The following is a 121896-nucleotide window of genomic DNA, read 5'->3' as shown; positions in this document are numbered from 1 at the left end:
TGGGCACTGAGCAGTTTGGTCCTGGGTTACATTTGCAATTAGTGTTCAGAGCTGGTTCAAATTTCTCCTACCGAGGACATCAGTTGTCAGCAACCAGTAATTCTGCACATGAAGCCAAGGTCCTAGAGTCCTGGTTGGCACCGCTGTGAGGAAGTGCAGACTAACGCACCCAGTTCAGCCCTCTGCATGGTTTGAAAACTTGCTAAGAGCCAGCTGCAGGGGGAAGAAACAAGCAAAGAACTGTCAACAGCCACCCACCTGCTAGCTCACCTAGAAAAGATACGGAGAGGGAGTGAGCTCTGGAATGGGACTAAAACCCCAGCTGGGATGTGTACAAAGGCAAACAGCTTTTCTGCCGCCCTTTAGAAGAGCCTACTATAACCCTTGATTTGCCAGTGGGAAGATTAGTTTTTGTTAGCTGATATTATGAAATGGTGCCAGAATCAATGTCCTACCGCTGTGTGTGACAGAGCTCGCAGCTTCCCAGGACAGTGGGTGTGGGGTGGACGAAGATGGGTACAACTAGCATGAAATCTGCATATGCCCTTCTAAAAGCTATCCTGTTACTGCACATCCAACCTAACACAGAGGACCTCTTGTCTCTTCAGGAGAACTCGTTCATCTCCATTATACTCAGTTACATGTTAGCATTCCTTGGAGACATCACACTTGCCTTCCACAGCACAGGGCTTCTTCCATGAACCCCTACAGGCACAGGCAAGTACAGATCCATCATAGGAGAGCGAACTTCCAATTTCTGACACTACCAGTCAAGCATGCAACCTCCTCCCAGCTCCCAAACAGTACAGCTTTAACTCTTACAGCTACTTGCACATAAAGCTCTGTAGCACTCACAGTTGCTCCAAAGCCCAAGATTAGACTTTCTGGGCAAGTTGACCCCAGGTCACTGATCTGTAAAAGCCCCAGCCCTAAAGGACTTTAGGTTTGGGACATTTCCTGCTACCCAGCACTAGCTTCTTGTGATACCAGAATGACACTTTACCTCCTTAGCTAACCTCAGAGAAACCCCTATTCCTACTGAGACCTCATTAGCCACTGATACATTTACAGTAGCATTACTGTTTACTAAATAGGGCTTTTTGGCTAGTAGAAGCAATTTTTCTTTTAGCTGGTATCTGTCACAGGTAACTTGCTCATCTAATTTGAGATCAGCTGAAGAGTAGCCTCTAGTGGCCAGACCCTACCTTTACAGTAAACATTCTCCACAGCATTCTTACTCATCGCTGAACAGAGATAGGCAGGAGCAGGGCGCTACAGAGACGCTTGTTTCAGTGATCCCTTACAGTCAGACAGTCCCACTCCTGCTCTTCACAATACATTTAAAGTGCAGCTTTACTCTAAGAAATGACTGTGTAAAAATGGCACTCTAAGGCTCCATGCTGTCTCTAATCGCTATATAAAATGCACTGTGAGCACTGTTTTTTTCTAACTGCCAGCTCCAGAGACTCACCCTTAGTTCAGAGTTTCAAGTGAGCTTTCTCTGTCTCATGCATCAGCACCAGTGACTGGAGGTTCTGCAAGCCAAATTATGTCATAAGTGACACCGGTGCAACAACACTAGCCAGTGATTCCAGTTGCACCTGTGCAAACAGACTGAAGACTAACAAAGCTCTAGATGGCACTGATTGAGAACAATCTGAAGACAATGGGGCTGCCCAGGTGTTGTGTAGAACATCACTTAGTGGTGATGACACAAGATACTCAGAGGGCAGCTGGACTCAAACCTCATCCAGGAAATGTAACTGAACTGGCAACTGGTGCTGAACACTGTTTAACCACAAGTGCAGCCAAGGATAAACCACCTGGAAAGAGGGAGAGGAAAGATGGTCTTGTGATTAACACGCCTGACTGGGACTTGGGAGATCTGGGCTCAATTCTCTGCTCTGCCACAGACTCCCTATGTGACTTGGCCAAGTCACTTAATCTCTGTCCCTCAGTTTCCAATCTGTTAAATGGAGACACCAACTCTTCCTTGTAGCTTTTGAAGGTGGTTATGTCTCATGATGCAGAGCAAGTGCCTACTACAAAATCTGGCTTTAAAACGAGAAATCTGTACCAGACAGCTTTGCTGAAAGGGTAAAGCCAACAGCTTGTATGTTTAAATTTTATTTTAATACTTCAACCCAAATTCTGTGCAGTCACATAAACATTCAACACTGACATGAATGGAGGGCATAGTTACATGACCTGGAAAGTCACAATTAGACAGCACTGCAATCACCTGGAGAAAAATGTCACTCAGGATATAATTTGCATTCATATCACCTACAAACAGACTGGTACAAAATTCATCTCAAACCAAGAGTTGGCTAAGAAGACAGAGCTGTTATCACACAGTGATGAGACTGTATCTGAGCCCTCTATGCATTTTGTGCCTGGGGCGGGATTCCAGATGTGGATTGCAGCAGCTAACTTTTCCCTCTGCCCCAGCTTCAGGTGAGGTCTTGGTCCCTGCCCATTTGTGATATCAGAGCATAGCTCTGATGACACAAAGGCAGTGTAAACTCTGATTCCCCAGGATTTAAAATCAAAACCAGAAAGAGGTGAATCAGTAGGTACTGTTTTCAAACATACCAATGCTGGGATTAGCAGCTGATTTGATATGCAAGAAAATTATTTTTTGGGGGCTAAAAGATACTTCTGCTGATATAAGTTTAACCCTTTCAGTAACATTCAGTCTATATTCTCCACAGAAGAGAATGTAACCCTCAAGGAGGCTCCTTGTCTGTCACCTCTGGTGAGGGACAGAAGATGGAAGGTGACTATCACAAAAAGTGCATGATTATCAGAGAGCAATTAGCTTTCCAGAGACACAGCCACCCTGGGTAGCGTAACTGTTGGTTTCTGTGCTGTAAGTAGGTCAGAGGCTATTTACAGTGAGTTCAGCCCATTTTCAGATGCCTAGGGGAGGTGGGTGGTTGTTCTAGTCTTCTCTGGCCTTCCCCATCCCCAGAAAGCATCTGTCTAATAGAAAGTTACAACTCAGAAATGGGTTCCCAGGAAGCTAGAGATGCTCTTAAAGAGCAGCGGCTACATCTCAACAGCCAGAACCGTAGCTCCACACTAACAGCATAAATCGAAGGGCACTGATAACACACAATACCACCACCAAAGGGACATGTCGTCAAAGGCTGTTCAGAGTTACAGTAAAGTAACTCATCATACTACACCCTTCCCAGCTGGAGCCCTGATCTCTGAGAAGCCACCCACTCTAGCAGTCTTCTCAAAAACTGGTCTATGTACCCAACCCCAAGAGTTCTGCATGTAACATACACAACACCGCTCACTGATTTACATGAACCTGGATGGATTTCTCTTTAACATCAATTTTTAATCACAGACAGAAGATGCATCTTTGCCACTGGAGAGGAAGGGACAGGTCCTCAGCTCATAGCACCACAGCTCTGAGCTGCCTTAGGCTCACAAAGAAATATTATACACAAACATTTACGTATAAAAGGAGCATTAGTTTTTTATGGAATAACTACAAAAGGAGAATACGAAAGACAGCTTTGTATAATACAATTCCTCTTGCATGTTTGTTGTGGCTTCTTGGTCAGGTTGGGTTATCCCGGTGCCGGACCTGCATACACTAAATTGGTCTTCTGGGATTTTATTTCTCAAGTACTCACCCTAATGAGATCTTTTAGCACCACATCCTGGTTAAAAAAACTGCTTCTGCAATACATTCCTCCTAAGAGTCCTATGAACACAGATGGCAGTCAGTAGAGGTGTCACTAGTTTCCCCACCCACCTGGGCAAGGGGAGAAGTTACTTCTAGCACAGCTTCACTGACTCGTCATCCATTGCTTCCAGAAGTGGGGTTCAGGCAGTGGAACTCTTTTGCACACGGATCATCCTGTAACATCAATTCCCCTTCCCTGCAACTTCCCCTCCCCCAATTACCCTGGTGAGGTAGTGTTTGTTCCAAGTCATAAGAGTATCCTCCCCTTCTCTCAAATTGCAAGGCTTATACCTAGACATGGACTGCCTCATGAGAAGCTACTCACCAGACTCCCATTACCCAATGTGGTGAGCTCCTTTAAGAAGGAAGTGAAGACTCTGCTATGGTCACCTGCAGAAACAGGATAACAGGCCATCTGCATAGGGTTGTGTGAAGTGTGATCCCCAGCCCAGGCAGACATTTGCGCTTGCTCAGCTCCAGTGCATGTGCTAAAAATAGCAGTATGAACACTGTGGGAGAGGTGACGGCTCGGGGTAGCCACTCAAATCCAAGCCTGCCCGAGCCCACAGGTCTGAACGTGGGGTAGATAGCCTGACCTGCAGCCACAACATCCACACTGTTATTATCAGTGCACTCGATTGAGCTGAGCTACCCCAAGCCTGTCTACTTGTGCTGGAAATCACCTCCCAGCTGCAGCGTAGAAATACCCTCGGGACTTCTTTGTGGGCCCTCCATGGTGGAAGCATTAGAGGCATCTGCTACTTGTACACAACGCAATCCTGGCAAAGGTCAAAACTGAGTTTTCATTGCTGCTAAGAGGCAGATGCCCAAATGCCAGTGACTTTCAGGAGGATTTGGGTGCCTACCTCCCCGAGGGTTCTTTGAAAAACCAGCCTAGTATTCTAAAGCTGAGTTTGCTGTTGTCTTCTATTCAAGCAGTTTTCTGGGGTTACATTTCCACCCTAGCAGTCTCGGGGGAGGATTCTGTAGATGCTATTTGAGGAGTGGGGCAGGAGTGGGAGAGGTTGGGGAAGGCAAGAAAACCAGAATGTCTCTGGATGTGTTTTGCAGACAGACTTAAGAATTGCTTGAATGTGAAAGTCTCCCATTCTTGCCAACCCAGAGCTCAAGGGAAAAGTGATATTTTAATTACATGAAAATTACGGCTAAGAACAAACTGTACACAAGCTGGAAGAATGAGGCAGAGGGGAGAACATATTTGAGAGCCCCCCTCCCCCCAAGGTACTCAGTGCATTTTCTGAATGAATCCTTTGCCCAAGGAAGTTGATAAGATGCCATTAAGCACCAAAAGGGGATGGGAAGTGGGAGGGGGCACAGTCCAGGCTCTTTGGGGAGGCACAGCCTTTCACACCCGGCCCTCCACACAGTTTTGGAACCCTGATGTGGACATCAGGCCAAAAATATTGCCCACCCCTGATCTAGGGCCAGAACCCTGCCTGGAATGGGGAATTAGCTCCTCAGACCAGTTATGTTATAAGCCATCTGGGATGGAAACTCCTGCTGACTGATCTTAAGGGGGCACTGAAATGAACTATTTTTTACTAGCTGAGCCAGTTGCTAATACTGACATTTAAGCACCTGAATGGTGCAACTATGGGGGTGAACATGCGCCCTAAGGCTAGTGCACACTATCACTTGGAAGATAAAAGGGTCTTAGTTCAGTCAATTCAAATCTGGAAACTGATCTTTTAAGCAGAGGCAAACTTCATTCACCTCCCATGTGCTTCTGCCATGTGCTGAACACAATATTGCGAAGTCCACAGCATGTCAGACGGTATGGGCTGTCAGTCAATGGCATCTATACTCACAGGCTCAGGGAGGCCTTTTCAAGGTGAGCAGCAAAAACAAGCTGGAACCAAAGCTGCTTAAGATTCTAACAGAATATTTGTTCAGATTTAACACTGACAAATGCATATTTTTCAGCCAGAATATAAGAGTCTGCTCCTGCAGCCATTACTCAGTAAGGTCAGGGCCCAGGATTCTGGGTTAGCCACACGACAGCTGCCCTCTCCAAACACATTTGACGCACTGCAAGGATACACAGGGCAAGGACAATGCTTCCTTGTTCCGTCATGAGTGCTTGTGGCATTACTAGCTCTTGCAGGAGTAAGTGATGTTGCTCTGCACCAACAAGAGAAAGATTCTGATTACAAACAGACTGTTTGATGTTCATCTATCATTTTAAAAGGGTGCGTCCACAATCCGTTACTGACCTGGGTTCTTATGGAAGGGCTTCCAACAATGGCATCACAAGAAGCTGGTCATCTTCCAGGCTAACCTTTGCCAGTGGGTTCTTGAGAGGCAGTGCCCTGCCAAAGTCACACAACTGTCTGCCAGTCCCTTTAGATGTGGCCCGGGCAAGTAAGTCTTAGCCAGCCTCATCTGAGCCAGTGGATTCTGAGGAGATCTTGGCCAGCCTAGTTAAGAGTTGGGCCACTGATTTTTCACTGCATATTTTGATCTCCCTTTATAAAAGAAATGCACCTTAAAAAAAGGTAATATTCAAGATTCTCTATTTTAATGCAATTGGTGTCACTATATACCTGGTGAGGAAACAGTGCTCTCTCTTCCCTCCATCTGGCTGCAGAACTCCCCCTCACTAGTGATCACTCTGCTGAAGTACTCAGAGGAATCTCGCTAACACGTGCTCACACTGATCCTCCGTTGAGATGCACAGACTAAGCCAGGAAAGGACAAGTCTCAAAACTGGACTGCTAACTTTGTGTGTCAAGCAATGGGAAATCATTTCCAGTCACGAAGCGTGTCTGCGGAGAAATGCTGCCAGAACTGTCAGGCAAGAAGAAAGGACTGTTTAACCTGTCCAACTTATACCATGAGGCATTACTGGCAAAGCATGGCTGCATTTTACACTGAGAGAGCACTAGTCTCTCCAGTCAATAGGCAGATTCAAGTGCTATAGAAACAGCAACCCCTAGAGCCTGTCTGGGGAACTAGTACATTCCCAGACACAAGACTGAATTGATAGATGAGATCATTTTCTATCCCTGTAAGTACTCTCCCCTCCGCCCACCCTTATCTGCTTCTCTTTGGAGAAGGCATTGTGTTTCTGCATCCAATTGCTAATTTTCTGCCTGGCCTGTTATCACTACTGGTGCAAAATCTCATGTCAGCTACCAGGATCCATGAAGAAGGGGAAGAGTTTGTGCCCTGCATATAGCCTGCTGGCTTTTAGCTGCCTGAGTCGTGAGTCATAATATTACAATTGGAAGTCATGATTCTGATATGTAATAGGAATGTAAACAGAAAGTCAGCCTTTGAGGAAGTGCTTTCCCAGACTGGATGCTTCCTACAGAGGGGCAGACTTTGTAAGCAGATTAAGAACACTAGCTTTCAGATGTGGGGAAAGACAACTATTAGTCTTTGTTCCTTTCAGAAGCTTTGCTGACTTGCTCAGGAAAGGGTGCTGAAAATGGATACATGGATCTGCCTGATGGGTGGACCCATATGCAAAGTCTACTCATAGAAAGCCATTGATTTCATAAACCAATATTCTGTGTCAAATATTTTATAAACCAATATTCTTCCCCTGCAAGTGGCAAACTGATGTCATTGGCACAAGCCAGGCATTGTACAAGCCACACACAGCTCTGCCAATATACCTGCATCCTGATGAGCAACACGCTGCTGTTCCAGTCCTGGCCTCAGAGACTGATTGCATATGGATACACATCCACTCAGGACTAGAATGAGATACCCACATTTCCACTTGTTACTTAAATCAGGATTTGAACCCAGTTTGCCAGAGGTAAAAGGAATTAACCAGATGCACCACCTAGCCCTTTACATGTTACATATAAGGAGAAACAGTAAACAACTAAGCCCTGCATTTAGCATGTTCCTTAATAGCTAAGCTAGGAGCCTAGTGGAATTTTTGTGCTAGCTTGGCTTTTGCATTAGTATTTGTCTTGAGAATTTTGAGATGTTTGACAGGCTCATTGTTTTGATGATGGTTATCGCCTCAGGCATTCATGGTGTCCTTGAAGCCCCACACCTCCATGGCAGAGATCTGGAAGCTTTCAGAGCACAGTGGCTGATTATTGAAAGTATTGCAGTGGCTGGTTCTCCCATGGTTCAGGTCTGCATCAAGATAGAGGGCCTGGCCATCACCACCTCCTACAAAGAAAGGAAGAACAAAAATGTTACATTGCTTTTGTGTTTCTCAGGATGATGTGAAACTTACAGCTACACAGAGAAGGGGTCTGATGGCCTTTACCTCCAGGGACAGCTGGAATATAGGAAGACCCACCACGATGTTCAGCTGCTGTCTTTTAGAATGAAGGACACTTGTTTCTATGCATGGATTCTAATGAAGCTAGCAGAACTGCAAGTGACCATTTTGGCAAATTCATGGAAGACAACCCAGGCAGAAAGAAAAGGAGTACTTGTGGCACCTACTCCTGTTCTTTTTGTGGATACAAACTAGCATGACTGCTACTCTGAACCCAGGCAGACTGACTCCACACCTGCTTGACTTCATTGATTTTTTTATTTTCATGTTTTTAAAAAAGAAGGCTCCAGTAAGTTACTAACTGGTTATCTGAACTTGAATTAAACAGAACAAGTGACAAATCAAGATAGAATCCCTCGGACAACTTAATGAGCAATATCAAACTGGGGAGCGGGAAAAAGCAGGGTACTAAAAGGGACTGGTACAATCTTCTGGATCATTGTAAAAGATATCCCAAAGTTTACTGCATGTTGATCAGATCTGTGAGAGACCAGACTGACAGAATATTGCACAGATCTTAGAGGGACAAAAAATTCAGTTAAATTAATTTAGATCAATGAAAAACATACTTGTTGGGATGGAGATGACAAAGACTCCCAGTCAAAACAAAATGAAGGGTGTTGTCTGAAGAGCAGTTACACAAGAAAGGCAGTTAGATAAGGCATAACACACTTGAGGGGTCACTCCAGTGGAAATCCTGTTCTGTGTCAGAGACCGGACTAGACAGTAATTCCCACATACAAATCTGATGCACTAAGATGGATGTAACTAGTACCGCCTCCCTTAATAACAGAACTTTGTGATGAGCCACGATACACCATCACTGGTCTCCAGTTGTCATGTGCTTTCTAGCTTTCAACTCAGCTCATGTTGTATTGTGAGCTGGTTGAGTTTGGAGCAGCCCACCCCACAGTGGACTATAATGCACATTACTAAATAGGAATCAGTAGGCACTAGATATTAAAGCTGAAGTCTTGATCTGGTAACCATCAGACTAGATGCTCTCAAAGCAGGTCTCTTTCAACCCTGTTATCAGACTTTAGTAGATGCACTTTAAAACTGTGGCTGTCAGAAAAACTGTTTGGGGGAAAACTTCTCAGTACATAACTGTTGCCTGCATTTCCAATCATAACTGACTACTTTATTAGCCAATAGGCTTTTGCCACAGTTAGCAGCACTGTAGACGCACTCCAGTTGCAGCAGAGCAAGCTGCTGTATTCTAGTTCACCTCGTGCTTCAACACCAGTTCATTGCCAGCTAAGTCCATATTCCAGAATTATTTGCAATCACGTGTGCAGCAGACCATAGGTGGAGCTGTGCCTGCAGCATCTAGTCCTTACAATGTTTTCTCTTTACAAGTGCGATATCCAAGTTTTGATACAAAATTTGGCAGAGCAGGATGTTTTCACAGTCACTTTTCTCATTCTAGCTACAGTAGGAATGACATAAATGCTAAAAACAGCTTGATTTATTTTTTGCTGCGATAGGCAGGAAAACTGGCAGGATAATTGCATGGATCCTGCACAGACTTACCTATGATGATGCATTCATTGCTGCCAGCCATGAACATGGAAGCGGTTTTGGAAGGCAAGTTGAAGTGACGAGCAGCTAGGAAGGGGGAAAGACGATCCGAGGAGTCCGAGGGGATGCTGCTGGAGGACAGGACAGTGGAAACCTGCGTGGACTTAGCCCCTGGCTCAGAAGCAGTCACGGCCAGTTCGGGGTGCTTGATTATCACCCACTCATAGCGTTCCACTTCTGGCTGCAACTAGGTGAGAGGAGAAGAGAAGACAGCCAGGAATCAATTGGTGAGCATCCATTCCACTGAGGGTTCTGAATACGAAGCAGCCCTGGAGCTGCTCAGATACTGCCAGTACCACTGGTGAGTGATTCAGACTAACCTTTTGGCATAATGGACAGGAATGGTGCCAGAAAGACCTCTGCCTTGTAGAGGATTGAGAAGAAGACTTGGTAATACGTGGTGGTTTCTGAATTACCTTACTACATATGGCATGCATCCACGCCCAGGTCTTGTGAGAATCATTCTGTACTCAGGAGAAAGGCCCTCCCCATAAAATTGAATAGGAAATCTCCTACCCTTTCATAAGGGATTCCATAGACTTTAAGGCCAGAAGGGCATGGGCTGGATCACAAGCTTGTCAGCCCATATATTCCACTCTAAATGGAAAAGGGGTGTTACTGATTAGCTATTAAAATCCAGTCATCTCCATTCAATATTGAGGCAAAACTGCGATTACTACTTACCCTGAATACAAAGCACTCTCCAGTCCCAAAGAAACTCAGTTTATTCCCTCCTCGCCTGCGCTCGCTCCAGTCAGTTGACAAATAAGCGCCACAGACCTAGAGCAAAGGTCACGGTCAGGAGGCTTTTCACCAGTTACTACTAATAAGAAACAGGGTATTTTAAATTCACTGATACCAAAAGGTTTTGGAGCCTACAACTCAAGGTCTAATGTAGTTTAATGTTGAAAGTCTCAAGATCAGTTGATTAAGAGGGCACAAGTAATTTAGACCTAAAGCTAGATCTAGATTCTGATCAGCTAGGGAATGGCCTGCAGATTCTAAATTTTAAAAATTATTTTACATCCACCACTTCTGAGAGGAAGGATGGTCCAGTGGATAGGGTGCTAGCCCTGAACTCTGGAGAACAAGGGTCAATTCCCTGCTCTGCCACAGACTTCCTGTGTGACCTTGGGTGAGTCACTTAGCCTCTCTGTGCCCCAGTTCCCAATCTGTACAATGGAGATAATAACCCAGCCTAGCCCCACAGGGATGTTGTGAGGTGCTCAGATACTATGGCGATGGCGGGTGGGCACGTAAGTACCACAGGAAGAAGCATCACAGACAGACCTAGTAACAAGAAAATGAAATTGTGGTAGCCAAATAGCCACTTCCTTGTTTTGGTACCAAAAGCATCAACACTCATATCAGAGACATGAGACTGTTGACTATGCAGCTGCGAACAGGCAATAATCCCAGAGAACTACAAGCATGTCTGCTGCCTTCAACAATCTCGTCCACACTAGCAAGATTTCCCACTGCCAACAATGGGCATCAGGGACAGGTACAGATGAACTGGTGCTGAGCCCAGGACATACACCACTCTAGACTCTGTCAGAAAGCCTGGTTTCACACATTCAGCACAATTCATGCTAAGTTAGGCATGCAGTTACATCTCCTACAGTACCTACTGGTGCTGGAACCCTTTTAGTAGTGGGGGTGCTGAAAGCCAGCCCCCTTACCCCTGTCCACACACCCCTAGCTAGGGCTGGGAGCAGTACCGTGTTTCTGGGAGGGGGAGACCCAGACAGGGGTAAGGGGGTAAAGACTGGGGGCAGGCATGGGGCCTGCAGCCAGGACCCCGCATGCGGGGCCAGCAGCAGAGCCCCAGCTGCGGGGCCAGCGGTCAGGACCATGGGAGCAGAGCCTGGGAGCTGGGGGTGGGGGGGGGTGAGGGGCTCCAGGCACGCGGCCAGCACCCCATGAGCAGAGGCCCAGATGCAGAGCCCTGGGAGCATGGCCAGTGGCCAGGACCCAAGCCCCAGGCGCAGGGCTAGGGAGCGGAGTCCAAGGCACGGGGCCCCAGGTGTGGGGCCCAGGCACAGGGCCAGCGCCTGGGACCCTGCAGCACCCCCCACATGCCTAGTTCCCGTGCCTATGTCAGCACCAGCAGAACTTCTCCCACTGCTGACACCCATTAGCAATGAGTAGCTTTGCTAGCATAGAAAAGGCTAGGAGATAACAAAAAGGTGGCCTGATACTGGAATTTGCTCCACTAGAAGCAAGAAAAAAAAACCAACACAATATCTGAAGGGAAGAGCAGAAATTAGTAAATTATTTTTTCAAGCTTCTAAGATGCAATTATAAACATGGAAAGTAAAAAACAGAAAATAGACAGTGTCCTTTTAGACTGTTAACATTTCTCCCCTTCCTTCCTCTTCCTCCTTATTTTCTAAGGGATCATACAACAGATCATTATTTGCTCTCTTCATGAAGAGGCCAGCAGCAGCTGCACAACTAGAGTTAATAGCACTCTATAGGCCAAGAGGCAAATAAAGTTTATGATGGCAGATGCACTCTTTCCCCTTCCTCTGGATACCATGGGCACATCAGCCACTTACCTAGCCACTGTGGCCTGAGGATTAGAAACAATGGGCCAAATTCTGCTTTAATTTACTTGCATACAAACCCAATGAAACTGACCCCTGCAGGCTGCAATGGCACTATATGTGAGCAACAAAGCACAATGAGGCCTCCACTGCTGCAGGAGTTTGGTGTAGCCACCCAGCAAGGACATAACCAGAGAGAGAAACGCACAGGCTGCCTGCAGCAGGAGCTGAATATTGCAATGGAATTTTAAAAGCCACCCAGTATTTAGCAGCAGGCCCTCATTCTCTGTCACCAGAGGACCTCTATTCCTGTGCAGTGGCTCATCTCAGAGCTCTAAGAAATTTCACTGCTATTGTGCATTTGGTTTTATCACAACCACAGGATCAGCACTCTAATTTTTTTTTTTGGTGTAATAGGAAATCCAGTACTGCTTTCCCTTTTGAGCACTGCTACTGTACCAGGTTATCCTTGACCAAAAGGAAAACGCCTTCTCTGGATCACGAATGTCCAGTTCAGCACAATCCCACAGGCTCTCACTTCAGTCCTCATCCTAGCAGGGCATGTACATAATAAAATGGATGTCAGGGGTCTCTGTGGAAGTTACTGCAATCTGGTACCATTGCCACCATTACATATGGACTACAACAAAGGGGATGCCAGACCTGGACCCCGCTTAAAGTATTTAATCTGGTATAAAGTTTACTGGAGGTCCCTCATGGCTAGTGAACACCACACCGAGTACCTAAGTCAAAAGCATGTGGCCATAAGAAATGAATTTCTACACCATCCCCTTTTTCATTGTTTCATAAATTGTGTAGGGCAGGATGGATTTTAGGTAATCAGGTGGTATGTGGCATCACCATTTCCTCAGTTACCTTTTACCCTACTTACCTCTTTGGCTGTTGTCTTGATCACAAGGAGAGTTGGTTCATGTCCTTCGCTGTGAGAATAGAACCTGGTATGTGAAGAGATGGCTCCTTAAGCAAACATCGCACTGCTTACATTAACTGTTGTATGTGACCTGCAGTGCCCGCACTACCTTCCAGCCTAAGATTTGTTTGCTGGCATGAGGTACAATGATTGCTGGGCGCTGACTGCACCACTGCCAGGGTCTCCAATAATACAAGGCAGAGGATAGCAGCAACCTGAAAAAGACTACGGCCTGATTCTCCATTGCCTTGCTCCTTGCAGAGACACCTGAGCAGAGAGGGGGGAAGACACTACCGAAACGGAAGAGCATAATTTTACAACCACTTTGCGCAGGGGTAAATGGTTATGCAAGGTACCAGACAGCAGAGAATCAGGTCGTGTGTGTTGGTGTCATGGTGCATGAAGACTTTGCTGCCTCCCCAGGCAAATGCTGAGACTCATTCCTCTCACTGATGTCTGTCACTCTCACAGGCACTCTGTGCTGGGGCAGAAGATGAAGGAACCCACTTATTTGTTTCTCTTGGTAACTCACTCTTGGTAGCTTCACCTCCCATCCCATTTATTTGTCATTTCTGTGAACAATACAGGATCAGATCAAGGATAATGCCTTTCATCTGATGACAAGTTATTGCTATAACAAATACACTTGTCTTGGGAACAGAGCAAGACTGACATATTTTGACTGTTAATTTTTAGGCTGTACCATTTTAACACATTTCAGGGATAAAAGCAACTTCACAGAAGACAGCTGGGGAAAGTGGTTTTTGCTAGGCTATGTCTCATCCTGCATATTTTTAAGTGTCTCTTTCCTTTTGCAGCAACCTCTGCTTATTGTTATCATGTGAAATGAGAAGCTTTCAGAGAGCCAGTGTGCATTGGTCTGAAGGGACTTTCGGGCTCATCTATCAAGGGATGCATTCCGATGAAGTGAGCTGTAGCTCACGAAAGCTTATGCTCAAATAAATTTGTTAGTCTCTAAGATGCCACAAGTACTCCTTTTCTTTTTGCGAATACAGACTAACACGGCTGCTACTCTGAAACCTGTAAGAGCTTTGTGAGTGACTGGTCATCATCAAACCAGCCAGCCACAGCAGTTAAAATTTCACACTAACAGGCTTAATATGATTTAAATATTTTCATTAGGGACATGGATAATGAGTGGAGAGTGGGGCTTATACAATTCGCAGATGATACCAAGCTGAGAGGGGTGGGAAACTCACAGATTAACTCATGATGCCCATGGAGCCTTTTTGGGGGCACTGCAGGAGCATCGTAACCTGTGTAGAACCTGTAACAGAACTATGGCCCTGCCCCTTGCTCCTCCTGTTCCCCCTTGAGGTGGTGTCCCCTGGCCAGTCTAGAAGCCGAAGCTGGGCCATGGTAAGAGCTGCCCAGGGAGCCTGGGCTGTGGTGGGGAGCCCCAGACCCTCCGCCTGCCCTGGGTGGGGTGTCGGGGTGCCTGAGAGCAACCCCTGGCCCTTGTCCCTGCCCCCCAAGGCCCCAATAAATGTTAATCCACCTCTGGGTGGGAAGCATGTTGGAGGATAGGATTGGAATTCAAAACAACCTTATGAAATTGGATATTTGGTCTGAAATCATAGAACTGGAAGGGACCTCGAGAGATCATCTAGTCCAGGCTCCTGCACTCAAGGCAGGACTAAGTATTATCAACAAGATGAAATTCAATAAAGAGAAGTACAAAGTACTACACTTAGGAAGGGGAAAAAAAAAGCAAATGTACGACTACAAAATGGGGAATCATTGGCTAGGAGATAGTATTGCTGAAAAGGATCTGGGGGATATAGTGGATCACAACTGAATACAAGTCAATAACGTGATACAGCTGGGAAAACAGCTAATATTATCCTGGGTTGTATTAACATGAGTGTTGTATATAAGATATGGGAGGTAATTGTCCCACTCTACTTGGCAGGGATGAGGCCTCAGCTGGAGTGCTGTCTCCAGTTCTGGGCACTACACTTTTGGAAAGATGGGGACAAATTGGAGAGAGTCGACAGGAGAGGAACAAAACTAATAAAAGGTTTAGAAAACCTGACCCATGAGGAAAGGTTAAAAACCTGGGCATGTTTAGTCTTAAGAAGAGAAGACTGAGGAGGACTGATAAGAGTCTTCACATATGTTAAGGGCTATTCTAAAGAGGACAGTGATCAATTGTTCTCCATTTCCACTGAAGCTAGAACAGGAAGTAAATTGGCTTAATCTGAAGCAAGGGAGATTTAAATTAAATATTAGGAAGAATATCTAACTACAAGCATACTTAAGCTCTGGAACAGGCCTCCAAGGCAGTGTGTGGAATCCCCATCATTGGAGATTTTTAAAAACAGGTTGGACAAACACCTGTCAGCGTTGGTCTATCAAGGGAGACTATGCTAGGCTGGGTAAGACACTTAAGGAAATAGAGGCTCAGGTGATCTTTAGTGGGATTCTGCCTCTTCCTAGAGAAGGGCAACAAAAGGTGTGACAAGATTATGACTATCAACAGATGGCTTAGGCAGTGGTGCTATAAGGAGGGCTTTGGGATGTATGGCCACTGGGAGGTGTTCATGGACAGAGAACAGTTCTCTCGGGATGGACTTCACCTGAGTAGGAAGGGAAATAGACTTCTAGGATGGAGGCTGGCACAACTGATTAAGAGAGCTTTAAACTAGGAATTTGGGGGAGATGTCCAGGTAATCTCCATGCCGGATTTTAGCATTGAGAGGGAAGAAAACAAAGTAAGAAAGGATACAGCCGTGGGTAGGAGAATGGACATAAGGAGGAAGGGCAGTGTGGATACCAGTCTAATAGGTTATACTGGCTGTAAGATGACCGTGCCTAATCGGGTACAGAATGTGAGTGAGGCCAAACAGCAAAAATTAAGATGTTTGTACACCAACGCGAGGAGCCTAGGTAACAAAATGGAGGAACTAGAGCCACTGGTGCAGGAAGTGAAACCAGATATTATAGGGATAACAGAAACGTAGTGGAATAGTCGTCATGACTGGAGTACAGGTATTGAAGGGTATGTGCTGTTTAGGAAAGACAAAAACAAAGGTAAAGGTGGTGGAGTAGCATTGTATATCAATGATGAGATAGAATGTAAAGAAATAAGAAGCGGTGGAATGGATAAGACAGAGTCCGTCTGGGCAAAAATCACATTGGGGAAGAAAACTACTAGAGCTTCCCCTGGGATAGTGCTTGGGGTGTGCTATAGACCGCTGGGATCTAATCTGGATATGGATAGAGCCCTCTTTAATGTTTTTAATGAAGTAAATACTAATGGAAACTGCGTGATCATGGGAGACTTTAACTTCCCAGATATAGACTGGAGGACAAGTGCTAGTAATAATAATAGGGCTCAGATTTTCCTGGATGCGATAGCTGATGGATTCTTTCATCAAGTAGTTGCTGAACCAATTAGAGAAGATGCCATTTTAGATTTGGTTTTGGTGAGTAGTGAGGATCTCATAGAAGAAATGGTTGTAGGGGACAATCTTGGTTCAAGCGATCATGAGCTAATTCAGTTCAAACTGAACGGAAGGATAAACAAAACTAAACCCGCGACTAGGTTTTTGATTTCAAAAGGGCTGACTTTCAAAAATTAAGGAGATTAGTTAGGGAAGTGGATTGGACTGAAGAATTTATGGATCTAAAGGCAGAGGAGGCCTGGGATTACTTTAAATCATAGAATCATAGAATATCAGGGTTGGAAGGGACCCCAGAAGGTCATCTAGTCCAACCCCCTGCTCAAAGCAGGACCAATTCCCAGTTAAATCATCCCAGCCAGGGCTTTGTCAAGCCTGACCTTAAAAACCTCTAAGGAAGGAGATTCTACCACCTCCCTAGGTAACGCATTCCAGTGTTTCACCACCCTCTTAGTGAAAAAGTTTTTCCTAATATCCAATCTAAACCTCCCCCACTGCAACTTGAGACCATTACTCCTCGTTCTGTCATCTGCTACCACTGAGAACAGTCTAGAGCCATCCTCTTTGGAACCCCCTTTCAGGTAGTTGAGAAGAATGAGGGGGGATTTGATAGCTGCTTTCTTCTGCAGGCTAAACAATCCCAGCTCCCTCAGCCTCTCCTCATAACTCATGTGTTCCAGTCCCCTAATCATTTTTGTTGCCCTTCGCTGGACTCTCTCCAATTTATCCACATCCTTCTTGAAGTGTGGGGCCCAAAACTGGACACAGTACTCCAGATGAGGCCTCACCAATGTCGAATAGAGGGGAACGATCATGTCCCTCGATCTGCTCGCCATGCCCCTACTTATACATCCCAAAATGCCATTGGCCTTCTTGGCAACAAGGGCACACTGCTGACTCATATCCAGCTTCTCGTCCACTGTCACCCCTAGGTCCTTTTCCGCAGAACTGCTGCCTAGCCATTCGGTCCCTAGTCTGTAGCTGTGCATTGGGTTCTTCTGTCCTAAGTGCAGGACCCTGCACTTATCCTTATTGAACCTCATCAGATTTCTTTTGGCCCAATCCTCCAATTTGTCTAGGTCCTTCTGTATCCTATCCCTCCCCTCCAGCGTATCTACCACTCCTCCCAGTTTAGTATCATCCACAAATTTGCTGAGAGTGCAATCCACACCATCCTCCAGATCATTTATGAAGATATTGAACAAAACCGGCCCCAGGACCGACCCTTGGGGCACTCCACTGGATACCGGCTGCCAACTAGACATGGAGCCATTGATCACTACCCGTTGAGCCCGACAATCTAGCCAGCTTTCTGCCCACCTTATAGTGCATTCATCCAGCCCATACTTCCTTAACTTGCTGACAAGAATACTGTGGGAGACCGTGTCAAAAGCTTTGCTAAAGTCAAGAAACAATACATCCACTGCTTTCCCTTCATCCACAGAACCAGTAATCTCATCATAAAAGGCGATTAGATTAGTCAGGCATGACCTTCCCTTGGTGAATCCATGCTGGCTGTTCCTGATCACTTTCCTCTCATGCAAGTGCTTCAGGATTGATTCTTTGAGGACTAGACCAAATCAAAGCTCCAGACGCTATCGGAAGCCTGCATCCCAAGAAAGGGGAAAAAATTCATAGGCAGGAGTTGTAGTCCAAGCTGGATGAGCAAGCATCTCAGACAGGTGATTAAGAAAAAGCAGAAAGCATACAGGGAGTGGAAGATGGGAGGGATCAGCAAGGAAAGCTACCTTATTGAGGTCAGAACATGTAAGGATAAAGTGAGACAGGCTAAAAGTCAAGTAGAATTGGACCTTGCAAAGGGAATTAAAACCAATAGTAAAAGGTTCTATAGCCATATAAATAAGAAGAAAACAAAGAAAGAAGAAGTGGGACCGCTAAACACTGAGGATGGAGTGGAGGTTAAGGATAATCTAGGCATTGCCCAATATCTAAACAAATACTTTGCCTCAGTCTTTAATAAGGCTAAAGAGAATCTTAGGGATAATGGTAGCATGACAAATGGCAATGAGGATATGGAGGTAGATATTACCATATCTGAGGTAGAAGCGAAACTCAAACAGCTTAATGGGACTAAATTGGGGGGCCCAGATAATCTTCATCCAAGAATATTAAAGGAATTGGCACATGAAGTTGCAAGCCCATTAGCAAGAATTTTTAGTGAATCTGTAAACTCAGGGGTTGTACCGTATGATTGGAGAATTGCTAACATAGTTCCTATTTTTAAGAAAGGAAAAAAAAGTGATCTGGGTAACTACAGGCCTGTTAGTTTGACATCTGTAGTATGCAAGGTCTTGGAAAAAATTTTGAAGGAGAAAGTAGTTAAGGACATTGAGGTCAATGGTAAATGGGACAAAATACAACATGGTTTTACAAAAGGTAGATCGTGCCAAACCAACCTGATCTCCTTCTTTGAGAAAGTAACAGATTTTTTAGACAAAGGAAATGCAGTGGATCTAATTTACCTAGATTTCAGTAAGGCGTTTGATACCGTGCCACATGGGGAATTATTAGTTAAATTGGAAAAGATGGGGATCAATATGAAAATTGAAAGGTGGATAAGGAATTGGTTAACAGGGAGATTACAGTGGGTCCTACTGAAAGGTGAACTGTCAGGCTGGAGGGAGGTTACCAGTGGAGTTCCTCAGGCATCAGTTTTGGGACCAATCTTAATCTTTTTATTACTGACCTTGGCACAAAAAGTGGGAGCGTGCTAATAAAGTTTGCGGATGATACAAAGCTGGGAAGTATTGCCAATTTAGAGAGAGACCGGGATATCATACAGGAAGATTTGGATGACCTTGTAAACTGGAGTAATAGTAATAGGATGAAATTTAATAGTGAGAAGTGTAAGGTTATGCATTTAGGGATTAATAACAAGAACTTTAGTTATAAGCTAGGGACGCATCAATTAGAAGTAACGGAGGAGGAGAAGGACCTTGGAGTATTGGTTGATCATAGGATGACTATGAGCCTCCAACGTGATATGGCCGTGAAAAAAGTTAATGCGGTCTTGGGATGCACCAGGCGAGGTATTTCCAGTCGAGATAAGGAGGTTTTAGTGCCATTATACAAGGCACTGGTGAGACCTCACCTGGAATACTGTGTGCAGTTCTGGTCTCCCATGTTTAAAAAGGATGAATTCAAACTGGAACAGGTACAGAGAAGGGCTACTAGGATGATCTGAGGAATGGAAAACCTGTCTTATGAAAGGAGATTCAAGGAGCTTGGCTTGTTTAGGCTAACCAAAAGAAGGTTGAGGGGAGATATGATTGCTTTCTATAAATATATCAGAGGGATAAATACCGGAGCGGAAGAGGAATTATTTAAACTCAGTACCAATGTGGACACAAGAACAAATGGATATAAACTGGTCGTCGGGAAGTTTAGACTTGAAATTAGACAAATAACCATCAGAGGAGTGAAGTTTTGGAATAACCTTCCAAGGGAAGCAGTGGGGACAAAAGACCTATCTGGCTTTAAGATTAAACTTGATAAGTTTATGGAGGAGATGATATGATGGGATAACATGATTTTGACAATTAACTGATCTTTAAATATTCATGGTAAATAGGCACAATGGCCTGTGATGGGATGTTAGGTGGGGTGGGGATCAGAGTTACTACAGAGAATTCTTTTCTGGATATCTGGCTAGTGAATCTTGCCCATATGCTCAGGGTTTCGGTGATAGCCATATTTGGGGTCGGGAATGAATTTTCCTCCAGGGCAGATTGGAAGAGGCCCTGGAGATTTTTTGCCTTCCTCTCTAGCATGGGGCACGGGTCACTTGCTGGAGGATTCTCTGCTCCTTGAAGTCTTTAAACCATGATTTGAGGACTTCAATAGCTCAGACATAGGTGAGAGGTTTATCGCAGGAGTGGGTGGGTGAGATTCTGTGGCCTGCACTGTGCAGGAGGTCAGACTAGATGATCATAATGGTTCCTTCTGTCCTTAATATCTATGAATCTAGGTTTCCTTGGTCCTGCCTCTGTGCAGGGGGCTGGACTCTATGAGATCTCGAGGTCCCTTCCAGACTGACATTTCTATGATTCTAGGAATTAACTACAATTCCTATGGTTAACACTCAGACAGGGGAAATTCAGGACTAGCACTCACACTGAGGGCTTGTCTTTACTACAAGGGTAAGCCAATCTAAGTTACGCTACTCCAGCTACGAGAATAACGTAGCTGGGATCAACGTAGCTTAGGTTTGACTCACCATAGTGTCTTCATGGCGCTGAGGCGATAGGAGACGCTCTCCAGTCAACTTCCCTTACTCTTCTCAGACAGCTGGAGTACCGGGGTCGACCGAAGAGTGGTCTTACTGGGTCTTCACTAGACCTGCTAAATTGATCCCTGCTGCATCGATTGCAGCAGCATTGATCTCCCCGGTAGTGGAGTCCAGCCCTAACTGGAGGCAGGACCATAGCCTCTAATTTTGGAAGCTATCCTTGTGGTAACTGTAACTGAGATGGGGGAGGAGAGATTCAGACTTCCCTGGCACTTGCAATCGGTCACTCCCATAATAGTCTTTGGATGCACATTTTGGTGAGCCATGCTTTGGATGAGGATTTCTGTACCCAGTTAGCATTGGTTGGCTGTTCTTTTCTACTTGTACAATAGGAAAGACTAGGTTACCTGTTTAGGCTGCAGCCATGCTCCAAGGTGGTGAAAAGCAGTAGGGGCTGGCAAAGTCCAAAGCGCTCTGGGATCCAGGACCAGATGTCTCTCATCTCTTTCACGCTGACAATTTCGGACTTGAAGTTCTCAGCATGCACTGCCAAGTGCACGTTCTGTCTGTGAAACATGGGAGACACCGTTGAGAGAGAGAAGATAATCTCACAAACACCACACAAAGGGGACAGCTGAACGTGAGAACATGCCTAAGTGGAAATGCCTTGGTGGGTACCCTGCTCTCTGAAGCTTCAGGCCACGAGGTGAGGACAGCATGGTTTGATGGAGGAAAGAAACACTGCTGCCATTTGGTGGAATCCATAATGATTAGTGGCTTTACTGGAGAGAACTTTGCAGCTCTTACTCAGCCATGCTATCAATGGCTGGTGCAGAGGAGCTAAATGTTTGAATGAACAGGGGACTATCAGGACCATAAAAAAAACAAATTCAGTTAGATTTGCAACTCAAGGATAGCCCCACTAGTACCAGCACGAGAGAGATGCACCCCACAGGGGAGAAAATACAGTAGGTCCACACAAATATTCTGGCACTTCCTGGTCTCTCGAGTCCTGTTTGTATTTGTGGAATTTGAGAATTCCTGCAAATATCCCAGTCACACAAGAGTTGCATAGATATCAGAGTTGCCATCCCCCACAATTTTATCATGAGTCTCATGATATTTGGTGTTTTCGGAAAGCCCTAGCTTCTGGAGTCATTGGATTATTGAGAATCTCTGCTTTTGTTAAAAAAGAGTTTTGCATCCTCATGGTTGCAGAGATAAGCTTGAAAACATGATCCGAGTGCACCCTATACGCTCAGAAACCAAAGTAAAAGATCCCAAATGTATTATTTTTTAAAATCTCGTGATTTTAAAATCCAATCTCTTGAGTTGTGGGGGGCTGACTCATGATTTGTGAACCCTTGGGACTGGCAATACAAGGATCAATACATTTACCCACCCTTTATTACTCTGGGTTAAAAGGAGGAATCAATCCACTCAAACCCATGATAACAGAAGATTTAAAAAGTGTTATTGCATCTGCATCTGACTGTGAAGCCAGTTATCAGTACAAGTGCCACAGCCAAGTACATCTGGTGGAAGAGACACAAGGGCTCAAACAAGGTGCTAAAGGATCAGATAACAATCAGCTGAACCAAGCTCTGGAGAATCAATTCTGCATTCCACGAGGGTGTACTGAGTGTGGGAAAGGGTCCCAAGTGTTTGATAGGTTTTACAGTATTTTTATTTCAGCCATTGTTGGTTTAGTTCTTTTCTTTCCCCCACAACTTCACAGAATGCAGAGAGGACCTCATAAATAATGCACTGAGTATGTTAGTGTAGCTAGGAGCTCCCTATAGTGTGAGAAATGCTGTATCACTTTATGAAGATTTCTACTTGGGAGTCCTGAGTAGTCACTCATGCACTTGCAGCACACCTTAGTAACTGCTTGCTAAAGAGAGATTGGGAGCTGCCCAAAGTTACCAATCCTGCGTCATTTACTATAGCAAGTAGGGCATCTCTAAGTTGCCCTGCCGTCAGCATTCCTAATGGGGAGCCCGAACATGTGTTGGTTTAGGCACAAGTCGTTTTATGAAGCTCACTAACCTTCCGATAGAAATGTTGATTGAGGCTTACCACTTGCATGGCAGCCCTGAATTCTCATCTAACCATCAGTGTACTTAGGGCATGGCTACACTTGCAGATGTAGAGCGTTGTGAGTCAAACCAGCCCTCGGAGACTGCTGCAGGGAAAGCGCTGCAGTGTGTTCACACTATCAGCTGCAAGTGCACTGGTGTGGCCACATTTGCGGCACTTGCAATGGCATTGGGAGCGGTGCATTATTGGCAGCTATCCCACAGAGCACCTCTTCCCATTCTGGTGCTGTGGCTTGTGGGAAGTGGGTACGGGGCATTCTGGGTCCTGTCCCAATGCCCCATGATGCACCACTTCGCATCCCAGCAATCCCTGTGCTTCCGTCCACATTTGGCACCATCTTTCAACTTTTTTTGTACGGCGTGCTCTGTCTTCCCTTTCAGTCTATGGGAATGGATCCTGAAGTGCTGAGGAGTATGCTGATGGATCTCGCCAGCATGTCCCAAATGGCAGTTGAGTTACTCCTTAAGCTACAAGCTGACAATGAGGAGTCCGATGATGTTGACTTGCATAACGCACATGACACGAGATTGCTTGGGGCATTCACGGACATGCTCACCGCAGTAGAACACTGCTTTTGGGCTTGGGAAACAAGCATTGAGTGGTGGGATCACAGCGTCATGCAAGTCTGGGATGATGAGCAGTGACTGCAGAACTTTCAGATGAGAAAAGCCACTTTCATGGGACTGTGTGCTGAGCTCGACCCCACACCCTGCAGCACAAGGACATGAGATTGAGAGCTGCCCTGACAGTGGAGAAGAGGGTGGCTATTACAGTCTGGAAACTGGCAACTCCAGACAGCTACCAATCGGTTGCTAACCAGTTTGGAGTCGGAAAGTTAACCACTGGAATCATGTTGATGCAAGTTTGCGGGGCCATTAATTGCATGCTGCTCAGAAGAACCGTGACTCTGGGTAACGCGCATGACATTGTGGCTGGTTTTGCACAAATGGGTTTCCCTAACTACAGAGGGGCGATAGATGGGACGCATATTCCAATTCTGGCACCAGCCCACCTAGCCTCCGAGTACGTTAATTGGAAGCGGTATTTCTCTATGGTTCTCCAGGCACTTGTGGATCACAGTGGGTGTTTCACTGACATTAATGCAGACTGGTTCGGAAAGGTGCATGTCACATGCATCTTTCGGAACACAGGCCTGTTCAGGAAGCTGCAAGTCGGGACTTTCTTCCCAGATCAGAAGATCACTGCAGGGGAAGTCAAAATGCCCATTGTGATCCCTGGAGACCCCACTTACCCTTTAATGCCATGGCTCATGAAACCCTGCACAGGGAGCCTCGACAGCAGCAAGGAGTGGTTCAACAACAGGCTGAGTTGGTGCAGAATGACTATGGAGTGTGCTTTTGGACATTTAAAGGGCCGCTGGCGCTGTCTGTATGGGAAGCTGGATCTGGCCGATGACAACATTCCCATGGTTACATCCGAGTGCTGTACCCTCCATAACATTTGTGAAGGGAAGGGTGAAAGATTCACTCAGGCATGGACCTCGGAGGTTTAACACCTGGAGGCTGAATTTGAACAGCCAGAGAGCAGGGCTATTAGAGGGGCTTAGCGCAGGGCTGCAAGGATTAGGAATGCCTTGAGGGAACAATTTGAGGCTGAAAGCCACCAGTAACGTTTGGTGCCCTGCATGGGAGTGAAGTGCAGTGGTTCCAATGTTAGTAGGAATCTGTGTTTGCTACACTGACTTGCAGTGCCTGTTTCTTTCCTGGGCTAAGGTATCTTTTACTTAATACAATAATAAAGAATGTTTTCAAAGCCAAAAAATACATTTATTGAAAAGAAAATTCATTTATTGAAAAGATACACAATTGCTTAGGAAACAGAAAAGCCAAAGGGGTGGGGTGGGGAACAGTACAATCACAGATTTGCGTATGTCCTGTTATCATACTCAGCCTTCCTGTCTGGAGTGCTGTGCAATGAATGCTGCACTTCAGGATGGCTATACTGCACGGTGATGGGGGGGTTGAGTGCAGTGGGTAAAGGTCATAGTTTGCAGGACTGGGTGGTAAAGCTATAGGTGTTGGCGGCAGCTGGTGGCGATCACAACCCGGATGTTGGGGAAAGTGGGTTGGAGGTGACATGGGAGCATAAGGGAAAGAGTTTTGCGACAAGGGCTGCAGGGCGGGGCGGGCACAGAAGTGCTCCCCCTGCATTGCTACGAGCGTCTGTATCGAGTCCGCTTGGTGCTCCATAATGCTTAGCAGCCGCTCCATGCTTTGGTGCCGGCAATTCACATTCTGCTGGCAGATCCTCCTTTCACTCTCCCGCCACTCCTGCATTTTTTGATTTTCATTAAGGGACTGCTGCATTACTTCATGCAGCATGTCCTCTTTGCTTCTACGTGGCTGCTTCCTAACTCTTTGGAATCTTTTGGTCGCTGATAACAAGGATGGCTGAGATCTCAAGGTTGCATCTGTAAAGCCAAAATGCAACACTTAACAGAGGCAGCATTATTCACACCAGACAGAGCAATGATTCGACCGTACTTAAAGTAGACAAGCACAGTCTACACAATAGCAGAAATTGTCCGCCCCAAAGCGAGTGCACGTAACCCACAGGAGCCCCAAAATGGTGAGTAAGCACAGGGGCAAGGGGGACTGATTGTTTCACGGCCATACTGTCCTCTGGGGTTCTGTGCCTTGGGGAGAGCCAACAGCTGCAGGGGGCTCCTATATAGAACACTGTTCCCACATTTTCCACAGGATGAGTTTGTCCTGGGAGATATCTCGCTGCTGAGGGTGACCTGGAAAGCAAGGGAGGGTCTTCTACTACAATGCGGCTTCCGCTCTGGCCCATATACAGCTTGCCTGTGTGTAGCAATGTTCCTCCCCCTCCATGGCACAGTGGCGTGGATATGTTAGCCTTACTGGGACAAGGAGCACAGTAGCTCTGCCAAGGAACCTGCGCAAGCGGATTGCCCAGCTTCTACATGAGACCTTTGAAGACATCACTGAGCCCGATTACCATGATGTGAGGGAGCACATCAACCCCCTATTCCACTGCTAGGCATGCATGCAGCCCTAACTCTCCTTGCCCCAAGAGCCCGCAATGAACTTCCTTCCCAAAATAAAAGCCGCTTACCATCTCCTCTGGCATTTGTTCTTCCCCAAGCACCGGACGCTACAACTGGCTACCTTCCTCCTGACTGCATGCATCTGGGGATGTTGGGCTGTCCCCCTCCTCCTCAGCACCCTCGCTCCCGCTTTCCTTCTCCTCCTGCCTCGTTGAACTGGGCTCTGAAGTGTCCAGGGTGGTCGGAGTGGAGGTGGGGTCTCCCCCAAATATTGCGTCCAGCCCTTTGTAGAAATAGCAGGTCACGGGCACAGCACTGGAGTGGCAGTTTGCCTCGTGGGCTTTGTGGTAGGCATTCCGCAGCTCCTTCACTTTAACCCTGCACTGCAGTGCGTCCTGGCCATGGCCCCTTTCCATCATATCCCTTGATATTTGCCCAAAGGTATCGTAATTCCTACGGCTGGAGCACAGATGGGACTGGACAGCTTCCTCCCCGCAAACACGGATGAGGTCCAGCACATCACCATTGCTCCACACTGGGGATCACCTGTTGTGTGTGGAGGCATGCTCATCTGGAAAGATTCGCCGGGAGCACTCCACGCCTTGCTGAGCAAACAGGAAGGGTATTTTCAAAATTCCCAGAGAATTTAAAGGGCAGGTCTGACTGTTGGACACCTGAAGGCAGGGCAGGAGAGTTCAAAGTCATGACCAGAGTGGCTAGAACAGGCATGTGGGACACGTCTGGAGGCCGATCAGAGCACATTAATAGACCAGGGTGTCCACACTGGCGCTGCGGCACTCCAGCCAGGGCGCATCAAGCGTTATGCTTCTCATCGAGGTGGATTACAAGGAGCGCTCCAGCCACGGAGTCCGGGCGCTCTATGTGCCTTGCCAGTGTGGAGTGTCATGAGTTAGAGCGCCCGGTGCTGCATTAATGTACTCTAACTCGCCAGTGTAGCCATACCCTTAGATAGACCCCATTAGGGTGGATTTGATTTAAATCATTAGTCAGGAAGACTTGATTTAATCATGGATTTCTACATAAAAGTGCATTCTTGGTGGTGGTTATAACCTTCATACATATTCTTCACGACTCAGAGATAGATGTAGGTTTCAATTTTAGAAGGTACACACTATATATCTTTTAAGTGATTTATTTTGAAAAAAAATTTTCAGACTAGTTTTACAGCTATATCAGAAAATGAATGAATGATTGGTTATTTCATTTATCAAAGATAATTAAAGCAGATATTTATGAAGTCATTGGGAGGTGAATTATCTCCAATTCAACAGGTTAATCATTAATATTTGGAGGATTTTCTTGCCATGCTGTATTAGGAGGAGATCACCACCAGACAGACATTTAAATTGTTTTATTTAACTAAAACAACAACATTATGTATTCTGGATTTTCTTTTCCCCAACAGCAAACATATATTTTAACAAAATAAGCATATGAATTTCCGAATTTAGTTAAACATTCATGTTTTTAAAAATATGGGTTTTTTGTTAAAAATAATTTTAACTAAAATAGTTAAATGACATTTTTAAAAAAATCAACAAAAATTAAATTGACTAGGTCAGCCAGGTCAACATGAGAAACTTAAAATATTGGCTTCTTCAGCTAACTCAGTCATCTTCACCTTCATTTTCCTGTTTGTTCATAATCTGGAAAAGAAAAACAAGCTTTCCTGCTTTTTCAGGTCCCAAACGATTTCTCGATTTGGAATGAATTAGTCCAAAGGAAGAAAATATTCTTTCTACACCAGCTAAAGAAGCTACTGCCGTTAAAAGTGAGATCATCACTTCAAGAGTCTCTGAATCCAAGTGCCTTAGTGACTTCCACCAGCTCACTGGTGTGACTTTCTTTAAAACATCATCAGCAAACATATATTTCTTGAATGGTTCACCCTTAGCTCTGAAGTTTATTATAGTTGGCATTATGGAGGGATGATTGCTGGATGATTGCCAGCAAGTTAAAGTATGAATTGGATGAATGGACTATAAGGTGGATAGAAAACTGGCTACATTGTCAGGCTCAACGGGTAGTGATCAACAGCTCGATGTCAAGCAGAGTGCCCCAAGGGTTAGTCCTGGGGCCAGTTTTGTTCAACATCTTCATTAATGATCTGGATGATGGGAAATTGCACCCTCAGCAAGTTCAAAGATGACACTAAACTGTGGGGAGAGGTAGACACGATGGAGGGTCCAGAGTGACCTAGACAAATTGGAGGATTGGGCCAAAAGAAATCTGATGAGGTTCAACAAGGACAAGGGCAGAGTCCTGCACTTAGGAAGAAAGAATCCCACGCACCGCTACAGGCTGGGGACCGACTGGCTAAGCAGCAGTTCAACAGAAAAGGACCTGGGGATTACAGTGGACAAGAAGCTGGATATGAATCCGCAGTATGCCCTTCTTGCCAAGGCCAATGGCATATTGGTTTGTATTAGTGGGAGCATTGCTAGTAAATCGAGGGAAGTGATTATTCCCCTCTGTTCGGCACTGGTGAGGCCACACCTGGAGTATTGCGTCCAGTTTTGGTCCCCCCACTACAGAAAGCATGTGGACAAATTGGAGAGAGTCCAGCAGAGATCAATGAAAATGATTGGGGCTGGGGCACATGACTTACGAGGAGAGGCTGAGGGAGCTGGGGTTATTTAGTCTGCAGAAGAAAAGAATGGGGGGATTCGATAGCAGCCTTCAATTACCTGAAGGGGGGTTCCAAAGAGGATGGAGCTAGGCTGTTCTCAGTGGTGGCAGATGACAGAACAAGAAGCAATGGTCTCAAGTTGCAGTGGCGGAGGTCTAGGTTGGCTATTAAGAAACACTATTTCACTAGGAGGGTGGTGAAGCACTGGAATGGGTTACCTAGGGAGCTGCTGGAATCTCCATCCTTTTAAGGCCCGGCTTGACAAAGCCTTGGCTAGGATGATTTAGTTGGTGTTGGTCCTGCTTTGAGCAGGATATTGGACTAGATGACCTCCTGAGGTCTCTTCCAACCCCAATATTTTAGGATTCTATGTCTATGTCATAGCCAACTCCTCTTCTTCAGCAGTTAAGGTTTGACCCTGGTACCGAGTATTGAGAATATGTGCGAGATAATGAGCTGGAGATAGTGCTTTTCCCATTTGTTTTTTTAATGCTTGTAATTTAACTCTGTCATTGCATATTTCTCTTCTTAAGATCTCACTCAGTTCCTTCCAAATTTCAACAGCGTCAGCAATAAAACAGCTGTTTCCCTGCATTTTGTTCAAGGCTACAGAAATAGGCTTCATGATACTCAGCATGTGTTCAACATTTCTCTTAAGCCCAATGTTGAGAACTTTGGCTGTGACAGTGCCATCTATTTTTTTTTTTCCATGATTTAGTTCAGAAACTGTCATCAGATTAGGCCAGTTCTTAATCTAGTGCTCAAAACAGTCCACTACAGAGTTCCATCGCACATCCTGTGGGAGAGTTAGCTTGGTTCCTCCCACTTTTTTCAGAGCAACTGCTGCAAAGTGGTAGTTACGGAAGTATTTTGCCATTTCAACAACATTAGCTTTTATTTCTGGAACACTGAAGTCTTTGGCTAGAAGGTGAATCAAATGAGCACTGCAACCATATGTTATTAGCTTGGGACTCTCTTCTAAATAATTTCTTCTCATCTTGGATACATTTGCAGCATTGTCTGTGACCAAGCTGCGTACTAGACATTTGAATTTTTTTTCCACAGTTTGTTATAGCTTTTACTGCTACTTCTTGGAAGTATTCTGCTGTGTGTGCATTTCCTGATGTATCAATTGTTTCTGTAAGCAAAACATTCCCTTCTTCTGTTGTCACACAAGCACATACAACAGAATCATTGTGGGCAATGCTCCACCCATCAAGACTCAGGTTAACAATTTTACCCTGTACACCTTTTGCACACTGCTGAATTTCTCTTTCATATACTTTATCCAGCAATTTGCCTGCGAAATCTGCTCTGTTGGGTGGACTGTATCCTGGTCTTAATGACTGAACCATGTTAATGAAGTGTGGGTTCTCAATCATACGAAAAGGAGCATAAACAAACCGGGCAACATTTTCATCAATTACCTCTTTTTGTAATCTGCTGGTTCTTATCACAAACTTATCTATGGTTGTTTCTGGATGATGGAGATTCTTTTTTTCTTTTGCTACAGGTGATATACTATGGCTATAGTTCTGCAGAAAAGGACCTAGGGGTGACAGTGGACGAGAAGCTGGATATGAGTCAGCAGTGTGCCCTTGTTGCCAAGAAGGCCAATGGCATTTTGGGATGTATAAGTAGGGGCATAGCGAGCAGATCGAGGGACGTGATCGTTCCCCTCTATTCGACATTGGTGAGGCCTCATCTGGAGTACTGTGTCCAGTTTTGGGCCCCACACTTCAAGAAGGATGTGGATAAATTGGAGAGAGTCCAGCGAAGGGCAACAAAAATGATTAGGGGACTGGAACACATGAGTTATGAGGAGAGGCTGAGGGAGCTGGGATTGTTTAGCCTGCAGAAGAGAAGAATGAGGGGGGATTTGATAGCTGCTTTCAACTACCTGAAAGGGGGTTCCAAAGAGGATGGCTCTAGACTGTTCTCAATGGTAGCAGATGACAGAACGAGGAGTAATGGTCTCAAGTTGCAGTGGGGGAGGTTTAGATTGGATATTAGGAAAAACTTTTTCACTAAGAGGGTGGTGAAACACTGGAATGCGTTACCTAGGGAGGTGGTAGAATCTCCTTCCTTAGAGGTTTTTAAGGTCAGGCTTGACAAAGCCCTGGCTGGGATGATTTAACTGGGAATTGGTCCTGCTTTGAGCAGGGGGTTGGACTAGATGACCTTCTGGGGTCCCTTCCAACCCTGATATTCTATGATTCTATGTGACATACATAATGTGACTGAAATACTATCATTGGCAGATAACTCTGAAAGTATAGAAAATGATGGTGATCTGAAAGGTGGAGAGTCTTCAGAATCCTGTATGTGAGGATAGATTCTCCTAAACAAAATAAGTCAATGCAGTTATTTAATTACCATACTGCTCATTTAGTATTACTCATTGCATTCACTGACACTCAGTACTACTTTAAAGGTGAAATTGTAAAAGGAAGATCTGCCTATTTCAGCTATTTATTTTTTTTTAATCACAACTGCATCTGAAATGTTAGTACCATAGAGTAACAACTATATTTTTTGGTCAAACATGAGAATTCAAGAATAGTTCAGAAGGAAGACAGGCAGTCCTTAAGGAAGAAGTATGAAATAAAAAAGTTTACCAACCTGAAGATCCTGCGTGTTCAGACATGTTCCTTTCATCATCTTCAACACAGCTTTCTTCTGAGAACGAACACTTCTCATGATGATGTTTCTTTTGGGCAACGAGGCTTTCTTTGTTGCACTGTTTGCATTTTGCACGCATGCCTGTCTTACCCACAAGTAGAGGGGTATTTCGTTATTTAATTAAAATGTTCCCAAACTGGGTCTGTTTTACAGTCTGCTGCCATTATAGGTTTTCTCTTCTAGTGAGAGAATGGTATGGTAGGTCTCAAATCAATGAAGGCTACACTCAGAAAGACCTCAAAGCTTCTGGAATATGCTGCTCAAACAGTTTCACTTTTGTTTCTACTGCCTGTCCCTCCCTTCTCACATTTATCTCCAGACTTCTTCTCCTTGTCCAGATCTATTCCGCCCCCAACAATCTTCTATTCATTAAACTTTTTGAAACTTTGCACTTTTAGAGAGGTGAGGGATTGAATCTGTGTACACAAATTTGCAGAGGGACAGTAGGGTTGAGGTCTGTTATTTCTCACCTCAATATAGTATTTATTTTAAAACATTTTTGATGTTAACAAGCATGTTATCTCTGGAGACACAAATCCACAGTTTGAGAACTGCAAAACTAAGCATCTCTGATGGTATTTGCTAGACTGAGCACTGAGTCCCATTGGGTAGATAGAAAGATTAACCTAAATAATCTATACAGAAGCCCCTGGAACCCCATAAGATTGGGTCCCTAATCCATGAACTCTTGGAACTCATTTACAAAACTTTTCTTAAACATTACATGAATATATTGTCTCATACTATAGAATTAGAATTTATAATTCCTATTCCATGAGGAGATAGTTTTAATTAAGATACATTATAGCTCAAATAGATCTTTAGAGAAAATGCTTTTTGAGGAAAAAAACCTATCCAAAAAATCTGATTTAAATAAAAAATCCAATTTTTATTTTTAAAAAATATAATTGATTTTTATCCACCCTGGACACCATCACCACAGTACTTGAGTGGCTCACAATTATTAATGGATTTTCTCCTTGCAATACCCCTGTTAAGGTAGGCAAAAAACCCACTTCTTCAGAAGTGCACCTGAAGAAGTGGGTTTTTTACCCACGAAAACCTATGCCCAAATAAATCTGTTAGTCTTTAAGGTGCCACCGGACACCTCGTTGTTTTTGTGGATACAGACTAACATGGCTACCCCTCTGATACCTGTAAGGTAGGGAAGTATTATGTCCATTCTATAGATAGGAGACAGAGGCACAAGACAGACTGACCTGTCAAAGGTCAAAAAGGAAATCTGTGTTTGCACCAGGAACTGAATCTAGATCTCTGAAACATCTGTCCACTGACACAGCCTTCTGACTTTACCTACCCTGCAATTAAAAAATGATGGCATCATGGAAGAGAATTGGATAAGTCCTCCATATCCTTCCACAGGTAGCAGAAATTCCTGCTTGCAATACATAAGCATTAAACAGCTTTCTCCACACTCAGGGAAAACTCAAAAATCATTGAAGACTATTGATTGGTTTGTGACAGTACTCCTGGGGAAAAATCGTGGTAAATAGGCTAAGAGTTAGTATGAAGCCCCACACTAAACACTGCTACTCTCACAATTATAGTTATCCATTTAGACCTATGATTCCCTACCTACCACTAAAGGATTGTGAATGTTAAAGAGGGTGCATTGGTGTCTTCTCTATTCCCTTTCCTGGTTATCCTCTACTGTTCTGGGAGAAGCCACCCATCTCCCCAGACTCCAGTCTGATCCTGTGTCCCGCTAGCATTCTTGTTTAACCCTCAATCTTAGCAGCCACTTTGCTTTCCTACAGCTTTTCTCTTAAAGCTTGCAGTGTTTGTATGTACTCCATATTCACCTATCCACCTTATCTCTTGCAAAAGTCCCCAAATGGCCATCATCAGATTTGAAAAAGAAGATTATGCAAAGCATGGAATGTTTGACTCTTGACAATCACCCTTCATCATTTTCCATTTATTGACAGGACACAAACACTAGACTGCAGCATTACTGAAGGATTTGGACAAAAGGAGGTGGATCAGAAACTTTAGACAACAACGACTAACAAGCACTGATGGAATGGAAGGCCAGAAGAGCTAAATTTGTATTTTAGTAATAGCAAAAGTGATACTTTAAAATGCCTGCAAGAGTGGGGCAGGCACCTTTAAAAGTAAAGGTAAATTAAAATGAACAGTTCAGATAGTCTGGGTAGGAGTGGGGGACTCTGGCACGTGTGTTGCTGAAAATAGAATCTATAAAGTTAGTACACCACACTGTGACGGGTTCCCTCCAGGGTGCCACCTGGAACTGGGGTACCACTGAGCCCTCTGACATACCCAGTTGCAGTTACATGTACTCTCTAACTACCAGCTTCCCAACCTGGGACCCCAGAGCAGTACTGTTCTGCCCTGGTCAAATCTGGCCAGTATATGGGTTTAATACCTCGTCCACCTCTCTCTCAATGTGAAGAGAGCAATGCACACTTCTGGTAACCAAGCAGAGATTTTCCACAACCACTCCAGTCAAAGCGCACTGGTTTAGAATAAAACAAAAACAAGTTTATTAATTACAAAAGATAGATTTTAAGTGATTATAATTAGGGCTCCGTATCTGTCATGCAGCTCGTGGAAGTCATGGGTTACGTGACTTTCCGAGACCTCCATGATTTCTGCAGGGGCCTGGATGGCTGATCCCAAAGTCGGCTAGAGCAGCTGCCCGGGGCATGGCCCTAGGCAGCCATCCCCAGCTGGCCTGAGCAGCCATGGGGCGAGACCCCAGGCAGCCGTCCCTGGACGGCTTGAGTAGCCGCCCGGGGCATGGCCCCAGGCAGACGCCCCCTGGCTGACCGGAGCAGCTGCAGGGCACAGTCCTGGACAGCGCCCCCCCTCCCCCAACACCCTTCCTCAGCAGCAGCCCCCCCCACGGCTCTCCAGCGCCGCCCCACCCACAAGATTTAATCACAGGTAATTTTAGTGTAAGTCATGGACAGGTCACAGGCCGTGAATTTTTGTTTATTGCCCGTGACCTGTCCACGACTTTTACTAAAAATACCCATGACTAAATCATAGAATCATAGAATATCAGGGTTGGAAGGGACCCCAGAAGGTCATCTAGTCCAACCCCCTGCTCAAAGCAGGACCAATTCCCAGTTAAATCATCCCAGCCAGGGCTTTGTCAAGCCTGACCTTAAAAACCTCTAAGGAAGGAGATTCTACCACCTCCCTAGGTAACGCATTCCAGTGTTTCACCACCCTCTTAGTGAAAAAGTTTTTTCTAATATCCAATCTAAACCTCCCCCACTGCAACTTGATATCATAAATCATAGCCTTAATTATAAGGGATAGCAAATGGATCAAAGCAGATTAGTAGGATTCCCATCCTGTCTTAAAGAGACAGTTTCCATAAATATATCAGGAACAGCATTTTGCAAAAGTGGGACCTGGATTGGGGTACCTTCTGTCACCCATCTATCTCTATTCCCAAGCGATTAGTTGTGTGACTGCTCCCTTCCAGGAGATCAGTTACACAGCTCCCTCTTAAAGCCTCACGCACAGATTGCGTGCCTGGGAGCACAGAAGCTGGAACAGCTGTTCTATTCTGAGCAAATCCCACCACGTAATTAGTGAGGAGACATTCCTGTACTCCTATCAATTCTCTCTGAGCTTCCTTCTCTGGGCCCCCTCTAAGACACACACCTCTGTGCTATCTAGAGTGGGATCTATCCCCTGTCCAACTGTGATGAGCTCACAGCAAACAGCTTGAACAGTTTTTTCACTGATAGGCGCCGCACACACCTCTCTCTGAGTTGAGTTTGCCCCCAGCTACACAATACATGGAACAATCACCCACCTCAGTGGTCTCTAGGATTCTATCACCCTTCTCTGGGCTTTCCTCTAGGACACATCTTCCTATGCACCATAGAGTGAGGTTTGTCTCTCGCTTAGCTGCAACCTGCTGGCAGCCAGCAACCTGGACAGTTTTCTCACTTACAGGCAATACATTTCCCTCCCCATCTGGAGGAGATGCTGCCTTTAGCTACCAGGCAGCAGGAGCTGGTCTCAACTACACCCATCCCTGGAAGCATAGAGTTTTCCACTGCTACAGAGGAATTAAAGAGACACTCTTCCATTCCTCCAGCAGTTCCTTTCCCTCTGGGGTTCCAGCATAAAATTTCTCCTTGACAGCTACATGGAAGAAATCATTCCCCAGCAACAAAAGCAATCGGGTTATCATTTACCACAGCCACAGATAATACAGCTTCCAAATTCTCAGGTTTTTATATGCACTTTAGCCAAAGCCACAAGGATTTTGTAATCTCCCACTAATAAAAGCTCTGCCATCTGCCCTGACGGTAAGTCACTTTCCTTCACAATACTTCTAACCACAGAAATTTCTGTGCCTGTGTCTTCCCACCCCAGGTGTTCTTTGCCATTTATGCTGACAGACTTTATGTGCTTCATGCCTGGCTGGGCAGTGGCTACTTTTACAAACCTTGTATGATAAGTGGTAATTGCCTGAGATGCCTCTGTCCTCAGGGGAGCAGCATTTTCATGAGTTGCTTGCTGCCTGTTCCCAGGGCATTTATTCCTCGAGTGCTCAGTGGAATTACAGTGATAGCACCTTTTGGGCTCCTCTGTTTTTACAGGCGATTTGGGACAAGAACTAGAGGAATAGATTTGGGGAGGTGAGCGCCCAGCCTCCCATCCACCCTCCTCCTTCTCAGGGGTAAAATGGGAACCCTGCTTCTCACAAGGTTTAAACCCCTCTGTCTGTAGTTTTTTTGCAACAGATGCTTGAATTTGCTCAAATTGATCAGCCAGAGTAGCCATCTCCTCCACAATTTACCTTTTTGTCCCATAAACACTGTTTCACATCACCTCTCCCTATACTCAGGAAATGTTCCTGAGCAACAAGATCACATATTCCTCCAAAGCTTATAACACCTTTTCCCTTTACTCACTTATCCATCAGATCTTTCATCTAGTTTACATATGTCACATTACTCATCCCAACAACCCTCTTAAAGCTTCAAAATTTTACTCTATATGTTTCAGTGTAATCTGAATCTGTTTTAAAACCATTTCCTTGAATTTACCATAATCTGAAGCCTCTAGAGATGCTGGCATCTTATTTAATATATCCAGAGCTCTCCCAGACAACTTTGCAACCAAAGTGGGTATCTTTTGGTCCTCAGGAATCTCATGAAGTACCCACAGCCTCTTGAAGGTGATGAAATATTCAACAATGTCCCGTCTTGCGGTATGCAGGACACAACTGTTCCCATTTGTGGATTTTTTGAGAGGTGGGTCTCACTGGAGAAGCAGAACCAGAACCCCCGCACACCAGGAAGTCCAGTTGATGCATTCCTTCTCCTCCATGGCTAATTTCTGGCTTCAATTTCTTTGTCGGTCTTTATCTTTTTCAGTTCTAAGGCTCTCTAGTGTGCAGCTTCCTGCCTGGCATTCTCTGCTTCTATGGCTCTTCGGTATGCAGCTTCTTGCACATCAATTTCCATCTGTTTTAATTCCGTAAGTCTTTTGTGTTCTTTTCCCCTCTCTTCTGCCTGCAATCTACACAGCTCCAGGTTCTTACTAGTTTCACTTTCGCTCATTTTCCTGCTTTCCTGACCCTACTTCCCTTTCCCGAAAAAAAGCAAACAGAAAATAACAAACTGGTAACCTCTTTAACCGATCTCTAGTCACCACACTTAAAATCACCACCAGTGTATGAAGGGCAAATCTCACTCAGGATAACAAGCTATGCATTTAATTCTGTACAACTATACCACTGTGACAGGCTCCCCCCGAGGTGCCACCTGGAACTGGGGTACCACTGAGCCCTCTGACTCACCAACTTGGGCTCCCTCTTAATACTGTGCTGCTGTGACAAGTTGCAAAACTCTCCAGCCTGCACTTTCACCAGTATTCATACAGGCAGGGAAACACCCAGGTGAAGTTACGCGTAGTCTCTCTAACCATCAGCTTCCCAGCCTAGGACCCCAGAGCAGTACTGTCCTGCCCTGGTCAAATCTGGCCAGTATATGGGTTTAATACCCAGTCCGCCTCTCCCTCAATGTGAAGAGAACAAGCACTCTAGTCAAAACGCACTGGTGTAGATTAAAACAAAACAAGTGTCCTTACTACAAAAGATAGACTCGAAGTGATTATAAGGAATAGCAAACAGATCAAAGCAGATTACCTGGCAAATAAACAAAAAATACAAACTAAACTTAATATACAAAATAGATTGGATATGAATTAGCAGATTCTCACCCTGAGAAATGATACAAGCAGGCTGGAGATTCTTAAAGGACAAGATGCACTTGCTTTACAGTTTGGAATCCCCAGGTGTTTTATACACAGGCTAGAAATCCCGTGAGCCTGGGTCCAGCACTTCCCCCAGTTCAGTCTTTGTTTCTCAGGTGTTTCCAGCAGTCCTCTTGTGTGGGGAGTGAAGAACCCCTGAGGATGTCACTCCCTGCCTTATATAGCTTTTGCATATGGTGGGAACCCTTTGTTCCAAAGCTTGGTTCCTGGACCAGTCTGTGGAAAAATACTGATATCCCAAAATGGAGTCCAGCATCGTGTGGCCTGGTCACATGTCCTTCTAGAGTCATAGCAGCCATCGCTCACAGGCTGTCTGTAGTGTTCTCAGGAAGGCTCACCAGCGGGGAGATAAGCTTCTCCTAAGGCCTATTGTTCTCCCTAATGGTTCATTGCCCTGAGTAGTCCCTTCCCAACCAGCTATCTAGACTGAAAGGATCTTGTCTAGTGGGCATTACCCAGGTGTAACTACATCTGAAATACAGATACATAGTCAATATTCATAAATTCAGACACAAAAATGATACATACATAAAAATAGGATAATCCTACTCAGCAAATCATAACTTTTCCAATGACATCTCACATGACCTATCTTGCATAAAATGCATAATAATTATGTCAATCGTATCATAATAATATCACTATGAAGAATATGGGATGCAGTGTCACACACACACACACCACTCAAAGAAGTATGCGTTCTGAGTTAGTACTGCACCATTAGAAGAAGTCTCTCATAGTTATCTAGGAAGAACCAGTAGTTTATTGAGCAAACCTATTGAAGATGAATTAGCCATGCAATTGTAATAGCCATTAGTTGGAGCTCACACTGCAAAGCTGTAGCCATTTACCAATTAAAGATTTCTATCTTTCATTAGTGTTCTTTTTATCCTTCACATTAGTTTGTTTACTGGAATCTGCATTGCAATTGTCTATTTAATGTGTTTAAAATACATCCCATGCATGGAAAGAAGGACTCTTACTTCTTAATTACTATACCAAAAGTGTAGCATACTCTAATATTTACAAATTTGTTTGCTTATTTACTGTTTTGGTGAGAATGTGGGTTCTCATACAGATTCATCACTAAAACTGAAGTGCTTCAAGGCCACCAAAGCTCAGCAAGATCAAGCTAGCTTTCATTTCATGTATCAGCAACAGCCAGTGCAGATACTTTGAATCGTTATGTTCATTAATTGCTTGAAATATATACGAAGTGTAAGTAGCCACTGAATCACCTTTTCTATTTCTCAAGATCTTGAATTGGGTCTGAAATCTCCCAGGACCTGTGCAAGTTTTTAAATCTATGACTTTTTCAAAATCTTCCAGAACCTGGACGCAGATGAAAGTGCACTAAGTGACTCAGCACCTAGTGTAGGCATGGACAAGTCATGTTTTGAAATGTTTACGCTGCTAGGATTAACCATGACCACATAGTGTGTATTTAAACATGAATGTCTATGACCTTTCTAAGAGGAAAACCAGGTTTATTATGTAAATTATGACAGATTAGTTTAGTTTTATTACTTGTATTGCAGTAGCCCCGGTCAGGGCTAGGCACGGTACAAACACGTTCAGTTAACACATTTTCTAACATGGCGCATTTTTTCCAGTGCAGACAAGGTCTAAGGAGTCCAATCATCAACACTAGAATTTCCATCCCAAGAAGATGACCCACATTTATGAATGAAATCTAGGCCTCCTGTGTGGCTGTGCAGTGCAGAACAATAATGCTAGATCAGTGGAATGGTCTCATGAACTCTCATTTGAACACCTTTATAGGTTACTTTGAACTGGTTTTGCAAGAGCATATTCAGGAACTATTTACCTTGCTGTTTGTTGCTGCAACCAGCACTGCTGCTACTGCCCCAGCATGGCAGGGATGACACACAGCCTTTAAAAAAGCAGCGAAGCAAAGACAGAAGAAATGAGCAAAGCACAAACATTCAAAGTTTTTTAACCTACCTTTTAGGAGATGAAACACTGCAAACAGGAGGAGTGCAGCGGATATGGAATTGACAGAAGGAGAACGCACAAGGAGAAAGACATAAAAAAAAAGACAGGAAAAGAGATCAGTGATTTCCTACATCCCAGCAAAATGCATGGAAGGCGCCTAAGGAGAAACACAGAATAAGGTTTGAATCAAACAATGCCCAAAAAAGAAAAAAAAGAGGAGGACAGGTTAACAATATTCCTCATTTAGCATCAGTTCTCCTGTTCTCCCATCAACCTTCAGTCCGTTTCCTTCCTGCTGTGTTGTCAAATCTATCAGGATGTTAGGGGAACAATTCATATCCGCTGCGTGGCTCACTCACTATCAAACAAGTTTGGATAAGGGAAATTGAGTTCTCTCAAAGACTGGAGAGAAAGCTTCTGTTGCACCTACTTTTGCCTACCTAATGTCCTGCGTCAAACCTACTCTACGGTCTCTCTTTGAGAGATCATCAGAGATTATGGTATGTTCCAGCAAATGGCACAGAAAGGGTGATAACTTTTCATTAGCCAGTGACTCTGCTTATTGCTTTCACCTGGTGATGACAGTCCTGAACCTTGCTTGGAAGAAATCTAAGACTGCACCTTTGTTGCTCTGGGCTGGCTATTGAGAAATCATTTCTTAGTGTGTTAGGGAGTGAAGAAGTCAGGAGCTGCTACTCGGCTCTCTCTCTCTCTCTCTGATCATACACATTGACTGTCTTAACTCTTTTGCCCTTCCCCAACAGGGAGGAAACCAGTGATATACCAGACTGTCACATACTCAGTGCTTCCAATGTGGTGCATCAAAAACAGTGGTCTGGAGGCCCTGGTAACTACTAAAGCTTCCCTGTTCAAAGTTTCTAACCAACAGTCCAGTAGACAGAAGCCTTGAAAGGTATGCTTGGATTGCCTGACAAGGGAAGGTGCTGACTCTTTAGAGGTCTGACCAACATGAAGAAGCCACACATCAAGGTCTGCAGGAGAAATACAGAAAGGATGTTAATAGGATGTAGGATACGGAGAACAAGCAGCTAGAGAGGAAATCTGCCTTATGAAGAGATGAATAGCTGCATATAAGAGCACCACCAAGGCTTGTGTTATTTCATAGGCCAACATATGACATAAGAACATACCAACGGCCATACTGGGTGAGACCAAAGGTCCATCTAGCCCAATATCCTGTCTTCCGACAGTGGCCAATGCCAAGTGCCGCAGAGGGAATGAACAGAACAAGCAATCATCAAGTGACCCATCCCCTGTCGCCCATTCCCAGCTTCTGGCTAACAGAGGGTAGGGACACCATCCCCGGCTAATAGCCATTGATGGACCTATCCTCCATGAACTTATCTAGATCTTTTTTGAACTCTGTTATAGTCTTGGCCTTCATGAAGACTTCAAGAAGGGTTTCTTCAGGTATGTTGGCAAAAAGAAGAAAGCCAAGGAAAGCGTGGGCCCCTTACTGAATGAGGGAGGCAACCTAGTGACAGAGGATGTGGAAAAAGCTAATGTACTCAATGCTTTTTTTGCCTCTGTTTTCACTAACAAGGTCAGCTCCCAGACTGCTGCGCTGGGCATCACAAAATGGGGAAGAGATGGCCAGCCCTCTGTGGAGATAGAGGTGGTTAGGGACTATTTAGAAAAGCTGGACGTGCACAAGTCCATGGGGCCGGACGAGTTGCATCCGAGAGTGCTGAAGGAATTGGCAGCTGTGATTGCAGAGCCATTGGCCATTATCTTTGAAAACTCGTGGCGAACGGGGGAAGTCCCGGATGACTGGAAAAAGGCTAATGTAGTGCCAATCTTTAAAAAAGGGAAGAAGGAGGATCCTGGGAACTACAGGCCAGTCAGCCTCACCTCAGTCCCTGGAAAAATCATGGAGCAGGTCCTCAAAGAATCAATCCTGAAGCACTTGCATGAGAGGAAAGTGATCAGGAACAGCCAGCATGGATTCACCAAGGGAAGGTCATGCCTGACTAATCTAATCGCCTTTTATGATGAGATTACTGGTTCTGTGGATGAAGGGAAAGCAGTGGATGTATTGTTTCTTGACTTTAGCAAAGCTTTTGACACGGTCTCCCACAGTATTCTTGTCAGCAAGTTAAGGAAGTATGGGCTGGATGAATGCACTATAAGGTGGGTAGAAAGCTGGCTAGATTGTCGGGCTCAACGGGTAGTGATCAATGGCTCCATGTCTAGTTGGCAGCCGGTGTCAAGTGGAGTGCCCCAAGGGTCGGTCCTGGGGCCGGTTTTGTTCAATATCTTCATAAATGATCTGGAGGATGGTGTGGATTGCACTCTCAGCAAATTTGTGGATGATACTAAACTGGGAGGAGTGGTAGATACGCTGGAGGGGAGGGATAGGATAGGATACAGAAGGACCTAGACAAATTGGAGGATTGGGCCAAAAGAAATCTGATGAGGTTCAATAAGGATAAGTGCAGGGTCCTGCACTTAGGACGGAAGAACCCAATGCACAGCTACAGACTAGGGACCGAATGGCTAGGCAGCAGTTCTGCGGAAAAGGACCTAGGGGTGACAGTGGACGAGAAGCTGGATATGAGTCAGCAGTGTGCCCTTGTTGCCAAGAAGGCCAATGGCATTTTGGGATGTATATGTAGGGGCATAGCGAGCAGATCGAGGGACGTGATCGTTCCCCTCTATTCGACATTGGTGAGGCCTCATACTGAAGTCAGGCTTACTAGCCTGTAATTGCTGGGATTCACCTTTGGAGCCCTTTTGAAAAATTGGCATCACATTAGCTGGATAGCAGGATTCCAGGCATTTGGTACAGAAGCTGATTTAAATGATAGGTTACAGACTACAGTTAGTAGTTCTGCAATTTCACATTTGAGTTCTTTTAGAACTCTTGGGTGAATACCATTTGACCCTGGTGACTTATTACTGTTTAATTTATCAATTTGTTCCAAAACCTCCTCTCATGACACCTCAATCTGGGACAGTTCCTCAGATTTGTCACCTAAAAAGAATGGCTCAGATTTGGGAATCTGCCTCACATCCTCTGCCGTGAAGGCCGATGCAGAGAATTCGTTTAGTTTCTCCGCAGTGGCCTTATCATCCTTGAGTTCTCCTTTAGCATACTGATCGTCCAGTGGTCACACTGGTTGTTTAGCAGGCTTCCTGATTCTGATGTACTTAATTTTTTTGCTATTACTTTGAGTCTTTGGTGAGGTGTTCATCAAATTCTTGTTTGTCCTTCCTAATTATATTTTTACACTTCATTTGCCAGAATTTATGCTCCTTTCTATTTTCCAATAAAATGTTTCAGTAATCACAAATACAGGTCCTTCAAGGGTACTGAGTCAAACTCACTGTTCTACATAAGTGGCTGTGAGAAGATACATTAGTTATGTGTACCTCCTGATCCCACAATTTAGAAGAAGAGCGTGGAAGAGCATCTCTCTGGATTACACCATTCCAGATACTATGCTCACAGGTTTCCATGGAGAGTTTTCCTTGTGACGGATAGAAGGGCTAGTTAAGCTATTGCTGAACTCTCCAAACTTTAGATTTGAAAAAAACAGCATTTAGTAGAGATTTCCTCCAAACTGTTGGCCTTGGGAGGAAAATGTTACTGTGTCTGTAGAATTTCAGGATCTGTTTAAAGTTTATCTAAATATGCTTTTATTTCATACACCACTTACCCAAGTCTTATCTTGTTGGGTTTAATATAAATATATAAAACATTGAGATAGCTGCCTAGAAAAGTGAGGCATGAAGCTGTACTCCCAGGAATTCTTTGTTGCACCTGTTGTATATGCACGAGGCGCTTTCTCAGATAAGTAAGCTGGTACTGTTCTGTATTTTTTTCGCCATTCTGAAGCAGCGTATCATATAGTCTAGCCTGGTTAGATAGATATCTGATCAGTTTGCAAGTTTCCTGGTTGCCTCTTTCCCGTACCTGATGACAAAGCATGTTCTATAGGTTCATCTTTTGTCCCAGCCTATAGCCATTCTGTCTGTGATTGGTTTATTTCAAATCACTCAGATGCACATCTGATTACAAATGTCTACCACTAAACAGATTAAGACTCTACCTGTGAACCTTACAAAGTGTCCTTGGATTTGTATAAGAGGCTTTTTGACTGTAAAGCTCCTTTTCAAATATCACTTGTAAATAAAGGTCCATTACAGTTTAATTACTCTCAACTCTACTGAAAGAAAGAAAAACTAAATATGGCTCAGCTGCACTATTAAGCAGAACATTCCCACTTTCAGATACTCTTTGCTTCTGTTATAATACATTGGTGTTCAATGCTGCAATTTCAAACATACATTGAAATCACAATTTACATAAAAATCACAGTAAAAAACCTAATTTTCACATTTGTTTAGGTGCTGTCCCTCCCAATATAGCTTTGTTCTCGGACTGCTTTTTTTGGTTCACTGTGTTTTAACTTAAAAAAGCCAGAAAAACTTGCACATCTTAATATTTGTAGTGAACATCTGACTATGTCAATAGTTAGAAGTTTGCTCCTGTAGTAGCAAACTGTCAAAATTGCTTCATTTCAGTAATGGCATAACAGACAGATTATATGTCTTGTTAGTATTTCAGCAACATTCAGAAAATTTAGTACACAGATGGAAGCCAGGTTTACATGACTACATTTGGGGCTGCAGCTATGTCCCCAGGAGAATGACTCCTCTGGGATAAAGATAACATGACGTGCTAGCAGAGCATTCAGCCTCCTAACCGACCTTGCAGAGCTGGCTGTCCCCTTCACTAGAGAGAAAGAGCCTGTTGGTCTTGTTGGGCAGGGCTAAGTAAATAGAGCATCCGGGGGCCTTACCTCTTCTGTTTGACTGTGATGCCTTTCTGCTGAAGGGCCTTCTCATTGGCCATATGCAGAAGCTGGATCTCCTTCCGGGAAAAAAGCCGTATGGCAAAGGCTTTCTCCAGCAGCTTCTCAGGAGACACTGACTTGGCAATGTCCCTAACAAAAGCTCGAATGTCTTGCTGCACATTGTCCGACTCCATGGGCTGCCCTGCTCTCACTTTGTGGAAGACTTTGAGAAGTGCTAGTGCAATCCGATAGAGCACCTTGTAGCCCTCCACCAGGAACACATCGAAGACCCGAGCAACATACACCAAGGGCAGCTCTCCAAAGAGCCACCGCTGCCAGTCAGAGTACACCTCCAGCACGTCCTCAGACACTGCCACCATCAGCTTGTGTGCTGCCTGGCAGTACTTGTTAACCAGGTCACCAAAGGTCATACAGGAGGACTCGAATGCCAGGAATGTCTGATCAATGAGCCGCTTGGATGGATCATTGCAAGCAAGGATGCGACAAACCATCTCAAAGCACTCTGCCTCATCCCTGCTGTAGTGGAGGAGCAGAGCCACCACAGAAGGCAGCGCTGGGCAGAATGATATGTCAGGGAACTGATTTGCGATGCAACAGATTATCTTCCTGACTGCCCCAATGCCCTCAGCATTCAAACAGTAATTGGGAACCAGACTATTATCCACAAACTCTGGCAATGGGAGGGTGCCAGTGTTACGCTTGCCAACGATCTTCACAACAATATCCCGGTACACATTTGCATCTGGTGTCACTGTGCGGCATGGGATGTTGCCAATTAGCTTCAAGTATACTTTGGCTCTCAAAGAGTGGTTCTTGGCCCAAAAGCCCTGTCGGGCAAGCTGTTTGAACTCCTGGAAATCTGTGCAGATTAGCTCTTTTGAGTCCTGGGTCTGGATGGTGGCATCCATCTTGTCCCAATCCACAAAGCAACTATATTCATCCATGGCTGCGGAGAATGTTTTTGCAGAAAGACAGAAGAGTAAAGACCTTATCTGGCCATTAGGGGACTTGTACTTTTTCCTGGAAGAGAAAGAAAAGAATGTTTAGTGGTTTCTCATAACAGACCATTTCCCATCCTCTTCAGGACAAAGAAATTCAGGTTGCTCTGTGTTGCTGTGAAGCTGCTTCCCATTGCAAGCAAGTTCCCAGATGCAGATTTTTGTTTACAATATTTTATTCCATTTTCACACCACAGCATGTTGTTAATCCACATTTAACTAGTACATTCAAATTCAGCCCAAGTGTAGATTCTAAACACATTCCAATGTGCAGTTTCCCTAGAACAGCTGTTCTGGCTAGAGACTTCTCTGCACATTTGCACAAGCTCAAGTTATGGTTGCATTAACTGTGTAATGAAGAAGATGCTATCATCCTAATGATTCAAAGGCAGCCATTGTGATGTGTTGTCTAGTACCAGCCTCTCCCCCTTGATCTTAGTGCAAGGTGAAGATTACCTGGACTGCAAGCACCTAGTGTAACGCACTGGCCTGTGGGGTCGTGAGCTTTCATACAGAGACTTGTATGACCAAGTCACCCTCTAGTGGCTGTCCCACAAAGAGACCACCTATTATCAGCACCAGAAGATCTCCTTTAAAAACACAGATCTTTGCCACATGAGCCAGAGCTGAGAGATCATGGGTCTAGACCCCAACTCCTCAGGGAGGGCACATATGCATGCGTTGTCTAGTAATTACAATTGTGGCCTAAGGCAACTGGACTTGTTACATTTGCCAGGGACAGTCATTGTACCTCTCCATAGTAAAGCACAATGTACAGCTATGATGCTGCACAGCAATGTTAATAAATAAGAGTAAAGATTATCAGTGTTCCAGAAAACAAAAAACTCCCCGCTCCATAAATCAGAGTGTTTTGGGAAATTAACATTTACAGGCAAGTTCACTCTCAACAATAAGTAGCATTAAAAATATTTTGAAATGCCTAAGATAGATATCTTGCCCATGAAAGCTATTCTTTCCCCCATTAAAGGGAAGCAAAAACTTTTCCCTACTCAAGGCAAACATGTTTGCCAATATTCAACCAGTGCTAGCTAGAACAATAATAACTCTGATCCAAATAGCTCTAGATCCTACTTGAATATTCATCTGGATATCTTGGAACTATGTCAACTTTTAAAAGAAAGGAGTTACTTTTGAAAGTAAAGCATGATAAAACAAGTAAAAGCCTCTCTAAAAGATTCTTAGTAAAGGTTTAGTTCAAAAATATATTTTCTCATTTTGAAATCTGCTTCTGCTTTTTGTATTAAAAATATCAATTTTGAGAGGAAAAAAAGACACTGCTTAAGAGTGTGGATTATGCCACCCTCTGTTCTCAGTCCCATCGTTCTGTTCTGATTCTGAGACCAATTTTCAGTGTATGGTCGAATTGGGTGGGGCCATGTTCCCACCCCTATTCAAACAGGCAGAATTTCTTTCAACATTTGGGAAGGATGAATAATAGAGGTTTGAGTTCTCCTGTGAATTTCTAATTTGGGGTTTCTACCAGCTTATTCCTGGGGGATGACTATAGTATACTGGTCCATTGCAGTGTGAAGTTCATCAGTTACTAGGAGTTCCAGAACAAAGTAATAATACTTTGTACTTCTCTATCACCTTCCAACCAAGTACCCCAGAAAGATGTATGAACATTAATTAACAGGGTGGATTTAGAATCATAGAATCATAGAATATCAGGGTTGGAAGGGACCCCAGAAGGTCATCTAGTCCAACCCCCTGCTCAAAGCAGGACCAATTCCCAGTTAAATCATCCCAGCCAGGGCTTTGTCAAGCCTGACCTTAAAAACCTCTAAGGAAGGAGATTCTACCACCTCCCTAGGTAACTCATTCCAGTGTTTCACCACCCTCTTAGTGAAAAAGTTTTTCCTAATATCCAATCTAAACCTCCCCCACTGCAACTTGAGACCATTACTCCTCGTTCTGTCATCTGCTACCATTGAGAACAGTCTAGAGCCAAAATTTGATTTAAATCACTAGTCAGGAAGACTCGATTTTATGTTTTTTACATAAAAGTGTATTCTTGTTGGTTGTTATAACCTTCATACATATTCTTCACAACTCAGAGATAGATAGATGTAGGTTTCATTTTTAGAAGGTACACACTATACATTTTTAAACAGTGATTTATTTTGAAAACTTTTCAGATTAGTTTTACAGCTATATCAGAAAATGAATGATTGTTTGGTTATTTTATTTACCAAAGGTAACTGAAGAAGATATTTTTGAAGTCATTGGGAGGTGAACTATCTCCAGTTCAACAGGTTAACCATTAATATTTGGAGGATTTTCTTGCCATGCTGTATTAGGAGGAGGAGAACATCACAAGACAGATATTTAAAATGTTTTAGTAAACTAAAACAACAACATTAAGTATTCTGGATTTTTTTTTCTTCAACAGCAAACAAGCATATGTCCCTTGCATCTCACATTTATCTACAGGTTTCTTCTCCTTGTCCAGATCTATTCTGCCCCCAACAATCTTCTATTCATTGAACTTTCTAAAAGTGCAAAGTTTCAAAGAGAGGTAAGGGATTGACTGTGTACACAAATTTGCAGAGGGACAAGAGGATTGAGGTTGGTTATTTCTCACCTCTATATATTATTTATTTATTTTAAAACATTTTTGCTGTTAACAAGCATGTTATCTCTGGAGAGACATATCCGTAGTTTGAGAATTGCAAAACTAAGCATCTCTGATGGTACACCTTTACCCCGATATAACACGCGTTCGCATACAACGTGGTAAAGCTCTGACACGCTGCTCTGAGCAGCACGTTAAGGGTGCCGGGCTGGCGGGGCAGTTCGATAAGGGGTAGAGGGTCTCAGGGGCGGTCAGGGGCTCCACGTCCCCAAGATCTGGAAGGCAGCAGCTGTGGGGGGGCATTTTGGGGGGCTCCACAGTCCCAGAGTGGCCCGGGGGATTAGCAGGAGGCTGGGAGCAGCCCACTCCGCTTCCCTTGCCCCGGCCCCAGCCGTGTCGCTCGGGGGTGGGTGCTTGGGGGAAGGGATCCCCCCCACTCACCAGCAGTGGCGGAAGCGGAGCAGCCCGGCCCCAGCCCGCTCCACTCCGCCAGCTCCCAGCCGCGGCCTCTGCTTCCCGCCGCAGGTGAGTTCAGGGGGCATCCTTTCCCCAACCTCCCCGCACTCACCAGTGGTGGGAAATGGAGCTCTGCAGCTGGGAGGTGGCAGAGTGAAGCGGGCTGGGGCCATATTGCTCTGCTTCCCGCCACTACCAGTGAGTGCCTGTCAGGGGGCGGGGGGTGTGGATAGGGGTCGGAGCAGTCAGGGGGCGGGGGGTTGGGTACGGGGTGGGGTCCTGGGGGTGAGTAGGGATGGGGGTCTCTGGAGGGGGTGGTCAGGGAACAAGGAACGGGGGGGGGAAGCAAGTTCGATATAACACGGTCTCACCTATAACGCTGTGAGATTTTTTTGTCTCCCAAGGACCGCGTTATATCGGGGTAGAGGTAGCTCTTCTAGACTGAGCACTGAGTCCCATTGGGTAGATAGAAAGATTAACCTAAATAATCTATACAGAAGCCCCTGGAACCCCAGAGATTGGGTCCCTAATCCAGGAACTCTTGGAACTCACTTACAAAACTTTTCTTAAACATTACATGAATACATTGTCTCATACTATAGAATTAGAATTTATAATCCCTATTCCATGATGAGATATCTTTGAACTATAATGTATCTTTAGATCGATTTTTTCCCCAAAGAAGTATTTTATCAAAAAAATCTGATTCCCTGCTCCCAGCCAGTGGTAGCTGTAGGGGGTGATGCCTACAGGCGAGGGCAGCACACGGAGCCCTCTGCCCTCCCACAGGGGCCACAGGGACATGGTGCCGGCCACTTCCGGGAGCGGTGTAGAGCCTGCAGCGCCACTGGGGTGGCAATCCCAGGGGCCGGATCCAAAGTCTTGACGGGCCAGATCTGGCCTGCGGGCCGTACTTTGCCCACCCCGATCTAGAGTCATAGACTTTTACCTGCTCCACCAGTTCTTCTCCCATCCTACAAATCCAGTGTGGTGACAATCCTAGCTTGGGAAACTCTGGGGCAGAGCCCTGATGGCAAAAGAGCCCCAATCAGATCATTGCTAAGGAGGCTTTTCCAGGAAGGATAACACACGTCTGAACAAAACTATCAGTCTGTAGGTCATTAACATTAGCAAAGGGATACTGTCAAGGCTGTCCAAAGCACGACCAGCTCATTGAAACAAAATTCTTCAATGCAGTGGTGCCCAGCCAAGCACCTGTGCTGGAACCGGTACCTGAAGCCTCTGTAAGTGACATTCTAGGTTTTTCCCCTGCATCTTAATGAGCCATGGTGCATTGCCACTGCATGTCCTACATTCAAAAAGGCATATTTTATTCTGCCATGGAACTTGGGCTGTTCCAAATTCCAGTCTCATGAGGTCACGAGCAGGGTATGGATTAGCCCAGAGCTATGGCAGAACAGCTTTCATATAACCACACAGGAGGCATCTCCGTGTCAGAAACTCCGACTCTCAACAACTGCAGCTTTTCTGTACTACCCATCTCTTCCTACTGCTTCCATGTGAAAGGAAGGGGATGGGATCCAGCAGTTGGGGGCAATTCAAAGTAGACTTGGTGGAGAAGAAGGGTGGTAGGGGATTGATGTTCCACCAAGATATAGTGGGGACTGGCTTTAGAGTCCCGGACACACCTCCTGGCAGCCACAAATCTTTCCTCCTGCCACAGCAACCCTGGAGAACCTGACACTCCAACCTAGGAAACTAGTTGGAACTATAGTATAAGACAATGTCCTGAACACCAAAGAACCGGAATGCTTGATACCAGTGAGGACAGGAAAATACGAAGGGTCATAATTTTTTTCTCCTGTCCATACCATAATGATATTCAACCCAGAAAAGAGTGACACAGCCCAATGTGCAGACAGAAACACAAGCCACCTGAGTATTGAATGGAAGAGGAGTACCTGGAAAGCAGTAATGCCAAGAGACACCTATGGATGGTAGCAGACAGCAAACTAGCATTATGGCAAGTGACACCAAAAAAAGCTGATTCTGGGCTGAATATGCAGAAACATGTCATGGAGCCAATAATCCTGATTCATAAAGATTTGACAAGATTGCACCTAGAATACTGTATGAAGTTCTGGGTATCTCAGCAACAGAAAGAGATGGGGTTTAGAAAATAATAAAACTGATAAAGGGGGTAAAGGGAGAAAAGATGAGAAAAGATTAAAAAACTATTCACAGTTTGTTTAAGGGGAGACAATTGTCTCAATTGTGTTTAGAGACTGTGTATGTGAAGAAGGAATAGAATTATTTAGCATGCATCAAGGGCATACAAGTAGAACAGAATGAAATTAAGAAAAGGATTTTTTTTTGCTGACTCTCAGAAGAGTTTCCTGAGTGAGATCTATTACACAATAAAATAGTCAAAGGGAAGTAACGGAAGCTCTGTCAACTACTCTGTCAGGATTATCTGCCCTTGCAATGGCATGGACTAGAGGCTTTTCTAGGGTTAGCTTCTACTATTAAACCATATAAATAAGACCAAATGAAGAAATCTTATATCCTAAAACCATGCACTGAATGTGGATAGCCTCCAAATTGCCATGTTTTCCGACAATTGACTAGGGGAGAACTGGACAGATCTTTGTAATTAATTAGTTCTGCGACATTTCCTATTCCATGAACAGAATTATCTTTATCTGCTTCCTCTTGTGTGCTTGTCATTTGGGCTACTTTCCTTCCACTATCTTTCTTAAAAACTACATTGAAAGAGACTGTTCTCTCTATACCAACAGAAGAGGTTACTGCAGACAAAAAGAAGATTTTTCCACTGAAACTGTGCATCAAAAATTAAAACAGTTGGGCCAGCAACTGAAGAGGCTCAGCCTTCTATGCTCTTTTGGCAGTAAGACGTCAACTGAAATGCACAAGGATATTGATGAATGATTAGCAGATACCCATGGCATAGTAGCACTACCCTTTTCCGCAGAAGTTATTAAAAGAGAAGAGGAGATTTTAACCCAGGTATGCTGGCCAATTCTAATGTGGGTGATCATATTCTGCCTTCTTAGACCTCCCCTCAGATGTTCAACTATAGAAGTTATTCTTCTCTTTTCCTTTAAAAGGCGTTGTGTAATATTATTATAGCTTAATGGTTGTCACATTCTACCCTGCAAATGGCTGCATTTCAATATGATTCCTGTAGCTTACAGTCTCTGTAAAACACTTGGGTCTTGGCCCCAATTCAGCAAATTGCCATTTATATGACTATAACCTTAACCTATTTCATCAAATTGTAACATATGAAGAATCCAAATAAAATGTACAGTAATTAATCTAACACTTTCACCACTTGAATAGGACTCAAGAATTCTTTGACTGTTACCTGTGATAATTATTTTTTTCCCCTCCTAAAGAAAAGTTAAGTGGCAAAATATTGATTTGAATAATCTTGAGTTAAATCAATCTGTCACTTTAAGGAGACTCTGCCAGGTTAAAGATATTTGTTGGTAATAAATAAAAGGTAAGAACATTTTTTAAATATTTTAGATTATAAAATCTACAAATTTTAAGCACTAATTTTTGGCATCATCATCAGTCCAGATACTGAACACTGTCTAGTCAGGTGTAATTTTTGCTTATAGCTTATTTCAAGTCAGTTTTACTTTCTGACACTTTGGAACTGGCAAGAATTGAAATATCTGAGTTACATCACTGTAGGAGAACATTTAAAAAATAGAAAACACACCTGCGTTCACTGAATTTTTTAAAAATCATTTTAAAAATTTATCTCCAGTGTTTTTATTGTTTAAAAACTAAATAATCTTATGTTGACCTGATACTGCCTCTTTTAATAAGCCTGACATGCTAAGAGTCACTTGGATAACTTTGTTCCTTATGTTTAAAGATCTTGTCAATTCCCTATTAACTGGTTGGTGATAAAGTAGGGAAGTTTGCCAAAGCTGACACTTCACCTACATTTTGCATACCTGTGACATAACAATGAACCATGGTTCTGAAATCAACATTATTCATCTAAAGTAGCAGAAGTTTCACTGGCTTAACTTGCGAGGGATAGCTCAGTGGTTTGAGCATTGGCCTACTTAACCCAGGGGTTGTGAGTTCAATACTTGAGGGGTAGCTCTTAGGGATGGGGCAAAAAGTGGGGATTGGTCCTGCTTTGAGCAGGGGGTTGGACTAGATGACCTCCTGAGGTCCCTTCCAACCCTGATATTCTATGATTCTATGACAATTACCTCCTTTCTCCAAACATCTTCAAGGATCTATAACCTATCCTGAAGGACGATCCCTCACTCTCACAGAGCTTGGGAGACAGGCCAATCCTCACTTACAGACAGCCCCCGAACCTGAAGCAAATACTCACCAGCAACTACTCACCACGCAACAAAACACTAATCCAGGAACCTATCCCTGCAATAAACCCCATTGCCAACTCTGTTCGCGTATCTATTCAAGGGACACCATCATAGGACCTAACCACATCAGCCACACCATCAGGGGCTCGTTCACCTGTACATCTACCAATGTGATATATGCCATCATAGAATATCAGGGTTGGAAGGGACCTCAGGAGCTCATCTAGTCCAATCCCCTGCTCAAAGCAGGACCTAATCCCCAACTAAATCATCCCAGCCAGAGCTTTGTCAAGCATGACCTCAAAAACCTCTAAGGAAGGAGATGTGCCAGCAATGCCCCTCTGCCACGTACATTGGCCAAACCGGACAATCTCTATGCAAAAGAATAAATGGACACAAATCAGATGTCAAGAATTATAACATTCAAAAACCAGTAGGAGAACATTTCAATCTTCATGGACACTCAATAACAGACTTAAAAGTGGCAATTCAACAAAAAACCTTCAAAAACAGACTCCAACGAGAAACTGCAGAACTGGAATTAATTTGCAAACTGGACACCATCAAATTAGCCCTGAATAAAGACTGGGAGTGGATGGGTCACTACAAAAACTAATTTCCCCCTACTGTTACTCACACTTTCTTGTCAACCGTTTGAAATGGGCCACCCTATTTACATTGGCCCGATTACCACTACAAAAGTGATTTTTCCTCTCTTAGTATTCTACTATTGAGAATAGCCCACTTCCACTTTAACTGAATTGTCTCGTTAGCACTAACCCCCACTTGGTAAGGCAACTCCCATCTTTTCTTCATGTACTGTGTATATATACCTGCCTACTGTTTTTTTCTACTCCATGCATCTGATAAAGTGGGGTTTAGACCATGAAATAAATTTGTCAGTCTCTAAGGCGCCACAGGTACTTCTTGTTGATCTTGCATATAGCTACCCTGATTTGAACTCCAGAGGTATTGGTAGACAACTGTCATCAAACTAAATTGCAGCATATATTTTTATAAACATGTTATACAACATGTTAACAGAAAACAGATGGTCTATTTTCCCCTCCACATAAAGACCACTAGCTAACCTCCTGATGCTGCAATGCAGAGCCATTCCCACACTCTCTCTGGTTTCACATTTAGTTGTTTCCTTATCACTTGCTGCAGCATTACTAACCTCTGTCTCCTTTGCATCCCTAGTACACTCATATTTGAGTAGAGTTTACATGTACAGATTATCACATCTACTGCTTCAAAAGTGATTGGCTATTAATTCTCCCCACCCCCAATTAAAAATAAAACAAAAAACCTCCCCACAACTTTCAGTAGACATAACTTCACATTCTCCAAGAGCACTGAGCCATAACTGAGATGTTGATGTTGTATACACCAAGGGGTCTGTGACTTAAAAGGGAATACAGTAATTTCCTATTGGTACAAAAATACTGTAGAAGAAATGAATGTCAGCTAATACACACTTGTGCTCTTACTCCCTGTGTTCAATCTCTCCTCCAGCTTCTTCTCTACCCCCATGTGGCAGGGCGCTGCTAGGAAAGCCCCGAATCAGCTCCTGCTATCCCGGCCTCCAATCAGGGGGAATGGATTGGGGCTGGGTAAATAGTGCTTGCCTGGGAACTGCCTGCATCTGCCAGCCTCATTAGCAGGAGCTAAAAGGCTGGGAGGAAGCGGAAGGGAGGTGGAGACAAGGAGGGAAAGGGCAGGCTCAGAGGGAGGAAAGAGCCTACTAGTCTGTTGCTGGTCAGGCCTGTGAGAGGCCAAGCCATGTAAATGGCCTGTAAATAGTGGGAAACTGGTGGTGGGAACGGACACAAAATAGAGAGTACGGGTGTTGCACCAGTTTGGAGCGTCTTTGAGTCTTTAAGGAGTGGGGACAAGGAGCTGAATCCAACGGGGCGAGGCGTGCACCCCCTTATACCCCTACATTTGTAGCAGCTGACTTAATAAATAATACTCCTACTATATTAATTTGGAAACAAGACAGGGACAATAGAAATCAACATACCCTAATAGAAGACGATTTTCTTTAGTGAACAAGAGATACCTACAACTTTAGCTAGCTTCCCTAAGTATGCAGATATTTGCACCACAGGGAAAACTGATCATACCATGCTAACACTGGAATCAATTTCTATCCACTAGGATGCAATTAGTCCAGTTAATCTAAGAGATTTATTAGAAATGCTTTTTTTCAAGAGCAGTGCACCGAGTTCAATGGATTGCCTTATTGAGGTTAAATGCAATTCGATCTCCCTACAAATTGCCCCAGGCTTTGTGTACAGCAGCACCAGCTCTCTCATGGCTTAAATTGGGCTTTTGAGCCAGCTTCATGAGCATAGATCTGAGTAATACCCTAGTACTAATTTATCCAGAGCCACGGAGAACTGGGTGATTGCTTTCTGCTCTAGCTTCCCTTATACCTTGGGGACAAAGTTCTATAAGATCTGGAGGTCCACCATGAACTAAAATTGCTACACTCCATGTCTCACTTTTACAGCTGGAAAAGAGTGCTCAGTAGGATGAGCTGGTTCATGAGTCTTAACCAGGTCCCTTGGAACAGCATGCATGGCTGCACATAGAATCATAGACTATCAGGGCTGGAAGGGACCTCAGGAGGTCATCTAGTCAAACCCCTGCTCAAAGCAGGGCCAATCCCCAATTTCTGCCCCAAATCCCTAAATGGCCCCCTCAAGGATTGAACTCACAACCTTGGGTTTAGCAGGCCAATGCTCAAACCACTGAGCTATCCCTCCCCTCATGAAGGATAGTGACAGAAAACAGGCATTAGGACCCTATGCTTCAATTATTAAGGCTGCATTAATGGCATCTTAATGTGATCCAATCTATAATGCATTTAATTACCATCAAATGCACATGAACAGCAGGAGTTAAGTCTCCAGTGGTCCAGAGAGATAACTGGCGCTAGAGATTTCTTAAAGGAAACTAGATTTCTTTCTTAGAAAGTGTAGGGTCATTACCAGAATCTCTCAAACTGATGAAGCACAGATGAGCTAAATATACTGTCAAACTGTACATAGAACGTGTTCCAAACAAAGGATTCCAAATGTTCTTGATTCTTAAAACCAGAATCTGCACATAATTTCTGATGCAAGCAATTACATTTACAACAAATGTAAAGTAATACACACTGGCAGGGAAAATTAAAGCTATTCATATACCTTATGGGGTTCTAAATTAACCATATCAACTCAAGAAATGGACTTGGGAGTCACTGCAGATAGCTGAATAGCGAGCTCCACTCAATGTGCAGTGGAAATCAAAAAAGCAAACAATGTTAGGTTGCATAAAGAATGGGACAGTAAACAATACTGAGAATATTATAATGCCATTATGTAAATCAGTGGTGTGGTCTCATCCGAATAGTGTGTGCAGTACTGGTCACCCCATCTCAAACAGGATATTGTAGAACTAGAGGGAATCCACAGAAAGGCAATAAGAATGACCAAGAGCCTGGAAAAACTCCTTTTCAGTCTTTCTTCACAAAGATTGGGATTGTTGTTACTTTAGAAAGAAGACAAAGAAGGGACATGAGAGAAGTATGTCAAATAATGAATTGTGTAGAAAAGGTGGATTAGGACCTTACTGTTCTGTTTGCTCTGTATCTTAAGACAAGAACAAGGGACGGTAAATGAAATTGAAAAAGGAAAAAAATTTTCCACTGAATGCATCCGATGAAGTGAGCTGTAGCTCATGAAAGCTTATGCTCAAATAAATCTGTTAGTCTCTAAGGTGCCACAAGTCCTCCTTTGCTTTTTTTGAAACAGGAGTGAAATTCAAAACTAATGACAGTGTGTAATTAAATGGTGGAACTCTGCCACATGAAATGGTTGAGGCCAAGAATTTTAAAAGATTCAAAAAGGGACCGGGTGTTTATACAAGTAACAAGAATAATCAGAGTTATAATTAATAATGATAAAAATTTTGTGGAAGGGCTTCAGAGCTTAAGTCAACCTACAACTATTAGAGACCGTGTGTGTGTGTGTGTAGGAGGCAGGTGGGAATTACCCCATATGTGCCTACTGCAGGATTCCCACACATTTCTCTGAAGAATCTGGTGCTAGCCACTCCTAGAGATGGGACACTGAGATAGATGGACCATAGGTCTAATCTAGTCTGGCAGATGTTCCTACCCAGAGTTTTATTTTTGCATCTGAAAAACACCCCTACATTCACAGGCACAATAACTCAGTGAAAGTGCTCTGGACTGCTACAACAGGTGATTGCTACTGCAGTCCCAGATTTGCCCTCATTTCCTGGGAATGACGGCACAACAAAGGTAGCCTCAAATAAATGTTCTCTGTTGCTAACTACTGGAAAGGTTGCCAAACAAGTAGCACCACTGAGGAGCTTCTTGGTCAGGACAGTGACCATAATACAAGGACTTGAGGTTGAAGAGAAGAGGGATTTCAAGTGTCAAAAATATTTTCAAAATTGTTCTAAGTAGGTTACACTAAAAAAATAGTATGAATTTGATTGATACTTTGTTATAATTTAATACAGTGAACACAAAACAGTAGACAATTGTTTTATTCTTTTAGGTTACAGCGGCTGTGAGCTATGGAGCTGCAACACACTGGCAGCAGCTGGAGCACCTCTTTCTAATGAGTAGGCCACACTGGATGACAGCCTACTATTGCTATCTGCCAATAGAGTTACTCCTTTAGCTCAGGTGGGGTCTGTACTGTGATATTAAGGGTTCCGGTTTCCAACTCTACTGAAAACCTGCATGTGTATAGGATTGTTCGAGCAGCTCAGTTAATTTGCACCCTGGGTCGCAGGTTTAGTCTTTGTCTAACAGCTTTTCAAGCATTGTTCTTCGTTACAAAGGATCACAAAGCACTTTCTAAACAATACACAGACATCACTCACCAAACACTGAGATGCAGCCACCGCTCAGGTAGAATGAGGCAGGCATTTTGTACCAACAACCTTTTTTTTTTTTTTTTTTAAAAAGGAAGGAAAGAGCAAAAAATAACTTCTGAGGTCAGAGAGGAGTCAAGCTGTAATTTTGCCAGAAAACAAGAGTTAATGGTTCTATTCTTGCTGGGAGTCCCATTACTAATGAGATAGATGGACGCTGCTATAATATCAGCATCTACTAATCACTGAGAATCATAGAATCATAGAATATCAGGGTTGGAAGGGACCCCAGAAGGTCATCTAGTCCAACCCCCTGCTCGAAGCAGGACCAATTCCCAGTTAAATCATCCCAGCCAGGGCTTTGTCAAGCCTGACCTTAAAAACCTCTAAGGAAGGAGATTCTACCACCTCCCTAGGTAACGCATTCCAGTGTTTCACCACCCTCTTAGTGAAAAAGTTTTTCCTAATATCCAATCTAAACCTCCCCCACTGCAACTGAGGATGGTTAGCACAGTTAATGAACTTCACAGCTGTAGCTAAACCATTCCAAATGTGCATGTTTGATGCCAAAGTTGAACCACTGAACTCATGGAAGTTGCTGGGCAGTTACCTAGGGGCAACTTTGCTGAGGTGGCATTTCAAATTTTTGTCTGCAGATGTAGGGAATACTTTCTTCTATGTGACTAGTTCCAATTTCAGAAAGCCATTAGGAGTAGGAAAGCTAAACTTCCTGCTCCAAGAAATGAATACAAAAGCAGCAGATGAAAATATTCCATTCATAGAATCACTATCTACCAAACAGAAAAGGAGTACTTGTGGCACCTTAGAGACTAACCAATTTATTTGAGCATAAGCTTTCGTGAGCTACAGGTCACTGCATCGCATGCATAAAAGTGGAAAATGCAGTGAGGATGTTTTTATGCTGGTACTATTACCAGCAGGAGAATGGGGTGGTGGGAGAGAAAACCTTTTGAAGTGATAAACACCCAATTTTTCATGGTCTGTGTGTATAAAAACATCCTCACTGCATTTTCCACTTTTATGCATCCGATGCAGTAAGCTGTAGCTCACGAAAGCTTATGCTCAAATAAATTGGTTAGTCGCTAAGGTGCCACAAGTACTCCTTTTCTTTTTGCGAATACAGACTAACACGGCTGCTACTCTGAAACCTATCTACCAAACCAAGAGGAATCAGTGAATTATAATAATCTTTTCAGTTCTCCCATTAAGTGAAAGCACTGAGATTTAGAGAATACCAGCATTCCCTTCAGTCAATACTTTAAAACTTGTTTAGTAATATTTAATACTATTTAAGCATAGAATCAAAGGTGGAAAATACTCAAATCATCTAGTCCATCCCAACTTTGACAAAGGAGAATCTCCAGGTTACTCTGTAATGTCCAGAGAAATGAGGCTTTCACAACTTTCCTTGAGAGGCTGCCAAAAGTAGAGGTCAGTAAATTTTTTCTAATCTGTAGCCCAAATTTTCCCTTCCTTAATTTTGCACATTTACTCCCTTATGTCATGCTCAACTGCCCTTTCCCTCCTTGGTGTTCCCAGACAGGTATGTCTTCATCAGCTAAGCAATACCTATTCAGGCTTTAATGTTTCCTTACCACAGAGTCAGTGTCTTCAATCTTTAAAATAATTTTATTTCTTTCCCAAACACCTCTGGTTTGTCTACATCTTTCTGACATTGAAATGCCCAGAAAGGAATATTGTATTCTAGATGCAGTAGAGCTTAACTGTCTGCTCAAAGCTATATGATGTAATGGCATATAATAAAAATGAAAAAAAATGAATAATTTTACAACTGTATCGTATAGCAAGCTCATCTTCAATTTCGTCTCCACTATCATCCTTAGGTCTCCTTTTCCATTACTAATTTTAAAAACATTTCCTATTAAAATGTCTGCACTTTGGTTTAGTCTCCCATAAGATATATTGCTTGCATTCGTCTCTCTCTTTCTATTTTCTGTTCTCACTGATGTTCATGCCACCATGTTTTACTATTATCTGCAAATTTAGATTATGACCAGCATAGAGACAACAGCAGCTTCATTATGACCAGCATAGAGACAAGAAAAGGAGTACTTGTGGCACCTTAGAGACTAACCAATTTATCTGAGCATAAGTTTTCGTGAGCTACAGCTCACTTCATCAGATGCATTCAGTGGAAAATACAGTGAGGAGATTTATATACAAACAGAACATGAAAAAAAATGGGTGTTATCATACACACTGTAAGGAGAGTGATCACTTAAGATGAGCTATTACCAGCAGGAGAGCTGGGGTGGGGGGTAAGAAAACCTTTTGTAGTGATAATCAAGGTGGGCCATTTCCAGCAGTTAACAAGAACGTCTGAGGAACAGTGGGGGGACAACAGTAGCTGATAGCATCAGTTGAAGCTTGTAGAGAATTTTTACAAAGTGGGGAAGATTAATAGATAATGGGCATACACTACTAAAACCCAGGAGAGAGCATAACACTAAACAATTAAGGTAAATCAGAGGCATCTGAAAAGAAATGATAAAGTGACTCAGTTCTGAGTGCCTGTAGACAATGTCTAGAGACACCACTGTGTGCATTAGCATTGTGCCCACATTAATAATAGTGTTGTATCAGTGCATACCTATCAGCTCTGTTCTTCCCACTAATTAATATACAGATGGAAGTGCAGTAAATAGTACCAGTACACACAAGCCCTTTAGTGATAAATCTGTAGAAAAGGCAGCACTGGTACAACCACTCACATACACCTGACCTCTACGCAGTCCAAATCCCAAGGCATACAACCCCCCTATAAACATACTCAGTATGACACCAATACGATAAGTGAGTTCCACAAGTAACTGGAATCCCCTGCCTCTACACTCCACATCAACACCAACAGCTCCTGGAATCCATTCTGCAGGTTCGCAAAGGAGAAAATTAGAGCTGCTTTAAGGGATTTGGCCCAGACCACACCTTTCAAGACGGTCTCACCCACTTTTTCTACAAGCTTCGTGCTAAGCCACAATAGACAGCCCTTTGATCTTCCAGTATCATAAGGTAGGATCTTTTTGATGCAATTTACACTTCAGGAGTATTAGTTAAATGTGCACCAGACTGGGATATCAGGCCCAAGAGCTCTGGGCTGCTGAGCTGCCCCAGTCACTCACTATTCAGACACAATGCAAGCCAAAAAAAAAAAGTTTATTAACCAAACAAACCTTTCATTTTCCTGCCTTGCCCCATTACAAACATTGAAGAATACATGCCTGCATGATAAACTAAAAGGCAAACTCAGTGCTGTGTAAAGTGGCAAGTTAAGACTCTTACACACAAATTCCTTGAGAACTATTTATGCCCCCTCACTAACAGGCAAAGGTGTCTAACTTCGTACAATTTACAAGCCAGAGAGACGAAAGAGGGCGTAAACTAGTGTGTCTCTTGCTGCACTCCTTTTGCAACCCCTTCAAAATATGAGCTACATCAGCTTAAACTAGCTTCCAGCCAGTGGGCCAAATTCAGAGTTACAAGCTGATCAAGTGGATGCAAGCCACAAATTAGGCCTTGTCTATATTAAAAATTACACAGATTTAACTAAAAGTGTGTTTTTAAATGGATTTAATTAAACCAGTACAAAACATACCTGTGTGGATGCTTAAATCAATTAAAACAGTTAATAAACTAGATCAGTGTAAGCCAGGTTTAAAAATCGATTTAAGAATGAATCAACTGAGCCAAATCGATTTTAAAACAATGTGTGTATAGATAAGGCATTAATCTAAAAAGGTAGATGGTATTTAAATTGGTGCAACATCCAGTCCCATCCACTTGTAAAAATATTCAAATTTTGTCAGCTTAGACTACCTAATTGTTCTCTTTATTTGGCCCTAAATTTCCACAAGATTTCTTGGTGAAAAGCAAAGATGATTTACATTATAGGAGCGCACACACTTAAAAAATTAAAGTTATTATATAAACACTTTATAAACCCAAGTCTATTTCCTCTTCTCTCACCCTCTGTGATGTTATCGACATGAACTGTGACCGTATAGATCATTGTTGCAACCAAGATCCTGTAGTGGCCCCAAATCTTGTACAAAGGAGGTCAAGTAAGGTGTCTATGAAAAGGTTTTGATTTTCTGGTTATGGTTATGCTATTTGGATGAATGTATCATCTTTGTATTTAAAGTTATAAGTATTGGCTCTATACCGTCTGTATTTCAAACTTGTGCTATGCTTTTGGGTGACATCCCAGACAATTTGGCATCAGCACTGCCTAGCCTGCTTGATGGCCCATTAAGGACCATCAGCTATACAACTGACCCATTGAGAGAAGGCAGATACACCTTGTGACTCAGCAAGGCATGCAGGGACATGCCTATGGAGGGAACTCTAAGGCTTTCAAGCCATGTGCCAGGCAGCTTGCCTTTGAAACAAAGGAAGCACAGGCCACATGGGAAGAGACTATAAAAGGCAGCTGCATCTTCTCCATTTTGTCTTCAATACTGTTTCTTACCTCTGGAGGAACTTTGCTACAAACTGAAGCTCTTAACAATGGACTGAATGACCCATCCAAGCTGTGGATGTACTCCAGAGACTTTACTTAAGCCAGCAGTTTATTCCATCACTGCTACAAGCCTGAACCAAGAACTTTGCCATTACTGTATGTAATTAATTCCATTTAACCAATTTTGGCTAACCCATCTATATTTCTTTCTTTTAATGAATAAACCTTTAGATTTTAGATTTAAAAGGATTGGCAACAGCGTGATCTGTGGGTAAGATCTGACTTGAATATTGACCTGGGTCTGGGGCTTGGTCCTTTGGGATCGGGAGAACCTTTTTTCTTTTACTGGGGTATTGGTTTTCATAACCATCCATCTCCATAAAGAGTGGTGATACAAGGGAACTGGAGTATCTGAGGGAATTGCTTGTACAACTTCTGGTTAGCCAGTGGGGTAAAACCAAAGTCCTCTCTGTTTGGCTGGGTTTGGTATGCCTTAATAGTAAAGCCTTGGGCTGTGACTGCCCTTTTCTAAGCAATTAGTCCTGAATCGATACTCTCAGTAGTGTCCCGCCAAAGGCCACTTCATTACACCCTCCCACCCCCCCAAAGTAACAAAACCTAACATGAGATTCTTTGCTAGGTTGCTCAGAAGGGCATCCTTATCGAGGACATCTATACCATAGAATTAATGGATAATCCCTTTCCTGAAAAAGCTAATTCCCAATAGCAAGTGTCACCAAAAAAATAACAAAGGATGATCTCTTCACTTTGGAGGACAGCCAGGCACTGGCAAAGAGCCAATATGGCAAATATAGTTTCTCCTTTCATTGTAATTTCAAGCAGCTTGCCAACAATTGTACACAAACACCTTTCAGGCAATAAACTGCTACACTTCAGTGTTTTCTTCTCTAGTCTTTCCAAAGTTCTGCCCCACTGGTGAAGCTGGAGAGTAGGAACATTCAACAACAGTGTGAGCAAAAAGGTTGCAAAATGTTCAACACAGAAATCCTTCACCTCAAATGGCACCTTTTTTGTCAGCCCCCTCAGAAAGGGGTATGTCTCAATACAAAAAAAGTGAACTTTTTACATCAAGATACCTACCTTGATGTAAAATCCTAGTGGAGACAAGGAACTATAGTTTTTGCCCTTGCCTGCTTATGTCAAGGTTAACTCCATGCAGGTTGGGGTTGACCTCAACAGTTTACCGAGAAGTAAACTGTCTGTGCCTTGTCTCCAGTGTGATCTCATATTCAGAGAGCTATCGTGATTGAAAACGCAGTGTTTGCAGCACAAATTATTAGACTATGGGTTGAACCAAAATTGGACTGAATTACCTTCTTACCCCTAAAATTTGTCCCTGCACATGAGGGTTGAGGCACATTGGCTGAGTAGCATGGAGAAGTCTGCATTGATGTTGCCTCTAGTTTGAGGTACCGAGTGGATGGGGGACCTGGTTCAAAGACTGTGTAACTGGCACTGTTAAACACTAAATGTACAGTTTTAAAAGGTGTGGTTTATTCCAAATACCTGCACCTCCTGGCTTCAATCACCTATAAAGAATAACTGCTATCCAGAATAATTGCACTTGAAGTATATGAAAGCATGAATGAGCAAATATGAAATTCCCATAAATACAGTACTGTAGTTAATTACTTGCTGTTCCTATCGCTTAGATTGAAATAAGTAGCTCATCTTGTTATTCATATGAGCACGTTCATCATACGTATCAAGGTGCAATACATACACGGTGCAATTTGTGGTATCTAAATAATGCAGCTTTAGCGGATGTCCTTTTATTATGGACTGTCCCTGGACTCTTCTCTCCTATTTTGGCCTTAATATTAACATAGCAACTTTGTAGAATCCATAACATTACATATAAAGCTTACAGGCAACGTGAGGACATCTTTCTTCCTTACTTGGGATTGCATAGGGAAGCATTTTTTTCATAGGTGACAGATACTCTAGAAAACCGGCTCTGACGTTTGTAATATTTCTCTTTTTAGATTTTGTGCTACCAGTTCCTGGAACCAGAAGAAACGTGTACTAGACTCTGCTACGTGGCTTCAGATCAGCAAATCTGTTGTAGCTTGATGTGCCACTCCTGGCACCCTGTGCAGTGTATAGAAAGCTAGCACTAACAACAACTCTGCTATACCCATATTCAGCTATGTCCAATCTAAAGTCTGATGGGTTGAGAAATAAAGAAACCCTTCTTCAGAAACACCACAAAGACCTGCTTTAGTGGGAACTGATGAGGCAAGACACTATCAGAGCGGATATTTACAGCCTATGAGTCGGAGAACGCTTCAGTCTCTTTGGTCACTCAATTACAGACCTAAAAGTTGCAATTCTTCAACTTCAAAAACAGACTCCAACGAGAGACTGCTGAATTGGAAGGTTTCAGAGTAACAGCCGTGTTAGTCTGTATTCACAAAAAGAAAAGGAGTACTTGTGGTACCTTAGAGACTAACCAATTTATCTGAGCATAAGCTTTCATGAGCTACAGCTCACTTCATCGGATGCATACCGTGGAAAATACAGAAGATGTTTTTATACACACAGACCATGAATTGGAATTAATTTGCAAACTGGATACAATTAACTTAGGCTTGAATAAAGACTGGGCGTGGATGGGTCATTACACAAAGTAAAACTCTCTCCCCCCTCCCGTTCCTCAGACGTTCTTGTCAACTGCTGGAAATGGCCCACCTTGATTATCACTGCAAAAGGTTTCTCCCCCACCCCCATTCTCCTGCTGGTAACAGCTCACCTTAAGTGATCACTCTCGTTACAGTGTGTATGGTAACACCCATTGTTTCATGTTCTCTATGTATATAAATCTCCCCACTGTATTTTCCACTGAATGCATCCGATAAAGTGAGCTGTAGCTCACGAAAGCTTATGCTCAAATAAATTTGTTAGTCTCTACGGTGCCACAAGTACTCCTTTTCTTTTTGAGTTAAATCAGTGGTTCTCAAAGCGGCGCGGGGCCAAGGGACGTGCTGGCCGCCCTTCCCGCAGCCCCCTTTGGCCAGTGGGAGCTGCGATCGGCCGAACCTGCGGACACGGCAGGTAAACAAACCGGTCCGGCCCGCCAGGGGCTTTCCCTGAACAAGCGGCGGACTGGCTTTGAGAACCACTGAGTTAAATCATTCTTCAGTTTGTATGTTTTCTAGGAAACCCACTAACAGGATGATCCACAACACTATTGTTTTAGTCTATGAAATCTCTTCTTCCAAGGACAGTGGTTTTGAATGGTGATGAGCATTTTCCAGCATGTTTCTAGAGCTCAGCTATTTTTCTAACTACCCTGGGAAAACTCAGCAATTATGCCTATTGGTTTAAGCAGCAGAGAGCCAGTAGAACAACAGACATGAAATTGCAAAGTCCAAGAGCATGAAACCTGCAGATAGCCCTCATGTGTCTGAGCAAGTAATTCAAAACATTAGTTGTCTCCATGGCTGGACATCACCAGCACATGCTTTGATCAATACATGTGATCCAAGCAAGTCAGTCATTAATATAACACAATCAGCCACATCCATTTTTATGGTTTCAGAGGAACAGCCGTGTTAGTCTGTATTCGCAAAAAGAAAAGGAGTACTTGTGGCACCTTAGAGACTAACCAATTTATTTGAGCATGAGCTTTCGTGAGCTACAGCTCACTTCATCAGATGTTTACCGTGGAAACTGCAGCAGACTTTATATACACACAGAAATCATGAAACAATACCTCCTCCCACCCCACTGTCCTGCTGGTAATAGCTTATCTAAAGTGATCAACAGGTGGGCCATTTCCAGCACAAATCCAGGTTTTCTCACCCTCCACCCCCCCACACAAATTCACTCTCCTGCTGGTGCTAGCCCATCCAAAGTGACAACTCTTTACATAATCAAGCCCGACTTGATTATGTAAAGAGTTGTCACTTTGGATGGGCTAGCACCAGCAGGAGAGTGAATTTGTGTGGGGGGGTGGAGGGTGAGAAAACCTGGATTTGTGCTGGAAATGGCCCACCTGTTGATCACTTTAGATAAGCTATTACCAGCAGGACAGTGGGGTGGGAGGAGGTATTGTTTCATGATTTCTGTGTGTATATAAAGTCTGCTGCAGTTTCCACGGTAAACATCTGATGAAGTGAGCTGTAGCTCACGAAAGCTCATGCTCAAATAAATTGGTTAGTCTCTAAGGTGCCACAAGTACTCCTTATCCATTTTTATGTTACTGTGGTCATATGATCAGTTCAGGCAAGTCCAAAAAAATTGCATGACTGTAGACTAGCAATTCCTTATTCAAACAGTAAATGTACCACCACCAAGAAGGTGGGAAACTGTTGGGCAAATGGATCAGGATATTATAAAGAAACTTACCAGTAAAATAAGATCTCAGTGAATGAAAACCCTGCTAGGCCTGACTTTGGAAATTTAGGATTTCACCTGCCTAAAGGAATGAAAGGATCCCTGCCTTGCGGTCATTAAGTCTCAGTCTGCATATGGAGGGCTGCGTATGGAGGCTGCAGACAGGGCTGCATATGGAGAATAAACTGCTCTTCATCTTCCTTCAGGGCACTAATTTCTGCAAGTTATTTACTTTAAATGTTCGGTATTTGGGGAACTTTAACATTTCCTAAAGCTTGTTGTTTTTTTTTTAGTTTGTTAGTTTTCTGCCCTAGGTTATGAACCAGTGTGACACTCTGTACCTCAAATAGCACCCTGCAACCCCATGTTCACCACAGTGATATGATTAGGATATACTTTGTGCAGGTACCATTTCAGAGGTCATGATCTGTTGAACATTACTATCCTATTGAATTATACGTGTGACCGTTGTATTTGAAGTTATCAAGTTTTGCTGTGTGTGTGTTATTGAAATATGCTGTGCATCTGGGAGATGCCCACAGCTGGCCTTTTGGTAGCAAAAAAGGAGCAACTAACATCCCCTTACACACAACTAGATATTGTGCAAAATGTTTATCAGTGAAACAGTCCTGAAATATCACTGCCAGTACTTAATTGGTAACTCATCATTTGAATCAGCCTCTATTAAATATAAACTCACAGGGTGTTTTGAAGACACACTGTTATAACCGAGGAGCTAGGAATCAAACCCATAAACTTCAAACCTACCATCTGAAGTTAGAGGCTTTCAGGTTAATTATTGGAGCCTGGGATTATTTTTAGTCCCACTTTGTGTGCGCAGTTGCAGAATCAATATGGAGTTTTTACTGGATTTAAAACAAATATGTTAAAAAATTAACAAGCACACATCAATGTTGTTTACACAAGCAGTTCCCATAATCTACAGGATAATGGAAATTTTAATCCAACAGCAAACAGTCCGCTGCATTAAACCCCAGTCACACGAATAAAAAACAGAGATAGGTATTTCAAATTTAAATCCATGCTTGTCACTTGTGTTTCCAAAACAACCACTCAGTAACCACTAACAATTCAGCTTGCTTATGGTGTCAACATCCATGCCAACTGATAGAGGCAGCAGCCAGCACTGCCTGAGCCTATGTCTTCCAGATACCACAGAGGCTCCCCAACCTTCCCTATCTTTCCCCAGCTACTCAAAGTTTCCCCACCCCTTGCCCAACTAAAACCTCCAGCCCTCTGTCCTACTATCTGAGACTAAAGGCCTTTCTTCAGTCCCCTTCCACTCTCCCCAATAGCTGAGTGCATCCCACTTTTCAGCATCTTCCTGTGCCCCCTGTATACCATGGCACTAGCCACACTGCCATCCCAAGCAGCACCTCTAAACCCACTGAACCCCACTGCTACACTCCAACCCCTGTGCACTTAGATGCACCCCCCGTCTGCTCACACACCCCAAGCTGTACCCCAACTCCCATAATGCATTTCACTACTCCCACAGGGTGCACCCCTGCCCCATACAGGACCCCCAACCCCATAACACTCATGTCACATCCCTCCTACTCCTTAATACTACACCCCATCCCATCAACCCCACTGCTCCCCCACGCTCCAACTCCACCCCATCACAACCCCCTATGCTACACCACAGAAGCGATGCTACACCCCACTACTCCCCCGCCCAATCACAGCCCTCCATGGTACCGTATAGCCCCCAATGCTGCACCCCACCCACATCACAGCCCACCATGGTACCCCATAGCCCCAAATGCTGGCCCCACTGCTCTCCCACCCCATCACAGCCCTCCATGGTACCCCATAGTTCCCAATGCTGCACCCCCCCAGCCTGGGCCGGGAGTAGCTAGCCACCTCCCGGCCCGCTCCTCAACCCTTCCTGGAGGCTGAGCCCCCCCACGCTCCCTTACCCTACCCGGCCCGGCCCGGCCCAACCCTGCGCCGCCTCCGCCGCCTGCTCGGGTATCAGCCGCTCCCCACGGCCTAACAGGCCGGCGCAGGCGCACACGCGACCTCCCACTTTGCGCCAAGGCGCAGGAGCCAGACACGATCGCCTTCCACCCTCAAGACGATACAGCAGGCGCATGCGCAAGGGGATGAACTGCTTTCCCTCCGCCTTGGGCGGGCCGCCACTAGGAATATTTTGCCTATGCGCAGTAGCGGCAGGAGCAAGGTGCGAGTGTGAGCCTAGGGCTATACACAGAGAGGGCCCCCGTGACCCCCCCCACGCTGACCCCCATGCTCACCCAAGGCTCTGAGTCCTAGGGTCGGGTTGGTGCTGTCCTCCCAGCTCCAAGGGCCCTGGGGAGTGAGAAATGTCTCCCGTGGAGCTGGACAAAACGTGCTCCACTGCGGAGCGAGAGGTTGGCCTCAGGGCCAGGGAGCAGCACGGCAGTACAGACCCAGTGCGTTGTCGGGGTGCTCAGCTTCCTCTGAGGCACTGGGTTTTGCATGCTGCAAGAGGCGGAGTTCTGGGCATGATGGGCCACTTGTCTCAGCTGCGAGCATGTTCCATGCCCCGAACCTTTAAGACACAGAAGTGGCTGCATCTTGGAGTGGGGCTGTAAGGCGCTCACTGGGTACTGTGCAAAGTGGCCAGGGCAGCAGGCTGGAAATCAGAAACTCCTGGGTCTGTTCAGGGCTGTAAATACTAATGGAAACTGTGTGATCATGGGAGACTTTAACTTCCCAGATATAGACTGGAGGATGTGTGCTAGTAATAATAATAGGGCTCAGATTTTCCTAGATGCGATAGCTGATGGATTCCTTCACCAAGTAGTTGCTGAACCAACTAGAGGGGATGCCATTTTAGATTTGGTTTTGGTGAGTAGTGAAGATCTCATAGAAGACATGGTTGTAGGGGACAATCTTGGCTCAAGTGATCATGAGCTAATGCCGTTCAAATGGAAGGATTAACAAAAATAAATCTGCAACTAGGGTTTTTGATTTCAAAAGGGCTGACTTTCAAAAATTAAGGAAATGAGGGAAGTGGATTGGTCTGAAGAATGTATGGATCTAAAGGCAGAGGAGGCCTGGGATTACTTTAAATCAAAGCTGCAGTAGCTATCGGACCATCCCAAGAAAGGGGAAAAAATTCATAGGCAGGAGTTGTAGACCAAGCTGGATGAGCAAGCATCTCAGAGAGGTGATTAAAAAAAAGCAAAAAGCATACAGGGAGTGGAAGATGGGAAGGACAAGCAAAGACAGCTACCTCATTGAGGTCAGAACATGTAGGGATAAAGTGAGACAGGCTAAAAGTCAAGTAGAGTTGAACCTTGCAAAGGGAATTAAAACCAATAGTAAAAGGTTCTATAGCCATATAAATAAGAAGAAAACAAAGAAAGAAGAAGTGGGACTGCTAAACACTGAGGATGGAGTGGAGGTTAAGGATAATCTAGGCATGGCCCAATATCTAAACAAATACTTTGCCTCAGTCTTTAATAAGGCTAAAGAGGATCTTAGGGATAATGGTAGCATGACAAATGGGAATGGGGATATGGAGGTAGATATTACCATATCTGAGGTAGAAGCGAAACTCAAACAGCTTAATGGGACTAAATTGGGGGGCCCAGATAATCTTCATCCAAGAATATTGAAGTGGCACATGAAATTGCAAGCCCATTAGCAAGAATTTTTAATGAATCTGTAAACCTAGGGGTTGTACCATATGATTGGAGAATTGCTAACATAGTTCCTATTTTTAAGAAAGGGAAAAAAGTGATCTGGGTAACTACAGGCCTGTTAGTTTGACATCTGTAGTATGCAAGGTCTTGGAAAAAATTTTGAAAGAGAAAGTAGTTAAGGACATTGAGGTCAATGGTAAATGGGACAAAATACAACATGGTTTTACAAAAGGTAGATCGTGCCAAACCAACCTGATCTCCTTCTTTGAGAAAGTAACAGATTTTTTAGACAAAGGAAATGCAGTGGATCTAATTTACCTAGATTTCAGTAAGGCGTTTGATACTGTGCCACATGGGGAAATATTAGTTAAATTGGAAAAGATGGGGATCAATATGAAAATTGAAAGGTGGATAAGGAATTGGTTAACAGGGAGACTACAGTGGGTCCTACTGAAAGGTGAACTGACAGGCTCGAGGGAGGTTACCAGTGGAGTTCCTCAGGCATCAGTTTTGGGACCAATCTTATTTAATCTTTTTATTACTGACCTCGGCACAAAATGTGGGAGTGTGCTAATAAAGTGTGTGGATGATACAAAGCTTGGAGGTATTGCCAATGTAGAGAAGGACCGGGATATCATACAGGAAGATTTGGATGACCTTGTAAACTGGAGTAATAGTTATAGGATGAAATTTAATAGTGAGAAGTGTAAGGTTATGCATTTAGGGATTAATAACAAGAATTTTAGTTATGAGATGGGGACACATCAGTTAGAAGTAATGGAGGAGGAGAAGGACCTTGGAGTATTGGTTGATCACAGGATGACTATGAGCCGCCAATGTGATGTGGCCGTGAAAAAAGCTAATGCGGTCTTGGGATGCATCAGGTGAGGTATTTTCAGTTGAGATAAGGAGGTTTTAGTGCCGTTATACAAGGCACTGGTGAGACCTCACCTGGAATACTGTGTGCAGTTCTGGTCTCCCATGTTTAAGAAGGTTTCAGAGTAACAGCCGTGTTAGTCTGTATTCGCAAAAGAAAAGGAGTACTTGTGGCACCTTAGAGATTAACCAATTTATTTGAGCATGAGCTTTCGTGAGCTACAGCTCACTTCATCGGATCCGATGAAGTGAGCTGTAGCTCACGAAAGCTCACGCTCAAATAAATTGGTTTGTCTCTAAGGTGCCACAAGTACTCCTTTTCTTTTGCATGTTTAAGAAGGATGAATTCAAACTGGAACAAGTACAGAGGAGGGTTACTAGGATGATCCGAGGAATGGAAAACCTGTCTTATGAAAGGAGACTCAAGGAGCTTGGCTTGTTTAGCCTAACCAAAAGAAGGTTGAGGGGAGGTATGATTGCTCTCTATAAATATATCAAAGGGATAAATACTGGAGAGGGAGAGGAATTATTTAAGATCAGTACCAATGTGGACACAAGAACAAATGGATATAAACTGGTCATTGGGAAGTTTAGACTTGAAATTAGACAAAGGTTTCTAACCATCAGAGGAGTGAAGTTTTGGAATAGCCTTCCAAGGGAAGCAGGGGGGGCAAAAGACCTATCTGGCTTTAAGATTAAACTTGATAAATTTATGGAGGAAATGGTATGATGGGATAACATGATTTTGGTAATTAATTGATCTTTAACTATTCATGGTAAATAGGCCCAATGGCCTGTGATGTGATGTTAGATGGGGTGGGATCTGAGTTACTACAGAAAATTCTTTCCTGAGTGTCTGGCTGGTGAATCTTGCCCATGTGCTCAGGGTTTAGGTGATCGCCATATTTGGTGTCGGGAATGAATTTTCCTCCAGGGCAGATTGGAAGAGGCCCTGGAGGTTTTTCGCCTTCCTCTGTGGCATGGGGCACGGGTCACTTGCTGGAGGATTCTCTGCTTCTTGAAGTCTTTAAACCATGATTTGAGGACTTCAATAGCTCAGACATAGGTGAGAGGTTTTTCGCAGGAGTGGGTGGGTGAGATTCTGTGGCCTGCGTTGTGCAGGAGGTTGGACTAGATGATCATAATGGTCCATAATGGTCCACCTTCTGACCTTAGTATCTATGATTCGCTGTGTGAGTTTTGGTAAATCATCTGATAGCTCTGTGCCCCAGTTTCCCCATCTGTAAAATTGAGATCATGCTGTTTACCAAGGTCCAGTGGTGAGGGCACGTGCCTACCACTTGCTCTGCCACAGACTTTTTACATGACCGTGGGTAAAACAATTAGCCTTTTTGGGTCTCATTTCCTGATCGTATAATGGGCATAATAGCAGTGCCTTATTTCGCAGGGGTGTCGTGAGCATAAATACATTGAAGGTTGTGAAGTGCTTTGAGAGCTGATGAAAAGAGCTATATGAGAGCTAGGCATTATGATTAAGGCTACATTTTAGTCATGGGTATTTTTAGTAAAAGTCATGGACAGGTCATGGGCAGTAAACAAAAATTCACTTGTACTATATACCCCTAATTAAAACTTGGGCCGGGGGGCTGCAGGTGCTCTGGGGGAGTGATCCGGGGGTGCAGTGGGTGCTGGGGGGGGTGGAGGCGGGCGGCAGCGCGCAGCCTGGGACCCCTGCTAGTGCTGGGTGGTGTGGGCAGTGGCGTCTGACCCAGGACCCCCTCTGGTGATGAGATGGGACCGGGTGGCAGCGTGCGGCCCAGGATCTTCTCTGGTGCTGGGGGCGGGGGAAGGTTGTCAAGACTGACAGGCTCCCTACCTGGCTCCGCATGTTCCTGCAGCTCCTAGGGGGAGGGAAGGCCAGGGGGGCTCCACGTGCTACCCCCCGCCAGAAGCTTTAGCGCCGCAGCTCCCATTGGCCGGGAACTGCAGCCAATGGGAGCTGCAGAGGTTGCGCGCAGAGCCCCCGGCCCCTCCGCCTAGGAGCTGCAGGGACATGCCGGCCACTTCAGGGGAGCCCCCCGAGGTAAGCACCACTCTGCACCCCAATCCCTTGCTCCAGCCCCTCCCACAACCAAATTGCCCCAGCAGTGCCCGGTGTGACTGGCCCAGGGGCTGCCTTTGATCTGCTCGGGCAGCCCCAGAGCCAGCCACACTGGCCACTGCAGAGGTCACGGAAAGTCAAGGAATCCGTGACCTCCGTGACAGACATGCAGCCTTAATTATGATATCGTCAGATGAAAAGTACTATATAAGTACAGAATATAATTATCACTGTAGATCTGGATAGCTTGCTACTCAGTAACAAAGTCAATGTCTTTTAGCAAAGCTTGAAGTGGCCAGGACTGAAACCAAGGAAGAAAGGAAGAACTTCTGTAATGTTTATTTTGTTTTATTTTATTTGGCAACAAAGCTCTCTGTTCAAAACTGGGTAAGTAACCAGCACACTAAAGATTAGTAAATACAAATGAATCAGAGTAGCAGCTGTGTTAGTCTGTATCCGCAAAAAGAAAAGGAGTACTTGTGGCACCTTAGAGACTAACAAATTTATTTGAGCATAAGCTTTCGTGAGCTACAGCTCACTTCAAATAAATTTGTTAATCTCTAAGGTGCCACAAGTACTCCTTTTCTTTTCACAAATGAATCAGCGACTAATAAAGCACTATTATTAATCTTTTATACAGCACCCTATATCTGTACAATTTTGTGATGTGTTGGTAAGTCCCTGTGTAATGAGGTGGTGTGGTGCCCCTCCACCCTGCCGAGGGAAGAACCTCCCCAGACACCAAAGTGGGCAGAGCCAGTGCGTCCTGCACCCACCCCCCAGAGGTCAAGGCGCAGGACAGGAAGTAGAAAAGCCCAACCCCAGAGCTCAGTTGGGCGACAGTAGCCAGAGAGGCCAGATACCCGGGGCCTGGCTCTAGCTTGGGAGACCCCAGCACGCTGCAGCCGACCCGAGGACTGGCCAGACCAGCCAATGCCTGACACTGACCGACGCCCAGAGGAGCTGTCGAGCCTACCCCTCGCCAGCTACCCAGAGGAGCCCATGGTGCTGGAACCCTCCAAGGAGACCACCCTGACCCAGGTACCCTACGAGGGGGAGTCTGGAAGTAGCCCGGGGGCAGCCGACTCCAGTCTGGCTGCAGCACTGCCAGAGCCAATGTCAGTGTGTTGCGGCTGGGATCCCCACTGACACAGCAGTGGGTCTTTGGCTGCTGCTAGGGCCCCGGGCTGGGACACAGTGGAGTGGGTGGGCCTGTGTCCCCCTCTGCCACGCACCTCGCGGGTGGCAGTCTCCCCATCCCCGTGGTTGCTAAAGCTAGGAGCCTGGGCTTATATTGAACTGTTTGGCTCAGCCTCTGCCTGAGGGCCTGAGCCCCTGACTGTTTGTCTGCTGCCCCACTCTGACCCAAGGCCTGGGCTTATATTGAACTGCTTGCGGTACACAGCCTGAAGGTCTGGGCCATAGACTGGGTATTCCCCAACCCAGCAGAGAGTGTAGTGAGGCGGTGTGGTGCCCCACCACCCCGCTAAGGGATGAGCCCCAGCTGAGTTCCCTTACACCCTGCCTAACAGAGCCCTGTCCTAAAAGATTTGCAATCTAACTGCACAGATAAGAAACACAGTGGAAGAGAACATCAGAAAAAAATACACAGAGCAGGGGGTTGCTGTTGCAGTTGAATGCTACATGGAATGGGTGGGGTTTTAGGAGTTCCTAGTATTTGTGATATCCACCCAAATGCAACTGGACAGTAAAGTGAAACAAGATAGAAGTTACAGGATCCTCAACACCCAGAAATGAATGGATTTAGCCGTGCATGGAGGTTCACAAACACTGCCACAATAGTCCATCTCAGCTATCCTGTCTCTTGACAGTTGGAAGAGGATGTCATAATCCCACTCCATTTCTTTTTGGAAAGAGTGCCAGAGATCCCCTCTGTGACTGAAATTAAAAAATAAACTTGTTAATGTGTGGCTGCTTTTGGAGTTGCTTGAGACTCACTGAGTACTGCTGTGGGAAGCTGCAAAAGTGTGTCATTTAAGCGTGTGATAGGGCCATTTTCAGAAGCTATAGTGAAAAATCATTAATTGATCAAAGCATTTTGCTGATCTTTTTCCAATGCTGGTGGTAAAAATATATAATTTACTATAATTATATATTCATTTCTTGTGTGTCACACAGAGCACTTACACACATGGAAAGAGATGCATTCCCTGCCCCAGAGAGAGGAAAAATGAAGGGAGTAGCAAGGAAAGAGAATTAAGAAAAGTGTAGCAGGAAAGGGAGAGGAAACAGGGAGATACAAAGTCGAAGATGGAGGTCAGAGTGAAGTTATGTACAGTGCTTGACAGTGAGAGGCCATGTTTCAGTCTCCTAGGTCAGGATTCTGCCTGCTGAAGCATTCTATATATATCCTCAACTTTCTCTCTCTACTTATCAGATGTTGGGTCTGCGAAAGATATGCTTGATTAGGCACCCAATAATGGATGACGCTTTTGTGGTACCGGCTTCAAGCTCTTTCTCAATTTCACAACAGAGCTGATGTTGGTGAAATCACTGACAATCTCAACTGGGTAGTTCCCTGCTAAGTTGCTAGAGTCTTCAGCATGTTTTAAATCACCAACTAAAAGAATTTTGGTGAGGAAGGGCAGTGCTATTATCTCCATTGTACACAGGGACACTAAGTGTTGAACCTGCTGTGGCTCTTTTCTCAGGGGTCCGACAGCATTGGGAGTGGCAAGGAAAGAGGGAATAGACTTGGAGATAGGGCATGAACCATGGTGCAATTTCTAGTGGAGTCAGAGCCCTAATTAACATTTTGCCAGGGAGTCGTCATTTTCGCATTATGCTTTTTTTGCCACTTAGGAATGGAGGTGATCTGGCTCTTTAAAGGTGCATGCAACTGGTACCCTGACAGTTCACCTGCTTGCTTGGAAACCCTCAGGACATGGAGCTCCCATTGACTTCAGTGGGAGTTCTGTATACAAACAGCTTGCAGAATGTTGCATTGGAAGTACTACACAAATGTTCTCTCTCTACCTCAGAGGAAGGATGGTTCAGTAGTCAGTGGCTAGCCTGGGACCTGGGTTCAACTCCCTGCTCCGCCACAGAATTCCTGTGTGACCTTGGACAATCACTTAGCTTCTTTGTTCACCATCCATAAAGTGTTGATAATAGCACTGCCCTTCCTCACAGGGATGTTTTGTGGATAACTACATTAAAGACTGTGAGGTGCCTGGATTCTATGGTGATGGGGGGCCAGAGAAGAACCTTAGATATTTCCCTGAAGTCTTGACATGGAGGTACCTGAATACCTCTCAGGAACGGGAATAACACCACTATCTCTCTTGAGTCCTTCCCTACTGGATGATGGTTTCATTGTTGCAGTGGACCATAGCTGATGTGGTCATGGAGAGAAGGATAGAGACACAGACCTTCAAGGAGCTAAGGCCAATCTCAAGCAACTCTCTGCAAATCAGGACTTGGATTATTACCAGTGCAGACATTGGAGCAGTGGGGTGAGATGGTAGGTCCAAACAGTATTCTAGGGCTAGCAGAGGTTGGCAAATGCTGTTGCAGGGAAATAGCTGACAGCTTGCTGAGTGAAGGCAGCATAGAAGAGGTGGGTTTTGACTGTGCTTTTAAAAGATGAGGGAACTAGATGTTCCAGGACCCATGGGACTTTTCACCACTAACTCACCAGGTAGAGCTCCGGTCTAGGTCAGAACATAGTTTGGCAGTAATGGCTAAAAGCAGATAACATCTGACAGTGGTTTGGTGACCAATGGAAAATCAGGTTGGGGATCTAAGACTAGATCCTAGTGGATAAGTGTCTGAATCACAAAAAATTGCCACCATAATTGGGTCCCTGGTTAGCAGCTTTGTGGAAGCCAAGGGATGAGTGGACCACGGAGACTCAACTGTCCTCTAAGGTCAGGAGTAATGTATGTTGGCCCCAGGGGACAATGGGGGATGTTTGCAGTGCCACTGCCTTTTCTATGGATAAATGAAGGATTTAAGCACTAGAAAGGTCACATGGCACATGTAAAAATTTGGTCCAGATGGTAGCTGCAATGAAATCAGTCCTTGGCAGAGGTGAATAGAGAGTTGTTGTGGGTGGGGAGAGTGAGTGGAAATGGCAGAGTAGATGGAGTGAGTTGGGATATAGAGAGAGTTGGCAACAGAGTGGTAAATGGGTTTTGAAGCTGAGCATGGGTGATGCACCAGCAGAGATCTTCCAGGCTGGGCGGTCTGGACATATCTGTGTATGAGGGGCAGACAGCATGCTGCAGTGCTCTGTACAGATTAGAGTGTGCCCCAGTTTGTGACTGAGCGCCTGGGGGAGCAGCAGTTTGTACAAAGCTAAAGACAAAAAGAAAAGGAGGACTTGTGGCACCTTAGAGACTAACCAATTTATTAGAGCATAAGCTTTCGTGAGCTACAGCTCACTTCTTCAGATGCATATCGTGCAATTAGCCAGTCTCTGTAGCGTTACAGAAAGCATTGCCTATATGGACTGCAGGCTCTGAAACAAGCAATGCTGCATGCACAGAACTCTCCTTTAACTGGAAGGCAGAAAAATCTGGGGAAGTGTGACCCCCTGTGGGTAAAAACGGGAACTACCATGTGGATAAGTGGACACGTTTTTCATAGTGTGCGCCACATCTTAATAGAGAACTTGTCTTGTGGGCTGCCTTCACTCTACTCTGTCATAGCACAGCACCTATCTTCTCCTTGGTTATTGGATAACATCCATGTGTCAATTTCAGCAAGAACTTCCATGCAAAAATTAGGAAAGCAGGTGTGTATTTTTCACTTCTTTTAATACAGTTTTTAGTAGCTAGATACAAGGAGGGACCATTGCCATGTGGCCAGCCAACCAGCTAGCTCTTCGTGGATAACTAGCAAGTGCTCCATGGACCACAGTTTGGGAGCTGCTATTCTAGGTCAGTCGGCCATATTTCCTTATACTGAGGCTAGGATTGCATTTCTTGTGTTTCCCATCCCCATTCACTTCATTTACTTCTTGCTGTCTTCTTCCTCCCTAGGTATGATGCTATCTGCCTTTACTCCTGGGGATTCGGTGCTAGTTCAGTATGCACTCTAAGACCCTTTGTGCCATCTGCTCCTCCTGGCATACACATGGGCACTCACTGTTAGTGTCATTGTTTAGTGACCTCTAGCTTGGATGACCACAGTGAGCCTGTGATGTTACTTGGAGCCATTCTCTCTCCTCAGGGCTACACCAACCCAATCTTTGCCTTGCAGGTTGACAACAGATGCACACCAGCCCCTGAGTCCCTTCAAAGTGTCCCCATGTTGTATCCAGCCCCTGATCACTGGATAACCACAGAAATCCCAGTTAGATGGGTTCCCCCTGGAACTGGGGTATCACTGAGCCCTCTGACCCACCAGCCTGGGCTCCCTCTCACACTGTGCTGCTGTGAGAAGCTGCAGACCCGCTCCCGGTCCTACACTTCCACCAGCATTCACGCAGGTAGGGACACACCCAGCTGCAGTTACACACAGGCTTTGACCAGCCACTGCATGAACCAACTATAAAGAGGCTACAGCCAAAATAACCGCCAGCTTCCCAGCCTAGGACCCCAGAGCAATACTGTCCTGCCTTAGGCCAAACCCCAACCAGTATGAATTTATTATCCAGTTCGCCTCCCCCTCAATGTGGAGAAGAAATGCAACAGCCCCTACTCCTTGAGCTAAGATTGCCATGCACTTCACTCCAAACTTACTGGTTTAGGTTAAAACATAAAATAAATTTATTAATTACAAAAAGATAGATTTTAAGTGTTTATAAGTGATAGCAAACAGATCAAAGCAGATTATCTAGTAAATAAAGAAAAATGCAAACTAACTAGAAAGATAGACTCTGAATTAGCAAATTCTCCTTGTGGCTGATGATACAAGCAGGCTTGCAGATTCTTAAGGAATAAGCTGCATTTGCTTGGCAGCTTAGAATCTGCACCCCCCTTCCAAGTGTTTTTTTTTGGAGCTTCTCTTAGGTGTTCCATTGTGGGGGAGTGAAGAATAACCAGTGATTTTGCTCCCTGCCTTATATAGCTCTAGCATATGGTGGGAAACCTTTGTTCCAACCTCAGTTCCCAGACCAGCTTGTGGAAAAACACCAGCACCCCAAAGTGGAGTCCTGTGACCTGGTCACATGCCCTTGCAAAGTCATAGCAGCCATTACTTACAGGCTGGCTGAAACCTCCACAGGAAGGTTAAGCTATTCCACAGCACATTGTCTTTGTTGATAAGCCATTAGCACCATCTGGCTTCTTCACTGTTGTACCTGAAAGGCTGGCTGTGGGTGTTTTCCAGAGTAAGCCCATTTGAAATACAGATCTATAGTCAATATTTATAACTTCAGGTACAAAAATGATACATGCATACAAATAAGATAATCATATTCAGCAAATCATAACTTTTTCAATGACATGTCACATGACCTGTCTTTTACAAAATGCATCAGAATATCACTATGAAGAATATGGGGTGCAGTGTCATACCTCCCCCCCCCTCTTAGATTACTTCCAGAGAGTTAGTAATTGACTAATGGGGAGGCATGAGTTAGGTTTTGGCTATATAACTCCCAAGTGCTACCAAACATTGTAGTGTCAGCCACAGGTGTTCCTGTAAAGTTCTGTGTTTCTTTTTCCAGGTTGCCTGAAAACATTCTTTTGTGTACCATTGTTAACATAAGGCAGATATCAATATCTTTTAGAGTGTAGATGTCTTGGCATTTAGCCACCAATGGCATGAGGCGATGTGCCGTAGTTTCCCCTTCCACTAGGTTTGTTAGGGTTTCCCTGCTGTGCCAAGCTCTAGGCCTGTTTACAGGTATTAGCTGAGAAGCAGTATCCTTATAGGACTTCCTTGATACCACTCCTAGCAAGTTCATAACCTTTTCCCAAAAATCATGCAGGTTCCATCTTTTCAAAGTATTTACCACCAGTACAAAATTCTTTGTCATAACCGACAAACTGCATATTCTAAAACTTAACAGTACTAGCAAATTCATGACAGGGAGGTGTTTCCAAGTATTTTTATCATACCATGCCTTTGGTTTAGACAGTTTGGTTTGTTTAATACTTATTGTGTTTTTCAACTCCTCCCTGAACCATAGCTTGTATTCACATACTGGTCTTTCTTCCTCTTTAGTGTTTTCTCCAGTGTCCCCTTCAGTAAAGGTTATTAGTTTATGTATGTCTTTGGGGTTTTGGTGAGGTAAGGGTGTGAGGGGACCTTGCATGTTGGCTTGTCCTCCATGGAGCTACATTTGATCTCCAGGGCTATGCCCATTGAGAAAATTCACCCCCACCCAGGGTTTCATTGTAATTTTCACTCCTAGCACTAGACTTTTCCCACCCCCTTTTCCTAGAGAGCTGTGATCTTTCAGCAGGTTTTCCTTAGCTGCTTGCTGTATCTTACCGGCCGGGAAATTGCTTCCTCCTCCCCTTTCTCAGGTGGGTCATTAGCATTTTCACTGACACACAAGTCTTTAGTAGGATTTCCATACTGTCTTAAAGAGATAGAGTTAGTTTCCACAAGTACATCAGGAACAGCATTTTGCAAAAGTGAGACCTGGATTGGGGTATCCTCTATCACACCTCTCTATTCCCAAGAGGTCAGTTGTGTGACTGCTCCTCTCCTGGAGGTTAGTTACACAGTTTCCTCTTGAAACCTGAGCCACAGGGTGTGTGTGTGAGATGTTACACCCCATATTCTTCATAAAAATATGGTTCTGATATGCATGTGGCATAACTAAGATATATTTTATGCAAGATGGCTCATGTAAGGTATCATTGGAAAGGTTACGATTTACTGAATGTGATTATCCAATTTGTATGAATGTTTCATTTCTGTATCTAAAGTTAGGAATATTGACTATATAACCATTACAACTGGGTTGTGTTTTTGGGAGACACCCACCAGAAAACAGTCCATCAGCCTTAATGGGCCATTAGGAAGAAACAACAAGACTGACGATACTAATCTCTCTCCTTCCAGAGAGTTGTCCTGGGACATAGCTGTGACACTACCATGTCAGATGGTCCTGTCACCTGGTACTAAACACTATCTTCAACTTCTAGTCATTTTCTGCTAACAAGGGGGAGAGGTAAAGTTTGAGAATCAAAAGGCTTTCCACATTATGTAAATTCTATTTAATGCTGGGAATGCAGGCATTCCTGGCTCTCCATTTTGCCTGCCTGCCCAAGAAGAGAGATGGCTAAAAACACCTGAAAGGAAGGGAAGGCAAGGTGGGTGGGGAGTCCAGACTGAGATGGGGTCCTGTCTGTAAAGAGAAGAGATAACTGGAACTATAGAAACTGCATCCTGCCTAATTCAACATCTAGGGTGAGAAATTACATTTTGTGACCTGTTTCTTTAGTGAATCAAGATTAGTTTGCATGTTTTGTTTTATTTGCTTAGTAATCTGCTTTGTTATGTTTCATAGAATCATAGAATATCAGGGTTGGAAGGGACCTCAGGAGGTCATCTAGTCCAACCCCCTGCTCAAAGCAGGACCAATCCCCAATTAAATCATCCCAGCCAGGGCTTTGTCAAGCCTAACTTTAAAAACTTCTAAGGAAGGAGATTCTACCACCTCCCTAGGTAACGCATTCCAGTGTTTCACCACCCTCCTAGTGAAAAAGTTTTTCCTAATATCCAACCTAAACCTCCCCCACTGCAACTTGAGACCATTACCCCTTGTCCTGTCATCTTCTACCACTGAGAATAGTCTAGAATCATCCTCTCTGGAACCACCTCTCAGGTAGTTGAAAGCAGCTATCAAATCCCCCCTCATTCTTCTCTTCTGCAGACTAAACAATCCCAGTTCCCTCAGCCTCTCCTCATAAGTCATGTGTTCCAGACTCCTAATCATTTTTGTTGCCCTTTGCTGGACTCTCTCCAATTTATCCACATCCTTCTTGTAGTGTGGGGCCCAAAACTGGACACAGTACTCCAGATGAGGCCTCACCAATGTCGAATAGAGGGGGACGATCACATCCCTCGATCTGCTCGCTATGCCCCTACTTATACATCCCAAAATGCCATTGGCCTTCTTGGCAACAAGGGCACACTGCTTCTCGTCCACTGTCACCCATAGGTCCTTTTCCGCAGAACTGCTGCCTAGCCATTCGGTCCCTAGTCTGTAGCGGTGCATTGGGTTCTTCCGTCCTAAGTGCAGGACCCTGCACTTATCCTTATTGAACCTCATCAGATTTCTTTTGGCCCAATCCTCCAATTTGTCTAGGTCCCTCTGTATCCTATCCCTGCCCTCCAGCGTATCTACCACTCCTCCCAGTTTGGTATCATCCGCAAATTTGCTGAGAGTGCAATCCACACCATCCTCCAGATCATTTATGAAGATATTGAACAAAACCGGCCCCAGGACCGACCCCTGGGGCACTCCACTTGACACCGGCTGCCGGCTAGACATGGAGCCATTGATCACTACCCGTTGAGCCCGACAATCTAGCCAACTTTCTACCCACCTTATAGTGCATTCATCCAGCCCATACTTCTTTAACTTGCTGACAAGAATACTGTGGGAGACCGTGTCAAAAGCTTTGCTAAAGTCAAGAAACAATACATTCACTGCTTTCCCTTCATCCACAGAACCAGTAATCTCATCATAGAAGGCGATTAGATTAGTCAGGCATGACCTTCCCTTGGTGAATCCATGCTGACTGTTCCTGATCACTTTCCTCTCATGTAAGTGTTTCAGGATTGATTCTTTGAGGACCTGCTCCATGATTTTTCCGGGGATAGCTGTTTGCTATCCTTATCACTTAAAATCTGCTTTTTATAGTTAATAAAATTGTTTTGTTTTATTAAACCCAGTTTGTGCAATTTCTAACTTGAGGGTGGGGGGGCAAGAAGCTATGCATATCTCTTTTCACATTGAGGGAGAGAGCGAATTTTTGTGAGCTTGCGCTGTACAGATCTTTCTACACAGTGCGAGACAATAGACCTTAGGGTCTGCACTCCAAGAAAGGTGGGCACCTGAGTGCTGGGGCAAGTCCCTTAAGGTGAGTCTTCCCAGAGCTGATCTGAGTGTCTCTGTCTTTCTGCAGCTGGGTACGGCCCTGCCTGTGTGTGTGTGGGTGTGCTAGAGGAGGCTTGAGAGCCTGGCTCAGCAAGACCAGGTAAAGGGGGCCCAGGCTGGTGGAACAGGTGGGCTCAGTGGTATCCTAGTAAATCAGGTGGCACCTTAAAGAAGGGCAACCTGTCACAAGGTGCCTAGCTGCACAGAAGCTGAGCCAGCGGTTCTATCCTAGGCAACCCCCACCCATGTAACCAGTGAGGAGACGTTCCTGTACTCCCACTAATTCTCAGCTTCCTCTTCTGGGCCCCCCTCAAAGAGACACACCTCTGTGCTCTCTGGAGTAGGGTCTATCCCCTGTCCAGCTGTGATGAGCTAACAGTCTGAACAGTTTTTTCACTGGCAAGCACTACACCCTCCTCCCTCTCTGAGTTGGGTTTGCTTCCAGCTACGAAGTAAATAGAACCTTCACCCACCTCAGTAGTCTGTACGATTCCATCACTCTCCTCTGACTTCCCTCTAGGACATCTCCCTATGCACCCTAGAGTGAGGTCTGTCCCTGGCTTAGCTGCAACCTTCTGGCAGTCAGCAACCTGAACAGTTTTCTTACTGGCAGGTCTTACATTCTCCTCCCTTCCAGGGGAAATGCTGCCTTTAGCTACCGGGTGGGAGTTGGTCTCAACCACATCCACACCTGGAAGCAAACAGTTTCCTACTGCTGCAGAGGAATTAAAGAGACAATCTCCCATTCCTTAAACAGTGTCTGAGACTTTACCATTTTCCTCTGGGGTTTCAGCATGAGATTCCTTATTGCTACAGGCAGACCCCTTGACAGCCTGAGCTACATGGGGGAAAAAATCATTCCCCAGCAATAAATCTATCAGGTAATTATCCATTACTGCTGAAAATAATACAGTTTCCAAATTCTCAGTTTCTAGATACACTTTAGCCAAAGGCACAAGGATTTTCTATCCTCCTACTAATAAGAGCTCTGCCACCTGTCCTGGCAGTATGTCACTTTCCTGTACAATGCTTCTCCTAACCACAGAAATTTCTACCCCTGTGCCTTCCCACCCCAGATGTTCTCTGCCATTAATCCTGACAGCCTTTATGTGCTTCATGCCTGGCTGGGCAGAGGCTACTTTTACAAACCTTGTATGATAAGCTGTAATTGCCTAAAATGCCTCTGTGCTCAGGGTAGCAGCATTTCCATGAGTTATTTGCTGCCAGCCTGTTCACTCCCAGCACAGGGCATTTATTCCTCAGGTGCTCTGTGGAATTACAGTGCTCTGTGGAATTACAGCATCTTCTGGGCTCCTCTGTTTTTACAGGAAATTTGGGATGAGGATTAGAAGAATGGTGTTGAGGAGATGAATGCCCAGCCTCCCATCCACCCTCCTTCCCAGGGGTAAAATGGGAACCCACCAGATTTAAACCCCTCTGTCTGTGGTTTGTTTGCAATAGATGCTTGAGTTTGCTCAAATTGATCAGCTAAAGTAGCCATCTCCTCTACAATTTTTACTTTTTTGTCCCATAAACAGTGTTTCACATCATCTCTCCCTTTACTCAGGAAATGTTCTTCAGCAACAAGGTCACACATTCCTTCAAAGCTTGTAACATCTTTTCCCTTTATCCACTTTTCCATCAAATCTTTCATCTGGTTTACATATGCCACTGCCACATTACTCATCCCAGCACCGCTCTTAAGCCTTCTAAATTTTACTCTATATGTTTCAGGTGTAATCTGAAACTGTTTTAAAACCATTTCCTTGAACTTTCCATAATTTGAAGCATCTCCAATTGGCATCTTATTGAATATATCCAGAGCTCTCCCAGACATCTTTGCAACCAAAGTGGGCATCTTCCGCTCCTCAGGAATTTTATGAAGTACACACAGCCTTTCAAAGGTGATTAAAACATTCAGCAATATCCCCTGTCTCGCTGTATGCAGGACACAACCGTTCCCATTTGTGGATTTTTGGAGAGGTGGGACTCACTGGTGCATGGGGTTCTGTTTCTGCTTCTCTAAGAAGTCCAGTTGGTATTTCCTTTCTCTTTCTTTCTCCTGCATTTCTTTGGCTTGCAGTTCCATGGCTCTTTGGTGTGCAGCCTCTTGTCTTGCATTCTCTGTCTCAATTTCTAGCTGTTTTAATCCATAAGTCTCCTGTTCTTTTCCCCTCTCTTCTGCCTATAAATTTCACTTTCATTCATTCTGCTGCTTTTCTGTCCCTAGTTAGCTTTCCTGAAATAAGCAAACAGAAATTAACAAGCTGGTAACCTTTTTGACTGATCTCAAGCCACCACACTTAAAATCTCACTTAAAATCACCACCAGTGTATGAAGTGCAAATCTCACTCAGAACAACAAGCTGTGCATTTAATCTGGTTAGAGTATGCCACTGTGACAGGTTCCCCCCGAGGGTGCCACCTGGGACTGGGGTATCACTGAACCCTCTGACTCACCAGCCTGAGCTCCCTCTCACACTGTGCTGCTGTAAGAAGCTGTGGACCCGCTCCGGGTCCTACACTTCCACCAGCATTCACACAGGTAGGGACACACCCAGCTGCAGTTACATGCATGCTTTCTGACCAGCCACTGCATGAACCAACAATAAAGAGGCTACAGCCAAAATAACCACCAGCTTCCCAGCCTAGGAACCCAGAGCTGTACCGTCCTGCCCTGGTCTAAACCCCGACCAGTATGAATTTATTATCCAGTTCGCCTCCCCCTCAATGTGGAGAGGAAATGCAACAGCCCCAATTAGGCCCCTTGAGCTAAGATTGCCATGCACTTCACTCCCAATGTACTGGTTTAGATTAAAACATAAAATAAGTTTATTACAAAAAGATAAATTTTAAGTGATAGCAAACAGATCAAAGCAGATTACCTAGTAAGTAAATAAAATACAAACTAAGCCTAAGATACTAGAAAGATACGAATGAGAAAATTCTCATCTGGGCTGATGATACAAGCGGGCTTGCAGATTCTTAAGGGACAAGCTGCATTTGCTTTCCAGCTTGTGATCCGCACTCCTGTTCCAAGTCCTTTTCTTCTGGAGCTTCTCTTAGGTGTTCTGTTTTGGGGGAATGAAGAACCGATGATGTAACTCCCTGCCTTATATAGCTCTAGCATATGGCGGGAACCCTTTGTTCCAACCTTGGTTCCCAGACCAGCTTGTGAAAAACTCCCCGCTCCCCAAAATGGAGTCCAGAGTTATGTGGCCTGGTCACATGCCCTTGCAAAGTCATAGCAGCCATTACTTGGGCCTTATCTACAGTATAAAGTTTTGTTGACAAAGGTGATGTCGACACTCAAAGATTGGCATAATGAAAATTGGAACGTCATGTTCACTTTTGCTTTCTCTGTTGGCAGTGTGTCCACAGTTGGGGTACTACCGTTGACAGTGTGCGCAATGCACTGTGGGTACCTATCCAACAGTTCAGCTCGACACCTTCTGTTGCTAGGTGTTGTAGGAAGGTGGAATGGATTGCAGCACATCTTGGGACTGGGCTCAATGTCCCAATGCTGCATTGCTTTCTGTCCCAGCACTCCATGGGCTTTCAACTTTCTTTCACAGCATTTTTCAACGTCTCTTTTTTGCTGTACATCCCAGCATCTTTATGAGAAGGGATGGATCCCACACTGCTCTCCTATGCTCTGTTAACTGTCATGACATCGCAGATGGCAGTACAGTTAATTGTGAAGTTCCCTAACTGAAGAAGACTCCCAGTCGCCTGACATGCTGTGTGATATGGATAGGAGCAACTTTAGATTGCTTTTGGCATTCGCAGAACAGCTGCATAGGGTAGACCGTTGCTTTGGGCTTGGGAAATGAATGGTGGGATTGTATCATCATGCAGGTGTGGGATGATGAGCAGTGGCTACAGAATTTTCGGATGTGGAAAGCCACCTTTCTGGAATTGTGTGTGGAGCTCGTCCCACCACTGTGGTGCAAGGACACCAGAATGAGAGCTGCCCTATCAGTAGAGAAGCATGTTGCAATCGCTGTGTGGAAGCTGGTGACTCCAGACTGCTGGTCGTGAATCAATTTGGAGTTGGGAAGTCGACAGTTGGGGCTGCATTAGAATCATAGAATATCAGGGTTGGAAGGGACCTCAGGAGGTCATCTAGTCCAACCCCCTGCTCAAAAGCAGGACCAATCCCCAATTAAATCATCCCAGCCAGGGCTTTGTCAAGCCTGACCTTAAAAACTTCTAAGGAAGGAGATTCCACCACCTCCCTAGGTAACGCATTCCAGTGTTTCACCACCCTCCTAGTGAAAAAGTTTTTCCTAATATCCAACCTAAACCTCCCCCACTGCAACTTGAGACCATTACTCCTTGTCCTGTCATCTTCTACCACTGAGAATAATCTAGAATCATCCTCTCTGGAACCACCTCTCAGGTAGTTGAAAGCAGCTATCAAATCCCCCCTCATTCTTCTCTTCTGCAGACTAAACAATCCCAGTTCCCTCAGCCTCTCCTCATAAGTCATGTGTTCCAGACGCCAAATCATTTTTGTTGCCCTTCGCTGGACTCTTTCCAATTTATCCTTCTTGTAGTGTGGGGCCCAAAACTGGACACAGTACTCCAGATGAGGCCTCACCAATGTCGAATAGAGAACACTTGAATTTAATGCAAGTGTGTAGGGCAATTAATTGTATCCGGCTATGAAGGACCGTGACTTTGGGAAATGTGCATGAAATAGTGAACGGCTTTGCAGGAATGGGTTTCCCTAACTGTGGAGGGGTGACAGATGGCACACACATTCCAATTTTGGCAGCAGATCACCTTGCGACGGAGTACATCAATAGGAAGGGGTATTTCTCCATGGTGATTCAGGTGCTTGTGGATCACTGTAGGCGTTTCACTGACATCAACGTGGGGTGGTTCGCGAAGGTGCATGATGCACGTATCTTCAGGAACTCTGTCCTATATAGAAAGCTACAAGTGGGGACTTTCTTTCCAAACCAGAAGATTAAAGTGGGGATGTTGAAATGACCATAGTGATCCTGGGAGACCTGGCGTACCTCTTACAGCTATGGCTCATGAAACCTTACATGGGAAACCTGGACAGCAGTAAGGAGTGGTTCAACAACAGGCTGAGTAGGTGCTGGATGACAGTTGAATGTGCCTTGGCAGATTAAAGGTGCACTGGCGATGCCTTTATGGCAGGTTAGACCTTAATGAGAATAATATTCCCATGGTCATAACCACGTGTTGTACATTGCATAATCTGTGTGAAGCTAAGGGTGAAAGGTTTACTCAGGGGTGGAGAGTTGAGGCAGACCACTTGGCTGCTGAGTTTGAGCAGCCAGGTACCAGCTATCAGAGGACCCCAGAGGAGGGCAATTCAAATCAGGGAGGCTTTGAGGCAACAGTTTGAAAATGAGAACCAGTAATGAATATGTCTGTGATTGATGCTGCAATGTTACATTACATATAATTTTCCTATGAAGTGATAGTGACATTTGGGGCCTTACATTCCAGCAAGCAAATGAATAAACTGCCTGTGTATGTATTGGTAGTGCCTGCTATCTCAATTTGCAGAAAACAAATAAAGATGAGTTACCATTCAAAAACTTTGTTTTTATTGCACAAGAAACAACACACATGCACATGCTTGGTGAGAAAGGAGGAACCAGGGAAGGGCAGACTTTCAGAGCTCTCTCTAGGCCCAGCTATTGTGAAAGTTGTGCAAGGGGGTGGAGTGAAGGGGAAACCAAGAAGTCCTGGAAAGTGGAAAGGACTGTGCATGCGAAGTTGTGGGGGGGGAGGGGATGGAAAAGAGTTCTGAATGTGCTGCAGGGGAGCATGGACATGGATCTGCTCAGTATGCAGCATTATTAAGGACTTCAGCATCTGCGTTTGCTCCTCGATTACTTTAATCATCCACTCAGTAGCGTCCTTAACAAACTTCTGATTCTCTCTTCTGCACTGCCTTTCAGCTTCCCAGCACTCCTTATGTTCCCTTTTCTCTGCGTTGGAGCAATGCAGTACCTCCCGGAACATGTCTTCTTTGCTGCGTCTTGGACGCTTTCTTTTCTGGTGGAGTCGCTCGGCCTCTGTGTGGAGCATTCCTGAAGGCCACATCTGCCAAAGCACAAGGGACAATGCACAGAAGCAAGATTGTTTAATTCATGCACAATGTTGAAACATTTCAGTTAAATACACCTTTTGCAACATAGCAATCACTTTCTCACTGACCCTTGGCAAGCACACATCTCTGTGAACACTCAAAGCATGGTGAGTGTTGGTGCGGGAAGGGCACGCCACATGGGGAAAAGAGTATGCACTCTGCAAGGGTCATGGTGCAGCCAACTAGGAAAAAAATTCTAAAATTCTCCTACATTTTTCCCCAGGTGGGGGGTCATTGTAGCAGATATCTCACTGGTAAGAGTAAGCAGGGAAACAAGGGTACTCCATGCTTGTGGGTTCTGCCCTGTGTGCTGCTTTGGTCCCTGCACACGCAATTGCCGAATGGCACAGGAGAGTTTCCTGCAATGGGGAAAGGAACAAAGCTGCTCTGCCATGGAACTTTTGGCAGAGGATTACCTAGTACCTCCAGGAAACTTTCCTGGAGATCTCTCTGGAGGATTCCTGTGAGATCTCGGCATGCATCAACATCCTGTTCCGCCATACCAATTAGCTACACAGGGAAATGTCCAGCTCACAGAAACACAGCCAACCTTCCACATTTCTATACGCTGAACCCACATCCGCACTACACAAACCACAGCCACTTACCAGGAGTCTCCTCTCCTGCTTCTTGCTCGCTGGAGAGCAACTGCTGAGACTGGCTAGACACCTCTGGAGTGGAGAACAGTTCCTGGCTGCCTGCCCCACCAGGCGACCCCGCTGGGAGCGCCACGTCATTGTCTAACTTCACCTCTTCATCAATGACTTTGTTCTTTGGGTTAGGTCCTCTTTCTGCCACCTCCAGGCCTGCCGAAGTATCCATGGGGCTCGTGGAGGTGGGGTCACCACCGAGGATAGAGTCCAGCTTCTTATAGAACCGGCAGGTCTTAGGTCCAGCACCGGAGCATTGGTTTGCCTCCCTCACCTTATGGTACACCTGCCTCAGCTCCTTTATCTTCGCTCTGCGTTGCGGCATGTCCCGATCATAGCCCTTTTCGCACAAGCCTCAAGAAATGTGCCCATAGGTATTCCAATTCTTATGACTCAAGCACAGCTGGGACTGCACAGCCTCCTCTCCCCACATACTGAACAGATCCAACAGCTCTGTAGTGGTGGAAACGGGAGAGCGTTTGCTGCGATAACGCACAATGGTCACCTGGGAAGATGCGATGAGACCTCTCCACGCCAAGCCAGCAGGAAATGGAATTTCAAAAATTCCTGGGGCTTCTAAGGGGGAGTGGCGGATAGTTGTTTACCTGGCTGCGGGGCAGCGGAACTCAAACCGCTGACCAGAGCGGTCACAATGGGCATTGTGGGACACCTCCTGGAGGCCGATGAAATGAAGTGTGGTGTCTGCACTGGCACTTTGTCAGCAAAAATTTAGAGGAAAATGACTTATGTTTCTCATTGGGGTGATTGTATTTTGTCGCCAAAATGGGGCATTTTTGCTGACAAAAGTTGCATCGCAGTGTGTATGCATTTTACTATTTTGTCGACAAAAGGCAGCTTTTGTCAACAAAACTTTGTAGTGTAGAGAAGGCCTTACAGGCTGGCTGAAATGTCCACAGGAAGGTTACGCTATTCCACAGCCCATTGTCTTTGTTGATGAGCCATTAGCACCATCTGGCTTCTTCACTCTTGTACTGTTGTACCTGAAAGGCTGGCTGTGGGTGTTTTCCAGGATCAGCCCATTTGAAATACAGATCCATAGTTAATATTTATAACTTCAGGTACAAAAATGATACATGCATACAAATAGGATAATCATATTCAGCAAATCATAACTTTTTCAATGACATGTCATAGGACCCATCTTGTACAAAATGCATTATAGTTATGCCATAATCATATCATAATATCACTATGAAGAATATGGGGTTCAGTGTCACATGCAGAATCTGTTTCCCAAGGTGCAGTGTACCACCGTTTACCAGTTTCACCTTAAACCACTGCTCTTGTATCACACACAGCACCTGAGTTCAATTATAAAACAAAAATGAAATGTTTTTAAGAAAGAACAGAGATTCAAATAAAAGCCAGTGAGAGAGACGGAAAGAAACGATTACATACTAAAAAAATCATAACATGCAGTCTAGAAACTAATGTAACTAACGAGGTAACCTCCAGGTCTGGTCTACACTATTCACTTATGTTGACATGTGTTGACCTAGCTGCGGAAGTGTCTTCTCTTAAACTTGGCTCCTGCCGACATACGTGCCTTTCTCCAGCAATTTAGTAACACCACCTCGTCGACTGGCATAGAGTCACAGTTGATTAGGTCAATGCAGTGTCAATGTAGACATTGACTGTTAGTGGCTTTCAGGAGCTGTCCCACAATGCCCCACACTGACAATACAATCGGTACAAGTGCTCTTGATGAGGACGTGCATCACCGACACAAGGAACAAGTCTGCACACACACACATTTAATAATTGCGGTGACTCTATGCTAACATAAGTTATGTTGACATAATTTTGTAGTGTAGACATGGCCTCAGTCTAAAGAAGTTTTCCTCACCCAATGTCCTTCCAGCGTATTTCAGCCAGGTTAGGCTTTGATCTTCCTCTCATGAAGCATGCAACACTGCAGCTTGCCTCCTCCTGAATGATACAGCCTAGTCTCTCTGCCTACAGTTATAGCCCAAAGTTTCATTGTTTTTAGTGGTAACTGGGGCTTCCCCACCCCACTGATTCACTTCTTCCTGTACATTTCCTCTCTTCAGAGATTTCATAATCCTTCATTAGCATTTGGCTCAGACTGTAAATGGGTGCCCATTGTGAACCCAGCCAATAGTCAATGTACATGTCAACAGATAGGTGGATAAACATAGCATGGAAAATCCTGCTTTTCACCTTTCCAGGTGATCAACTTCCAAGTTGCATACCTTATTAATGTGATTTTCAGCATAGATGCGTATCTCCTTATACAGTTTCTGTCCATACATTTCATAATTATTAGGATGATATAGCCTTTCATTAGAGACTTTACATGTCACCCTTTGGTGAACTGTTATGTATACATCAGACCCTGGGCAACCCTGTAACCCCTGTGTACCACCTCTGTGCCCTTTGCAAGTTGGCATTAAGAGGTTCCTGGGTCACAGCACTTTACAATGAGCCTAATCTTACAGACCATTGAGAAGTTGCAGCTGGCATGGAATGTCGCTGCCCATCAGTTTGGTGATGCTCGCATATTACACCAACTATCCACTTTGCTTCTGGATGCAATTCCAGGTGTTGATATTGATTTGGAGAGGCCCATGTGATTGTGTCCTGTCAGCTCGAGAGTCCACTATTCCATGAGGTTCAGTCTGATCAGCTGAGGTCTTTTGCGGCACGCTTGTTAACAGCCCTTAGATTAGAATATCAGGGATGTGGAAGGAAAGTATTCTTGGGTGGGGGTGAGGGGCTCACACTTTGGAATTTGCCTCCCACGGTGGAATGGAAGTTTTCTGACCTTCACGGTCTCCTGTAAATTCTGTCTGTTTTTTCAAGGTTTTGCCTGACTGGGTGATTTTGAGGTAGTTAGGTTTATTCCAAGGGGCAGGAGTACTGTACATGCATCCAGAAACCATATGATGGTCACATTCTATACATCAGAATAAATAAATACCACTTGAGTAATGCTGTGGATGCTCTTTAAAAGCACCCTAGTCTCCACTAAAACCCTGTATGCCTTGCCATCAACCCAAACCTTTCAGATCTGTGAACATAACAACACTTGCTTTCCCCCAGAATGACCAGGTGCTTATTCAAGGATAAACTGATTTTGCCAGACAAAGCCAACCTCTTTGGAAATATCACTGAGTGTTTTTCCTGTGTTAAAAGCTCAGTTTCACTAGCAAGGCTGTATGGCATCACAGTAACGACCAGCAGGGTGTAGTGCAAGTCAGGCTGGAGGTGCATTCACGATGGACCAGAAACAGACCAGCCAGGAGTCACCTAGATTACAACTGAGATGCAAGAGCAAGCTAGTGCAATGCCAGTCTGCACCCAGTGGTCTCAGTCTCTTGCTTTCTTAAGAGTTAAAATGTTCTGAATTTATCAAAGAACTAGAACAATCCAGGGTAAAGTTCCTAGATGGGTCCCGAATGGACAGTACTTACGGCTATCCAAATACAATGATCAGGCCACACTGATTGGCCAGACCTAGCATTGGAGTTCCACAGCATCAACCTCCATGGCACTAAGCTGCTCTCTGAACTGGCTGTGTTCTCATCTAGCACAAACCAATTACTGTTTCCAAAAGGTGTGAAACAGCAACCGGTCAAATGTAGGCTCCATGGGGGCCCTGACCTGGGCTCCAGTTCCCTCCCAGCCTCTCACATCTGTGCTTGGGAGTGAATTGCCACTCTGTACCAGAGCCACCCCCTCCTCCACACACTCTGTTTTCATTAACGTGCTTTCTTGGGCTAAGGATAGTTCTCATTTCCAGCTGAACAAACATGTACATGTTACATTTACCATGGCATGTAAAACCCAGCTCAGTGCTAATAGGCATCCCTCCCCCGCCCCATTGCCACCTTTGTGCAGTTGGCGGGACAAAAAAGTGGCCTTATTACCTGGCTTATTATCGGCACGGGACTGTAATTTATGGAGTATGCTTGGTAAAGTGCCATGTCGAAAACATTTACGGCCCACTTACAGTCCCGCAGGGTGGTGGGGAGGGAGAAGGGCTTAGGAGAGGAAAGCAGTTGTTCCACCCTTAGAAAATGCTGCAAACCCTGAGAGCTTCGTCTCCTCTCCCACAGCAAAGTTCTGAAACCCCATTGGAATGGCAATCTCAGCAGCCTCCCATCGCACCTTTGTACAGCCTAGAGGCAGCAGTAGGTAGGGGTGGGCTGCATTGAAGAGTTGGTTGAGGATGGTGGCTCCCTCGGTGTATACATTTGTGGGTGCCCAAAAGTCTCTTACAATGTGGTCTGCATGGTGGGAAAAGATTGCCCCCTGGGCACCTCCCCTCTGACTGGTGATTGCACGGGCCACCTCCCTTTCCATTTGCATTGGCATCACATATGCTGACAATTCCAGAAATTGCCTGCATGGCAACTGGGTACTAGGTCTTTGTAACTAACTGTCTTCACTGTGTTAAATGTTAATCACTTTGAGCCTGATTCCTTATTGCCTTGCACCTTATGCAGTCATTACACAAGTGCAAAGGGAGGGAAAAACACAGTTAATTGGATTTGATAGCACTTAGCACCAAGTTTATACTGGTGTCACTGACAGCACAAACAGCACAGCAACAGAGAATCAGAGCCACTATCTACTTTTGCTCTTAATGTCATCTCCCTGCTCACATCTGTTCCATTCCCCTCTCTCCTACTGCTCCCTGGCACCTATTTCTCTGTTGTCTCCTCTCCCCAGCCAACCAGTCCTTTTCTCCCCCTGCTTCCCTGAACATAGTGCTGGCCTGATTCCATTCTTCCCTGTATGCTTGGACATTCTGTTCTTGCTGGTGCATGGTAGCTCCAGCCTCATTGGTGACGCTGGTCCCTGAGTTTGTGGTTTCTGTGTCTTCTCCCTCCTCCCATTTATCTAGGAGTGGCTCCTAGAGGAGGCCTCTAGACTGGCTCATCCTTGAAGAGCATGGAGGCCTGTAGAAGCACCATCCTGGAAACAAGGAGGAGAGACAGCACCATGTAAGCAGCTGTCTCTCTGCAGATCCCCAGTTTGGGAACTGAGGCATTATTCCAGCTTAGCCTCCCTACATCTCTCAGACTTGCTTACAGAAATGTAACCTACACCCTCTCTTAACATTACTTTGGATTTGGCTGGCAAGTACGTTGGGGACGGAAGGGGTGAGCAAATCTTTGTAGCCTCACAACAGATGGCCTTGACTCTGGACTTGTTCAGTGGACAGAGATTCGATGCATGCAAGGAAAAACACACACATTAGTACTTACTGTTCCATGGAAGAGATCTGTGGATAAATGAGGTGGCATTACCCAGGCCAGAGGTATGCTGAGTGTTTCACAGAAATGGAGAAGAGCCCTTCTGGACCAGTCCTGCTGGCCCTCTGCCCTTTCCCACATTTCTTCCAAGAGGTCCATAAATCCCACTTCCTGTTCTCTTTGTACGTTGTTCATCAATCGTCAACTCTTCAGAGAGAGAGATCCTTGTCTGTAAAGTATCTTGGCCATGATTGTGGCTTTATTCATGGTAACCTCTTAGATCACCTAGTCCGCTGCCAGGGGCCAGAGCAGGGCTGCTTGCTGAGTGGCCTCCACTGAGATCCAGATTGTTACATTTTCTTGTGGAGGGTGTCACAGTTCAAGGCAGCAGCACCTGTGTTTCCCCATAGTGGCTCAGCAGTGCACCCACGCTTGGCTTCTGGCTCCCTAGCCATTGCCTCTTTTGGGTGGAGGAGACATGCGTATCTCTTTCTGACCAGGGTATTTTCAGGCTGCACAACTCCCTCATTATACTGTTAACTCACCAGCAAAGTCAGACTGCACAAGTGGGCCTGCTTGCTTTTTCTTCAGAGACTAATAACAGTGTAACTGCCCACAGTTAACCTACCACACAGGTCTTTCTGTGCAAGCTTATTTATTCTTCGGGTAAAAGCACTACAGAGAAAATAGTAAAACCAATAAAAGAACCTACGTGGATGCTAATAAGCTTATCATAGATCACCCCAACTCCAACATCAACTCTGACAGAATCCTTCAAACCCTACAAAGGGGTCTCTTTGATAAGTTCATAACAGCCTCAGCTCAGAGTCAGAACCCAAGTACTCATGAAAAGTTTAGACTATACTTTAGGGATCTTTGATCTGGAGTTTCCAGGAGCAGGGAATGAGTAGACAATGAATTTTTCTTCCTAAGGCATAGCTTCAAATGGCCTCCCAAGTACCTCCTAGGAAACCCACTTCACACGTATTGTCCAAAACAGAAAAGGAGTACTTGTGGCACCTTAGAGACTAACAAATTTATTTGAGCAAAAGCTTTCGTGAGCTACAGCTCACTTCATCAGATGCATAACATGGTGCTACTCTGAAAATTGTCCAAAACAGTTCTCTGAAGTTCCTAACATGTACGTTAGTCATGTTCCTGGCAAAGTTACATCCAATCCTACAATAACATATAAAATTGCTTTTTAATACAATGGACCCCAAAGGTATTAAACTTAATTCAGTAACATTTAAGTGAATTCAATAGATTTTTTCCAGGATATTGCAGGAAATTACCATCTGTCACAGAGGGCCTCTTGTAGCTGCTAGTTATTTCAGGTTGTTTGGATGGTGGGCACCTGTCTTGTCCAGCTGCCCCAACTCAAGGGTGAGGGGCTGGGAGTAGTGCATTGTTGTCTGAGGCATCCAGCATCTTCAGGAAGAGATGGGAGAAAAACTTTGCCTGAATGTGCCCACTGACAGGGAGCATTTGTTGGGGTTGCAGAATGAGTAGTGGTGGGACCTGCTCAGCTGGTGGGATGGTAGCACTGACTCAGTACTTGGAAGGGATTCAGCACGAGAGCAAGCCGGGGAATCCTCAGGGGTGGGGGGGGGATTCAAAGACAAGAATGATTGGCATTGGCTTTAGACAGGTGTCCTCTCATTCTAGGCTGCTTGGACCAACCAGCCCCTTGATTCTCAGACATAGGGCTTGATCCTGCAGCACAAAGGTAGGTGTGAAGTGTTGAGCAAGACAGAAAGGGCAGGATCTTCAGCCTCCATAAATGAAAATGTGGTTGTATGGCCACCAAGTTACTGCTGTCCAGTGGCAGTAGTGAGACCACCAGTGATGGGCATCTCAGCAGAGTGAGCCCGTCTCCTGAGACATGCCCATTCTCCACCCACCACACTCCCCTCCTTTCCTCTCCAGAGCAGAGTATAGAAGCAGCCAGTTAAGGTTTGGGATTTGCATATTTGCAACACCCACATGTAGCCTCTGCTTATGTGCTTCTGCTAGAGCACTGCACATTCCTTGCTGTTTGCCATGCAAAGGCCTTCAAGCTCAGACCCTCAGGAACACGGTGACATGAGTAATACAATGAACATAATATAAGAACATAAGAACGGCCATACTGGATCAGCTCAATGGTCCATCTAGCCCAGTATCCTGTCTGCCGACAGTGGCCAATGCCAGGTGCTTCAAAGGTAATGAACAAAACAGGCAATGACTGAGTGAGCCATTCTCTGTTGTCCATTCCCAGCTTCTGGCAAACAGAGACTAGGCTAATAGCCTATCCTGGCTAATAGCCATTGATAAACCTATCCTCCATTAATTTATCTAGTTCTTTTTTGAATCCTGTTATAGTCTTGGCCTTCACAACATCCTCTGGCAATGAGTTCCACAGGTTGATTGTGCGTTGTGTGAAGAAATGCTTCCTTTTGATTGTTTTAAACCTGCTGCCTATTCATTTCATTGGGTGACCCCAAGTTCTTGTGTTATGAGGAGTAAATAACTCTGCCTTATTTACTTTCTCCACACCTGTAATGATTTTATAAACCTGTATCATATCCTCCCTTAGTCATCTCTTTTCCAAGATGAAAAGTCCCAGTCTTATTAATCTCTCCTCATATGGAAGCTGTTCCATACCCCTAATAGTTTTTGTTGCACTTTTCTGTACCTTTTTCAATTCCAATATATCTTTTTTTGATATGGGGTGATCAGATCTGCACGCAGTATTCAAGATGTGGGTGTACCATAGATTTATATAGAGGTGTGACGGGGTTTAACTCACCACCGCTGGCGCCTCCTGCTGGTTGCTCCGGGAATTAGCTCTCAACTGCTGCAGAGAGCCCTTGACGCATGGTGTCGGGCCCATCATTTGCTCTGCTGCCCTGGGACCTGCATTGCTCCCTGCTCAGCGACATCCTCTTCAGGGCAGTCCTCGTCTGCTTCAGGACACTGCCCTCCGGCAGTGCCCACTGCTTCAGCCTCACCCCTTTCTGGGGGGTGTGTGTTGTTAACAGCAGTCCTTCTGTCCGCACCTGCCTCGGTGGCCAATCGCAACCCTGTAGTCTAGCCCCATCTCTCAGGGCAAATTGCAGTCTGTCTCGGCCCCTCTCCTCAATGGCCAGGTGCAGTGCAAAGGGGGAAAGGGGGGGACCCAGGCCCACCCGCTACTTTGGGTCCCGACCCAGGGAACCTCTTTCTGCCCTTCTTCCTTCCCCTCTTGCCTGCTCAGTTTCCCTGGGCCCCTTCCCCTTTGGTCCTATGCACCTTCCTGACCCTTTGCAGCAGGGCCGCAGCCTGGCAAGTAATAAGCTAGAGCCCCTATCTGCTCCCCCAAGCCTGCCCAGCACTGCTCTCTTCAAGGTGCTGCTCCTTTCATCAGGAGCCAGACCTTCTCCCTTGTTGACCAGGGAGTGACCACCTTCTCCCTAGCTGGGCAGCCTTTATATAGGACCTAGCCCGGTCCTGATTGGCTGCCCCTTCCCCCGCCCTGATTGGCTCTCCCCAGGCCTTCACTGATTGGCTGCTGCTACGCGCAGCCCCTCTGGCCTGGTTCAGCCCTTTTTCTCAGGGTGTGGGGCTCCGCCCCACCACAAGAGGCAATATGATATTTTCTATCTTATTATCGTCCCTTTCTTAATGATTCCCAAAATTCTGTTCTCTCTTTTGACTAACGCTGCACATTGAGTGGATGTTGTCAGAGGACTATTCACAATGACTCCAAGATCTCTTTCTTGTGGTAACAGCTAATTTATACCCCATCGTTTTATATGTATATTTGGGATTATGTTTTCCAATGTGCATTACTTTGCATTTATCAACAGTGAATTTCATCTGCCATTTTGTTGCCCAGTCACCCAGTTTTGTGAAATCTCATTGTAACTCTTCACAGTCTGCTTTGGACTTAGCTATCTTGAGTAGTTTTGTATCATCTGCAAATTTTGCCACCTCACTGTTTACTCCTTTATCCAGATAATTTATGAATTTGTTGAACAATACTGGTTCCAGTACAGACCCCTTGCGGTCACCACTATTTACCTCTCTCCAGTCTGGAAATGGACGTTTGTTTCCTATCTTTTAACCTGCTACAGATCCGTGAGAGGACTTTCCCTCTTACCCCATAGTAGCTTACTTTGCTTTAGAGTCTTTGGCGAGGGGCCTTGTCAAAGGCTTTCTGAAAATCTTAGTACACTACGTCCGCTGGATCACTCTTGTCCACAGGTTTAGATTAAGACATAAGATAACTAAGCTACATTTTAGGGCCTCACAATATGAGGGGCCCCTAAAAAAGAAAAACTGACTCCATTTCAAATTTTATCAAAATTTTATCAAAATAGGTTGATAAATAAAGGCGATATGGGAAAAAGAAGATTCTCTCTAAATATAGACTTTTTCATTCAAATATGACAAAAATATACACATCTTGCGACACAAATACCCTTACCATACCCTTACCCTTCACTAATTGTTCATTATTGACATGCGAGAGGCCAGGGCTGAGAAAAAACCGATAATTTCACTTGTAAAATTAGTATTTCTATGAGTAAGTCTGCTATCAGTCTCTTACGGCAGAGTTTTGTTGGGCAGCTGCTACTGGTAAAATTCTGACTGTGCATTCACAATGTATTTAAATAAATAAATAATCTCACTGCCGATAAAATCGGGAAAAATGTGAGGTTGGAGACTGCAGTGTCGTGAAGCAATCCTGCCACGCTCATACTTGTATGGGACTTGTCCTATGAGTGACGTCATGTATAGCATCCCCCTTGGCAGGTAATAGCCGGAAGGCCTCCATCTTTTGTTTATGGTCCAGCAAGCTCAGTTGTATAGTGCCTTTGTGTTTTTCTTCATTTTCTTAAGTGTTAGTGTGTTCTTTCTTCTTTTGATCTGTACATATGTACTAAAATTGTGTATTTTAGTGTGCGTGCTGCTTTCTGCTTCATGCGCTATCCATGCTTCACATGATTGAGTTTGCAGGTGATTGTCTTATGGACTTGGTTTGAGTGGATCTTGAGGAGGATAAATTTGTGTTGGCTTCCTCTGTCAGTATTTTGAGTACTTGGTGAGAAAGTTATTTGAAATTATGTGATTTATAGGCTATTAAGGCCTATAATATTTATTATATTTGCTTAAATATAGGTTAGTTTTTCTTACTTTCTCAATGCCTGTCTAGAGAGTACCAGTCTTTTTTCTGGTAAATTCTTTCTTTCTTTTTTGCACATATAGTTTGTTGTCACTCTGTGTGTCCAAGGTGTTTACTTGAGATTAATTAGTGGTCCTGGGGGAGACAGAGGATAGAGAGGCGAACGTGAAGAGAGATACCAAGTGTCAGAAGGGTAGCCATGTTAGTCTGTATCCACAAAAACTACAAGGAGTCCGGTGGCACCTTTAAGACTAACAGATTTATTTGGGCATAAGCTATTGTGGGTAAAAAACCATGATAGGGTGGGTTTTTTACCCACGAAAGCTTATGCCCAAATAAATCTGTTAGTCTATGAAGAGAGATGTCTGCCTAGAAAATGCTTCAAGAAAAGCTATCTGCCCTAAGCATTCTGTGCATTGAAAGTGACAAATGCCATAGCTCATCATTTGAGGACATTATCAATGACTTTGCTCTCCAAAAATCATAAAAGAAAATGTAAATTTCAGTGTTAAAATTGATGTGATGTGCAAACAGACATACTGCAGGTTGTACTGCTTCCATTAAGTAAGCTGGTCTGTGTAACTGTAACTGCTTTTGTGTTGCTGTAGATATAAAGTTTTCATATCTACTAAGAAATCATAGATGAAAATATATTAATTTGAAACTATTTTATAATGCAAACAGCCATATTGCAAGATGTGTTTTAGTTAGATTATTATTCTATTTTTACAACTTCACCTTTGTATATATGCAAATATAAAGCTTTCATGTTTATATATTCAATGTCCTTTCTGTGAAAATAATACATTACTTTTTTTTATTCTATGGGACCTCTTACACTTGACATAGTTTAGGGCCTCAGAATGTCATAATCCATCCCTGCTTGTCCACATACTTGTTGACTCCCTCAAAAAATTTTAATAGATTGGCAAAACATGATTTCCCTTTACAAAAACCATGTTGACTCTTCTCCAACAAATCATGTTCATCTATGTGTCTGTTCTTTACTATAGTTTCAACCAATTTGCCTGGCACTGAAGTTAGTCTTACTGGCCTGTAATTGTCAGAGTCGCCTCTGGAGCCTTTGTAAAAAATTGACAGGTTTCAGAGTAACAGCTGTGTTAGTCTGTATTCGTAAAAAGAAAAGGAGTACTTGTGGCACCTTAGAGACTAACCAATTTATTTGAGCATAAGCTTTCGTGAGCTACAGCTCACTTCATGGGCTCCATGAAGTGAGCTGTAGCTCACGAAAGCTTATGCTCAAATAAATTGGTTAGTCTCTAAGGTGCCACAAGTACTCCTTTTTTCTTTTTGTAAAAAATTGGTGTCACAGTAGCTATCCTCCAGTCATTTGGTACAGAAGCTGATTTAAATGATAGGTTACATACCACAGTTAGCAGTTCTACAATTTCACATTTGAGTTCCTTCAGAACTCTTGGATGATACCATCTGCGCCTGGTGAGTTATTACTGTTTAATTTATCAATTTGTTCCAAAACCTCCTCTAATCTGGGAAAGAATGACTCAGGTTTGGGAATCTCCCTCACATCCTCAGCTGTGAAGACTGATGCAAAGAATTCATTTAGTTTCTCCGCAATGGCCTTATTGTTCTTGAGTGCTCCTTTAGCATCTCATTTGTCCAGTGGCGATGTACAGCGATAGAGTGGGGACCGGCTCATAGTGAATTCCAAACCCCCTCAACAGTACAGGGGAAGCAAAGTCCTCAAATGCCTCTGTGCATCCCAAAGGTTAGATTTCATTTTGGGTTACACCGAAACCTCTGCTTAGTGTGAAACTGTTCAGTGGAAAACCCCCACACCATACCTGCCTTGAGAGGGTTCACTATATGTGCACCTGATACAAGTCAAAACGTGGGATTGACTTTCCTCTCTGCCTGTTTAGCTTTCGGCATGCGTAACTGTACTCTGGCAGGCAGGGTGAATTTAATTCTCCAAGGTTGTTAAACAGATCATTTCCCTCTTTAAAGAAAGGGAGGGTTGGGGGCACTCAATCAACCAGCAGCCAGCCCTGCCCATGCAGAGTCCCAACTTTCTCCTTCCCCACTCCCAGGTTCTCCGTGACGTTAGACATGTGGAGCTGGATCTGTATGAAAGCAAACACACATCTGGCAGTTCCTTCAGTTAATTGGGCAATTATTCATCCTGCTCTTGCTGGAAGCAGCTTGCCATTACTGGGCCAAAACCAACAACAACAGAGTGTGGGTTTTCTCCTCCCCCTGGCTTCCGTCCTCTTAAAATATGTAGGCATGGAATTGAGGGGCCGGGGGGGTGAGGAGAAAGAGGAGGGGCCCACTTCAGGCTGCTGATCATGGTGACTGAGACAAATATCTTTTTCAGCATGACAGACAAGTGTCTCCGGCAGCTGAAGAACACTGGCATGGGTTTCCCCTGTGGCATGCAGGGGAAGGAGGCAAAGCCATGGAATGCCAGGAGAATCAAAGTCAACTTGTTTGGGGTTTTATGGGGCAACTTGGCAGGCTACAGCATTGGGGAAGGCTGGGTAGGCCCAACCGGGCTGTGTAACATTGCCATATATAAGTTGCCATGATTGCCCATAGTCCACCTGAGCAAGAGTGTGAAATCCCTCATCCACCTTCTTCACCCCTGGGTCCCCCTCTTTCTCCATGCCTAGCTTCCCCCATCCTAGTTTGGTGACATGATCCTCTAGACAGAAGGACCTCCTCTAAAGCAGGGATTCATGGTGCTTTAGAGTTCACCCCAGTTCTTGTTGATATAAGCTGAAACACTTTCTTTGAATTTTGGTTGTTGGGTTTAGTATGTGGGTGTCGGGTGGTGTTGGTGGCCTTAAACTCTATGACTGCATGATATCGTGGTTTTATCTACCTCCCTTCTCATCTCAAAACTTTCATGTCCTGGGGCACTCCACCATTGCATATTGTTGGGATGGAGTCATGTCTGGAGGCCATTTGCACTGGAACAGAGAGTGATTGCTCATTTGAGTGCTCAGCCCTTTCCCTGATTACTGTGTAGGCTTACAGGAAACTTGATCTTTTCCACAAAACCCCCACTGGTTTCACCCACTGGTAGAAAAACTGGCATCCTCCTCTAGAATTGACCCTACCTTTGCTGGATTTCAATTCTGCACCTAACATGTCTGTTTCCCCCTTTGATTGAAAACAGATCTCTGTTGCTCTAAGATATTGTGCAAAACCATGGAAGAGTCTGAAGTGTAAGCACATCAGTGTAATTAAAGACAGTGTAATTGCTTCCAAGCAAGCTGCTTCAAATCCAGAATTGGAGGTGAATGAGTGGAGGGTTCTACTTTTTCCTTCATTCCTTGCCTCCTTCTCTCTTTCCTGATTCAGCTCTTCTCTTCAAGAATCATGGTGTAATTTACTCAAGGTTTCTTTCAGACTAATGAGAATCAGACAGACAGTTTGCACTGCTCAAAGATACAACAAAGGATTTATGTAGCCAGGCAGACAGATTTCACAATGATAACACAACCAGCAGGATTGCTGAAGGGCCTTTGAACAGGTAATCTAATGCAAACAGTTGATCAGGGCACCTGAAACAGAATCGGTTACACATTACTGATTAGTGGCTTCCAGCCAGCAACAGATCAATGACTGGAGGTCCTGGTGATGTCAAGGAACTATGACGTGATCGGAATAACAGAGACTTGGTGGGATAACTCACATGACTGGAGTACTGTCATGGATGGTTATAAACTGTTCAGGAAGGACAGGCAAGGCAGAAAAGGTGGGGGAGTAGCACTGTATGTAAGGGAGCAGTATGACTGCTCAGAGCTCCGGTACGAAACTGCAGAAAAACCTGAGTGTCTCTGGATTAAGTTTAGAAGTGTGTGCAACAAGAGTGATGTAGTGGTGGGAGTCTGCTATAGACCACCGGACCAGGGGGATGAGGTAGATGAGGCTTTCTTCCGGCAGCTCACGGAAGCTACTAGATCGCATGCCCTGATTCTCATGGGTGACTTTAATTTTCCTGATATCTGCTGGGAGAGCAATACAGCGGTGCATAGACAATCCAGGAAGTTTTTGGAAAGCGTAGGGGACAATTTCCTGGCGCAAGTGCTAGAGGAGCCAACTAGGGGGGGCGCTTTTCTTGACCTGCTGCTCACAAACCGGGTAGAATTAGTGGGGGAAGCAAAAGTGGATGGGAATCTGGGAGGCAGTGACCATGAGTTGGTTGAGTTCAGGATCCTGACGCAGGGAAGAAAGGTAAGCAGCAGGATACGGACCCTGGACTTCAGGAAAGCAGACTTCGATTCCCTCAGGGAACGGATGGCCAGGATCCCCTGGGGGACTAACTTGAAGGGGAAAGGAGTCCAGGAGAGCTGGCTGTATTTCAAGGAATCCCTGTTGAGGTTACAGGGACAAACCATCCCGATGAGTCGAAAGAATAGTAAATATGGCAGGCGACCAGCTTGGCTTAATGGTGAAATCCTAGCGGATCTTAAACATAAAAAAGAAGCTTACAAGAAGTGGAAGGTTGGACATATGACCAGGGAAGAGTATAAAAATATTGCTCGGGCATGTAGGAATATCAGGAGGGCCAAATCGCACCTGGAGCTGCAGCTAGCCAGAGATGTCAAGAGTAACAAGAAGGGTTTCTTCAGGTATGTTGGCAACAAGAAGAAAGCCAAGGAATGTGTGGGCCCCTTACTGAATGAGGGAGGCAACCTAGTGACAGAGGATGTGGAAAAAGCTAATGTACTCAATGCTTTTTTTGCCTCTGTTTTCACTAACAAGGTCAGCTCCCAGACTGCTGCGCCGGGCAGCACAAAATGGGGAAGAGATGGCCAGCCCTCTGTGGAGATAGAGGTGGTTAGGGACTATTTAGAAAAGCTGGACGTGCACAAGTCCATGGGGCCGGACGAATTGCATCCGAGAGTGCTGAAGGAATTGGCGGCTGTGATTGCAGAGCCATTGGCCATTATCTTTGAAAACTCGTGGCGAACCGGGGAAGTCCCAGATGACTGGAAAAAGGCTAATGTAGTGCCAATCTTTAAAAAAGGGAAGAAGGAGGATCCTGGGAACTACAGTCCAGTCAGCCTCACCTCAGTCCCTGGAAAAATCATGGAGCAGGTCCTCAAAGAATCAATCCTGAAGCACTTGCATGAGAGGAAAGTGATCAGGAACAGCCAGCATGGATTCACCAAGGGAAGGTCATGCCTGACTAATCTAATCGCCTTTTATGATGAGATTACTGGTTCTGTGGATGAAGGGAAAGAAGTGGATGTATTGTTTCTTGACTTTAGCAAAGCTTTTGACACGGTCTCCCACAGTATTCTTGTCAGCAAGTTAAGGAAGTATGGGCTGGATGAATGCACTATAAGGTGGGTAGAAAGCTGGCTAGATTGTCGGGCTCAAGGGGTAGTGATCAATGGCTCCATGTCTAGTTGGCAGCCGGTATCAAGTGGAGTGCCCCAAGGGTCGGTCCTGGGGCCGGTTTTGTTCAATATCTTCATAAATGATCTGGAGGATGGTGTGGATTGCACTCTCAGCAAATTTGTGGATGATACTAAACTGGGAGGAGTGGTAGATACGCTGGAGGGGAGGGATAGGATACAGAAGGACCTAGACAAATTGGAGGATTGGGCCAAAAGAAATCTGATGAGGTTCAACAAGGACAAGTGCAGGGTCCTGCACTTAGGACAGAAGAACCCAATGCACAGCTACAGACTAGGGACCGAATGGCTAGGCAGCAGTTCTGCAGAAAAGGACCTAGGGGTGACAGTGGACAAGAAGCTGGATATGAGTCAGCAGTGTGCCCTTGTTGCCAAGAAGGCCAATGGCATTTTGGGATGTATAAGTAGGGGCATAGCGAGCAGATCGAGGGACATGATCGTTCCCCTCTATTCGACATTGGTGAGGCCTCATCTGGAGTACTGTGTCCAGTTTTGGGCCCCACACTTCAAGAAGGATGTGGATAAATTGGAGAGAGTCCAGCGAAGGGCAACAAAAATGATTAGGGGACTGGAACACATGAGTTATGAGGAGAGGCTGAGGGAGCTGGGATTGTTTAGTCTGCAGAAGAGAAGAATGAGGGGGGATTTGATAGCTGCTTTCAACTACCTGAAAGGGGGTTCCAAAGAGGATGGCTCTAGACTGTTCTCAATGGTAGCAGATGACAGAACGAGGAGTAATGGTCTCAAGTTGCAGTGGGGGAGGTTTAGATTGGATATTAGGAAAAACTTTTTCACTAAGAGGGTGGTGAAACACTGGAATGCGTTACCTAGGGAGGTGGTAGAATCTCCTTCCTTAGAGGTTTTTAAGGTCAGGCTTGACAAAGCCCTGGCTGGGATGATTTAACTGGGAGTTGGTCCTGCTTCGAGCAGGGGGTTGGACTAGATGACCTTCTGGGGTCCCTTCCAACCCTGATATTCTATGATTCTATGATTCTTAAAAAGAAAAGGAGTACTTGTGGCACCTTAGAGACTAACCAGTTTATTTGAGCATAAGCTTTCGTGAGCTACAGCTCACTTCATCGGATGCATACTGTGGAAATGCATCCGATGAAGTGAGCTGTAGCTCACGAAAGCTTATGCTCAAATAAATTGGTTAGTCTCTAAGGTGCCACAAGTACTCCTTTTCTTTCTGCGGATACAGACTAACACGGCGGCTACTCTAAAACCTGCTATTTTCTTGTAGGTTGCATGTAGTAGGGTAGCACATGTGAATTGCTGAGTGAGACAGTGGCCGTCTTGTGCTTCACAGCACCTGGCACAGCATTTCCAAGAAAATTTCTGGAAGTGAAGGGTGGTGATGGAGCAGACTACATTCTGGGGGACACTGGCACTGGGCTATCCCACCCCTCTGGGTTTCCCTTTATGTGCTGTGCTGAGAGCCAAAAACTCCCATCGATTTCCCTGGAAGTTGAGGGCACTCAATACTGTGCAGAACTGGGCTGTGAAGCAGGCACTACAGTTCAAGGGTTGGTGAAATGGGCTAGCCCACATTTTGAAAGGCGGTCAAAGTGCTGAGCATTCAGCAGCTCATAAAGATCAGGCCAGTCACTTGAGTTTCTCCAATTTGTAAAGTGTGTTGGGGTAAAAGTAGTCCTACAAAGGCAAGCAATTGAGTAGTTAAATCATGTTTATACAGTGCTTGGTGGTGAAAAGTTCTATTACTATCTAAGATACATATACGGCCCCCAGTAATGTAGTGTTTGAGTACCTTACAACACTCCTGTGAGCAGGGCTGGCCTTACCATGAGGTGAACTCCGCCGCCTCAGGTGCCAGACTGTGGGGGAGGGGGGTGCCACACTGTGGCAGCTCAGACAATGACATGGGGAAATGAAATGCTTTCAAGGTACAATGCTGCTTTGCACGGCAGCCTCCATCTCAAGATCTCCAAGTGCTTCACACACATTAATACATTCAGCCTCACAACCACCCCAGAGAGGAAGGGAAGGATCCTTATCCCTGCATCACAGATGGGAAAACAAAGGCACAGAGAGGGTGAAGGGGTTTGTCCAGAACCAGGAATATAATCCAGGTCTCCTGACTTCTAGTTCTTTACTCTCACCTCTAGGGCCTGGACCAAGCTTCCTGCCATAAACTCACCTTCCATGGATAGAAACTGAAGGGACTTACAGACTTGAGAGCAGTGAGTCTGTTTCAAGTTTATCAGCCAAAACGGCACAAAGACCAGAACAGGGCTGGCCTTACCATGAGGCGAACTGAGGCGGCCGCCTCAGGTGCCAGACTGGGGACGGGGGGCACCACTAGGACCCAGAGTGTAGAAAATTGTGTCTGCTGCTGGTGCATACGTATTCTCTTTGCTCTAGATGCACAGAGATGGTGGAGTGCTGTGCTGGAGGAAGGAGGGCACAAGAGACATAACAGGCAGGCAGGAGAAAAGGTGAGAGGGAATAACAGAAAGCAGCAGGAGCTGCAGGGAGAGAGAGGAGGGGAAGCCTCTTATGTACCTTTCTACCACCCCCAGGAGCATGGACTGATTAACACCAGCTTCATAGGGAGCTTCCTGTTTCCTGCTGCTTCCCTGAACCCACTTGAGAAGAACAAGCTGTCATGTGCGATATTGATGCGAGTGATTTAGGTGAGGAACCGAAAGCCCTTTCAAGATACATTTCAGCAGGATCAACTCCAAAGGCTGTTCTAGAATATATGTGCACAAATAAGATGACCACCCTCTTTCCAAATGCTTTTGTTGCTCTGCGCATACTTCTAACACTTCTTGTAACAGTTGCCAGTGGAGAACGCAGCTTCTCCAAGCTGAAGTTAATAAAAACACATCTACGCTCCATAATGACACAGGAGAGGCTGGTTGGCCTTGCAACCATCTCAGTAGAGCATGAGCTGGCCCGGGTTGTGGTCCTTCAGGAAGCAGTTCAAATCTTTGCAACCAAGAAGGCGCGGAAAGCACCACTTTGATTATTCAAACAGATAAAAACGCAAGTGTTTACTATGCAGACTAGAAAAGTTACATTTGCTGTTCAGGCGTTTGAAAGTTAAGTGTTACTTAAAATTTTTGAACAAGGCATTTTAAGATGTTCTTCTTTATTAGGGTAGGTAGCAGAGCAGTACCATGAGAGGAATAGAACAGGAAGAAGGCAGAATTGAGATCTTTCAAAGTTTTGGCCCAAGCGAGGGGGCATGGGGGCGTCATTTGAGCTCCCCGCCTCAGGCGCCAAAATGTTGTGGGCCAGCCCTGCCTGTGAGATAGGGAAGTATTATTCCTAGTTTTACCAATGTGGGAGAACTGAGGTAAAGAGAGACAAAACAAAGTGATTTTATCAAGATCAAACACAGGGATAAGAGACCCACAGCAGGGCCCCTGTTGGCTTGCATCAGCTGACTTGGGCTAAAAATGGCTGTGTAGAGGTTTGGGCTCAAGCGCCACCCTGAGCTCTGAGGCTCTCCACTCTCCCAGGGTACCAGAGCTCATGCTCTAGCCACTACATAGTCACTTTTCAGCCTCAGAGCCTGAGTCTTGTATACCCAAGTCAGATGACTTGCACCAGCCATGGCTTTTTTTTTTTTTAATCTCTCTGTAGGCAGAGCTTCAGAGAGCAGGGAATTGAGCCTTGGACTCCAAAATTTCAGACTAGCACCCTAACCACTTGACCATCCTTCTTCTTTGATAACTACTGTTAATTGCACCCATTGGAGATTTAATAAAGGAAAGCAACAGTCACTGATGACTGAGTTAAAATGGAAAGAAAGCAATCCAGAGTAAAAGTCTTCACCTAGTGTCAGCCTGCAGAAATGGGAGCAATATGAGATGAGTTCACTTCAGAATTAGAAGACCTCCTAGTTAGAAAGCCCAGGTGACAAAGCCTAAAAGCAAAACTTGTCTCATCTGTTTTTCAGCAGTTAATTCATTAGCAAGAGGCTAACTGGAGAAGTCACCCAAACAGTAGGAGATGAAGATGAAAAGCCCCAGAAAATGTGGACAAAGCCAGGAGAACAAATGAAAACACAAGTGGCCTGAGGCTTAATGAGGAGTGGTTCTGAGCTGGATCTACCATTCGGTTCTGAGGGGATGATTAGACCCACAAATCACTTAGAGAGAACAACAAGAAATGCAGGATTTGAATCTGGAAGATGTACAACCTGGGCATTTAAATTAAACAACTGAGAACCAGGCCTGGCAGGGTGCCTCCAGCTCTCACTGAAGTCATTGGACAGACTCCCATTGCCATCAATGAGAGCTGAATTGGGACCCTTGCGAAGATGTATTGAACACAGACAAACCCAACAAAATCAAACCAGATGATGCAGCCCACTCAGCGCAACCACAGGGAGCTTGTTACGAAACCTTTTAACAAGGCAGTTACTGTGAAATAGCCATCCCCAACCCAGACTAAAAAGGCTCAAGGGGAGGACAGAGACATGGGAGACGATCCAGGGTGTAGAGCACTTTCAAGACAGAGGGAAACAATATAGGGTGGGAATTGTTTGTACTACAGGGATCCGATTAGTCGTGTTGCTTAATGCATTGCTTAAAGGGGCTCAGATCATAGAATCATAGAATATCAGGGTTGGAAGGGACCTCAGGAGGTCATCTAGTCCAACCCTCTGCTCAAAGCAGGACCAATCCCCAACTAAATCATCCCAGCTAGGGCTTTGTCAAGCCTGACCTTAAAACCCTCTAAGGTTTGTCAATTTAACAAAGAAATTGATATGTATCAGGCTTGTTATGCCAAGGGGAGCCTCTGACACACTTCAAACCAAACACATTGCTTCACCACCCTCCTAGTGAAAAAGTTTTTCCTAATATCCAACTTAAACCTCCCGCACTGCAACTTGAGACCATTATTCCTCGTTCTGTCATCTGGTACCACTGAGAATGGGTTACCTAGGGTTGTGTCTCGGACCGGAGATATTGGCTAGTGTCATTTGGTTGCCCAATCCAAAGAGCAGCTGACATGCCAGTGGCTGTGTGTGAACAGCCCAGGAGTGGGGGTTCTCACAGTGGAGCAGGGTAAGGCTGGCTCCCAGAGTCAAGGACTGGAATGACCTAGCAGATCACCGATCCAGGTAACACCAGGGGAGAACATCACAGTAGGTTCTTTGGAAAGGTAGAAAGAATAGGATTGGCTGAACAAGCCCATGCTTGTTAAGGAAGAAGGATAAAGGAGTTGGAGGCGCAAGTGGTGTTCTCGTCCATCCTCCCCGTGGAAGGAAAAGGCCTAGGTAGGGAGCGTCGAATCGTGGAAGTCAACGAATGGCTACGCAGGTGGTGTCGGAGAGAAGGCTTTGGTTTCTTTGACCATGGGATGGTGTTCCATGAAGGAGGAGTGCTGGGCAGAGACGGGCTCCATCTTACGAAGAGAGGGAAGAGCATCTTTGCCAGCAGGCTGGCTAACCTAGTGAGGAGGGCTTTAAACTAGGTTCACCAGGGGAAGGAGACCAAAGCCCTGAGGTAAGTGGGAAAGCGGGATACCGGGAGGAAGCACAGGCAGGAATGTCTGTGAGGGGAGGGCTCCTACCTCATACTGGGAATGAGGGGCGATCAACAGGTTATCTCAAGTGCTTATATACAAATGCACAAAGCCTTGGAAACAAGCAGGGAGAACTGGAGGTCCTGGTGATGTCAAGGAACTATGACGTGATCGGAATAACAGAGACTTGGTGGGATAACTCACATGACTGGAGTACTGTCATGGATGGTTATAAACTGTTCAGGAAGGACAGGCAGGGCAGAAAAGGTGGGGGAGTAGCACTGTATGTAAGGGAGCAGTATGACTGCTCAGAGCTCCGGTACGAAACTGCAGAAAAACCTGAGTGTCTCTGGATTAAGTTTAGAAGTGTGTGCAACAAGAGTGATGTAGTGGTGGGAGTCTGCTATAGACCACCGGACCAGGGGGATGAGGTAGATGAGGCTTTCTTCCGGCAGCTCACGGAAGCTACTAGATCGAATGCCCTGATTCTCATGGGTGACTTTAATTTTCCTGATATCTGCTGGGAGAGCAATACAGCGGTGCATAGACAATCCAGGAAGTTTTTGGAAAGCGTAGGGGACAATTTCCTGGCGCAAGTGCTAGAGGAGCCAACTAGGGGGGGCGCTTTTCTTGACCTGCTGCTCACAAATCGGGTAGAATTAGTGGGGGAAGCAAAAGTGGATGGGAATCTGGGAGGCAGTGACCATGAGTTGGTTGAGTTCAGGATCCTGACGCAGGGAAGAAAGGTAAGCAGCAGGATACGGACCCTGGACTTCAGGAAAGCAGACTTCGATTCCCTCAGGGAACGGATGGCCAGGATCCCCTGGGGGACTAACTTGAAGGGGAAAGGAGTCCAGGAGAGCTGGCTGTATTTCAAGGAATCCCTGTTGAGGTTACAGGGACAAACCATCCCGATGAGTCGAAAGAATAGTAAATATGGCAGGCGACCAGCTTGGCTTAATGGTGAAATCCTAGCGGATCTTAAACATAAAAAAGAAGCTTACAAGAAGTGGAAGGTTGGACATATGACCAGGGAAGAGTATAAAAATATTGCTCGGGCATGTAGGAATATCAGGAGGGCCAAATCGCACCTGGAGCTGCAGCTAGCCAGAGATGTCAAGAGTAACAAGAAGGGTTTCTTCAGGTATGTTGGCAACAAGAAGAAAGCCAAGGAATGTGTGGGCCCCTTACTGAATGAGGGAGGCAACCTAGTGACAGAGGATGTGGAAAAAGCTAATGTACTCAATGCTTTTTTTGCCTCTGTTTTCACTAACAAGGTCAGCTCCCAGACTGCTGCGCTGGGCATCACAAAATGGGGAAGAGATGGCCAGCCCTCTGTGGAGATAGAGGTGGTTAGGGACTATTTAGAAAAGCTGGACGTGCACAAGTCCATGGGGCCGGACGAGTTGCATCCGAGAGTGCTGAAGGAATTGGCGGCTGTGATTGCAGAGCCACTGGCCATTATCTTTGAAAACTCGTGGCGAACCGGGGAAGTCCCAGATGACTGGAAAAAGGCTAATGTAGTGCCAATCTTTAAAAAAGGGAAGAAGGAAGATCCTGGGAACTACAGTCCAGTCAGCCTCACCTCAGTCCCTGGAAAAATCATGGAGCAGGTCCTCAAAGAATCAATCCTGAAGCACTTGCATGAGAGGAAAGTGATCAGGAACAGCCAGCATGGATTCACCAAGGGAAGGTCATGCCTGACTAATCTAATCGCCTTTTATGATGAGATTACTGGTTCTGTGGATGAAGGGAAAGCAGTGGATGTATTGTTTCTTGACTTTAGCAAAGCTTTTGACACGGTCTCCCACAGTATTCTTGTCAGCAAGTTAAGGAAGTATGGGCTGGATGAATGCACTATAAGGTGGGTAGAAAGTTGGCTAGATTGTCGGGCTCAACGGGTAGTGATCAATGGCTCCATGTCTAGCCGGCAGCCGGTGTCAAGTGGAGTGCCCCAAGGGTCGGTCCTGGGGCCGGTTTTATTCAATATCTTCATAAATGATCTGGAGGATGGTGTGGATTGCACTCTCAGCAAATTTGTGGATGATACTAAACTGGGAGGAGTGGTAGATACGCTGGAGGGGAGGGATAGGATACAGAAGGACCTAGACAAATTGGAGGATTGGGCCAAAAGAAATCTGATGAGGTTCAACAAGGACAAGTGCAGGGTCCTGCACTTAGGACGGAAGAACCCAATGCACAGCTACAGACTAGGGACCGAATGGCTAGGCAGCAGTTCTGCGGAAAAGGACCTAGGGGTGACAGTGGACGAGAAGCTGGATATGAGTCAGCAGTGTGCCCTTGTTGCCAAGAAGGCCAATGGCATTTTGGGATGTATAAGTAGGGGCATAGCGAGCAGATCGAGGGACATGATCGTTCCCCTCTATTCGACATTGGTGAGGCCTCATCTGGAGTACTGTGTCCAGTTTTGGGCCCCACACTTCAAGAAGGATGTGGATGAATTGGAGAGAGTCCAGCGAAGGGCAACAAAAATGATTAGGGGACTGGAACACATGAGTTATGAGGAGAGGCTGAGGGAGCTGGGATTGTTTAGCCTGCAGAAGAGAAGAATGAGGGGGGATTTGATAGCTGCTTTCAACTACCTGAAAGGGGGTTCCAAAGAGTATGGCTCTAGACTGTTCTCAATGGTAGCAGATGACAGAACGAGGAGTAATGGTCTCAAGTTGCAGTGGGGGAGGTTTAGATTGGATATTAGGAAAAACTTTTTCACTAAGAGGGTGGTGAAACACTGGAATGCGTTACCTAGGGAGGTGGTAGAATCTCCTTCCTTAGAGGTTTTTAAGGTCAGGCTTGACAAAGCCCTGGCTGGGATGATTTAACTGGGAATTGGTCCTGCTTTGAGCAGGGGGTTGGACTAGATGACCTTCTGGGGTCCCTTCCAACCCTGATATTCTATGATTCTATGATTCTATGGTTCTACGCTCTAGAATTAGGAATTTCTCTTTGCCCTCACTGCCCAAATAACTGGGCATTAGCATTTGTCTGTCAGCTGGGGGCTCTGGGCCGTACCATAATGCAAATAACAGTAACAATGAATAATGGCAGGCTAGTGAGAGGGGAAAATGGTCGGTCTGATTTTCCAAGTTACTCATACTCATTTAAGGTCAGAAGGGACCATTGTGATCATCTAGTCTGACCTCCTGCACATTGCAGACCACAGAAGCTTGACAACCCACTCCTGCAATAGACGCATATCCTCTGACTGAGTTACTGACAGACACACCTCTGCAGAGATGTACTATGAACTCTGTCTTCATGCTAGCTATGTTCATTGACTGGTACATCCTGGTTCTAATCATTCTGGAAATACCACAAGAACAGCTTCTCTCATAGTATTTTGTTAAGGAATAGATAAAACTCTGGTATTTGGATTGGATAATAATTAACAGAAGTGGTCAGGTACCAGACAAATATTGATTGCAATATCTATAAAGATTGTTGAACACTGGAGGGGGAGAAAAGTTGCTTCTCTAATAAATTATTTTGGAAAATGGCAACATTTGAAAAATATCTTCAATAAACAGTATTCAACCATGTCTGATATTCAAGAATTCTGTCACTCAAGATATTTTTGGACCTGGACACACACCCATCCCTTGAACTCCCGTCCTTATTATAAATAATATCCAGATGAAAACATCTACCTCTCCTTGGGCCTGTATGATATTAGTCATCTTTTTTTGAAGCCAAATTTTCTCTACCCAATCACTCTAAGGATCAGGGAGTCTGGGCTGGCCACAGACCCATTTCTACAAATTCTGTAATTGTTAGAAAGGCCAGCATTGAAATCCCTAATTGCTATCTCTACCCCCTTAGAGTAAGGGGAGATCACTGAAAGACCTGCTAGAGAGCTTAGCCTTCACGCCTTATCCCCTGAAACCCAGAGAAGGAAGCTTGTGGGGGCAGTAGGGTAGCTGCTAAGGCATTCTTTACTCCCCTCAGGCTGTTGAGCACTCTCTGTTCTAGCTGGAGTTGATGGAAACTGTGGGTGTTCCATAGCTGTGGCAATCATGCCCCTGTTCTACCATCTTGGAGGAAGAAGAGAGAAAGAGCCAAGGAGGAGTGAAAAGAAGAGCAGTGGAGACTCCAGCCCTGTGGAAAGGGTATTTCTCGTCAGTTACAGATAGAGACCTGGATTCTCATCCCAAACTAGTGTAACTGCATTGACTTCAGAGGAGCTACTTCTGCTTTACAGTTCTGGGAAAGCAGAGTCATGCCCAGAGAGTCTTGCCTCCAGGGAATTCTGACTTGGGCATCCGTGCTGTGGCAGGAAAGAGAGGATAGGTCCAAATAACCTGGTTTAAGGCAGGAAAACTACAGCCAAACTTAATGGAAAGACATCCAGGAGGTGGAGATAGAAGAGGGCCTGTTTCTTTTGCTGTTAAGATGCTCCCAGATGGAATTTACTTCTTAGACATTTTGTATGGGGGATTATCCCCCACCCAGTGCTCACACTAGCCTGGGATTCAGCTCTACCTTCATTTAATTCTGGATCAGCTAGAGTAGTAGTGGCCAGCCTGCCAGCCAACAGCTCCCACCCAGCAAGAGGGCTGTGCTGGTGAAAATTTCCCAAAGCCCTGATCTCCATTGGTGTAAATAGGCACAGCTCATTGACTTCAGTGGGGCTAAGATTTCAATCTGGGCATGTTGGGGTGTGAGAAGCTGGGAAAAAAGGGGCCCCCTCCTTTGAAAAACATGTTTTTAAAGATTTCAGGCTATAACAGAGATGTTCTAGAAATACAGGGTAGCCACAGCGATGGGTGGGGGGTGAGAGCAATGGATGATCCTTGAGCACCTATATTGCACACACTAAACTGCAGAGATCCCCTATAGAATTGTTTGCATGCCATTGCTCCATGCATTTCAGGGCAGATGGTCCTGCTTTATCATTCCACCTGCTTTGCATTTTTGACTCTGGCCTTGTTTGCTTTCAGTGGTGTTTCAGACTGTGCCTTCTTTCTACAGAGATGCTGGAAATGAGCTCACCTCCCAAGGCAAACAGCTTCAGGGGGCGTGTGGCTGTGGGGAGGAGAGGTCAGTGTGGAGACTCTCTCCTCCCCCAGAAAAGTCTGTGGAGAAATGGTGCATCTTGGCAGTTAATGGTAAAGAAACACAGCATGGGGAGGAACGCAGCCTCTAAGGGTGACTCATAACTCTCAGCACCACCCTCCTAGACTATTCAGTAGCACAGCTGTAAACAACTTCTTAGAGTGAGCCAGCATCTGGGATAATTAGCTCCCCTAAATCCTGGTACCCACTCTTCCCTCATTCAGAGAGTGCTGTCTAAGGGGGCAGGTTATTGCTTATTCACGAGCAGCACTGATTTTCCTCTCCCACCCTCTCTGCTTAGCATTGCTCCTGCCTTGACATCTAGATTCCATCCCCCATCCCTCCACATCCACTGACATTCCCTACCCTTGGAATCAATTTCAGTATATTTATTGGCCTGACAGCGTGAAGCGGTAAATGTTGCCAAAGTCAATGCATCAAGTGTCTGTCTAGGACAGGACTGGGCTGCCTACTCTGTGTCTCCTGAGCTCCCAAGTCTATTTACTTTTCTCTCACCTGGTATTAGAAAAACATTAAACTTTTATTAATTTCCCCCTCTTCCCATTAGCAGATGAAGTGCAGGAATGGACAAATGAGTCACTTTAAAGCAGATTGAGATTTCTTACGATTTTGCTATTAATACTTTAAGAAAGCTGGGGAAAAGGACCAGGAAATTGTTACAGTGAAACCTGTTTTAAAGGACCTGAAAATTATCAGCTTTTTTGTTATTAAGGGCTGAGGGCATTGTATGGATTATGTGTGCGTATTCTTCTGGCTGGTTTCTTTAGACAAAAACTTGCCTCTGTTGTATAGGTTTCACTGTACTTGGTCTGTCAGTTTTTTGAGAGATTAGTAATCTCTTCCTGGGTTTGATGATAGTGTCATAAATTAGAATCAGACACATTTTCTGAGATACAAAAGCAGAGGTGGACATGGCCAACTCCATAGTGACTAAGAGCATTGCAGAGGTCTTGAGAAAAATGCTTTGCACTTCTTGGGCTGGATCCTTTGCATGTGCAAATTGTTGTTGTGGTATTGAAGTTAGTGGATTAGTCCTGATTTACAGTAGCGGATCTGGCCCAAGACTATAGAGTCTGGCATGTGTGGCTCTCAAAGGATTTTCCAAAGCAGGGTATTGTCATTGCAGATGGGGAAACAGAGGCACAGAGATTTACACCAGTGGGAGGGCACAATTTATACACTTTGGGACAGGGAAAATGTCTTATTCTAGTGTCCCAATTCTATTACCTGGGTGCTCCTCCCACAATGGGAATTGCACCCAGGTAGGTGAGAACATGTATGTTTATATAGTGCCCTTTATGGTGCACATATATGGTTTGTAATAATAATGACAATAATTCCATGGACGTGCTCCTCAATCCTATTTGCTGTAAATCCAAAAATAGGAGTGAGGAAAGGAGTCAGGATCCTCAGGTGGTGTCAACGGGCATTGTCACTGGAGCTATGCTGATTTACCCCAGTTGAGGAGTTGACCCAGGAAAACAGTGTTTGGTGCAGAAACAAACAAATGCACAACATCTGTGACGAATAATCCAAAGCATTCACATCTGTTATCGCCCACACTCGTAAGACTTATCCCACCTGGATTTCTCACATCAGTGCTTTCAAAGCCAGTGCAGTCGATACACACAAACTGAGATTCAACATTGCTGACACTGAATAAAAGACTTGAAAGCCTCTGTCTGGGTAGTGACCCACTCTTTCCTCATAAATCACCAAGAAGCATAAAAAAGCCATTTTGTGAAAGAGTGGGAAATGAAACTGTGAGTAACAACTTACGGGGACTGCCAGAGGATCACCTCCTTGACAGTCACCTCCAGACAGTAACCCTAAGCTATATGCAGCAGAATTTCTCAGTACTGATCAGGGTCCCTGCTCATGCTCAGCTCTCCACCCAAAGCAAGCCTCTGGGCTCCTGCAGCCGCTGTTACCAAGGCCCTAATGACCTACCCCCCACTCCCTCCTCCGCTCCCTCCCCAGCAGTCTTGCCATACCCAGTGTTAAAAAATCATGACATACAAAAATAATACACTTTCGTCTTCATTTATTTGCCCTGTGGCTTTTGAGTCTTTAGGGTGCACTCATGTGACATTTACAAGCTTTCTTTGCAGCTTTGAAAACTAGAAACTTACTTTTTTAGTGAAAGCTGAAATTCTCCTGCAATCACGTAAATGTAGGAGCTGGGGCTTCAAGAAAAATATCAAAAATTGCAAGAGTTGGCAACACTGTGAACATATCTTGTAGGTGTGATTTCTCTGTGAAGTCACCTACCAGCTGAGTGCTCCACTCTCCTAGCACCCATTTTCTTGCACTGCTCCCATGCCTTTCGGGGGACAGGGCTACGCCTGAGTAACAGTCAGGGGAATTAGTGACATTTCCGTTATTTTATTGGTTCTGTTGGCAACCTGCTTTAGGAACTCTGGTGCTCTGGCTCTCAGTGATACCAACAGATGTGTGTACACAAAGGTACATGAACACTGTCCAACACATATGCACACTCCCCTACCCCCACACATGCACTACACATACACACACGCTCCTGCCCCCATGCATGCACTATGCATGTGCACACATCCCTACCCCCAGGCATGCACTAAACGTGTGCACACCCACCCACATGCATGCTCTATGCACATGCACACCCACCCACACATATGCAGTATGAACATGAACACCCACCCAAATGCATACATTACGCACATTCATACACCCACGCACATGTATGCTCTGTGCATGTGCACATATCCACACACGCACAGAATTCAATATCTTTCACATTTGGACTTCTCCTTTCTGGCTATGGGTCGAGGACACCAGCTCCAGCCAATGAGTCCAGAGGTTCCTCTCTACCAGCCACATGGTTGACTCAGACTCTTCACACTGAGGCTGTTACTTACACACCTGACACAACCCACCTCACCAAACGTTTGGCCTTTGCTACCAAAACTCATTTGATGAGTGCTTGGCATTTTGCTGCATCGAGCTGTTAACGTATGATGGATGAAGCTGTCCTGGGCTGTCTGCTCCATGCTAAGTGCCCTTTTCCGGATCAGTTATGACCTGTAGGGGGAGGGTGTGTGTGGCCTGGCAGAGAGGTGATTCCAGGCATGTCACAGGGAGTGAGTATGCTGGCTAGGTGGGGTCATAGGCCATGTTTTTTATTTTTGCAGAGCACCATTCACCCTTTTGGTGCCACATAACCATTAAATAACTATCATTATTATTATTATAGCCATGGAACTGGCAGAACATTGCAGGTATCCCCCAGGATGGCTCTTTGTCTCCCTCTAGTGGCTGGGCCACTTGTAGAAATTTATGAATCTGCTACTACCTTCAACGCTGTTAACATGGTCTTTTAGCTCCAGGAGTAGTGGTATGTGCTTTTGGATCCCGAGGTCCTGGGTGCAGTCCCTGCAGATGGATCCCTCTAGATATAGACATCCCAAAATGTCTTCAGGTTTGAAGCAGTTGTCATGGCACAACATTCTAAAATCACGAGATGTGCTCAGTTTGTTAGTTTTTTTGTGCCCCGGTCCCGCTAAGGTGAGAGTTGGTGCAGCAGCTGGCAGGGCAACCTCTGGTTCAGCTGCTGCTGCTGAATGTTAAAATGATCTTGTATGTCAGAGAGGGTGTACACTAGGCAAAGTGAGTGACTGGCAGTAATTGCAGAGGTGTCCCTTGAAAGCTATCTGGTTACACGCAAAGCTCCCTTGCTGGATTAGTTACGACCCCTTCGACTGGCCTGTTAAGAAGTGTTCATGAGTCCCTGAGTGGCTGGCTGGAAACTGGGCTGACAGGGTCATGGGCAGGTTGTGTGATGATGTCATGGCTTGGCAGACTGTTGCTAGGCTACAAGATATACACGGTTTCCAAAGCACTTGGGGTTGGACTTGAGGCACACCTAGAAGTACAGGCAATCTGATGGAAACCAGGAGGACTGATCCTCTTCTCACTCACAATGGGGCAAATCGGGGGATGAGTCCAGTGAAGATGGTGGAGTTACACTGGTATCAGACTGTTATAACTGAGATCAGATGGATGGCCTTGGGGGCCAATGTACCTGGGTGCCTGAAGATGCAGATAGGTGCCCGGCTCTCATGGAAAGACTTGAATAAATCTCTTTAGGGGCCTAATCTGGCCCTGTGTGTTTAACTAGCCTGGAGGAGATGAGTCCATCTCTGCCAAAATCTGCATGTAATTAACAAGGACACAAGGGAGGGATGCGGACACGAGACAGGGGAAGAGAGGAACAAGGGGTGGGGGGAATAAACCCTCCTGCTTCAGGGCATGAGCCAATCTATGCTTATTGGGGGTCAGGAGGGAACTTTCCCTGGGAGCAGGTTATCACAGGACTGTTGCTGCCGGAAGGGTTTCTTGCATCTTCCTCTGCAGCAGTTTGTCCTGGCCACTGTCAGAGACAACTGCAGTACACAGGCCACTGGATGATCCAGTCGGGCAACCCCTAATGATCTTATGGTAGGGAAATGAGGGTGGAAGATAATAGGGACATGGTATGGGGGCAGCAGCCTTGTTGGTGAAAGGCAACATGGCCCAGATCCACATTCTGCCCTTGGGAAGAGGAATCTCCCTGCAGCCAGCTAAGCCATTTTACTGCTGTCTAATTGGAGTGCTTTGTAGAGCTGGCTTTCTTTGTAAAATAGGGGGCCGGATCCTCAGCTGGTGAAAATCGGTATTGCTTAAGTAAAGTCAACATCAGTACACCAGGCTGCTCTCATGTACCCCAGGGTTGGGATGTGCAGAGAACTACATCCAGAATCAGGGAGATGCAGCCACTTTCTTTGTGTCCCTGCTCCCAAGCAGAGAATGTGGCTTAGTCAGATCAAGTGACTTGCAAAGGCCACCTAGAGGCAGAGTAAGAATTAAAACTCATTTTCTCCTGGCTCCTATCCCTGTGCTCAACCCACTAGACTATATTCTCAAAGGTTACCCCATGCCAATGGCCTAGTTAAGCTGCAGGAAAACTTTATTATGTAGTGAACATACTAGGTCTTACAGGGAAGTATTTAGCTCTTGTGCCAATTGCCCTGCAGCCCTGGTGCATTGAACTGTAATCCTTGTATCCATGTTGCAGTGTATTCCCGGAATGGCTGTACTGTCTTGATTGATACTGACCTCCTTTCTCTGAAATTGTATACAGCTATATGGGCCACAGGTGTGTGACTTCCACAGTGCAGCTCGCCCCTTTAGACAGCACTGCCTCAGGGGAGCGGAGGGAGTCATGCCTAGAGGAGAGAATGGGCCCAAATCATGCGGCAATGTGCCAAGGCAGAGAAATGCCATTTTCTGTTGAACTGACTCAAAACAAACATTCTGGGTCAGTTTAACGAGCTGAAATGTTTTGTTCCAGGCTAAACCAAACTAACATAACTTTTTTGTTTTGATTTTCCTACAGAAATTAAAAAAAAAAAAAAAGGCAAAATTGCCATTTACCTACAGAAAATGTTGATTTTTCAGACACTGCATTTTCCATTGTTATATCACCCTGATGGAGAACTCCTGCCCAGTTCTCCCCATAGTCTTTCAGGCGAGATGGCCACAAATGGTGTCAGTTTTATTCCATGCCTGTGCACTGGAAGGTAGCCTGGGACTCATTTAAGTTGCAGATGATTGAGATGCGAGATGTAAGAACATGCCCAAAGGAGCCTCTTTGAGCTTAAAC

At 44.9% G+C, this 121896-nt stretch overlaps 1 protein-coding gene and 1 long non-coding RNA gene across 8 annotated transcripts; both read right to left on the bottom strand.

Moving 5' to 3' along the window:
* Nucleotides 1–2091: 2091 nt before the first annotated feature.
* Nucleotides 2092–68510, bottom strand: TBC1D24 (TBC1 domain family member 24). 7 transcript variants are annotated; one of them, XR_012161189.2, is made up of 9 exons: nucleotides 68355–68510; nucleotides 44248–45282; nucleotides 39431–39448; nucleotides 21119–21277; nucleotides 12999–13062; nucleotides 10242–10337; nucleotides 9510–9744; nucleotides 5941–7861; nucleotides 2092–5848 (listed from the first exon to the last, which is right to left on the bottom strand). XR_012161189.2 is itself a non-coding variant. In XM_073362907.2 (9 exons), the coding sequence occupies exons 3-9, from the start codon at nucleotides 45204–45206 to the stop codon at nucleotides 7707–7709; spliced, it is 1686 nt and encodes a 561-aa protein (XP_073219008.1). In that variant the 5' UTR covers nucleotides 45207–45282; nucleotides 47474–47572; nucleotides 68360–68445; the 3' UTR covers nucleotides 2092–7706. The 7 variants fall into 7 exon arrangements, 6 of the variants coding, with proteins under 6 accessions (XP_073219008.1, XP_073219011.1, XP_073219006.1 ...); XM_073362907.2 differs by adding an exon at nucleotides 47474–47572 and having other exon boundaries at nucleotides 2092–7861; nucleotides 68360–68445; XM_073362910.2 differs by adding an exon at nucleotides 57564–57623 and having other exon boundaries at nucleotides 2092–7861; nucleotides 68360–68402.
* LOC140918459 (uncharacterized) lies at nucleotides 24594–30309 on the bottom strand. The gene is made up of 2 exons (XR_012161190.2): nucleotides 25911–30309; nucleotides 24594–25242 (listed from the first exon to the last, which is right to left on the bottom strand). It is a non-coding gene; the product is annotated as an uncharacterized LOC140918459 (long non-coding RNA).
* Nucleotides 68511–121896: the final 53386 nt, after the last annotated feature.

The sequence above is a fragment of the Lepidochelys kempii genome, chromosome 10 (assembly GCF_965140285.1).
Source record: "Lepidochelys kempii isolate rLepKem1 chromosome 10, rLepKem1.hap1, whole genome shotgun sequence".
In the NCBI taxonomy this organism is placed as follows: domain Eukaryota; kingdom Metazoa; phylum Chordata; order Testudines; family Cheloniidae; genus Lepidochelys; species Lepidochelys kempii.
This window is presented reverse-complemented; position numbering and strand designations above follow the sequence as displayed.

Coding starts and splice junctions, on each gene's coding strand:
- TBC1D24 (XM_073362905.2), bottom strand. CDS start 45,206: ATGGATGAATATAGTTGCTTTGTGGATTGGGACAAGATGGATGCCACC. Junction 9,745..10,241: donor GAGAGTGCTTTGTATTCAGG/GTAAGTAGTAAT, acceptor CCTCTCACCTAG/TTGCAGCCAGAAGTGGAACG. Junction 7,862..9,509: donor CAATGAATGCATCATCATAG/GTAAGTCTGTGC, acceptor CTTTCTTTGTAG/GAGGTGGTGATGGCCAGGCC.